This window comes from Pecten maximus, chromosome 13 (assembly GCF_902652985.1).
Source record: "Pecten maximus chromosome 13, xPecMax1.1, whole genome shotgun sequence".
In the NCBI taxonomy this organism is placed as follows: Eukaryota; Metazoa; Mollusca; class Bivalvia; order Pectinida; family Pectinidae; genus Pecten; species Pecten maximus.
In genome coordinates, this window is record NC_047027.1 from 33,659,848 (window position 1) to 33,771,310 (window position 111,463).

A 111,463-nucleotide genomic window follows, 5' to 3' on the forward strand; every position below is an offset into this window, starting at 1 on the left:
CGACGTGGGTATTCCACAGTTTGTTTGGAAAGATTCCTCGGTAAACAAGTACAGTTATGTGACAGAGGGAGTGAGCTGTTTATACTTATACAAACATCCTCATTGACTAAATCAAATCTTACTCCCGTTCGAATTCATTCTATCAACACAAACAAACTCGTCAGCAACATAAATTATCATTTTCAGCTTCAGAATTTTAATTCTCTGTTTAAAATACGAAACGGTCACACTCGTTTTTCGAAGCCCATTACAATGGTGATGTCATTATTATGCTTATGCTTAATTGAAGAAACCCGTCATACCAATCTAGGTCAAATCATGATAATGTAACGTCCTCAAAATGACAACCAGGGTGATGTCAACGGATCAACTAGGAATATCAATACGGATTGGATACGTCTGACTTCATATCGCATAAGGAAAAAGAAAATTAGAATTGAAAAAAAAAATAATAATAAATTGACAGAGATGGTGTTAAAAAGCAAGACGAAGGAAAACCTCAACTGTGAAGATTTAAATCACACACAATATATTATGATTGAATCCATTCGAAACATCTGCGTGCGAGAAATAAGGAGTGTCCTGTTTCCCAATCAGGCATAATAAAGGTCAGTACCGATATATAGAAAAAATATTAGATTTTTCTCCTAGTGTATCAAACAAGATTGGTATAGTGGTTGTACGGGTTAATATTTTTCTATGAATACTAACCAATGGACACATGTGCTTCAATGTGAATCGGTTTTTAGTGAGGATGTTTTTTTTTATCAGAATCTTATAAATATGGAATTCTCTGACGAGAATTTATAACAAACAAACAATATTTCCAGTATTCTTATTAATTCTATTCTGTATTTGTGCATGCTTTTTACTGTTGGAGTCGGTTTTAAAAGCTCATTAGACCTAATGTTGATTTGTTATAATATGTAGCCTACCGACTATAAAGATCGGTCCAACTGGTATCACAATCAACCACCTTGGCATAAGGGAAGTAACTCTTATATAAAATTCCAAATAATGACTTCTCCCTTTAGTGACAGTAATACTAACTAAAAACATATTATTTTCGATGAGTCAACTCCTTACATAGTTGGAATAAATAAATGAGTTTACAACCTATATCCTGTTTATGTGATAAGCTCAAAGTAAATTGATTTCAGACACACACCTTTCAGATTGGTAAATGACTAGTCCCGTGAAATTAAAAAAAAAAATCCCACAATTCCTCACTGTCAAGGAAGCAGTATGGCGTGAAAATAGCAAGACGTTTAAACTTGCTCGGACATTAAACATGATTTTAAATTGTAAAGACAGGTGAAAATAATGCTTTTATGAAATGTGCTTCTTTTTCACGTAAGTATGTGTCTAGAAAACTCTTAAATCCACACTAGTTTAAGAATTACGACGAAAAATATCGATATTTGTTTCACAAAACGTGTCTGAACAAAAACATTATACTCTGGAGAAATGTCAAAAACGCACCTAAATGTCTTGTTTACATTCTGTATTGTTCAATGTAGAGGCAAGCAGATAATCCAATTTAAAAAATGAGCTTGATATTAAAATCAAATAGTATATATGTACTTTTTAATTGATAATAATTGACAGAAACGTCAAAATAATACATAATGTTTTGCTTTCAAAGGTTTTGAAGAAAGTTCAGAACTAACGAAATGGACGCGGGAAGGATGATGATCAATGACCAGGTTATTCTGGAGGAAGATTACGATGAGAACTATCAGCCTAGCGAAGACGGTGAGGACTAGATATTTCAATGACTGAACTTTTAACCATCCATAATAATAATTAGTTGTCTATGATAAGGCATGCAACAGTTGGCAGATGGCCCATTAATAATGAATGCAGTTCAGATTAGCATGATCATTTTGTTTTTGTATAGGGGTGATGATATTATATCATGATTTCATGGAATTTACATATGATATCCATGGAATTACGATACTTTGTGATATCAGATTTTTTAAAATAGAAACTAAATTGCAATAACTCTGTTGTAATTAAAAACAAGTTTTAAAGAAAAGTAATGAAGTAAGTTTATTTTCTTATAAAAGTATCTAAATTGAGCCCCTGTCAGTTCAATTTGAGAAATAATTTTATAGAAGACTTATAATGAATGCAATGACCGATTCATATTGTCAATAAATGATTGGTTTATATATAAATGACTGGTTTATATATATTGTCAATAAATAACAGTTTTATAATGTATATTTGTTGAACTGTTCTCTGTACTAAATTTTATGATTTTGGAGGGTTAATGAATAGTGAATTGATGTTCATCCATTAAAGCACATATTTAATTTTGGATTTTCAGAGATCGTTGAGTATGCACAGATCATTGGTATTGATCCTCGTACAGAGCCCCATCTTCTTTGGATTGCACGGGAGGGAATAAATGCTCCTCTGCCTGAAAACTGGAGACCCTGGTGAGTGACACAATTAGCTGACAGGCCTTTCCTGACAGCTTTAACTGGGGCTGAAAGTCATATTGGAACATTTTCCCAATTGAAATCATTAAGTGCAGCAACTGACTAGAATTCACTTGAATTTTCTTACAAAATCAGCTAAAAAGGCTCTAGATCTGTTGAAAATTAGCGAAAAAGCCTGGTTAAGCTATTGGTGTCAAGATCACAGCATGTAATGTAATAGAGGAAGAAAAAATGTATGTTCTATATACATGGTGAGACATACAAAATATTAAAAAAAAAGATGAAAAGTCCTCATATTACACTGACTGTTGGTATCCCCCTAAACAGCCTTCGACACTAACGGTAGACCTGGTGCCCGAGTCCACCAAAATATTTGGAGGTCTCCAAAAACTGCGCTTACCTGGAGACCGTCGGGCACTGAGATTTTTACATTGAGGTGTTCTTAAAATGTAGGAATTTTTAGTAAAATGTACCCAAAAAGTTGTCGATTTAATTTCAATATCCATCAGTCGTTTATACCCATGTGTTGCACGCATGTAAAACTGCACTTGTGTACTCCCGTCTTTCCGGTCGCCAGAGTATTTGGAACGCTTGTAATTTTAGACAATAAACTAGTACTATTTCAAGCGTCTATATGACTAAGGTAAGTCGGCGCGAAGCGAAAGTGACCTTCACTTGCATTGACCTAGGGTAAACAACACACGTACATACAGAGATGCATCGGTGGTTGGGGCTGTCGCCTCCTCCGAAAAAAGCCAAGACATCGAAGGAACGACGGGTTCAACAGCATCAATACGAGAAAGAAAAGAAAGTTCCAGAACTCCTTGCAAACACAGTTTAATTGGTTGCGCTACGACGATGTACACATGTACTGTACACTGTGTCGTAAACATGGAGAAACCGGGTCGTTTACTACAGGAGGAGGATAAACTGGCCAATAACCAGGATCTTATTGAACTTCAACGGAAGTCTTTTAAACTCCTCATGGAAATAATATAATAAAATATTTGAACAAATGAAATAAGTTTCTTTTTATAATTTTTTTGTTGTTGAAAATGTGGGCTCCAAGATTCTGTGGAGGGCACCAAGAATTTAAGTATCAGGAGACCGTTGGTCTCCAAGACCTGGAAAGTTAGTGTCAAAGGCTGCTAAACACCAGTCCTCATATGACCCTGTCTATGTTGTTCCCCTAGACATCAGTCCCCATATGACCCTGTCTATGTTGTTCCCCTAGACATCAGTCCCCATATGACCCTGTCTATGTTGTTCCCCTAGACATCAGTCCCCATATGACCCTGTCTATGTTGTTCCCCTAGACATCAGTCCCCATATGACCCTGTCTATGTTGTTCCCCTTGAAACCCGTCCCCATATGACCCTGTCTATGTTGTTCCCCTAGACATCAGTCCCCATATGACCCTGTCTATGTTGTTCCCCTAGACATCAGTCCACATATGACCCTGTCTATGTTGTTCCCCTAGACATCAGTCCCCATATGACCCTGTCTATGTTGTTCCCCTAGACATCAGTCCCCATATGACCCTGTCTATGTTGTTCCCCTAGACATCAGTCCCCATATGACCCTGTCTATGTTGTTCCCCTAGACATCAGTCCCCATATGATCCTGGCTGTGTTGTCCCCTAGACATCAGTCCCCATATGACCCTGTCTATGTTGTTCCCCTAGACATCAGTCCCCATATGACCCTGTCTATGTTGTTCCCCTAGACATCAGTCCCCATATGACCCTGTCTATGTTGTTCCCCTAGACATCAGTCCCCATATGACCCTGTCTATGTTGTTCCCCTAGACATCAGTCCACATATGACCCTGTTTATGTTGTCCTAGACACCTGTCCTCATATGACCCTAGCTGTGTTGTCCCCTAGACTCCAGTCCTCCTATGATGCTGGATGGTATAAAACCAACTTAACTAAGCATCACACAGGCATCATTTACATCTATACTAAAAACTAATGTGGAAACGGAAAAAGGGGAAAACAGTTAAGATATTATGCGATTTTGAATTTTTTTTTTTTTCAAATATCATGCTATATCATGTTTTACTGATAATTGGCTGTTCCTGATCTTTTAGTAATCTTATAATTATTACATTGATGTTCATTTTACACAGAATTTGTTTGTTTGTAGCAAAATCCCATCTGATCAGTCTGATGAAATGTGTGTCTGTAACAAATACAGTTTAACCCTTTCAACCCTAAGAAACTTTAGTGGACTCTGCCATTCATTCATCATTTAAAGTCCAATATGGTCAGTAGGGGTGACAGGGTTAATTAAGTAGTGTGTCTCTAACTAATACAGTTAACCCTTTCAACCCTAAGAAACTTTAGTGGACTCTGCCATTCATTCATCATTTAAAGTCCAATATGGTCAGTAGGGGTGAAAGGGTTAATTAAGTAGTGTGTCTGTAACTAATACAGTTAAATAAGTAGTGTATGATGTTGAATTTGTTGTCTTTTTACAGTCAAGATCCCAATGATGACATCTACTATTTCAACTTTGCGTCGGGAGAAAGTATCTGGGACCATCCATGTGACGAGTTTTATCGGAAAATGGTGGCTGATGAGCGCAAGAAATATATCATGGGTATGCTTGAGTGGTGTTTTAATCTTCGAATTTGTAGAAAAATTCTTCTTTATCGTCTTTATAAATTTAAAGATCTCAAAAAATGTTTTTGATCTTGGAAAATGTATTTGATCTCATAAAATGTGTTTGATCAACAGGATAACTTTGTTTCTGGGTGAAATACTTTCATAAACAAAAATGACAAACAATCTCTGTTTTTCTTTCATCATCTGTAAAGTAATTAGATATATCAGCGCTTTTTCTGTGGGGATTGTTGGGGCCATTAATGGGCCTCATTCCCAATTGAAATTAATTTACTACTTAGACTAGATTCTGTTTACTCCTGAAATTTTTCTTCTCAAATTTATTAACGCAACAAGCAAATGAAAAGCCCTGTATATTCCTCTTAAGTCAGCTAAATGTCATCAGTTGTTTCTAACGTCACAAAGTGTTACATAAGAAAGTCCACTGTTAAGTATATATGAAGAACAAATTCATATATTCACATTAGGTTCATAAGAGGTGATCAAATTTGGGAGGATAATTTCAGCAAAGTTTCACTACATACCATGTTTGATTTCCAAGAAAGATTGCAATTCCGAGAAACGTTAAAATCTTAATATAAAAGTATAATGTTTTTGTACAACGTAGTGACTTGTTCTTTTACAGGAGGAGGGTCCAGAGCAGGTCCTGGTGGTCAAGGGCCTGGAGCTGCAGGTTAGTCACTTAGTGTAAATATAGATTAAACAATTCGGACTAGGAGATGTATAGACTGACCACCAGTCCTAGGTTTTATTGCAAAGAATTCATCGACTAAATTCTATTACTATATTATTTCCCCATAGTTTGAAGATTTACTCTAGAATCAGATTTACCCCACAGACCATATAAATCATAAAGCTTGATTTTATTGATAATTATGATATATATTCTAGAGAAAGGGGGCAGACGAGGGGATAAGGAATTTACTTTGAATTGAAACTCAGTTGAATTAAGGAATTTACTTTGAATTGAAACTCAGTTGAATTAAGGAATTTACTTTGAATTGAAACTCAGTTGAATTAAAGCATTTACTTTTATTGAAACTCAGTTGAATTGAAACTCAGTTATGTTATGTTTTTGTAATGAATCTATTATCAAAATCAAGTAAAAAAATTTCATAATAAATTTTTCAATATTTGATACTTGCATATTTATAAAGTCACATCACAGAATCTGAAAGATAAGACTAAAATTAGACCTTAGTCGTAGTAGTAATAGAGGTAGTTTGTAATTAACTAGTGTCACATTTGTAGAATTTTATGGTTTATGTTGGTGGCTTCTCCTGTTGTAGCAGGGAAGAAAGGAAAAATGGGAAAAGTGGATGGAAAGAAGAAAAAAGACAAACAAAACAAACAATCTACATTAAAAGTAAGTTGATTGACAGAGTTACTGGAAAATTACCATCGGTGATGTCAGACTAGGATTGAGTCACTAGTTCTGATTGTTGATAGAAAATTCAGTCTGATTAAAATGCAGATCACCATCATAGTATTGTACATACGTTATGAAGACCTGTTGGTGGATAGTTAGGGGTCATGTTCAGATGACCTTTCAACCAACCAATCAAAAGGCAACTGGCAAAGAGTCTGTTTTCCCTCAGCACCCATCATGGTGATGGGGTGTCGTTATTGAAATGAAAATATCTAAGTGTCCCAAATGTCGACTAAACTAAGATGGCTACACCCCTTTGCCAGCCATTTCATGTCCTAAACAACATACATGGGCCGATTGATAAGCCTTGTGTTGAAGGAGGTACTCAAGGATGTTCTTTTTAAGTCCTACTATTTTCTGACAATATAGGGCCGTGTACCCAAGGACTAGTCTCATTTGGTTAGTTTATATCGATGAGGTAACACTTTAAAGAAAACAAGACAAGCGGCATTTGCAAAATGGACAAAATTGGTAAGGGTTAGGCTGAAAGAGTCTGTCATTGCCATGGCTGTCATTCATGATTGTGGCTTTAAATTGATTGAGCATCCACCTTATTCACCTGATCTCGCTCTGTCAGACTTTCATCTATTTCCAAAACTGAAAACAGCTATTTTAGTCACCCTAACCCTAACATGCAGTGGATGACTTTCTGAACAGCCAAGAAAAGGAGTTCTATAAAAGTGGAATTGAGGTCCTTAAACACCAACGGCAAAAATTTATAGTTACTGAAGGGGATTATGTTAAAAAATAATACAATATGTCCGGCAAAATTCAGATCATTCAGTAAACCACAACTTATCAATCAGCCCTCATATTTAGTTGATGGACTACGCATATTTTGTGGAATTTTCATTGTTGTAAGGGACACTACGTTGGAAAGTGATCAGTTAGCAACAAGTAGATAGATCAGTCTTGGAGGCTAATTAATATTTCCAACATGGTTTCTATATCCTAAAGAAGTGACTCAAAGAAATGGTACTATATAATCAGACATTTTTTCTCCCACCTCCTTCATGCATACAATTTCTTTATTTCTCGAGTATATGTATATCGCTAGAATCGATCTAAGCTAAGAAAACCATTTCCTATCTGAAAAAGATACAGTTATGTACCAGTCTGAAGTCGGAAGTGATAGTCCATGTCACTTAGACACTTTCATTACGACTTAAAAGCAAATACCGACCCTACAAAATAAAAAAAATACATGATTTAGTACAAAACGTTCTGATCCACTAGAGGTAGTTTGAGGATGAGATTGTTGATGTCTAGATCTGTGGGATGTCAGCATCCCATTCTGTCCAGTCAAAATGCAGAGCAAAGCAATGGGTAATTGTCAGCATAAATTAACAGCCTCTTACTCGATCACGTCGACAGATTTTCCTTTGATAAGGTGATAGAGAGTCACATTCAGACTACTATAATGATGTTACCAGTCATCTATGAGAAGGAACAACACCTTCTTTTGTCGAGACGGCTTTCAAAAGACGACTGATACCTGCACAACTTATAAATAATGTAATGAATAAGTAATTGATATACATAATATTTGGCTTTTGCAGCAGTTGGGGACCTTTGAAAGCCGAGCAGAGCCTGGGGACACCCTCCCTCCACAGGGGCGGGTCTGGACCAGGGAGTGGTCTGGAGCCAATGAAATCTGGGGGATCACTGGGGCCACTTAGGGGCTCAGCCGGAACCAGTCAACCGGTAAGTTGATAATGCTACTTAGGTACTTCTACATGGGTACTACTACTAGTGTTGAAAATCCCTTGGTTTTTCATAATTGATTTGAAATACTTGGCTATTCTTAACAGATCAATCATTTAATTAGATGATCAGTCTACTGGTGATAATTATTTAAAATTTTATTCTTGTTATTAACTAACAGATGTATAATTAATTTTGACGATTTTTTTTTTATTGTTTAAGTTTCATCTTGAATCCATTACATCTTAAAAAATATTATGAGTTTGACAAAATTTCCTTGCTGGGTCAAACTGGGTATGGCAAATTTCCGAGATAGCGTTGAGTAATCTACTATATTGATGGTGGTTCAGTGAATTAAGGGTTGAGATTGGAATGGAAATGCACTGTATAGAAACATTCACATAATTTTGACTGGAAAATGCATTCAGATGAAGTACCACTTCCAGGTTTTTTCTGAGGGCTTTCTGGGCCCATTAATGGGCCCCATTCCCCATTGGAATTATTTCATTTTAAAGCCAAATTCCCAAAATTTTCTGTTTACTTCTGAAAAAAATCTTTCCCAATTCACCAATTTTCTTCCCAAAATGAGACAAAAAGGACCCTTCCCAAACTTGTGAGAAAAAACCCTGCCCTTGTGTTGTGTAAGCTGCACTGTTTCTTTACCCCTGGGGTAGTCCGAGATTTCCTTCTACATACACCCTTCCTATATATTTTGGAGTGTGTGGGGCGTGTGTCCTGGTCACACAAATGTTTTGTCTGTTGACTGGGAGGTGTGTGAAAGATGTAGATGTTTTTACATCTTAAGGCAGGTGGAAGTCGCTTAAGTAAATAATAGGCATTGAAAAAAATGCTGTTTAACCAATTATTTAATTTATCTGAAAGTACAAAAATAAGCCCCTGCTGATCAATAAGCCCCCTTCAATAAGCCTTTTTAAGGATTAATACTGTAGTAATAAATATTTGTCACAAATCTTCAAACCCTGACTTCCTGTTTTAATTTAGATGCTAGTGTTGATGTGTTTTTGGAATGTTTGTGGTGTGGACAGAGCCCACTTGGTTGTAGTTTGTCTGTTGTGTCGATTCATATCAGTTGCTGCCATCTTGTGGAGACAGGAATATTTACGATAGGGACCCTGAACTGGAAGGTCTTCGAATGAGAATAGTAGCCCAATATTTAATCAAACAGTTTTATGAAATAGCATTTTAACAAATTTGAAAATTTTGTATTGTTTTTATATAGACCATTCCAATGAATTGAAGTTCAAGAGATACTTTGAGAGAGATTCAATGAAATGTTTTATTGCCCATTTTACATTGGTATTCGCTTGGCTTTTATATGACTTGTAGGTGCGCGTGACAGACAGATTTGGCTACCAAAACAAAAATCTCAATAGAACATTGTTTGTTAAATGAAAATCAGATTCCTTGAACTTTGTGAGAAATTCAATGCCAAATACACAGGACTTATAAAGATCAAACTTTGGCGGGCACCAACCCCCTTCTGGCCAAGTTTCATCAACTTTCCTTAACGTAAATGTTTTCCCATCGGAAAGTACAACAGAAATTAAGGAGAGATCCTTAACTTAGATTTTTTCCTTCAGCCCTATGGATAATATAAAGTTAATGAATATCCTTGAGTAGCATTGAGGAAACTGAGTCCTGGATGTCTTGTTACGCTTGATCAATATTCAAGGTAGTAGGGCGCTTATGTTAAATGTTCATTTCAATGATTTTCCTGTGAGTTACAGGGTATTTTAATGGTGCAATCTCTTTAAAGCAAGGTATTGGCCGGGTGGATATTTCAATGGTGCAATTATCGAAAGCCAGATATTGGTGATGAAATATTTTAATGGCACAATCTCTTTAAAGCCAGGTATTGGCCGGGTGTATATTTTGATGGTGCAATTACTTTAAAGCAGGGTATTAGCCAGGTGGATATTTTAGTACTGCTATTATCTTAAAGCCAGGTGTTGGTGTTGGATATATATTAAAAGGGAAGCAACCCTGTTCATGTATTTTATAATGACTCTGATACAAGGGGAGATAACTGTTTGGAATGGTTTATTTTTGTAGGGCTCTCCTGTGAGTACTGACAGGCTTAGTCAGGTTGTACTGATTTTTACTGCTGTGACATATATATTATACTAAATCATCTTAGACCTCCATTTCATCGCTATCTCATACCGCCATTAGGATCTACCAATGATAAACCAGTGCGACACATCCTTAAATCAATTTATCATTGATGGCAACAACGAGGTTGTAATAACCGATTTAGATTTAAAATTTATTTTTTTGTTATAAAATATAGTTTTTTGACGATGGCAAGGTAATGTACTGCAGTTATCAACAAAATGTCATAATGTCTGTTCCCACAGTTTAAAATGTGTACAGTGATTTGAGTGTTTTTGTGTGAGGATTTGTTTAAAATGCTTTACTCTAGATCTGGAACCTCATTATTTCTTTAGGACCTAATTGGCTTCCAATTGGGTCATTATATAAGTATGATGAAATAAGTTTATAAATGGTTCGTCATTATATAAGTATGATGAAATAAGTTTATAAATGATTAGTCATTATATAAGTATGATGATATAAGTTTATAAATGATTCGTCATTATATAAGTATGATGATATAAGTTTATAAATGATTAGTCATTATATAAGTATGATGGTATAAGTTAATAAATGGTTCGTCATTATATAAGTATGATGATATAAGCTTATAAATGGTTCGTCATTATATAAGTATGATGATATAAGTTTATAAATGGTTCGTCATTATATAAGTATGATGATATAAGTTTATGAATGATTCGTTATTATATAAGTATAATGATATAATTAATATGTAAGTTTATAAATGATTCTGTTATCATTGTTAAATTGTTGAAATATAATTCAGAGTTTACTTCAATTGACAGAAATAATACTTTGCAGACTGTTAAATTACAAATAAACAAATTTTTAAGGTTCTGTCATGGCAGCAGTGATGTTTTGAGTGTCTGCTTCATTTTGGCTATTGTGTATATGTGGGAACATCGTCAGGGTGTAAAATCATTGTGTTCATTTTTCAAACATTAATTTAATGCATGAATTGCATGATGTCTGTTACAATTGGTGAGGGTTCTTTTTTTTAAATTAAAATAATAAATAAAACCTGACTAAAGTTAACAATTTCATTTCAAAATTTCACATATATTAGAAATGTGTTGACCTGGTGGAACTTCATAATCAATCTTAATTATAAACATAGTCAGTGTTTGTAGTGGATATTTACAGACAGTTTTTAATACATTATGATTTTAACAGATGATTAAAAAAGATAAGTTGACACTATTTTTTGTCCGTCCTCATGATTACACATACAACAATAGATAATATAACGATATACAAATATATGTACTGGAGTTTGTGCAATAATAATGTATTTGTCAAAATCTTTTATTTGTGAACTGTATGTGTTAAAATAAGATGGTCATTTATATGAGTTTACAAAATTACATTCATTTTCACACAATTTCCACAGGTAGATTTAGAGACTCCCTTCTGTCAGATAGAACCTATTTGAATTTATATAATTTAAGAATAACATCACACCGGGCATAATAAAACCCATTATCCATAATTATACCCAAATCACCCACATCTCCATGTTTAGTCGTAGGTCTGTATTCTCTAGCCAGTGTGTTGTATAGTCACATTGGAATGATTATCATATTTTGTAGATTTGTGTACATGTAGACTCTAGTAGTGTACATCCTACAATATATATATCTATAAATATAGTCTTTATTTGTAATGTTAAAAAATATCCAAATCAACACTTCTCAATTGCCAGGCAGTTACAGTTACACCATCAGGGTTTTTGGGGCCGTTAATGGGCCCCATTCCCAATTGATATTATTTCATATTTAAGCCTAATTCCCAAAATGTTCAGTTTACTCATGAAAAAATCTTTCCCAATTTACCTATTTTCTTCCCAAAATGAGACAAAAAGGCCCTTTCACAAATCAGTGAGAAAAAGCCCTGGCCATACAATTTGTCATTGACTCGTGGGAATGTATGTAACAATTTCACCTTTTTATACCAAACCTTTTAATAGTAGTGTTACGGTATAATGTCCAGTATCCATCCAGTGTAGCTTGTAAGCAAACCTAGTTCTCCCAATTTCTCTGAAACTTGTTATATTAGGATTTATATGTTTCAGAATTTTAATCTTTCTGGAGATCTCCTTTCTAAGTTTTCGAGCAGTCTTTTTGTAGGCATTAAAATAAGGATATGTGAAGTTTTCTGCTAGATGAAGAACGAGACAAAAGTATAGTTTAGATGTCACACTCACAATACCTTTCATCAGTACATTAGTGCCTTTGATACAGAATAGACGCCATTTTCTCTAGACCTGTAATCACTTTTTTTCACCGGGTAGTGTTAGTCGCCAATCTTAATATATTATAATGAGTTAGTATAATGCATCATTAAGTTCATAGCAATACAGATGGTATTTAAACTTTTATTAACTTGGTTGTAAATGTACAAACTTTGATTTAAATTAACAAATATATCTGAGTTGTTTCTTTAAAAGTAATTCCTTGATAACAGTTTTGAAATATTCCACTATATATAGGGCTAAAACTGGTTTTGAAATCAAGAGATTTCGGGGGATATTAACAAAATAGATTTCTGAAGATGTTTTTTTTATTGAGTCAAAACAAGGGGAAGTAATCCATCGTTTGTCAATTCATTATGCCCCATTTCAATAAAAATATTCATGGAAGATATTATAAACATCTTAAAAGTTTTACTGTAGAAGTTGCTTGCTATGCATGACATGCATGGTTACATTTGTAAGAAGATAACTTTTAACCTTGACCATTATTGTTTGTATTTTCTTTCCTTTTTATCTACATTAGAGATTCTTGGATGTCATAGACTGGAAGACTCTTTCAATTTGATAAATATATACATACTAGTTATGCTAATTTACTCACCAGAATATTTAAGAATCAGATGTATTGAGAATTCATTTATTTTAGTTTTCTCGTTTATTTTGAGATGTTTAAATGAGATGAAGGGGGGGGGATCATATTAATTTTTTGCATATTTGTATAATTATATTTTGACAAAAACCATACATTCCTGAAGAATTTCAGTTACAGAAATTTCAATTATTTAACTCTTATATATATATATAATTATACCATCATGTTTTTGATATACATATCTTAACTTAAAGAAATGATTTATTGTTGACAGATGCGGTCAAGCATGAACACAACAACTGGGTCGTTTAAGTCTGGTCAGGCAGTGAACTTGAGTAAGAGTGGAAATCTGACGAGTAGCATGAGTATTCCAATGTACTCTGGGGAGTTCGAGGATGACGAGGTGAGTAGTGTACACTGAGTACGAGGAGTTTGAGGATGACGAGGTGAGTAGTGTATACTGAGTACGAGGAGTTTGAGGATGACGAGGTGAGTAGTGTACACTGAGTACGAGGAGTTTGAGGATGACGAGGTGAGTAGTGTACACTGAGTATGAGGAGTTTGAGGATGACGAGGTGAGTAGTGTGCACTGAGTACGAGGAGTTTGAGGATGACAAGGTGAGTAGTGTACACTGTGTACTAGGAGTTTGAGGATGACGAGGTGAGTATTGTACATGGAGTATGAGGAGTTTGAGGATGACGAGGTGAGTAGTGTACATGGAGTATGAGGAGTTTGAGGATGACGAGGTGAGTAGTGTACACTGAGTATGAGGAGTTTGAGGATGACGAGGTGAGTAGTGTACACTGAGTACGAGGAGTTTGAGGATGACGAGGTGAGTAGTGTACATGGAGTATGAGGAGTTTGAGGATGACGAGGTGAGTAGTGTACATGGAGTATGAGGAGTTTGAGGATGACGAGGTGAGTAGTGTACACTGAGTACGAGGAGTTTGAGGATGACGAGGTGAGAAGTGTACACTGAGTATGAGGAGTTTGAGGATGACGAGGTGAGTAGTGTACACTGAGTACGAGGAGTTTGAGGATGACGAGGTGAGTAGTGTACACTGAGTACGAGGAGTTTGAGGATGACGAGGTGAGAAGTGTACACTGCGTATGAGGAGTTTGAGGATGACGAGGTGAGTAGTGTACACTGAGTATGAGGAGTTTGAGGATGATGAGGTGAGTAGTGTACACTGAGTACGAGGAGTTTGAGGATGACGAGGTGAGTAGTGTACACTGAGTACGAGGAGTTTGAGGATGACGAGGTGAGTAGTGTACACTGAGTACGAGGAGTTTGAGGATGACGAGGTGAGTAGTGTACACTGAGTACGAGGAGTTTGAGGATGACGAGGTGAGTAGTGTACACTGAGTACGAGGAGTTTGAGGATGACGAGGTGAGTAGTGTACACTGAGTATGAGGAGTTTGAGGATGACGAGGTGAGTAGTGTACACTGAGTACGAGGAGTTTGAGGATGACGAGGTGAGTAGTGTACACTGAGTACGAGGAGTTTGAGGATGACGAGGTGAGTAGTGTACACTGAGTACGAGGAGTTTGAGGATGACGATGTGAGTAGTGACACTGAGTACGAGGAGTTTGAGGATGACGAGGTGAGTAGTGTACATGGAGTACGAGGAGTTTGAGGATGACGAGGTGAGTAGTGTACACTGAGTACGAGGAGTTTGAGGATGACGAGGTGAGTAGTGTACATGGAGTATGAGGAGTTTGAGGATGACGAGGTGAGTAGTGTACACTGAGTACGAGGAGTTTGAGGATGACGAGGTGAGTAGTGTGCACTGAGTACGAGGAGTTTGAGGATGACGAGGTGAGTAGTGTACACTGAGTATGAGGAGTTTGAGGATGACGAGGTGAGTAGTGTACACTGAGTACGAGGAGTTTGAGGATGACGAGGTGAGTAGTGTACACTGAGTACGAGGAGTTTGAGGATGACGAGGTGAGAAGTGTACACTGAGTATGAGGAGTTTGAGGATGACGAGGTGAGTAGTGTACATGGAGTATGAGGAGTTTGAGGATGACGAGGTGAGTAGTGTACACTGAGTATGAGGAGTTTGAGGATGACGAGGTGAGTAGTGTACACTGAGTATGAGGAGTTTGAGGATGACGAGGTGAGTAGTGTACACTGAGTATGAGGAGTTTGAGGATGACGAGGTGAGTAGTGTACACTGAGTACGAGGAGTTTGAGGATGACGAGGTGAGTAGTGTACACTGAGTACGAGGAGTTTGAGGATGACGAGGTGAGTAGTGTACACTGAGTACGAGGAGTTTGAGGATGACGAGGTGAGTAGTGTACACTGAGTACGAGGAGTTTGAGGATGACGAGGTGAGTAGTGTACACTGAGTACGAGGAGTTTGAGGATGACGAGGTGAGTAGTGTACACTGAGTACGAGGAGTTTGAGGATGACGAGGTGAGTAGTGTACACTGAGTACGAGGAGTTTGAGGATGACGAGGTGAGTAGTGTACACTGAGTACGAGGAGTTTGAGGATGACGAGGTGAGTAGTGTACACTGAGTATGAGGAGTTTGAGGATGACGAGGTGAGTAGTGTACACTGAGTACGAGGAGTTAGAGGATGACGAGGTGAGTAGTGTACACTGAGTACGAGGAGTTTGAGGATGACGAGGTGAGTAGTGTACATGGAGTATGAGGAGTTTGAGGATGACGAGGTGAGTAGTGTACACTGAGTACGAGGAGTTTGAGGATGACGAGGTGAGTAGTGTACACTGAGTATGAGGAGTTAGAGGATGACGAGGTGAGTAGTGTACACTGAGTACGAGGAGTTTGAGGATGACGAGGTGAGTAGTGTACACTGAGTACGAGGAGTTTGAGGATGACGAGGTGAGTAGTGTACACTGAGTACGAGGAGTTTGAGGATGACGAGGTGAGTAGTGTACATGGAGTATGAGGAGTTTGAGGATAACGAGGTGAGTAGTGTACACTGAGTATGAGGAGTTTGAGGATGAGTTGAGTAGTGTACATGGAGTATGAGGAGTTTGAGAATGACGAGGTGAGTAGTGTACACTGAGTACGAGGAGTTTGAGGATGACGAGGTGAGTAGTGTACATGTAGTATGAGGAGTTTGAGGATGACGAGGTGAGTAGTGTACACTGAGTATGAGGAGTTTGAGGATGACGAGTTGAGTAGTGTACACTGAGTACGAGGAGTTTGAGGATGACGAGGTGAGTAGTGTACATGGAGTATGAGGAGTTTGAGGATGACGAGGTGAGTAGTGTACACTGAGTACGAGGAGTTCGAGGATGACGAGGTGTGTAGTGTACATGGAGTACGAGGAGTTTGAGGATGACGAGGTGAGTAGTGTACACTGAGTACGAGGAGTTTGAGGATGACGAGGTGAGTAGTGTACACTGAGTACGAGGAGTTTGAGGATGACGAGGTGAGTAGTGTACACTGAGTACGAGGAGTTTGAGGATGACGAGGTGAGTAGTGTACACTGAGTATGAGGATGACGAGGTGAGTAGTGTACACTGAGTACGAGGAGTTTGAGGATGACGAGGTGAGTAGTGTACATGGAGTATGAGGAGTTTGAGGATGACGAGGTGAGTAGTGTACACTGAGTACGAGGAGTTTGAGGATGACGAGGTGAGTAGTGTACACTGAGTATGAGGAGTTTGAGGATGACGAGGTGAGTAGTGTACACTGAGTATGAGGATGACGAGGTGAGTAGTGTACATGGAGTATGAGGAGTTTGAGGATGACGAGGTGAGTAGTGTACACTGAGTACGAGGAGTTTGAGGATGACGAGGTGAGTAGTGTACACTGAGTACGAGGAGTTTGAGGATGACGAGGTGAGTATTGTACATGGAGTATGAGGAGTTTGAGGATGACGAGGTGAGTAGTGTACACTGAGTACGAGGAGTTTGAGGATGACGAGGTGAGTATTGTACACTGAGTATGAGGAGTTTGAGGATGACGAGGTGAGTAGTGTACACTGAGTATGAGGAGTTTGAGGATGACGAGGTGAGTAGTGTACACTGAGTTTGAGGATGACGAGGTGAGTAGTGTACACTGAGTATGAGGAGTTTGAGGATGACGAGGTGAGTAGTGTACACTGAGTATGAGGAGTTTGAGGATGACGAGGTGAGTAGTGTACATGGAGTATGAGGAGTTTGAGGATGACGAGGTGAGTAGTGTACACTGAGTATGAGGAGTTTGAGGATGACGAGGTGAGTAGTGTACACTGAGTATGAGGAGTTTGAGGATGACGAGGTGAGTAGTGTACACTGAGTATGAGGAGTTTGAGGATGACGAGGTGAGTAGTGTACACTGAGTACGAGGAGTTTGAGGATGACGAGGTGAGTAGTGTACACTGAGTACGAGGAGTTTGAGGATGACGAGGTGAGTAGTGTACACTGAGTACGAGGAGTTTGAGGATGACGAGGTGAGTATTGTACATGGAGTATGAGGAGTTTGAGGATGACGAGGTGAGTAGTGTACACTGAGTACGAGGAGTTTGAGGATGACGAGGTGAGTAGTGTACACTGAGTATGAGGATGACGAGGTGAGTAGTGTACACTGAGTACGAGGAGTTTGAGGATGACGAGGTGAGTAGTGTGCACTGAGTATGAGGAGTTTGAGGATGACGAGGTGAGTATTGTACAATGAGTACGAGGAGTTTGAGGATGACGATGTGAGTAGTGTACACTGAGTACGAGGAGTTTGAGGATGACCATTTTCTTCTCTTACCCTGGACAAAGATATCCACAATTATACTGGTGTGCGATTCTATTTTCTCTTACCCTGGACAGGGATATCCGCAGTTTTACCGGGGTGAGGTTTTCTTATCTCACCCTAGGGAAAAGACAAGCTACACATGATCTTCTCACGTTCTCAACAGTTGCATTTCGTCACGTCAACAATACCATGATGTCACGTCAACAATACCATGATGTCACAGCAACAATACAATGATGTCACATCGAAAATTCAATCATGTCACATCAACATTTCCTTGCATTGATTAACATCAATATTAGATACATAAGCGGGTAAACAGGGTAAGAGAAAAATAATCATTCACCCCCCCATGGAATTGAGACAGGGGAATCTCAACCCTCGGGCCAAGATAAAAAAGCTGCCAAACACTCAGTAATCCTCGAGTAAGACTTAAACATTTTCCCCATGGAGTTGTTGTAATCCTCGAGTAAGACTTAAACATTTTCCCCATGGAGTTGAGATTCCCCTGACAAGTGGTGTTTAATCTTCATTACTTGATCTCTGTGAAATCATACTTTTGTAGATTGACCATGAAAGACCTGTACGACACAGCGTAGAACTGGAGATTCACGACGTGGCTGGCCTAGGGTACGAGGTAAGTCAGTCAGTTTCTCTTTCTTTCTGATGGGCACTGAATCGACTCACAAAATAATTTCAGAAGAGAATTGATAAGCAGGTGATTTTAAGTCATAAGAAATTGTTCATTTATCGTTCCAAAAAAAAAATTGTATGAATAAGTGCTAATATTTTTAGATGAGTAAAATTAAGTTTAAAAAAAGAAATGTTGTTTTGACAGGACTCGGACAGTGATAAGTTGGGCCATAAGGAATCTGACAGCGACAGTGAGGATTACGGCAAGGATATCGTAAGTACTGAATCATGGTGTAGAGGTTATGGTATAACCTCTATATTCCATTTATTTGTGCTTAATCGGGGGCCGTGATAGATCAGCCAGTTAGAGCGCCGTCCACATAACCTTAAGTGTTGATTTGAGGTGCGTGGTTCAATTCCTCCCCTTAGGGGCCGCGGTGGCCGAGTGGTTAAGGTGACCCAACACTTTATCACTAGCCCTCCACCTCTGGGTTGCGAGTTGGAAACCTACGCGTGGCAGATACCAGGTACTGACAGTAGCAGGGTGGTTTTTCTCCGGGTACTCCGGCTTTCCTCCACCTCCAAAACCTGGTACGTCCTTAAATGACCCTGGCTGTTAATAGGACATTAAACAAAAACAAACCAAACCAAATGCTTCCCCTTGTCGGCTTGTATTTCTCTGGAAGCTGAGAAACCTGCCAGTGTGTTTGGTTGTGGTTTTCTCCTTTGGCAAGACACTTTAATAGCTCTGGATGGGATGCGACGGGCCTCCCTGACTGTTCAATGCTCGATTAACAAACCTTGTGTTAAATCAGACATGTAAGATCCTCTGCTCATATTCCGGCTCGTTCCACTGTCTGAAATATATTTTGCACCATAGTGTCATTACATGAGGTAGATTAGATTTCATTGGTCATCGGTGAAGGTTAAAGGGTCAAAGGTCACACTTTTACTCTTTAACATGTTTACCCCTGTTCATCCCCATTCATTTATTTGTTTTTATTAAAACTTCTAAATGGCATTTAAAAACATTTTGAAATGTTAGATATGAACAAGTTTTCCATAATGTTGTTGCACTTTTTCCAGGACTTTGGGATTGATAATAATTTATCAGAAAGGATTATGAACCTTGGAACAGAGAATTTGGACCCAGTTCGGGGCTCGCTGGAGAAGGTGAGTGTAAACACGGCTCATAAAATTATGTCTCGTAAACTATCAAACATTTCTATTGCCTGTTCAATAATTTCACAGAGGAAAGAGTCTTTTGAAAGATGTAGAATAACTTAAATTATCAACCTACATTTGATTATCAGTGATGACTTTTTATCCTTGAAATATTTGACAGTTACAAGACTTTGACCCTACCATGTCCGCCCTGTCCACGGCGAGGGGTGACTCCCCCGGGGGTAATATTAGTCCTCTTGATCGACCGACCCCGGACGACAGAAAGAAACGTGCTGAGGTTGCTGCTTCAGCTGCTGAAAGGTACGTTACATCTTTTCCTGGAAATCAAATTCCCAAGTTATCTGTTTAAGTTGTGTTGTTATATTTCACACGGTTTTTTGTCAGTCCTCATGACTACACAGCTGTCTTGTTCTTGTAGAACTTCCTTTAACATCAGTTTACAGATGGGATTGATATATCACATTATGGTCTTTCTCCAGATCTCTTGTTAGGTCTTGTTGCATCTTTGACTCCGTAATTGTCGGTCAGCATTGTTGTCTGCTGTTTCACTTAACTCTTTCACCCCTAGTGATCATATTGGACTTCAAATTATAAAAGAATGGCAGAGTCCACTGAAGTTTCTTAGGGTTGAAAGGGTTAAATAAAATTCATCATTCAGGCACTGATTTCTTCTCCTGTAGTACTTGTATTGAGATACAATTAAGTTAATGGTGTCATTACTTTTCATTAATATGAAAAAAATAATTGGTTTCATTCAAACTTGTTGCTACTTTGGAATCATCACCCTTTTCATGTTATAATGAAAATTGTTGTAGAAATTTTTATCACCATAAAGTACATAATTTCTTTTCATCGCAAAAGTGCATAACATCTGATCCTTTACTTCTAAAATGTACATCACATCTTTTCATCGCAAAAAAAAGTGCATCACATCTTTTCATCGCAGAAAGTTGCATCACATACTTTCATCATAGTTATCCGCTATCACACCCTACGCAGAAATAAAGCCCATGATCTTTTAACACCTACGAACTTCTATCTGAAAACATAACTGGTTTTGGTCATTTGTTGTATTTCCTGTGCATGGATTGGTTATCGGAGGGAGTGTCTGAGGTTCTGATTTGTGTTGTTTTATGTTCCAGTCCTGGAGGCTCTAGGTAAGCTTGTTAGTTTAAGCTAGTTACAGAGTATATAGGTAATCTATTTATAGATGGTGATATATATATATAGTACAAAGATAAATGTTCTATATATAGCACTCCAACAAATATACACAAAGTATCAATAATACTGTTATTATAGTACTAAAGTCAACATAATCATTACATATTGATATCAAATTGTAAAAAGCTGTTTAGACATTAGGATAATTATCATGAAGTCTTTATTAAGATTTCTGTTTTTGATGATTTAATTCATTTCCAAATAACAAAAAAAAAAATTGAAGTAAGAATTTATGTATTTTTTCTTCATGACCATTACATCAGGAAAAAAACGTAGTAAATATGTAAAAAATCAAGCAAAAACCCTTTTAATCTCTTAATATATTTGAATATGCTTCTTTCATCTGGAAAGTAAAAGATAAAGCTGTAAATGGGTATATTTAATACTTAATGCCTTAATATATCTACATAATTACTTAACAACCTTTGGATACCTCTGGGCACTGTAACTACTATAGATTTCCCAAGTTTATAACAGATACATACATGCATATATATTTATATTCAATACATGTATATTAATCTATTAAATCTATAACATATTGCGTAGAAGTTATATCCTTTAGGATTATTTTTTATTTTATTTTATTGAGTGTAGAAGTGACCTGTACATTTTGTAACAGTATATCAATATGATCATTAACATTTTAATGAATTTTACATTATTTTCTCTCAATTTTAAACAATACTGATACACTATGTCTTAAAATATAGAAAACCATATCATATCCTATCATATCATTGTAAATGTTATGGTCATGTCCAATAAATAAAACTGCCACTAGTCTGTGTTCCAACTATTTAGTCAACACTAACCCAGTGGCCCCACTATCCAGTCACCACTAATCCAGTGGTCCCCACTATCTAGTCACCACTAACCCAGTGGTCCCCACCCTCCAGTCACCACTAATCCAGTGGTCCTCACTATCCAGTCACCACTAACCCAGTGGTCCCCACTATCCAGTCACCACTAATACAGTCACCACTAACCCAGTGGTCCCCACTATCCAGTCACCACTAATACAGTCACCACTAACCCAGTGGTCCCCACTATCCAGTCCCCACTAATCCAGTGGTCCCCACTATCCAGTCACCACTAATCCAGTCACCACTAATCCAGTGGTCCCCACCATCCAGTCACCACTAATCCAGTCACCATTAATACAGTGGTCCCCACTATCCAGTCACCACTAATACAGTGGTCCCCACCCTCCAGTCACCACTAACCCAGTGGTCCCCACTATCCAGTCACCACTAACCCAGTGGTCCCCACCATACAGTCACCACTAATCCAGTGGTCCCCATCATACAGTCACCACTAATCCAGTGGTCCCCACCATACAGTCACCACTAATCCAGTGGTCCCCACCATACAGTCACCACTAATCCAGTGGTCTCCACCATACAGTCACCACGAACCCAGTGGTCCCATCATCCAGTCACCACTAATCCAGTGGTCCCCACTATCCAGTCACCACTAATCCAGTGGTCCCCACCATACAGTCACCACTAATCCAGTGGTCCCCACCATCCAGTCACCACTATCCAGTCACCAATAATCCAGTGTCCCCACTATCCAGTCACCAATAATCCAGTGTCCCCACTATCCAGTCACCAATAATCCAGTGTCCCCACTATCCAGTCACCAATAATCCAGTGTCCCCACTATCCAGTCACCAATAATCCAGTGTCCCCACCATCCAGTCACCACTAATCCAGTCACCACTAATCCAGTGGTCCCCACCCTTCAGTCACCACTAACCCAGTGGCCCCCACCTTCCAGTCACCACTAATCCAGTGGTCCCCACCTTCCAGTCACCACTAACCCAGTGGTCCCCACTATCCAGTCACCACTAATACAGTCACCACTAACCCAGTGGTCCCCACTATCCAGTCACTACTAATACAGTCACCACTAACCCAGTGGTCCCCACTATCCAGTCCCCACTAATCCAGTGGTCTCCACTATCCAGTCACCACTAATCCAGTCACCACTAATCCAGTGGTCCCCACCATCCAGTCACCACTAATCCAGTCACCATTAATACAGTGGTCCCCACTATCCAGTCACCACTAATACAGTGGTCCCCACCCTCCAGTCACCACTAACCCAGTGGTCCCCACTATCCAGTCACCACTAACCCAGTGGTCCCCACCATACAGTCACCACTAATCCAGTGGTCCCCATCATACAGTCACCACTAATCCAGTGGTCCCCACCATACAGTCACCACTAATCCAGTGGTCCCCACCATACAGTCACCACTAATCCAGTGGTCTCCACCATACAGTCACCACTAACCCAGTGGTCCCATCATCCAGTCACCACTAATCCAGTGGTCCCCACTATCCAGTCACCACTAATCCAGTGGTCCCCACCATACAGTCACCACTAATCCAGTGGTCCCCACCATCCAGTCACCACTAATCCAGTCACCACTAATCCAGTGGTCCCATCATCCAGTCACCACTAATCCAGTGGTCCCCACTATCCAGTCACCACTAATCCAGTGGTCCCCACTATCCAGTCACCACTAATCCAGTGGTCCCCATCATACAGTCACCACTAATCCAGTCACCACTAATCCAGTGGTCCCCACCCTTCAGTCACCACTAATCCAGTGGTCCCCACTATCCAGTCACCACTAATCCAGTGGTCCCCACCATACAGTCACCACTAATCCAGTGGTCCCCACCATCCAGTCACCACTAATCCAGTCACCACTAATCCAGTGGTCCCATCATCCAGTCACCACTAATCCAGTGGTCCCCACTATCCAGTCACCACTAATCCAGTGGTCCCCATCATACAGTCACCACTAATCCAGTCACCACTAATCCAGTGGTCCCCACCCTTCAGTCACCACTAACCCAGTGGTCCCCACCTTCCAGTCACCACTAATCCAGTGGTCCCCACCTTCCAGTCACCACTAACCCAGTGGTCCCCACCTTCCAGTCACCACTAATCCAGATGTACCCACCATCCAGTCCCCACTAATCCAGATGTCCCATCATACAGTCACCACTAATCCAGTGGTTCCCATCATACAGTCACCACTAACCCAGTGGTCCCCACCATACAGTCACCACTAATCCAGTGGTCCCCACCATCCAGTCACCACTAATCCAGTCACCACTAATCCAGTGGTCCCCACTATCCAGTCCCCACTAATCCAGTGGTCCCATCATCCAGTCACCACTAATCCAGTGGTCCCCACTATCCAGTCACCACTAATCCAGTGGTCCCCACTATCCAGTCACCACTAATCCAGTGGTCCCCATCATACAGTCACCACTTATCCAGTCACCACTAATCCAGTGGTCCCCACCCTTCAGTCACCACTAACCCAGTGGTCCCCACCTTTCAGTCACCACTAATCCAGTGGTCCCCACCTTCCAGTCACCACTAACCCAGTGGTCCCCACCTTCCAGTCACCACTAATCCAGATGTACCCACCATCCAGTCCGCACTAATCCAGATGTCCCATCATACAGTCACCACTAATCCAGTGGTTCCCATCATACAGTCCCCACTCACCCAGTGGTCCCCACCTTCCAGTCACCACTAATACAGTGGTCCCCACTATCCAGTCACCACTAATCCAGTGGTCCCCACCTTCCAGTCACCAGTGGCCCATCATCTTAACACCACCAGTCACCAGATAATATTGTAGGTAGTATAACTGAGTATAACCGTAGGTGCTAGCTGTATTAATACAGTAATACATATAAGGTCTTTGTAGTGTGATGAAGAATTTCATTTTTTTCACTTTAGATTGTAAAGTTAGCCATATTAGAATGTACATGTAGTGATAAGTCATTATAACATTATTTGAAAGAAAATAAATAGGAAAATCAATATTGGTGTACTAGACATTTATGTCTTGGCAGTGTCCCTGTCTTGAGTTTGAGTACCAGTAAGCATGAAGACATTACAGACATGTGGTATAGACATAGGGTTTAATTTCAGGACTCGCATGGTTACACTTGATTACACTTGTAAATCATTCCTCATTTATCAGTCATTTTGACATATTCTATCAAGCACAAATCTGATATCACCTGCACTGGCATTGTTGTTTCCCACCTTTCCTCGATTGTCAGTCGGTATTGGTACTCAACACTGGATGGTGAATTGTGCATGCTAAGATACACACTCAATTATAGTCTTGTACTCTCTTGGTTCTGGTCATTTCTGGTATCCAACTGCCACACTAAAATCTTATGAGGTATGAGACATATTCTTCACATGTTGTACACATTTCTTTATTACAAAGGGAGATTACTGGTTGTTGTAACAGGTTTTTGTCTGCAAGTATGATTTCATATCTTGTAACAGTAATGCATAACACTGTAGAGTTATCTCCCTTACCTACATCATCATCGTCGTTTAGAGTTCTCTCTCTCTCTTACCTACATCATCAAAGTCACTAAAAGAGTTATCTCCCTTACCTACATCATCAAAGTCGCTAAAAGAGTTATCTCCCTTACCTACATCATCAAAGTCGCTAAAAGAGTTATCTGCCTTACCTACATCATCAAAGTCGATAAAAGAGTTATCTCCCTTACCTACATCATCGAAGTCGCTAAAAGAGTTATCTCTCTTACCTACATCATCAAAGTCGATAAAAGAGTTATCTCCCTTACCTACATCATCAAAGTCGCTAAAAGAGTTATCTCCCTTACCTACATCATCAAAGTCGCTAAAAGAGTTATCTCCCTTACCTACATCATCAAAGTCGCTAAAAGAGTTATCTCCCTTACCTACATCATCGAAGTCGCTAAAAGAGTTATCTCCCTTACCTACATCATCGAAGTCGCTAAAAGAGTTATCTCCCTTACCTACATCATCGAAGTCGCTAAAAGAGTTATCTCCCTTACCTACATCATCGAAGTCGCTAAAAGAGTTATCTCCCTTACCTACATCATCAAAGTCGCTAAAAGAGTTATCTCCCTTACCTACATCATCAAAGTCGCTAAAAGAGTTATCTCCTTTTGCATATATCACTGAAGGCATATTGATACAGTGCACTAGGCAGCATTTTCCTGTATTTCATCTTCCATCTACCACCATTGAGTTACCTCCCCTTACCTTTAGCACCATTGAATAACCTCTCTTATCTATATCACCATAGAGTCACCTCCATTACCTTTATCACCACAAATTTACATCTTTGCATATTATATTTGTTATCTTTTAAGTACCAGGATGTTGCAATGCTGTAATGTTCATTCCAATCTGTTGCATACATACATACATACATACCTACAATTACTTTTCATCTTTTATTAGCCCACCATCATCAGATGGTGGGCTATTCAAATCGCCTTTCGTCCGTGGTCCGTGGTCCGTCCGTCCGTTAACAATTCTTGTTACCGCTATTTCTCAGAAAGTACAGAAGGGATCTGTCTCAAATTTCATATGCAGACTCCCTTTGGGCCCTAGTTATGCATATTGCATTTTGGGACTGATCCATCAACAACATGGCCGATAGGCAGCCATCTTGGATTTTGACAATTGAAGTTTGTTATCACGATTTCTCAGAAAGTACTGAAGGGATCTTCCTCAAATTTTATTTTTAGGTTGGCCTTGGTCCCAAGTTAAGCATATTCCATTTTTGGACCAGTTAGAAAACAACATGGCCGACAGGCAGCCATCTTGGATTTTGACAATTGAAGTTTGTTATCGCTATTTCTCAGAAAGAGATCTTTCTCAAATTTCATATGTAGGTTCCCCTTGGTGCATTGTTATGCATATTTGCATTTTGAGACCAATCGGAAAACAACATGGCCGACCGACAGCCATCTTGGATTTTGACAATTGAAAATTGTTATCGCTATTTCTCAGAAAGTACTGAAGGGATCTTTCTTAAATTTCATATGTAGTTTGGCCTTGGTCCCAAGTTAAGCATATTCCATTTTTGGACCAGTTAGAAAACAACATGGCCAACAGGCAGCCATCTTGGATTTTGACAATTGAAGTTTGTTATCGCTATTTCTCATAAAGAACTGAAGGGATCTTTCTCAAATTTCATATGTAGGTTCCCCTTGGTCCCTCGTATTGCATTTTGGGACCAGTCTGTCCTGAAAACAATCTGGCAATCAAACAGCCATTATCGCTAAATCTCAAATATCCTATATAGCTAGGATTCCCTTGTTTGAAAAGTACTGGAGGGATGTTTCTCAATTTGCACAGATTAGTAAAATGAAGGGAAAAGTAGGGAGAAGATCAATCTGACATAGAACGTATAAAGATCATTCAATGGTGGGTGCCAAGATCCCTCTGGGATCTCTTGTTTTGTAGTGGAAATCCTCATGTTTATTCCATATTTTGTTTCTAACTTCAGACGTCTCACACGACAGGATTCGGCAGAAATGCCTGCGTATGTTATCCATGTTACTGTCAAAGTGTAAACAGCTAGCTATAAGCTGTACCTCCTGTATATCAACCATTTGTTAAATTACAGGGAAAAATTATCTTATAAAATTTTAATACACATTCTTTGCCAATTAAGCATTTTTAAAAGAATTCAAATCCTTTCCTGAAATAAAAAGATATTTTGCAATAAAAAAGATTGTTTTTTGCCACTAAAATCTTAAAAATGATTAAGATGACTTTAAATGGTCATAAGTTCATTAAAAATGACACACACAATCTAAATTTGTTGTTAACATAACAAAAGATATGATTCCTGTTTTTATCTGGTTGATGTTCCGGAGTTATAGCTTCCAATAGATAAAGCTTGTATCCCATTGTATCTTGGTTACACATATTAATATTTAACACAGGTATCACTAGTAGATTTGCTCATTAACATGTTATTATCGTGTGTGTGCTGTACTAAGATGGGTGATTCTATTGACTCTGTATTCAACATGATAACCTTTACTGTGTGAGGATGGGTGATCATATTTATGTTGTATTCAACCTGATATACATGCAAGCACCTTTTGTTAAAAGGTTCAGTGGTATTAAATTTAAGTCTAAAAATTACATACCTCACTAATCAACTAATGCATAAATCGTTATTTTGAGTCTTTAAATCAAAGACTATTTCAGAGAAATGATAAACAGTCTATTTCTTAATCTAAATTACAAATACATTTGCTCTTGTTGTATGTATATACTAGAGACTTAATACTTAACAGTAACAAGATCACCTCTCAAATACAGCCTCTGTATCAGTTTTCAAATGAAATATCTGCTGTAGTATCCTATAGGGAGAATGAGCAGATGATTGCATGGGTCTGGTATCTTGTTTTAGCATGTCACAATATAAAGTTTTGTCACATCCCTCTAATCTTCTCCCCCAACCTACTGTTACTGGGAATTTTACATTTCCGTCTTCTATGAACTGATGTATTAAATCAATAATAATAAAAAAAAAAATGATAATAATTTATTTTCTGGCAGAAATGTGAAAAAAATACAGTAAAAGACAAACAGGTTTTTTTTGTGTTAATATATGGAAAATACATCTTTTTTTAGATGCAACATATCAGACATAAATGTTGGAAGCAACCTGGAGATAGTATTACAGGACTTGACAGTCATTGATCATTTAAGAAAAAATTACCACATCCATCGTTATTTCCTAAATGAATTAAAAAACAGTCAAAGTGTTCGGATTAAAAAATAAAAAAATGCCCTTTGTGAAACATAAGTTCCAACATATTGGAACTCTCTAATGTTTGGAGATTCATATTTGTTATTTTCTAAATGTATTGAAAAACAGTCATAGTGTTCGGACTGCAAAAGAAACAACAAAAATGGCCCATGTGAAACATTCGAACATATTGGAACTCTCTAATGTTTGGAGATTCATATTTAGACTCTACATTAATTACGGAATGGCTGAGATGAGTCCCTGAAGTCGTTCCAGAAATTGATTTAACTGCATGTTATATAACCCTGTGAAAACAAATATAGTGGACACATTTGTACTCGTAGATAATGATATTTTTTCTCTATACCCGACTAGCATGTCGTTCGTTCATGTGTAAATGCATCATTATATACCTATTGTTTCACATGTATGTGTAGTATATACTAACTGGTACTAACTGTTAAATATGGCTATTTTTCTATATTTAATACACAGCAAAACACTTTATCCATTTCAAAGTGACTCTGGGTGTTGACAAGCAAATAAACAACAAAATTAATACTGTTATATATGTAAAAGTGCTACATCACTGAGGAAGTATTAACTGTTTTTCACAAAAATGCATAATGGCACCAGCTGAATGAATAACTAATTATCTTAATTAGGTAGGTAACTTTTTGTGATGTTTAAAATATACAACAGCCTGTTCAAATTTTCACTTTACAATAATTAATCTTTTTTTTTGAGATATAGTACCTTTAAGGATTTAAATACTAACTATTTATACCATTCTCTCGAAGTGTTAAGTGAAGTTTTAAACAATCACTGGGTATTAATTTGTATTGTGTTTTCCATTAGAATATTGACATCCTCATAAAATCCACTAACATATCACTTTCAGAAGTAAATGAATTCTGAATCAGATAAAGAGTACAGAGAAACAAGTCATGATTTATCAACCATTCATCTCATAAGTTAGATTTCCAAAGTTAAAAAAATTACGTTTAGTTTGAAAGTTTTGTTAAATGTCAAAATATTGTTATTCATTTATATTGTGTATTAGACTTAATTTCATCAAAAAGGCTTTACAACACATCACTGAAGAAAGGGGAGGTAATGAGTGTTTCTGGTTACAGGCGAGCAGATCAGGACCGCTTTATGAGGGAGGAGGAAAGCAAAATCAAACTCAACAATGACCGAACTCTTCAAGACTTGAGACTACGACTGAGGAAGGAACTAGAGAATGCCAAGCTTGACTTATTAGAGGTAATATAGGTCAAAGGTTAGCAGTACAATGGAGGTCAAAGGTTAGAAGTATTAGTCAAAAGTTAGAGGTACAATGGAGATCAAAGGTTAGAGGTAATACAGGTTAAAGGTTAGAAGTACAATAGAGGTCAAAGGTTACAGGTAAAAGAGAAGTCAAAGGTTAGAGTTACAATGGAGGTCAAAGGTTAGAGGTAATACAGGTCAAAGGTTAGAGATAATAAAGGTCAAAGTTTTCAGGTACAATGGAGGTCAAAGGTTAATAGTAATAGAGGTCAAAGGATAGAGGTATAATAGGTCAAGCATCAGGCTATATGAAATTTTTAGGTCATCTGACCCAAAGGGTCAGGATGACCTATAGTCATCGTGCTTCGTCCGTCGTCGTCCGCCGTGCGCCGTCTGCCGTGCGCCGTGCGCCGTCCGTAAACTTTTTCTTTCAAAACGCTACTCCTCCTTAACGCTTGGGTGGATTACTTCCAAATTTGGTTTGAAGCATCATTGGGGGAGGGCAATCATATTTTATATAAATGAGGCTGGTCTGACCCCTGGGGCCAGAAGGGCGGGGCCCCAAAAAGGGAACTTAGGTGAATATTGCTATAAAATCCTACTCCTCCTTTACCCTTGGGTGGATTACAACTAAATTTGGTTGGAAACATCATTGGGGGAGGGCGGTCATATTTTATATAAATGAAGTTGGTGTGACCCCTGGGGCCTGAGGGGCGGGGCCCCAAAAGGGGAACTTTGATGAAATTTTGCTATAAAATCCTACTCCTCCTTAACCCTTTGGTGGATTTCAACCAGATATTGTGTGAAACATCATTTGGGGAGGGTGATCATATTTTATATAAATGAGGCTGGTGTGACCCCTAGGGCCTGAGGGGCGGGGCCCCAAATGGGGAACTTTGATGAAATTTTGCTATAAAATCCTACTCCTCCTTAACCCTTTAGTGGATTTCAACCAGATATGTTGTGAAACATCATTTGGGGAGGGCGGTCATATTTTATATAAATGAGGCTAGTGTGACCCCTGGGGCCTGAGGGGCGGGGCCCCAAATGGGGAACTTTGATGAAATTTTGCTATAAAATCCTACTCCTCCTTAACCCTTTGGTGGATTTCAACCAGATATTGTGTGAAACATCATTGGGGGAGGGTGGTCATATTTTATATAAATGAGGCTGGTGTGGCTCCTGGGGCCCCTTTTAGGGCCCCGCCCTAAAAGGGGAACTTTTATGAAATTTTGCTATAAAATCCTACTCCTCCTTAACCCTTTGGTGGATTTCAACCAGATATTGTGTGAAACATCATTGGGGGAGGGTGGTCATATTTTATATAAATTAGGCTGGTGTGGCCCCTGGGGCCAGAAGGGCAGGGCCCCAAAAGGGGAACTTTGATGAAATTTTGCTTTACAATACTACTCCTCCTAACCCCCATAGTGAATTATTACCAAATTTGGTGTGAAACATCATTGGAGGAGGACAATCATATTTTATATAAATGAGGCTGGTTTGACCCCTAGGGCCAGAGGGGCGGGGCCCCAAAAGGGGAACTTTGGTGAATTTTTGCTATAAATCCTACTTCTCTCTAACCCTTGGGTGGATTAATACGAAATATGGTGTGAAACATCCTTTGGGAAGGGTGGTCATATTTTATATAAACGAGGCTAGTGAGACCCCTGGGGCCTTAGGGGCAGGGCCCCAAAAGGGGAACTTTGGTGAATATTTTCTGTTAAATACTAATCCTCCCTAACCTTTTGGTGGATTACAACCTAATTTGATGTGAAATATAAGGTGACGGCAATCATATTTTTTAATGAGACAGGTTTGACCCCTGGGGAAAAAAAGATGGGGCAAAAGGAGCGCTTAGGTTAAACATTTCTTTAAAATGCAATTCCTCCTTAATGCCTTAATTGATTACAACTATATTTAGCATGAAACATCATTGGGGAAAGGCAATCCTAATTGATATAAATGAGTCTTGTCTGACCCATTGGGACACAGAGGGGCATGCCCCAAAAATGGGAACTTGGCTAAAATTTTGCTTTATGATGCTGCTCTTCCTGGACAAGCTAAATGGATAAAAACCAAATTTGATCTAAAACATAACTGGCTGCGATAAATGATTTATGGTAATAATGCTGGATTGAGGGGTGTGTCCCTGCTGTAAGTGTAAGTGTTTGTCAGATGACCGTTAAGGCCCATGGGCCTCTTGTCTATTTCCTTGGGATGATGGGTTGGTAGTATAGGATTTTATATCATTAGATTTCTTTGATTTACACAGTAAGTTCATAGGAGCAGGATATGTCTTATTGTCTCGAGATCTGGCAATGAATTGTAGAGAAGATATAGGTATATGCCTATGTCACATGGTACATAAATACATATGTTCATAACCCCAACAAAGTCGTCTCTATAAACTTATCTTTAATCATACTGTCATAAGCTTATTTCCTACCCTACCTCTTGAAGGATTTTTTGTATAAAAAATCAGGTAAAAAATTAGGTCACTTTAATTATTATAAATGGAATTTTCAATATCCTTTGCTCCACTAAAATTTGTATTTAAATCTAATGAAACTCTGCTTTTTACATTTTTTATTATCGTCATTTTGAAATTCTTTAAAGATTTTATTTTTATTTTTCATCAAATTTCATTACTATGTAGGATAAAGACAGGAAATTGCGGAAACTTAAAGAGGAGATAATTCTAGACCAGGAGACAGAAGAAGCGCGCCTGAAAAAAGATAAGGAACTGCAATTTAAGTAAGTAGTCTGAATATCAGATGTATTGTTTACTGCCTTTGTTGTCTGCTACTAAGTGTGAGGTATCTATAGCTAGTCATAGAATAACTATCCTCCATTGGAAAAGTATGTCTTTAATCCAAGATATTTAAATCTGAGTTGTTTTAAATGTTGCTGACAAAAGTTGTGTTTGTTTCTAACATTCTTATCATCCATCTACACTACTCTTGAGGTCATTATCGCCAAAAAAAGGGGGAGGGGGATAAAAAATAATAATAATAAAAAAAAATAATGATAAAAAATAATAATGATATATTTATTGAATTTAGAGTGATTTGATATGTTACTATATTGTCTGTCTGGGATAATATTATATAAGTTGGAGAGATTTTTAGCCCACCATCATCAGATGGTGGGCTATTCAAATCGCCCTGCGTCCGTGGTTCGTGGTCCGTCCGTCCGTCCGTCCGTCCGTCCGTCCGTCCGTCCGTCCGTCCGTCCGTCCCTCCGTCCGTCCATCCCTCCGTCCGTCCATCCCTCCGTCCGTCCATCCCTCCGTCCGTCCGTCAACAATTCTTGTTATCGCTAATCCTCAGAAAATACTGAAGGGATCTTTCTCAAATTTCATATGTAGGCTCCCCTTGGTGCCTAGTTATGCATATTGCATTTTGAGACCAATCCGAAAACAACATGGCCGACAGGCAGCCATCTTGGATTTTGACAATTGAAGTTTGTTATCGCTATTTCTGAGAAAGTACTGAAGGGATCTTTCTCAAATTTCATATGTAGGCTCCCCTTGGTGCCTAGTTATGCATATTGCATTTTGAGACCAATCGGAAAACAACATGGCCGATAGGCAGCCATCTTGGATTTTGATAATTGAAGTTTGTTATCGCTATTTCTGAGAAAGTACTGAAGGGATCTTTCTCAAATTTTATATGTAGGCTCCCCTTGGTGCCTAGCTATGCATATTACATTTTGAGACCAATCGGAAAACAACATGGCCGACAGGCAGCCATCTTGGATTTTGATAATTGAAATTTGTTATCGCTATTTCTGAGAAAGTACTGAAGGGATCTTTCTCAAATTTCATATATAGGTTCCCCTTGGTGCCTAGTTATGCAAATTGCATTTTGAGACCAATCTGAAAACAACATGGCCGACAGGCAGCCATCTTGGATTTTGACAATTGAAGTTTGTTATCGCTATTTCTGAGAAAGTACTGAAGGGATCTTTCTCAAATTTCATATGTAGATTCCCCTTGGTGCCTAGTTATGCATATTGCATTTTGAGACCAATCGGAAAACAACATGGCCGACAGGCAGCCATCTTGGATTTTGACAATTGAAGTTTGTTTTCGCTATTTCTGAGAAAGTACTGAAGGGATCTTTCTCAAATTTCATATGTATGTTTCCCTTGGTGCCTAGTTATGCATATTGCATTTTGAGACCTATCGGAAAACAACATGGCCGACAGGCAGCCATCTTGGATTTTGACAATTAAAGTTTAATATCGCTATTTCTGAGAAAGTACTGAAGAGATCTTTCTCAAATTTCATATGTAGGCTCCCCTTGGTGCCTGGTTATGCATATTGCATTTTGAGACCAATCGGAAAACAACATGGCCGACAGGCAGCCATCTTGGATTTTGACAATTGAAGTTTGTTATCGCTATTTCTGAGAAAGTACTGAAGGGATCTTTCTCAAATTTCATATGTAGGCTCCCCTTGGTGCCTAGTTATGCATATTGCATTTTGAGACCAATCGGAAAACAACATGGCCGACAGGCAGCCATCTTGGATTTTGACAATTGAAGTTTGTTATCGCTATTTCTGAGAAAGTACTGAAGGGATCTTTCTCAAATTTCATATATAGGTTCCCCTTGGTGCCTAGTTATGCATATTACATTTAGAGACCTATCAGAAAACAACATGGCCGACAGGCAGCCATCTTAGATTTTTACAATTGAAGTTTGTTATCGCTATTTCTGAGAAAGTACTGAAGGGATCTTTCTCAAATTTTCGTATTTAGGTCCAATTGAAGTTTGTTATCGCTATTTTACAGAAGGTACTGAAGGGATCTTTCTCAAATTTCATATGTAGGTTCCCCTTGGTCCCTGGTGTTGCATTTTGGGACCAATCCGAAAACAACAGACAGCCATTATCGCAAAATCTTAAATTTTATATATAGGTTCCCCTTGTTTGAAAAGTACTAGAGGGCTGTTTCTGAATTTACACAGATTAGTAAGACTTAGAGGAAGGGAAAAGTAGAGAAAAGATCAATCTGACATGGAACCTATAAAAATCATTCAATGGTGGGCGCCAAGATCCCTCTGGGATCTCTTGTTACTGATAATGATTTGTTGTTTGAATTTTATGGAATTACAAAGTATTTGTGTGCCAAAAATTTAATCACAAAAATATAGTTTTCCTGTTAGCATTTCCATTGCTTAATCAAGTTTGTCTTCTGTTAAATTGATATAGCCCATATATTTGATAATATCAGTTTGTGTATGAGTAGTACTAAAGAATGTGAGAGCAGATTTAGTATTTGTCACATGTCATTTCCCTGTTTTGTATGTGTACCTACTAGACTTAGGATGGTGTTGTGTTATCTCCCTTTGTTATCATTGAGAGGATGTTGTGTTATCTCCCCTTGTTATCATTGAGAGGATGTGGTGTTATCTCCCTTTGTAATTATTGAGAGGGTGTGGTGTTATCTCCCTTTGTAATTATTGAGAGGATGTGGTGTTATCTCCCTTTGTAATCATTGAGAGTGTGTGTTGTTATCTCCCTTTGTAATCATTGAGAGTGTGTGTTGTTATCTCCCTTTGTAATCATTGAGAGGGTGTGGTGTTATCTCCCTTTGTAATCATTGAGAGTGTGTGTTGTTATCTCCCTTTGTAATCATTGAGAGTGTGTGTTGTTATCTCCCTTTGTAATCATTGAGAGTGTGTGTTGTTATCTCCCTTTGTAATCATTGAGAGGGTGTGGTGTTATCTCCCTTTGTAATCATTGAGAGTGTGTGTTGTTATCTCCCTTTGTAATCATTGAGAGTGTGTGGTGTTATCTCCCTTTGTAATCATTGAGAGGGTGTGGTGTTATCTCCCTTTGTAATCATTGAGAGGGTGTGGTGTTATCTCCCTTTGTAATCATTGAGAGGGTGTGGTGTTATCTCGCTTTGTAATCATTGAAATTGTTTTTTCTTATCTCTAAATCATTGCTTCACTATTATGCCCTGTGTCACCCCATACAGTGAGTTCGACACTCAGATTAAGTCTGATCTAGAGAAAGAAAAAAAGTCTTTAGAGGAAGAAAAAGCTGCCACGCTTGAGCGATTAGTTAAGGAAATGAAGGAGAAACATTCAGAAGAGGAAAAAAATCTGCGGTAATCTTGACAAGAAGTTCTGCCCCTCCTCATTTTGTTGTTGTAGTTGAAGCATGAACATTGTGTGATGATTTGGTTCTTATTTTTCTGTTACAGATATTTGATCCCCAGTTAATAATTTGTTGTGCCATCTGCATTTCTTTAACTGACTATTAGATCCTTGAAATAACATTGTCTTCAATTTAGCCCCCCTAACTTCCTTGTTAAATACTACCCTTTTCCATTCAATCCTACAACTATCTCATTGAATAATATTCCCATCCAATCAGCCCTACAATTTCCTTGTTAAATAATATTCTCTTCCAATCAGCCCTTCAACTATCTCGTTGAATAAAACTCTCTTCCATTCCGCCCCACTCATTCCTCTTATCTAATATGTTTCCCTTAGTTTAGAAGGACTATAAAACATTATTTCCTTTCTTTCCACTTTCACAAAACATTTAATTGTTTTTTATTCAATAAAAGTTCTTGGTTTTATGTTTACACCAACAAGTTTTCATTCTTTTCTCACTTTCATTCATGGTTAATGTTTGATAAAAAAATCCTCTCCCCATTCCTGTTGTTGTTTCACTGTTGTTGTGTCGTCTGTTAAAAAAAACTAATAAAACAATGCCGTAATGATAATGACCTGGTGTTAATATCATGGATGTATGTAAATTCATATTTTTGCAGCATTTGACATTTTTGTATTTCAAGTATAGAAGCCAGACTATAGCAATACTGCACCCTCGTATATGATTAACTCTTCATTTGTGACAAAAAGATCTTACGTTAAAACAATTCAGCTCAAATTCAGATACCTACTAAATCACTGCTTTACTGTTAAAATTAACAACTTTCACTATTTTCCAATAAAACTAGGATTATATATGTAGCAAAAGCTTCAATACCCAACAGCATGACTATTTGGCTGGGCTAATATTTCATGGTTGTTCAAGTCCGGTGTAGGTATTGAATTTCATGCTTCACCGATTTTCCAATATATACTTCTGTTAATTACATCATATGTGTGTATGTGTGTATTCATAAAGGCATATGATACACATTTACATATTAGATTATAATTCTCCCTTCAAATATATGTGAGGTGTTTATTTTCCTGCTGTATTTAATGCTCGGAAATGTAGCCAAAATGAATTTCCTCAAATATTACCAAATGTATAGTATATATTGAGTACACCAAGGTCACATAACAAAATTCATTGTCTTCAAATGTGTTTTCTGTATTGAAAACATTTGAAAATATTGTCGTGATAATGCTTCTCTTTGGAATCAATTTCTAAGAACATCATGATTTTAAAAAAAGTGGTTGGTCCAGCGGAAAGCGTACCACAAAATACATTGTTATAGTTTGTCAACAGCAAGGTCTATCAATGCTTTTTTCTGAGTCTTGATCTAAGTTCGAAAAAGTTGGCAACTGTGTAATTAATATCGATCCTGCATTGTCAATAGTGCTATACATGTTTTATCTTCCTCTCTATGTTTCCATGGAATTAATAAATACTAACGAAGAAATTATTTAAGAAATAATTTATAATTCTCATGTGATTTCATCAAGTTTACAGGTTATACCATTGATTTGAAAACAAGTATCAAATAATTTAAATCTTCTACAGAAAACAAATGGATGATGACCTTGAGAAGCTACGAGAAGAAGTGAGGTCACTACAAAAGGAAGAGCAGAGCCGATTGGTCGAAGACAAACATAAAATTCTCGAGCGTTTAAAATCTCAGGTTGACTCCGAGACGTTAGAAGAGCAACGTCGTCTAGAGGAACAAAAACGTGAAAAATTTGAGGCACTTCAGGCGAAACAAAGACTAGAACTAGAGAATATGACGGACGAGGCAGAGCGGAAACATCGCGATAAAGTCGACCAGGTCAAGCGTGACTCGTCAGATAGACACGAAAAGGTAGCGTACCAAAATGTTGCACCATGGGCAGGTGTTTTGCTGTGCGCTGTCTGCCAGAAGTTTCATGCTTTATTTTGTTGATGTTTTTAGGAGATTAAAGCTTGCTATAAGACGGTAATATTATTATAGTCTGAGTGTGGTTTTAGACTTTTAGTGTAATCAAATGAATTGAAAATCTAAAGGTAAATAAGAATAAAAGATAACTTTCAATCATAGTCTTGCTATATTTATTTTTCAAACAGCCTATGCGGCCAATGCATCAATTTAGGCTCCAAAGTGGGGTGGGTGATGGGGAAGAAATTTTTGCAAGACAACATAATAGCATTTTTCCTGAACTGAAATAGACAAGGGTGGATTTTTACTAGGCATGGGCTAAATGCTGGATAAGCACTGGATTTACTGTAGAATTACACTGGATTTACTGTAGAATTACACTGGATTTACTGTAGAATTACACTGGATTTACTGTAGAATTACAGAGCTAGCTTTGTGTTGTGTGGATGCTCAATGCGTTTGAACTTTATGTAGGAGCTTCTGCGCATTAGAGAAGAACTTAAGCGTGTTCATGAACAAGAGCAGGAGGAGAAAGAACAAGAGCTGGAGGCTGCTAAGCAACGTCAGAAGGCTATCGACGATCTGGACAGAGGGGTGAGGCAAACAGCAGCAGGCTAGATTTTAGTGTTCATCAGTAGATAGGAGTTATTGAGTCTTACGATTAGAAGAATTGACGATAGACAAAAAGTTTCATTGAAATTAATTTTGGATTATATATATGAAGTGACTGTAAAAATATGGTGTATGATCTGTTAAACTCCATTGTTTGGGGGCCGCGGTGGCCGAGTGGTTCAGGTGTCCTGACACTTTATCACTAGCCCTGGCCTCTACCTCTGGGTTGCGAGTTCTGACCGTAGGCCGGTGGTTTTTCTTCGGGTACTCCGGCTTTCCTCCACCTCTCCAACCTGGCATGTCCTTAAATGACCCTGGCTGTTAATAGGACGTTAAACAAAAACAAACCAATCAAACCAAATCATTGTTTGTTCCATGCAGATTTGTTGTAAACATGGTCTCAAGAAGAAATTTGATATAAATTTTTCAGAAAAGTCAGAGTGGAAACGAATGTTGTTCTGTGCTATAGTATCAATTCAATATCGTGCTTCGGCAGCTCATCAAATGCTCAAATAGAGATAATTTGCATAAGACAAACAAGACTGTTTATTTACATGTTTGTTGTGATAGCTGTGTTTATTTACATGTTTGTTGTGATAGCTGGATGAGGTTATGGCTGAGCGACGACAGGATGTTCAGCAGCAGCAGCAGAAGGAGCTGGGACGCCTCAGAGATGAGCATGACAGCACCATCCGAAAACTCCGTGACGAGTTCCAAGATAAGGTACACAGCGTGGTAGAGGTGATCTGGTGAATTAAATATGGATTGTATATTCATTGTTACATAAAAAGAAATTATGCCAATAAAATCCTGTGGTAAATAAGTAATTTAAATATCTATAGTACATATATTTTGTGTTAAAATGGGAGGGGCCGCAGTGTCTGAGTGGTTAAGGTGTCCCGACACTTTATCACTAGCCCTCCACCTCTGGGTTGCGAGTTCGAAACCTACGTGGGGCAGTTGCCAGGTACTGACCGTAGACAGGTGGTTTTTCTCCAGGTACTCCGGCTATCCTCCACCTCTAAAACTAGGCACGTCCTTAAATAACCCTGGTTGTTAATAGGACGTTAAACAAAATAAACCAAGTGTTAAAATCGGTAAAGGCCATAGAAACAGAGAGATCGTTGTAATAATTTTTCCATGCGTACAAATTCCATTTAAATTTTCTTGATTTAGGAGAGGAAGGAAAGACAACTCTTGGACGAGAAAATTGAGAGTGAGGTTCGGAAGCTCCAGAAACAGAGTGAACGGGACTTGGAGGAAGCTCGTCGGAAATTTGAACGGAAACGAGAATCTATGGCTGAACAACTTGAGGATGAGGTGAGATATGATTGGAGAGCTATCTAAGGGACGTAACTCTGTCGTATATCTTTAAATGTAAAATACATCATTTTAGTATGGATAGTGATGTAGTTTGTGGCCTTCATTGGTATGATGTCACAAAACATAGTCCGTGAAGATGTCATTTGTCTCATTTATACAATGAAATTTCCAGCATAGAATTATAGCATTGCTTTAAGAAATAGTGTGCTTCATAATTTTGTCATACACGACATATCTGTGCTAGAGAAGAACTATTTAGTACGGTATAATAGGCTATTTTTCATGTGCATGATGTTTTTACTATATTCGTTTAAAACTATACCATTGATACTGCGAAATATATCCCAACTTTGTTGTGTAAAATGGTTTTGTTAGGACGAGTCTGAATGAAGTAACTGGTATTGGAGCTAGGTAATACATACTTTCACTTGTAATTTTCAAGGAGTAACTGTTTATACTGAGTTCATGGTGTATCTCAGGGTTTCTACTTGCTATTTTATAAATAGGGTAATTCTTGGATTAAATGGGGTCTGCTTCAGATTGAATGAAATCAAATTGTGTCGTATTTCTGTTAAATGGAGTCATTCTTGGATTATATGTGGTCTGTCTCAGATTAAATAGTGTCCTTATAGATTGTTTGAATGGAATTCTGAGAATAACTTCATGGGTTCCTCTCTTATTTATTTCTTTAAAAGGCTATTGGGACAGCTCGAACTCTGATATTATACCTTGGTAGTTCTCAGCATTAAAATCATAGAAACTGTGAGGGCATATTCCAGAAATTGTGAGGGCATATTCCAGAAACTGTGAGGGCATATTCCTGAAATTGTGAGGGCATATTCCAGAAACTGTGAGGGCATATTCCAGAAACTGTGAGGGCATATTCCTGAAACTGTGAGGGCATATTCCTGAAACTGTTAGGGCATATTCCTGAAACTGTGGGGGCATATTCCTGAAACTGTGGGGGCATATTCCAGAAACTGTGAGGGCATATTCCAGAAACTGAGGGCATATTCCTGTCATAACTGAATATTTGCCAAGTTAATTATTTCACAGTATTTATTCTGATTATAGTCTGCTCATGTCTGTAGATTTCTCGCTTATGTGGCATACATAACTGTTGGTTATGTCCCCTGAATTATCTTGGCTTTACCATGCCAGTTACTGTCATTGCTTAAGATGTTTTGGTACGTTAAACTAAAATAATCATAATTGGGAGCACCTGAGCTAGTAGCCATTTTGAATGTGATAGCTAAATTGCTGTCTGTACGGTAGTTTGTGTTAAGTCTATATTAAGTTTATTGCACCGAAGTATTTTAAATAATTACAATAGGTGTCATAGGTAAGTGCGGAGATAATTAAGACAAGATATCCATTCATCTATGTCCCCTTAGCAAGCTAATTAACCTTTCGAATCCACTTAATTATCTTAACAAGTTGACATAATTATCAGGAAAACTTTTCTTATTTACAGTAAGCCAACATATTAGAATGATTTTGGTAAGATTATTATCTCCACAAAAATCAAGTGGTGGTAGGAATATGCCACCAAAGAAACAGTCCACAATGTTTTGTTATTATAGGTCAGCGGATCATGAATCATGGGTATCAAGAAAATAAGATATTAAAAAATAGCCAGTTATGCAGTCCATAAATTTAGAAGACTTAATACTACTTATATTTAATTTCAATAGTAGGACCTTTGAGAAGAGAAAGTCCAACTTCTGTTTGTTGATGCTTCACAATATGCAGATACACATAGTTTTTAATAGACTAAATAGCTGCATAGTATATATATACTATATAGATCATTTTCGTTTCTAGGCTATTTCATTGCAATATTTACATATATCATATGTATCTTCATCGTCATCGTCATTTTCATCATCATCAGTTATGTATATCATGTGTATCTTCATCGTCATCATTGACAGTTTAAACAGCAGCTGAAGGAGCAGAAACACAAGCTCCGGCGCCAGACTTCTAGTCTAGATAGACAGGTGACACGCACGCTATCAGCTGAATCTGTATCCATATAGAGCTTGTAAATTAGTCTTGTTGTTGTAGATGTATGCATGCAAGCAAAGCTTTTATCCGAACATGATTTATTATGACTGATATGACTGTTTGAATGCTGTCCTGGTGTCCATTTTTAAGCATGTTCCAAACTTGTCCGAGGTTTAGTAAATGTGGACAAATATTTCATATTGCGGCTGTTCTCCTGCTTGGAATGGGTACTTGCATGGCTGTGTAAGTTATCTTCACAGGATGTCAAATAATTTTAGATTATATGTCTACATAACTTCAATGATTGATCCAAACCCCTATAGAACCCCCCTCCCCATTTCCAAAATTATTAACAAATGAACCAAAAATATACTTATGTCCCATCAGTGAAGGTTGCTCAGGATCATTATATCTGAGGAAAGAAAAATGAATTAACAATTTATACTAGATATGTATTTATACTTGTGAAAAACATAGGGTAGAATTAATTAAACTTACAATATTTAGAAGAGTGTTGCAACACAAATATTGGATAAATTCAAAATTTTAGCAGTTATCGGACAGAACCTATAGCAGTTGTGAGAGTAATGGACGAATGTTATTGAACACATTTTTTTTTCTTGTAACATATACATGATTTAGGAATTGCCCTGAGATTTTGTGAAAGTGTTCAGCTCTTTGTAATACATGTATCTAATTCATTTCCTAAGACCTGGTTATAGCTGTAGCAACAGAGGCAAATACAGCATGCTTTAAAGTGAACAATTTCTAACTTCAAGATATAGAAAATAAGGATGACCTTTTTTCCAGGATTTCTGGTAGGATACCTCAGAACATTAGTTAATACATTTTCTGTATATGTATATATTAAAGGTATATAATGTAACACTGTAGTCATTTCATTGAAGTTACGTGATACACTCAATGCTTGTTGGTGGCGGGGCCCTATCACTGCATGCTTCTTTGTAATGCATGTCATCATATAAACAGATGTAGAACAATGATTCATTTTAATGCACATCATCATCTTCAGATGTTGAGCCAATATTTGTTATGACGTCACAATGCACATCATTGTATTCAGATGTTGAGCCAAGATTTGTTATGACATTATATGACGTTATAATACGCATCATTATAATTAGATGTGGAGCCACAATCTGTTATGACGTCATAATACACATCATTATAATCATATGTGGAGCCTTGTTTTTTTCCAATATTGATATATTTATTTAATTATACCCCCGCAACGAAGTTAGGGGGGTATACTGAAATCAGGTTGTCTGTCCGTCCGTCCGTCCGTCTGTCTGTCTGTCTGTAGACGCATTTTGTCCGGACAACGCCTCCTAAACTGATGGGCCAATTCGGATGAAACTTCACACAAATATTAATGATCATGTGTAGATGTGCATGCCACTTTATTTTTCTCAAAATTATGGTTGCTATGGCAACTGGTCACTATAAACAGGTTTTCCGATAAGAACCATAACTTTAAGTTTGTCCAGACAACTCCTAAACTAAATGGCCAATTTCAATGAAACTTCACACAAATATAGAGGACCATGTGTAGATGTGCATGCCACTTTCTTTTCTTTCAAAATTATGGTTTCTATGGCAACTGGTCACTATAAACAGGTTTTCTGATAAGAACCATAACTTTAAGTTTGTCCGGACAACTCCTCCTAAACTAAATGGCCAATTTCCATGAAACTTCACACAAATATAGAGGACCATGTGTAGATGTGCATGCTACTTTCTTTTTTTTCAAAATTATGGTTGCTATGGCAACTGGTCACTATAAACAGGTTTTCTGATAAGAACCATAACTTTAAGTATGTCCGGACAACTCCTAAACCGAAGGGCTGATTTCAATGAAACTTCACATAAATATAGAGGACCATGTGTAGATGTGCATGCCACTTTATTTTTCACAAAATTATGGTTATTATGGCAACTGGTCACTATAAACAGGTTTTCTGATAAGAACCATAACTTTAAGTTTGTCCGGACAACTCCTAAACTAAATGGCCAATTTCAATGAAACTTCAAACACATATAGAAGACCATGTGTAGATGTGCATGCCACTTTATTTTTTAACAGTTCCAATTCACCATTGACTCGTGCAGATTGCGGGGGTATTAGTCAGCCATCCTGGTGACAGTTCTAGTTATCTATTTATATCGGAGGTCATTCTACATTTCTTTCAGATGTGGAGTTAATAGATACTTAGACTTGTATTTGATCTGAAATATCCTAGATTCTTGCTATGTGTTCATTTTAAAATTGATGTGTGGAGAACTACTCCCTTTTGGGGGATATCACTTTACTAGAAAACATCTTCTGAATCAGTAAATTTGTCTGACCTTCAAATAAGATATTATATAACATCTATCCTGTGTATATGTTATCATAGTGAGAGTATATTGCTCACATTTCTAATATTTTCCAAAATAATCTCAATACATTCTGTCACCTTTAGTGATATACCATATCAATCCTCAAATAAGTCCACTTCCATTGTGACAAAAAGAGAGCTAAAGTTTGGAAGGAAGCTTACTTCTGATAAACATTTGTCCAAATACTAGTCTATCAAAAGGGGCTTATTTCTATGATATCAGTATTCTGTAACTGTTTTTAATGTCTGAACAAAGTTCACTTAGAGATTCTTATTTATGATTGGTTTTACTATTTAATATTTTAATGTAAAAAGCAATTTATCTCCCAAATCATTATTTTCTCTTTGAATATATCTCTAAATTATTATTTTCTGACTTTCACTCAATATTAGAAATTATCTCTAAATATTGACAGTCTTTCCTGATTTAATTATAGAAATTAGTATTAAATATACCTCCAAATATTTTCATCTTGTTTGTAGGTCCCCAATACCGGTATTATAGTCTGCATAATATTAAATTATGTACTGTGTATTCAAAAGTAAAATATATACACCAATATTTACATTCTTTCCTGATTTACAATTGGTAATTGCCATTTCTGTCAGTCCATCACCTAACATTGTTATAAATTTCTGACATTTCAAACACCTTGACCCGAGACAATGGCTATTGTTGATATGAGCAAAACTACAATTTTGCTGTGAGTTGACATTTGTATGGAGATTGTGTGACTATAAAGTTAATACAAAGTGTTTTGTTTATAGGAGGAAGAATATCAGGAAAAAGTAGCAGAATTTGAACGGAAGAAGACAAACCTGGAAAAGTCTGCCAAGAATTTAGATACTCAGGTTTGTATTTATTAGCTCACCTGGTCCAAAGAAAATCATTCTTGTTCCATATATCTCATGAAACCAGGTGAGTGATACAGGCCCTCTGGACCTCTTGTAAATAATTATGTCATCATGCTTTATAGATTTCTACATCTTATACAGTCATCAGATACAGCAGTACAACTGTCTTAGTAGTAAGGAGGTGTGTGTGTGGAGGGGGGTTAAGTGGTTATTGTGTCCAGACACTTTATCACTAGCCCTCCACCTCTGGGTCATGAGTTAAAAACCCACCTGGGGCTGTTGCCTAGTACTGACCGTAGGTCGGCGGTTTTTCTCCGGGTACTCCAGGTACTCCGGCTTTCCTCCACCTCCAAAACCTGGCACGTCCTTAAATGATCCTGGCTGTTAATAGGACGTTAAACAAAATAAACGAAACTTGGACATTAAACAAAATAAACCAAACTTAATGGTAGCAGATTAAAGAAGCTGTGTCATTTATAGAACTGAAAGGGAAACTTGGTTACTATCTAGTAGGGATTTCACAAGTGACCAGTCTGTGTGAGTGTTCTGGCCTCTGGGGATGAAAAATCGAAGTTGTAGCTTTAAAAGAAACACAACAGAAAACTGTGGATATTATTGAGAGAAATTACAATTTAGATTCTTTGGTTAGGAAGTGCCCATAGAGAATGGACAGCAATTGATTTTTACTGATTGTTGTGACACTATTAATTGTCATAAGTTTTCTTTTATAATTTCTAAATAAACGCATGGAATTTTGTTGATGGTCTGAAGATGTCAGTATAATTGAATTTTTTTTCTGTCACAGGAAAAGAAATTGGATGAAAGAAGAAAGAAATTTCGAGAAGATAAAGATAGTTTTGAGTTGGATCAAGATGTAAGTTTATTGCAGCTTTTAATATTGTTTTAGCTTCAACAATAGCTCTGTGTATATAACTGTTTTCATCCTTGTCAACCAAACTGTATTGGTACAAGGTGGTTACAAAGCAAATAGCTGGAATGTTTGAAAAAATTATAAAAACATTGTTGTTCAATTATTGTCTTACTGAGCTGTGACCTCTGTTTTTAAATGAACATTTTTGCTATAGGACGCATTCTCCAGTAAAAACAACCAACTTAGCACTCGGGAGTTGGAGAGGCTGAAGGAAGAACGGAAACAGATCTCCGAAGAAATTAAGGCAGAGAATGACACTCTTGAACAGCTCAAGTCTGAACGACGCACGATCGAGTCGGACATCACCAAGCTGAAGATGACTCGGGAAAACAATAACAGGAAACTAAAGTAAGAATTAGGGGAATTTTTGACTTTGGTATATATCATCTAAATTCAATTATAACTTAAATCATCAATTGTTTTGATTTGGTATATATCACCTAAATTCAATTATAACTTAAAATCATCAATTGTTTTGATTTGGTATATATCATCTAAATTCAATTATAACTTAAAATCATCAATTGTTTTGATTTGGTATATATCACCCAAATTTAATTATAACTAATTTTCTTTCATTTCATAATGGCCTTTAGCAATTTCCTTGAAAATTAAAGTACATGACATGAAACATTTATAGGGTACATCATAATTTCCCGGGTTTAAGCTCTTTACAAACGGTGACAGTGTTAGTATTCCAGTTACTGGGAAAAGTACGAAATATTGCGATTTAATCAGCTGAAAAGAAAAATGCTGATGTTCTTTGTTTCTTTATATCATAATCAGAACTTTTTTTTTAAATATCTTGCCTTTGTCTCTTCTGAAAATGAAGTGTTGTGACTCTTTTTAGTTGTATGTGATAAAATTCATTTCTCTTTTACTGGAGATCGAACCCCGGAACTATAAGCTAATGCTCCAATAGATAAGACATTATTCTTCATAGCATCATTAATAAGCAAGTAGTATTTACTGAAGTTATATATTATACAGCTGGCCACTTCAGTGAGTGTAGTTTGTTGAAGCCTTGAGATAAGTGAAAGTTGTAATTTAACATAGCTGACCACTTCAGTGAGTGAAGTTCTTTGAAGCCTTGAGATAAGTGAAAGTTGTAATTTTACAGTGAGATGAAGGAACGTATGGATCGTAAAGGCAAGGATCTGGACAGTTTACAACAACGAATCATCGTCGCTGCCGACGAGACAAAATCCATTGCTGAAGAGAGGCTCCGGGCCAGCAGTGCAGCGAGGTCATATGGTACGCCTGATGTAAACGCCACACCAACACGGCGTACCCCAGTTGCAGGTTTACTCAGCGACGACGAAATTATCACTGGTAAGATGTAGATATTAAATGAAGCGCCCAAGTCTGATGTATGAAGTGATGTTTTCTCTGCCCATCTGTCCTACACAACTCTCAGTCACTAGTTAATTCTACTGTAATAACACTCAAAATACTTCAAACCATTTCTCCTTTACATGACTGTGAACTTTGACATTTTATAGTCATAAGTGTGTTCACGTATAGCAGTGTGAGGTCAAGTTTATAATAACTGACATGTAATGATGTTGGTTGTTATCCTGCCAGTTAGTAAGTACGGAGTATATAGTAATCACATACACTGTTTACTGACCAGGGGGGTCGGGTGTATCGTTGTGAGTTTTGTAGAGAAAACTAGTATAGGGATAGCCAGCCTTCTCTAAAGACTAATGAATACTCTTGTGTCCTAAAACCCAGACAACACAGTGAGTATATACGTAGCTCACACGACTGTCGTTTGCTAGGTAAAGAGACCAAAGAGACCGCTCTCCGATACCCTGCGGGATTATATATGAGCTCTCATGTGGAACGAGTTCCAACCAAGGGAGATAACTCGCCAGATTTCCACTACAGTTCATTGTTCAAGATAACTCGCCAGATTTCCACTACAGTTCATTGTTCAAATTCAATAATTATACAGGAATTGGTAATTGATAACAATGTCTTGTTGATGATGTAATTGATGAAAATTAATCTTTGTTACAACTCTGTGGTGTCTGTTTAGATGTGCCTCCGAAAAGACGAGCCAAGAGAATACACTACTTGGATGAACGGACAGATGAGGAGGATGTGTCGTCATTCGGTGGACGAGCTTGGCAGGATCTTTTGTCGGATGACGATAGCCTGGATGACGTCCCTATAGCCAGACATGTTCCACGCAACAATGGGTAGGTTACAGATTTGTCAGCTATGGAAGCTCAATTGTTTTTGGCAGTTCTTATTGTCTTCATCCTAATAAAACCCTAACTCAACAACACATCAGTGTATTACTAGTTACGGTAGCAGTTCGTTCTAATGGTTGATATTTCACAACTTCAGTTGAACTCCTTGACAGCATTCTACAGGATATGTATCCTACCCTTACTGATCTAACTTATCATCTGCCACCGGTTGTAGGATATCCTAACCTGCTGATATACCAAAAGTTCTTCATTAGTCCCCTAGCGGTGAAGTCGGGGGGGTGGGGACTTAAGATTTTCTCCCCATCAGTCTGTTTGTCTGTCTGTCCATCCGCTTATATTTCCGCTTTTTTCTCAGCCATGCTTCAAGGTATGTTGGTATGTAACTTCAGTATGAGTAGCTGCAGATTAAGTTTGAGCTTCAGAGTTTTGGGTCAAGGTTAAGGTCATTGTTACTATTTTTAGCGGGGGCCATTAGGGGAGATGTATTACTTTAGTAATGCCCAGCATGATTGTTCTAATCATAAGGCATTACATCACTGTCAACAGTTCCTCTGGTCTGTTTCTAATATTATAAAAGATGGCTGTCGCATTCAAAATGATAAAATATAAAATATAACTGATATATTGCTGGACGATACTATCATTCACAAACTAGTTGGCCATAACATATTTGAATGTAACACATTTCACAGATGACTTTAAAAAATGGTAGAATTACTTCTGCAATATAAAAACCTGCTGAGACGGTGGGAAGTGGATATGTTTTTGGACTTTTTCATGAAGACAGAATTGTGTACAGTCAAACCTGCTCTAACGACCCCCCGTATATAACGACTGCCTGTCTATAACGACCGGTTTTAAGATTCCCCGTGAGATTTTACTATATAACGACCCTCTGTATAGCGACTACCTGTCTAATGTGGCTAACGACCGGTGATTTCGGAACGGCGGTCGCTAATTTGTTTTCTATAGCGACCGATTTATGTCAGCCATCTTCTGCTCTCGGCAGTCATCCCTCATAAAATCCCCGGAAAATTCAGACACATCGACCCTGGCTTGATTATACAAACAAAGGACCACCACAACACTGGCCTGAGTATATAAACAAAAGACTCCTACCACCTGTTAGCCTATAATTACTGTAGCTGCCCTGGCCTGGGGCCCGGTAAGAGAGGAGTCGGGTCACCATGCGTGTCGGTATTACATTACAACTGTGCACAGGTGGCTTCATTTGACACGGTCAGTTAATTTTGTGATTACAACTAGGATACATCACTTCAATAACAAACACTGGTCATATCTGTCAACAAGATTTACTCACATGAAAGCCAATAATGCCTTTCTTAATCGTAGCTGTCGGTACTAGCGTTTGTACTGCCGCCATCTTTAAATAGTCAATACTAATAAAAAGTCGTAAACTGACACAAATATCCGGATTTCAATTTGGGTCAGAAAAAAAAAAAATTTTGGTTTAAAGAAGTAAGACTATAACACAAAGTAATTAGTAGTAACACAAATATAATTAATTCATTAATTATTGTGTATTCTTTTTCTTTATTTATGAAAGAAAGGGAGATAATAATAAATTTGATAGATACATATAGCATTATTTCAGAACAAAATATTAAAAAAAAAAATTATCCATAAGACCATTTTGAGTTATATTTTGTGTTTGGGTCCACAAATCATTAAATATTAAACCCTTCAGATTTTTAAAGTTTGAATTTATTTAACCTCTGACTGGTCTTCTGAATGCCCTGTTCAATGACAATTTATTTATGGCAGGTTAAAGTAAATTGGTTGGTGCAATAATTTGGACCTGTCTATAAAGGCAACCTGTCTATAGTGACCGTTTTTCTGCCTCCCCTTGGGCGGTCGCTATAGACAGGTTTGACTGTATATAGCATTTGTATCCTATGGGGTATTGTAACACAACACCATATGGTTTACAATAGTTAATTTTATTTGTACTTCGCGTTGAGTCTATTTGGTTATATAGGTTATCACATCCATGTCCATTGTTCTCTCTCACCCTCACCTCCGCGTGTCCTCTCTTCTCCCTCTCCCCTTCTTGTTCTACCCAAGGGAGCTCTCCCTTCCCCGTCCAGGAGAGCTCCCTCTCCTTCAGCGTTCTCCTCTTGTTCTCTCCCTACACCTTTAGCTTTTCTCCCTATATCTAATATCCCGTGTACTTAAGTTTAGCAACGTTCCTTCTGCCCCGCCTCTTTGCATATAATTAACATTGCACGTGCGGAAACATATGTACCTGATCATTGATCCCCCTCCCTGTAATCTATCTATTATTGTCATCGCTTGTCATGACTATAGCAATACCATCTAAGATTGGAGTGATCCTTTCCCTAATCTATCACTCAGGAAAAACACACGGCCTACACCTCTGAGTATCAGATTCGACACACAACCTGTCAATCACAGGTGTTGTTTTCCCCTAGTCGATTATTCCGTGACTTTTGACCTCCTGTCTCTGATAGCTACTATTTCAAATGATGTATTAAACTTATACATATTCTAAGCCCATTTTGTTACAGTATTCTTTCTTTTACAGTGAACTTAAGGAACACTTTTCTAAAGAGAAAACTGCTATTTCTGCTACTAAAGAATTCCTGCGTAAACAGAGGCAGTCTTTAAAACGCCGGCAGTCTGCACTTCAAGCTGCCCGTCAGGAGCTTACAAAAGATATTGTAAAACAGAGGCAAGGGGTAAGGGGTGTTGTCCAAAACTTTTTATTCCAATCTTACGCCATTTTATAATGCTCTTAATATTAATCCTAGAACCAGTTGATCAATGATGTATCAGAAAGTTGATTGTTTCACAATTTTATTTTGATAAATTTCATTTTAATAAATTATATTTTAATAAATTATATTTTAATAAATTAAGCAGAGTTATTGGCCTTACTTTGTTCCAGAATCTGTCACCAGATAGCGCCTCTGTGCTGGCGGATGTGAAACAGAGCCTGGAGAGAGAGGAGTTTGAGCTGGACCAGATTGAGTCACAGATGAGGACTGGCAGTCGTCTCGTCAGGGAGAAGGAGAGACGACTACGTCAACTCAAGTCTCAGGTCCACACAGGCAACATTGTACATGTAAGGGGCTCGAGTTATATTGTGTCAACATGTGGAAAAGTTTATTATGAATGTATACTGTAAAAGATTTTTTTTTAACGAGAAAAATTTTCAGTTTTGCTAAAGGTTTAAAGTAAAATGGATGTTATTTTCATGAAAACTGTGAAAATCGTTTTCTTTGCGGATTTACTGTCAAGGTATCACATTTAAACAATTTCAGTTTGATTCAGACTGACTAAGAATATGTCTAGTAAAAGATTCACAAGCTAAGTTTAAGTTTAGTGTGAATATTTTATTGGTTGAGTTTCATTATTATTTAAAGATACATTAACTATAGGTGGAGCTAACCTACCCATCATGCTACGATTTGAAAACGCTTCATAATCCTGTCCTTGATTTTCACTGTTTGAACTTGTCGGTCGTTACAGCAGTCGGAGAGTGACAGCGACATTGATTATTCCCCGTTCGAGCATCACTACCGTCCCGCCAGCATGCCGAACCTTGACCTCAGTGAAGACGAGGGCAGCAGTGGTATCAGTAGTAACGACAACAGCCTTGACAACGTCATCAGGGGTAAGTGTCAGAGGTCAAAGGTTACAGAAACTTATATTCACAAATGAATTTATCGATATTTATTCAATAACCTTTGTCTTGAAGTTTCAAAATATTGTAAAAAATTGTTTGAGTAACTATTATATTTTGAATGCCCGAATGTCAGTGTTCTTAAAGCTTCTATTTATGATATCCATCTCCTCTGTGTGAAAAGTGATGAAATTTTGGTAAGAGCTGTAGCTAATTTAATCAACGGAGAAAAATGGTAGGCAATTCGTAAGTGGTTTGATATAATCTTGATTTATTATCACATTTATTTCTGATCTAGTCTAACACTATAGTTTCATGAAGAATTCATTCATGAGAGAAAAATTCATGCTAATAGAAATAAAATGTCATTTTCGAAATGAAAATTTTTCGACCTTAACACAGGCATTTTTGTAATATTTTCAAACTCTTGATCTGGTTAAGGAAGATAGTTTTGGTGATTTTCACGGTTTGAAACAATATACTTGTGAGTATTCATGATAATTTCAGTTTGTTTTACTGAGTTGTAAATGCAAATGATCCTGATTATTAATGTTTTCGTTGTTCAGCATTGACAAAACAAAACAATCAGCACCAATCGCTGGGTCCGCTGACTGTGAAGGTCAAACAAGACGGAGATCCTATTGCTGCCTCACTCCAAAAAATCAACACAGAGCTCGCTCATATAATTACGAAGATTGGCACAAATAGTGCTCCCGGCACCCCTATGCTGGGGACCCAAGGTAAATAAGTAGGGAGTATCCTGTGAAAGCCATTATGGCAAAATCATTTCATTCGTTACTTTGTAATTAAGTCATGAAGTTATAGAAATCCAAAATCTTCAGTAGGTTTGGTTGTTTTATGTCGAGGCTAAGTTGTCACGCATGATTATTTCCAAAAATGGCCGCGGTGGCTGAGTGGTTAAGGTGTCCCTGACACTTTATCACTTGCCCTCCACCTCTGAGTTGCGAGTTCGAAACCTACGTGGGGCAGTTGCCAGGTACTGACCATAGGCCGGTGGTTTTTCTCATGGTACTCCAGCTTTCCTCCACCTACAAAACCTGGCACGTCCTTAAATGACCCTGGCTGTTAATAGGACGTTAACAAAACAAACCAAAACAAATCATTTTCAAAATAAGAAGTGTTTGTATATGTCAATTAGCTCTCGGCAAGTTTGGTTTTTATTATCAAATCTTGTTTTTACTCCTTTTAAGTAAATCATTTTCTGCTGAAAAATCATCCTCCCCTTACACATTGTTATCAAGTGTTGAGTTACTGCTGTGATTTTTTTTACTTTATATTCAGCTTTGACTTTTGTTTACTTAACAAGCAAATCATTCCATTTATATAACTCTCGGATGATAAGACATAAGGTATCCTCAAAATGCCCCAGGACCGCCCTAGAAAGCTAGGGCCACTTTGTGGCCCTCGACTTGATATTCCCCTATTAGCAAAAGGGTAGTTATCTTAAAAACCTGCATTACTCCATGGTTCAACCCCTAGAAGATTCCATCCTGGACTGAAATAAAGAAACATCCCCAAATCTTTACATGTGACGATCAAACCTCTACAGGGACTATGGCTAGTGATTTACACATGTTGTGTATATTTACTGTACGATATTTACTGTACAGTATTTACTATTTAAGGTTCGGGTGAAGGGAAAGCCTACAGTATACCGCTGTATACTCCTCCTCCTCAGTCGACCGGTGTGTACAGCTCAGCTGTTGTACCCCACGGCCAGCCAATACAGGCCTGGGCCCCTCCAAACCCATATCTGTAAGTACAGTACATTTATTACAGTCCAAAAAGTTTAGCGGATGATGAGTGTAGTAAATATTGACTGACCTGAGGATATTAATTTGCTTTTTAATGAGCGTTGATAAGGACTTTCATGGCCTTTATTAACATCTGCAGCCTTGTCCAGATTTGTGCCTGAAATATTTATAAGTTTTTCGACTGGTTTGTAAAGGACTCAGATCTTAAAATGCATTCAGCTCATTCATACAAGCTGGGGTTCTCTCTAACTTTGAAAGTACGGGATGACAAACAATGGAACTTTTCAGGATATCTGCTAAAGGTGGATTTAGATTGAATAATTGGAACTCTCAGAAACATAATTGAATTGAAATGAAGAAATTGAAAGAAATCTTTAACCTTCCTTGGTTTATAGTGGTGATGTTTTGGTATATATAATTGATTTTGAATATTTTACATTTGACAGAAACAGCCCAGCACACCATGTTGACTATGCGTCCCTTGTCATGTCAGCCGAGCAATCATTAGAACGAAAATGGAGGAAATATTTTGGAGGTAAGTAAATCTTGACGTTTGATAAATCTCTCGGTTTTTTTTTCTTCTTAAATGAGATTCAATTTTGACGATTTTAATTTGAAGCATACAAGCAACTTAATTAAATTTATAGACATGTTACCTCATGATTTTGAGTTAAACTGAAAAACTATGAAAATAAAATGAATTCTCAAAGTATAGATGCGCTACATTACAGTATGAAAGATTTTTGTCGTATTGTGAAGGTGGACTAACATAACAATACTTGTCCAATGTAATATATACGGTGAATTTTGCTCTGTTACAGACCGACGCCCTCCCCTTACTAGTGCTTCTTTACCACCAGGTGGTGCTCCAGTCGCCTTCGGTCATACCACAGTCAGGTAAGTGTTTAGTGTTGACATAAGATGGTTGTTGTCATATACAGATGATAGCTATTGTGTGGTTCTAAAGCGGCACCTGATAGGGGACATGTAGTGTTTTAATGAAACCCAGCATGTTTTTTATCTTTCTATTTATCCATATCTTCCAATTTTTGCATTAGGCCCTTTTTTTCAGACAATAAATGTTTGAGAATGTTGACGTTAACAAAGTTATTCATGATGGTATTAAGTTCAATTTGTGAACTTTGGTTAGACACATATTTTTTGCTCCATTTCTTTCAAAACATGCATATTCAAAGTCATTCTCATATCAGTTGGCTTGAAATTAGTTACATTTAACTTAATTTCAAGTTCTATACCGAGTCAATAGTAGCCATACCTGATTTGAAGAATGTGAGTGTGAGCCTGATCGTGAATAGGTGTCCTCTTGTCAAGTTAAGGAAGAAAACAAATGTGAGAAATATCAGTTGTGTTCCTAAATCTCAACCCACTATTGACATTGATCTTTCAAAATTGTTCATTACCCATGATTTACCAAATTGATTAAATTAGGAGGTTTGCCCACCTCCCCTGCTTCATATAAAAAATTGTTTAGATTTTTTCTGATTTTCCTGATGTCCCTTCAGGATTTTCTCATGTTCGACCCCAACTTCTCTGACGAGTCTACGGAGGAAACAGTTGTAGCTTTGATATTCATTTTTTTCTGTGTATTCAGGATTCTGAGTTACGGTAAATATGCATTGTTTTTCCTTTCCGTCCAGGGACCAGCTCCGACAATACAGAATGACGCTCCAGGAAAATTTGACAAGCAATCCGGCAAGTAGTGTGTCTACTCAGGATAAACTATCAGAACAGAAACGCTGGCTTCAGAAGTTCGGCCAGGACATCAGTTTTGGAACATCGTTCATCAAAGCGCCCGGCTCTGATGCTGGATCTGTGTATCCTTGATGGAATCTGTGTTTTAGAATCAAGCTCCAAACATCTGTCTCGAAAGTTCCAATTGTCATTATATCAAACTGATCTTTTTAGAATCAAACTCCAAATCTCTGCCCCTGAAATATTCATTTGGTAATTTTGGAAAAGCAGTACTTTTTTGTTCTTTTTGGATACATCATTTCTAAATTGAAACTTAATTTTAAGGAAAATCAAACGCTATTTGAATATATATATGGAGATTGTGTTGTCGGTGTTGTTTTTCACTTTTTTTGGAAAAAAAAAACGGATGCTTCACATATGCATGTGGTTATGTGTAAATTCCTTACGATAACATTATACAAGATATTTATATTTTACTGGAAAATTGATGAATATATTTTCAAAATTTGAATTTCAGTATTTGATAAGAAACACAAAGATGGCCAATATGTTATATTTTCAGTTCTGTTTTCTGAAGAAAACATCAAGAAAAAGGGGAAAAAAATTCATTTTAACATTTTGGAAAAATAACCTGACATTTTAATTTATTATTATTGTTTGTGATAAATTGTGATAAAATGTTATCCGAGATGTCTACTCCGTCCATGAAATGTTGATATATTGTTTGTTGAATGCTAACATTGCTGTCCTGCTGTGATAAGGAACAATTCTGGGTTTGCAGTCCTCCTACCAATAGATCACATTTATCTTATCTTATCTGTAAGTGATTAAATGTGCTCGAAATCACACTACACTCATTTTGAAATACTTTCAATGGGAGCTTATAGTTACAGATCTGATGTTAGCAAATATTTTACTGTTTATGTCTCAATTTGCCGCATTATAACTGACATACATAGCGATATGAATTTGCTGAAATAATGCAATGTGTTAATGTATGAGTTGTAAGTAAACAAGTGTTTTGCAACCAGGGATAGTTCTGGGACAAAAATGTTTGGTGGAATTTCAGGGTTTGGAAGAAATTTACTTTACTAGTATAATACAGTTCATTTTGAAAATTTCAGTAAGAATTTCACCAAAAATACGAGTGAAATTCTCAAATCTTGACCAGAATTGTCCCCGTGCAATGATACTTTTAAGGAAACCCAGATTTGTTTATATCTGTATTTTATAGATGAGATGATTGTGTGGTTACTTAAGCTTTTATTAATTGAATTAATTGCTGTATGCTAGCTGTTTTAACAACTGAAGAAGTAAATATTAATTTGTAATGTTTAGTATTTAGTGCTAATAGCTAAAACTAATTCTTCAGCTTGTCTTACCATATAGAACCATATAGACTGTCCTGTCTACTAACATGGAAGGGTCTATTGTGGTCTTGATAGGGGTAAGGTTTATGCAAGTTTTATTCAAATTCATTTATTGTTACTCTATGTTTTAGCTTATCTTAGCTAAAGACTTACGTGAGCTGAGATTTTATAAATGGCCTAAGAATCTTAAGACTTCAAATGTGCAACTCATATCTTAATTTTTCACAATTCATTGTTTTTATGTTTTTTTTCAAATTTGTGACATCTTGTATATAGATATGAGATTAAATTACGTAAGTAAATATTTGCAATAGTAAGAGAGAAAATGGCGTCTAATATCAGCTTTAATAGGTCCAGTGATAGAGGCCACGGAAAGTTCAGCTGTGTTTGGACTTACGAATCCTTACTACAACTTATTATTACACTTGGATAACAACATTTTCAGAAAATATGATTTTTTTTTTTTTACATTTTTCACCAAGATTGTGTCTCTGAGAATGATTCACTGCAACTGCAAAGTAACAAATAAATCTACACTTTCTACTCATTCAATATTAGTTTAATTATTAGTAACTTATTGTTTTATTTCGGTTTTTGATGATTTAATCATAATTGATTTTATCATACCGAGTATTTTATTGTATACCTATAAGCCTGACATTATCAGTAAACTGCTATGAAAGGAAACAGCACTAGGTACTTGTTCAACAGAAGTTTGCATGAACACATTATATTTATTTTGAGAGGTTTTAGGCTGGCCGGATTACCTGTGGAATGTGATGACAAACTGTGACGAAATTGTTTTGACGCTGTCATCTAGTTCACACGTGTAGGAGTGTTTGTTGGATGACAGACTGTCGAAATGCCAGTTATTTCTGACCCAGCAACTCGGCTCTTCCTCCTTCACCCTCCCCAATGACTTGCACAGTTACTATGTTTTAATTTATACACTTTTGCATATTTTATTTTTCATTTTGATATTCATTATTATTTATTTTGTTCTTTTTATTTTTTGTTGTTGTTGGCAATATTGATTTCCTTACGATCACAGAAAATATAGCAATGTTGAGAAGTAAAATTTGAAAAAAAAAAAAAAAAAAAAATTTAGATATCATTTTGCTCTCTTTGCATTCTGTTGTTAGTACACTCAGATTCAATCAATATTAATTTGATAAAAAACATTTACACTGAATTAAATTGAGGTGTCCTGCTGGTGTCTTGGCACTAGCTTCAATGAGGTAGCACTATCAAGTCTGCATTAGTTCTGCACTATCATAAAGAGACAAAACGCACATACCGTAGCCTCCAACAACACATACATATACTAAACACACGGATTTCACACACAGGGAAGCAGTACTTAAATATCATAGCTTCTGATAGAACATTTAACTATGTTTAACCTAAACCAAACTATATAACAATCTTCAATCCTCTGTGATATGTGAAGATGTATTTTTTGATGTAATATCAGTAATGCATGTAAGCCGACCAACATGGTAAGAGAAAAATCAACCACCTCCTTGGTGGTGAGACTGAGGTCCTCGGTTAGCTAGCCTTGTGCTCCCACTTTTTCATAATTTAGCTACTAGATGCTAGATTTTGCTTGATTAATTTTCGTTGAAGCCTTGTCAAATTAGTCTCTGTATGAAACTCATTGTAAGGTATCGTATAATACAGTGAAGCATTTTCTTCGAAGACTTTTATTTCAAGGATGAATCTGAAAACATATATGGCAATAATGAAAATCTTTGACTAAATGAAAAGTATCCATCCAAAGAAAATCGTCTGCACTGTTAACTTGTATATCTAAAGTGGAAATCTATTGAAAACCTGTGTAGACAGCTTATTTTGTGGGAAAAAAATACACAAAAAGTGTACATTGCCATGGCTAAAAGTTACATACTACTAGGTATGTACTGCTCATCGATTTGGAGTGACAGAGATCGAGGAACGTTTTAGGGTTTTTTTCTGTTGTGTTAATTATTTCTTGATATTAATGGGAATTTCTAACATTGCAGTAGAACCTTGTTATCCAGACATGATTGCTTTTTTCAGCATTTTGGAGCTGTAAAACTGCAATAGAAAATAGAAATACAAATAATCGGAAAAAAAAATGTTTTTATTTGCTTTTAGAATATTCGTCATTGTCTGAGAAAACAACTAACAAGATTCTACTACACATTACTAACTACCACACAATTCTATTTTTAAACTGTAAACATACTGATTTCTATTTTTAAACTGTAAACATACTGATTTCTATTTTTAAACTGTAAACATACTGATTTCTATTTGAAAACTGTGAACATACTTATTTATTTATAACTCATTTGCAAAGTGTTAGCACACTCAAACATACTGATTTCTATTTTCAAACTGTCTGTAAATTTACAGATTTCAGCTATAAGCTCATTTTAATACTGATTTTAATGCTAATTTATATTCTTCGGTAGTCTAAACTCGTAAACAAAATAGCAAAATTAAGATAACTGCTTGGTATACCATTACTTCTATGTTTTATGTGAACCTTTGAAGGATGATGTAAAATTTTACCGATGGAACAAGAGTGTGTTTATATCAGTATGTTTATATCTGTATGTTTACAGAAAGCTTCGTTATTTTATACCCATTTCTGAATGTGACTGTTCCTCGTGAATAATCAACATACAAATTTAATGTTCCCACAATAGACTCCAAAGGTCAGTTCAATAAAATGCCATCAGATACTATTCCATTGTCCTACAATAAGTCCACTTCCATTTTGATTGGATGATTAAGTGTAGTCTCCACTAGGATTTTAACATGTTAATATGGTTTGATAATGCAAACGCTTACTGCAGTATATGATTTGAAGATATATGTAAATACATTCTGGCAAAACGTGTATTAATTTACAAATACTTTACGCCTTTTTCACCAAAATGGCTGTTTCTGAGGAAGGGAATTTATCAGACAACATAATTGAAATAATACCATGATGTAGTTACGATATCTTCTGAGTTATTTTGTCCCTAACTTTACCAAGTTCATGATGATGTCCATGTAGGAATGCTTACATATTAATTCTATACGGTATAATGAGTAGTTTTAACAGTTCACTAACACCATGAAGTGAAACTAACCGAAAAAAAAAATCAACTGACACTTATGCACCACTCATTCGGTCTGTCCAATCACAGCTATCCTCACATGAGTAACAGTCACATGTTGTCATTTCCTGTTTTTGTTTGACCTTGACCCTCGTTCTCAGGAAGAGTGTTGGTGCTGGTTCAGTCTCCAGCTTGAACATGGCAGACCCAACAATTTCGTCGACACCGCAGAGACCTGCTCCTCCGGGCACAGCCCGACTTGAACTGGATGAGCATGATGAAATCCGCGTCCGACATCTCAACTTAAATATATAAAATGTAATATCATGTTTGTATAGTGACCTTATTGATATTAAAATAAACCAAAAGCTGTCTAGAAACAGGACTGAAAAAGAAAATAGCAAAATAACTAAAATTTTCAATAATTCAAAGAATCTCCTGGTTTCAAGACATATTTGATGCATATCTATTAAAACTTGAAGAACTTGAAGAGTCAATTCATAAAAAAGATAGTAATTTAATATCAACATTTTTCAGTGAGCCGCAATATCTCGGTAGGTAAAACATGGATATAAGCACACAAATCTAAATCTTTAACACCGGGAGTATGATAAGAGGTTGTGATTATTCAGTCATGAAGGGTATTCATTCATATAAGCTATTATCTTATTATTTCATTAGCTTTATGCTGTAAAGTGTTGTACATATTTCAACAGCAAGAGTTATGTAGAAATGTTTTATCTGGTTTGTTTGAAAGTGATGTATTGCTGCATCTAAAACTTGATAGATTTGCAAGTGATGCATTTGTACATTGAGAGAGGAAAACAATTCTGAGAGAGAGAGAGTGAGGGAGAGAGAGAGCGAGAGTCAGTAATCAGCATTAATACAATGGGTGCTGTTCCTATCCTTCCTCTTTTACATAATTATTATATAATAATGCATTCATCATCATTACCATGGAAGTACCTTCGCATCACCTTACCGCTGTTGTGAGGATGATATGAGTTTATACCAAGTTATCTGACGTAATAATCACCTAATGGAGGAGTTGATCCTGTTTTTCACAAGGAATTGATATCTTGTGCACAAAGAAGCCAACGAAATGACAAAGTGTTGTAAAACAGCGTTAGTATCTCTCATTGTGAAAACATTCTTGAAGCTATGAACTTGAGAATATTAGAGGCATGAAGAGAATATCCGAAGCATGAAATAACGTTGTTAGCTATATTAAACGTGCATCATGACTGAACATGCTCACTATTATTTATAGTAGAACCTGTCTATAAGGACTACCTGTCTAAATGGAGCAGTTTTCATAGATAGTCGTTATCTAATCTTTCACAGGAATTAATGTAAATATATCATAGCTAATTGAAGTGACTCGGAATGAATGAGAAGTCACTGATGTTAATGTAGCTTGTAACTTAAGGAATACTTTTTTGTTACGGTTGTATTTAGCCAAATGTATGTCGACATTGTGTAGATATCCATCATATATACTATATTCTTCCTAATGAGTGCAAGGTCATAGAATAGGAAGGGGTTCTTAATAAAACATACTTCGAGGTGGAAAAAACGGTTGAAAAGGAAATTGTTTGCAAATGGATCAGCTATATGCCATCTTTGGAACATTTTTGGCCCAGAAAAATCAGTCTTTATTGACATGTCATTGACGTAAGCAACCATTTAAGGCTTTGAATTAATTGATTGATAGGGACAGGTGCACTTATTAGAAAAAGTACAGTAATACCCTTTTTTGGTTTACAACAGAACAGTTTCTATTTCGTTGACATTTACTGTGATATTGATAGATTTATGAAGGGGATTTATGAAGGGGACTAACTCTTTATTCAAGGGGACTAACTCTTTAATCAAGGGGAAATAACTCTTTAATCAAGAGGAATAACTCTTTAGTCAAGGGGAATAACTCTTTACCAAGGGGAATTACTTCATACAGATATGCTCTAGAATCGAATTTCTAGTGTTAAATAAATTACGTCTATGTGTTTTAATTCAATGTATATGTTGGACCTCTTGTAAGTTTTGGTGGAATGATCTGTCATGTAAAACTCTATGGGATCTCAAGGTGGAATGATCTGTTATAAGGTGAAGTGATCTGTCATGTAAAACTCTATGGGATCTCAAGGTGGAATGATCTGTTATAAGGTGAATTGATCTGTCATATAAATCTCGATTGGATCTCAAGGTGGAATGATCTGTTATAAGGTGAATTGATCTGTCATATAAATCTCGATTGGATCTCAAGGTGGAATGATCTGTTATAAGGTGAAGTGATCTGTCATATAAAACTCTATGGGATCTCAAGGTGGAATGATCTGTTATAACGTGAAGTGATCTGTCATATAAATCTCAATTGGATCTCAAGGTGGAATGATCTGTTATAAGGTGAAGTGATCTGTCATATAAATCTCAATTGGATCTCGAGGTGGAATGATCTGTTATATACCTTTAAGGTTCATTGATCTGACGGTGAGATGTGTCATTAGAGACATTTTAAGCCTTTTACTTCGTGTCGACCTGTTGGTGTGATGTTTTCATGTTAATTAAATTCCGTAGACTTAGCAGCTATGTTTAATTGTATCCCAGCTCTCGGTGCTCAATCCAGCAAAACATGAATATTTCTTATATCATCTTCTATCCTGGAGTCATTTACTGTTGTAATAGAAAACAATGTCTTTACCATTACAAGAGATATAATCCACGATAGAATTGGCATAAACTAACATTTTTCTTGAATACTGAATAGTTTAAAATAGCACGAACAATAAATAAACTTAAGTCTGTGGTATTGAAGTTAGTTATTGTCAGAACTGGAGTATGACTCGTAAGGGGTGATAGAACGTAAGATACAAGTAAATTCTGGGGTCAAAGTTGAAGTGTACTAATTATACCTCATTATAAAATTACTTGGCATTATTTCTGTAAATAACCGGCCTATATATTTAATTATTTGATGATACGTCCAAATGATCAGGAAGTATTATCGGAACTGATTGTATGTGATGTTACTCTGACTGTGCCTGTTACTGTAAAAACGATCTAAACGTTAGCACTACCTCAAATTATTAAAATTTCAATAGTCTCATTGCATTTTATTTTTCAAATTAAGAAGAGATATGCAAAATGGCATAAGTAATGATTAAATTGTTTAAATTTTAATTCAAATGTTTTGCAAAAAGAAATCAGCAAAATGTATGTAAAATGTTTCTTCCAATATCGTGTAATAACGCTTATTTCATGTCCACGTGCGTGTTATTTTTAAAATATTGTTTATTCTTTTAAACTACTGCGTTTAAACTCCCTGATCTACATAATGTATGTTAAGAATAATACATTTTCTGGATTTTTGTTTGTTTCTTTCTGGTCTAAGCATGTGTCTTAAAGTTACGATTTTGGTTAAAAACAATATGAAATTAGTCTAATTGATAGACTTTTTCCAGCTACATCTGAAAGTACGTAATGTATCGAAATAACTACCAACACTATCTAAGATTGTCATGGATTACTTGTACACTTGTACATATGTGACGTTTTTTTGTATAAGAACACCCCCCCCCCCCCCTATATTTCAGATTAGTATAGTACGTTACATAACGAAAGACGAAATATTCTTAATGTTGCTTGAGTAATTTGAGCAGATGAACAAGTCTCAACGAACATGTTTGTTCTCTATTTGCTAGTCCATTATTGTATATACCGTAATTAAACTTCGTTCATCAGTCCATTGTATGATACTCATTGTCATCAACCTCGACATATTTTACTCAGTTTTATATGTGTAAACTATGCAATACCATTATCATATACTTTGTAATGTTATCAATAAAACGTATTTTTTGTAGAAAGGAATCATTGCTGTTGAGTTATTTATAGGAGGCGACTGAATTTGAGATTTCATCTCTTAACAGCTGTCCGCCCACAGACATTTGGGTAATAATAGATTACTCAAAAAATGACCCTACTGAAAAGCTGACACATAATGAATCGTTAAGTCTTTTGTGACTTCACGTAAATATCGATTTTTTTCCCAAAAATTAAAAATAAGGGATACTGTTTTCAAAATAATCTGTAAAGACCTATACTTGGTGTTTCATTATTATGTAATTTATAGCTATGTGAAGGAAATATATGAAAATGATTTAATTTGATCTTATCATTAAAGGCAATTTAAAATTAAAAAAAGGAAAAGGAATGATAATAAATGTGGGCGTTCCGGAAGCGTAAGCGTCTTCTCTTTGCCATGTTATACGACAGAAATATTAAGAAAATGCTTCATAACAATAGTGCCAAATTTACACTTTCAAATAAGTCTAATAATAGACACAGTACAAAACGAAAATAGAGCTACCTTCTGCTGAATCATCACAGGAGTTGTCTCTGTTGCAAGAGAACAAAGCCTGCAAATCCGAAAGGGAAGTACAAAAAGAGGTATAAGCAATGTTAAGGTAAGACAAAGCAAGGTTCAATGTCCCCGCTAACTATAGTAACGGTGACATTGACCCAAAACCTTGAAACTCAAACTTAACATATTATGATCATTGATCTCTGGATGAAGTCGCTAAAGCGCTGACAAATTTTGACATTATGTACATACAAGACGGAGAGGAAATCTTTAACTTCACTAAGGTAAAATGTTGTTTTGTATGCTGTATATAAGCAAGATAACTAGGGCCATGATATTGGGCCAGTAGTATTCTGGGATGAAGGGCTGCACATATATCTAGATGAGTGAATTTAGCCTACTCTTGTATTTAAATAAAGTGGAAAACAACTTAATAAATAACCTAGTAGATCAACCTTGAAATTGCTTTAGAAGAAGGTAAGTGATACAGGCCCATTTGCCCCCCCCCCCCCCCCCCCCCCCGACCGCCGAATACACCGGAAGGGGATAAATAAGAACTGTAGTTAAATCGGTTCATTAGAATTTGGACATGACGTGCCTTGTATATAAGGACTGTTTTTTGTTGTTTTTTTCTGCTATATTTCGCAGAAAAATCCAGGAAAGTTGATTACAATTCTTTCGACCATGTCGTCCTCGTTACACAACGTTGATCAAGGACGCGTGTCAAGTGACTGAGTTCAATATCAAGAGGGATCAGTCATTAGTTATAAGCATTAATATTGTTTCCTATTTTGTAACTACTCGAATGTAAAAATGTAAATTAGTTTCGACGGGCAACATATTTTTTCAAGGTCGGATTCTTTGTAAAATTCATATCAGCCAATCAGTTTTGGAAAAGAGCAATCTTCTACATACCTCCACAACATAGTCACTTAATGTCTCCTTTATATCCTAAATGTTCATAGCATTTCACAAACGAAATACCCTTTAAGAGAACACGAACAATCGTCTAGGAAAGCCCTATATATCATCACACAGTCAAAATCGACATCATTTATGACATCGGGATAAGCAGGCTTTCCGTTGCTCCATTGCCATTCTGCATCGGCAACTCTGAATGCTCCAATAAGCCAGTGTGCGAATTCTGTAACATAATATTAATGTAGAAAGACTGAGGTGATAATCGAAATTAGCTAACTGTTCAGTAAAATGTGTTATATTTTGAATTTTCTACCAATTTTCAACCGTACATTAGTACGTTTCAACATACTGATATCCTTCATTACGCGACGTCAAAATGCATTTCTTAAGTACGTGTATATTTGGGCAATAAAATGCTTACATCCCGTAGAACGTTTTTTTTTTGTTAGAATATAAGTATGTACATCACGTTCTGACCAAGATTTTGCTTTCAGAGAGTTTAAAATTTCAGCAACCTTTAATACAATTCGAGAAATTGAAGCAGAAGAGCAAAAATCAATTCTAGGTTAATTTATCCATAACTAATAAATACTAGTCAATTCATAGCAAATGTAAAATTTCACTATTATTTTTCAACGAAAAACGTATTTGCGCAAATGAACAGACGCGCAAATTACATTGGTTTTTATGTAATGAAAAAAATTACCGTGAACTCTCTTTGTTTCAGAAGAAATGATTTGGAGTTTCTTCTGCGTATCCAGAACAGCTAGTCTCCCAGAAAGTGATTCACAGAATAGGCTAGCATCTCGACTGATTTGGAGCACAGTATACATGCCGAAATATACACCATCAATTTCAACGAAGATAGCATTTATATTAAGGTAGCGTGCGGCAACTGTAAAGGAAATAGGAGAATACCATTTAGTGACACATAGCTGTATATATATATACACTGCCCTCCAAAAGTCCTGTTACAATTATAACGTAAAATAAGTTAATCTCGAAGTCTTTATTACTATTTGTTAGAATCATAACTCCTTGGATGTTTTTGTTCATGATTTCAAATGTTCATTTTTCAACAGTGCATATGTTTTGTTACAATGGAAATCTTCAAAATTCAACATTCCGGAAATTTCCCTCTTTGTTCAATATAAATTTCAAAAATGAATTTCTTACATTTTTTACCGTTAATCAGTTAAAACAATTACTTTTATTTGTGTCCGTAAAAAAACCCCCATATTTTTATTCATTCCCTCTCCCTGCAACTTCAAAGAAGTCAGGTATTTTTCAAATAATGTGCAATCGTCACTTACAAATGGAGTATCTTACGGATATTACAACATCTTTTCTCAAATTTTGTTGGATAGCCATTCAATTTAAACGTCCCAAGTGTAACAGAACTTTTGGAGGGCAGTGTATATGTTGGCATAAATGAAATTGAACTGACACGCAAAGAGTTACGTGCCCCTGGTGGGAAATGGACGGTGTTGACAGAGCTCCGGCGAACATGTGAATATTTTACGCAATCGGGAGTGCAGGTTTGGCATGAGGCTATTACTACGTATTACCTTACATTCGTACGTAATGACTTTCGATCTATGAGCCATTTCATTGCTTCTAATATGCAATAACTTGCATTTTCTTCACGCTCACGACTAATGCTCACTGCATACCTGTGTCCATTGAACCGTAAACCCGTACACGTACGTGAATACCTGTATAATGTATAATGTTATAGCGCGTGCCACGTACATTGTCTGAACTTGTTTTGTGTACGCATGCATACCACATATGTCTGCCCACCATCCTTCATCATCCAAGAGAGTCCTGTCATCTTCATCAACCCCATCACCGATACAAAGAGACAATAAAAACAGAAACAATTTTCATTTTCACTTATGTCTTCTCCGCTATCCAACAGCGTGATTGACTCATTTACTACTCCAATGGCCAGTGGTACCTCATCGCCAATCCCCCAAAATAGTGGCCAACTTCAGCCTGGCCTTCTCCAAAGACCTTTTCCCCGCCACTCCGGGGTCCGCTACTTTCCAAGCCGCCGACCCCGCGGGTGCCTCTCTGTCTGACATCGATGTCCAGAGAATTGCCATGGCAGTTCGTGTTCATATGATGAATGACATGCAATCTATTCAAAACAATATCCAAATGGCGGTCCATCAGCAAATTGCGCCCCTCCTCGATAAAGTCTCTCGTCTTGAGGCCGAGAACGAAGCGCTCCGTGTTCAGCTCGATGAGGTCGACCAGTATCAGAGGAGGACACTAGTCCGATTCTCCGACATTCCCGAACATGAGGGTGAGGATACTACCTCAATGATTCTTGAGGCTGCCCAGTCATGCGATGTTGACCTTCCTCCAACGGCCGTCGAAAGATCACACAGAGTCGGAAAACCGGATCCTAAGCGAAACAGGCCGCGCCAGATTATAGTCCCGTCTGACATCAGTTGACGCGGAAGTTCAATCTTCTGAAGACGTGTCGTAAATTCCGTACCAGTACGCCACCCAAGGATATCTCGGTCAACGAGGATCTGACTAAACACCGCGGAAAGTTAGCCTTTCTTTCACGGAATCTAGTTAAGACCAAAACACTTGACCAAACATGGACGACTAATGGTAAAGTCATGATAAAAGACAACACGTCCAAAGTTCACCAGATCCGCAGGGAAACTGAACTTGTGCCCTTCGGACATGTGATTGTCACCTAGTCAGTGCCAGAGTTCTGGCTGACACACCGACGTGACGTATAAAGTGTAAGATTCTTGTATGATGCCGAGAAACTACGTTTATGTGTTATAGTCCTACAATCGTGAAAGAAAAATCTACATCTACTGTGGTCTGCTATCGTCTTGATAAGTGAATTTCCGTACCAGTCTCTTTTATTTCCTCCTCCAACCTACACTTACTAGCGTTGAGAGTCTTGCAAATGCGATCCTAGTGATCCAACTCATTCCTTTTATAGTTTCTTTGGTATTTTAGTTTTCTTTGTATCAAGAAAACCTACCAACACATGTCTGTGTGTCCATTCATACCAAATATATCATATAACATATATCGTACCTTATACCTACTATACTATTTACATATTAAAATATATACATATAACTACGTAATAATAACTGTACATGTGAGTATGTGTGCAAATGTGAATATATGTGTATCATAATATATATATTATTTGCAAATAGTAACTTTTGTGTATTGGTTATTTGTGCAAATATACAATGTTGTAGCCCTTGCGAAGTACTTATATCTGGGCTCAGTGATATCTGGATATAAACTTGTAGTTACCAGATTTTAATTAGTTTTACTTTACCATTTAAGAACACTAGACTGCGTATACGTACTAAGCTCTTCACGTAGTTAATATGTAGTATTTGTTGAAATCGTTCATTCGTACAAATGTCTATATACCAGTGGCTATATATAAACATTGTATGGGTTTATATATTTGTATAGATATTTAATTTTGGTCATCATATAGCGTACAAGATACACCATTAGTAAACCTTATCCATGCTTTGATTCAGAGTACATGTAGTTATGTGTGAGTATGCTTGCACGCATGATTATACAATAGCGTTTATATAAATATCATTGATTCAATTGTTTTCAGACGAAATGTAGTTTTTTTTTTTTTTCGTCTGACCAATCAATTTGCGAATACCTTTAAGGATGGTCGAGCATCAATAATTTGCTGTTATTTATCTGGAGCGCGTTATGCATATCATCCAGTATTGACTGAATGAAATATAGTTAAATTATGCGGTAACTAAATGGATTGTAATTTGAGATACATACCTCTAGAATTCGGCAATTAATGCTCAACCACCTAGTAATGTAAATGTAATATCCTAGCACAGTTATATGTACAACGTATAGTATCTTATTATGTATCATTCCCCCTCATGCAATTGCAGGTCCCCTCTCCAAATCGTATGATGGAACCAATTTCCTTCATTTACGTATTCCGTATTATTTTACCCTCCTTCCCAACTGTATCCACCTTCTCCCTGTACAATAGTTACCTCCCCTGTCACATTTCTAACACGCAAACTGTTTATGCATTATTCATAAATACTAATCGTGCCGATTACTACATTTCTTACCCTATCCAGACACTAAATACACTCATACTTCTCTTAGGGCCATCCTCAGTAACCTGAATGAACCCTCCTGACCTACTTCAACCTCCTCACACCCTTGCTAACATTGTTATCTCTCGACAAGACGTTCTCGACGCAATACACTCTCTACACAGTCAACACCAGAAAGGCGGCTGGTCCTGACTTGATAAGTCCTCGATTGATAAAGGAAGCCGCCGATATTTTAAGTTACCCTCTACAACTATTGTTTAACCTTTCACTTACCTCATCTACATTTCCGTCTCCCTGGAAAAAAGCACATGTCACACCTGTTTTTAAAAAAAGATGACCCCTCTGTTATCAGTAACTACCGTCCAATATCTTTATTGTCTATTATTGGCAAATTAATGGAAAGATGTGTGTATAAATATGTCTACAATTTCCTTATCGATAAATCACTTCTAACCCCGTACCAATCTGGCTTCAGATCTGGTGATTCTACCATCAATCAACTTCTATCAATTTCCCACGATATTTTCTCTAATCTTGATAAGGGTAACGAAATCAGATTGATATTCTGTGACATAAGCAAGGCGTTTGACCGGGTTTGGCATCGAGGCCTACTATCCAAATTAAAATCTTTCGGAATAACTGGAAATCTCTCTTTATGGTTCTCAAATTATTTACGTAATCGTTGCCAAAGTGTAGTTATCAACGGTAAGCAATCCAACTAAGCCTATATTACAGCGGGTGTTCCGCAAGGTTCAATCCTAGGCCCACTACTTTTCTTAATTTTCATAATGACATTGTTAATAACATTAGCTGTGCCATAAAACTGTTTGCTGATGACACATCTCTGTATGTCATCGTTGAATCTCCACATCTTAGCGCTAACCTGTTAAATGATAACCTTAGTAAAATTAACGAATGGTCTAAAACATGGCTTGTTAACTTTAACCCTTCTAAAACTCTAACAATGATCGTAAGCAAAAAACCTAACAAACAGATCCACCCATCCCTATTCATGAATAATACCATACTTACGGAAGTCACTTCAAACACACATCTAGGTATCACACTCTCAGCTAACGGAAACTGGACTGATCATTTACAGCACATTATAAGTAAAGCCTCTAAAAAACTTGCTGTCCTTAGAAATCTCAAATTTAGCATTGATCGGAAATCCCTTCAAACTTTATACTGTTCATTTATTAGACCTTTACTAGAATATGGAGACATTGTCTGGGACAATATAACATTAGGCCAAAGTAAATTATTGGAAAGTGTACAACTTGAAGCTGCTAGGATCATTACCGGGGCTACAAAACTTACAAGTCACGACCGCCTATATTTAGAGTCTGGTTTAGATACTCTTGTTAACAGAAGAAGAAAACATAAAATTATTAAATTTCATCAGATGGTTCATGACCAATGTCCTACGTACTTAACAAACTTGCTTCCAGCTCGCCACTCCAATACCCACTCCTACAACACAAGAAGAGCCGACTCCTTCAAATTAATTCCCTGCCGAACTAATCTCTTCAAAGACTCTTTCCTTCCCTCTTCTGTTGTTCTGTGGAACGCACTCCCTGAGGTCATAAAAACTAACCCCTCTATTATTAATCTTTAAAAAATCCTCAATGCTGGCACTGAAACCGTACCCCTATATTACTATCGTTGTAAAACTAGACACAGTCAGATTCACCACGCACGACTCAGGATGCATTGTAGTTCTTTGAACAGTCATTTATATATACACAATCTAGTTAACAGTCCCCAGTGTTCATGCAACTTATCTGACGAAACTACAGAGCACTTCCTTCTTCACTGTCCAAACTACCAGCACATCAGAATTCAATGTTTTAGAAACTTACCTCCCGACTACAATGTTAACATTTTATTATATGGTAACCCTGATATGTCAGACCAGTATAACGAAAATATCTTTGATATTGTTCAAACATTTATTATACACTCTAAACGATTCTAGAGTCACTGGTACACGTCTAACATCACATTCTTATAATGTGTGCTTTTTATATGCGCAATATCTATACGTACCGAAAACACCATACGATTCCATACCGCAGACCTGGTTACCGATATAAGGTTATAAGGTTGTAATACAATTATTTCGGTTAATACATGTGCAAATATATTTATATATATATATATATTAACAAAATAATCCTATCGGTAAATCCATGTAACAGTTTCCTCTTCTCAACCCCACACGCTTTCCTCCCCTCCCCCGCACCCCCTCGCTACCTGTATTAATTAATGTAGTCCACTTTGTCAGTACCGTCATTTCGCCAATATGTTACAACTTATGGAGACAGATTAATATAAGTACACTGTACTTGTTTCTGAATCCGACCATTTTCATTTATGTTGCTGTACTACATGTTGTATTGAATCACAAATAAAATACAATTTAAACTAACTGACACGCATATTAAAGCTGACTTCTTTCATAATGGTATGCCATAATATGTTGTTGTTGTTGTTTTTTTTTTTTTTTTTTTTTCGTTTTTGTTTTTCAAGCGTCTTTTACGTTTAGCTTGAAGGTTGATGGAAGATGGTAGAAAAGACATTTTGTAATTTTTTGATTGAAAAGTCGATTTTACTGGATAGGTTCAGTCGAATTTATCATGACCAAACCAACAGAGGATACCGACGTTTATTACCGAGATTTTTAAGGGCTTCAAGCTTTTCCTGTATTTTCACTAATTTCACAATAAAAAATTCGTGAAATAAAATAATCTTTTACAAAATGTACTCTTATTTAGCGTATATCTAACAAAAATTTGACTTGTAATTTACTTTTACATGTGAACAATATCGATATAGAACGTCTAATACTACGAATAGCACCACTGCAATGTCAAAACCATAAAAATGATTTTAAAATGGCGGTTTATTTCGAAGTTGTCGCTAAGCATATGGCAGTCACATTGATATTACGGCTATTCAATAGAGAGGACCAGGGATATCGAAGAGATAGCGTAGATAATTATAACTCCTCGAGTGTCAAGGGGAGAGCGTAGGTGATCATAACTTCAGGAGTATCGGGGATATTATGATGCATTTTTTCTGGACACAATTTAAATTATCATTTTATTTTCAGAAATACAAACATCCGATAATAATTTCAAATTAAAAAAAAGTAATAAAAGAAATCAAGCAGCAGATGAATTGCTTTCTTAGTTTTGCACTAGAAGTTATATTTGAAATAACGATAATGTTTTTGCTGAATGATACAATGTATTTTAATTATTTGCAAGTTTAAACGCTTAAATCGGACTCTGTGTTCTTAAAATCAATATACCGACATTATTTCATTTGTATGTAATCATGGTTCGTAATTAGCTGATACCCCCTATAGCTGAAATTCTGATAATAAAATCTATAGGGAAAACCTAATGCAAAAAATCACCAACAAATAAATCTTATCTGGTTTCAAATGTACAATTAGATTTATCGATTGACAATTGAAGGATTGTTTCTGGTTGATAGAAGGCCATTAAGATCAGCAATATACTTATATAATATTGTGATTATCTGGAAAGTATTGATAATATATAATTGTCACACAAACTAACAAATAAATTAATAACAAGCGTTATAATGGTCATGACGAATGTCTGTGTATATATGAACGACAGATTGACTATCTTTGTTTAAATACAAATATAGAACTGAGACAAAAATACTTGTTGTAAAGCTTTTTTAATGAGATGTCATATGGGGATGTTCTCATATAATATGCAGTATATAGATATTCTATTTTCACAGTCTCAACGCTAATATTGTCAATATGCCGATAACATTTAATTAAAACTTACCAGTAACTGTGTGAGTAGGTAAACAATGGTTTCTGTAGGAGTATACATCTACATGTACTTGTTTAGGTATTGTTTCACTTCTGAAATAATTTACCATTGTCCAACTCACATGTTGACGAGTTTCGTTCTCGCGAATATATGAAATGGTACTATGCATTTGGTTTGGTTTGTTTTTGTTTAACGGCCTATTAACAGTCAGGTTCATATAAGGACGTGCCAGGTTTTGGAGGTGGAGGAAAGCCGGAATACCCGGAGAACAACCACTGGTCTACGGTCAGTACCTGGCAACTGCCCCACGTAGGTTTCGAACTCGTAACCCAGAGGTGGAGGGCTAGTGATAAAGTGTCGGGACACCTTAAACACTCGGCGACCGCGGCCCCTATGCAAGGAATTAATTATGTGTAAATGCATGCGTATGTTTGTGGTGGGAAGAAGGATGAACTCCATGCCCCTTAAAACAAACGTTCGCTATTTTACATATATGATGTTTTTTTAAAAATTATAAATGCACCTATTAATCTTAAACATTGCTGGGAAATGAATTAAAAACAAGTATAATTACCGCTGTCAGGAAAGCATGTCGATATGTTGTTTGACACGACACATGCATTTCCAGATGGGCATCTTTGGAGGCAGTATCTTCCGATCGACTTCGGTAAAATGAAAAAAAAAACCAGGTTATATCAAATTTTTTTTAAACAATTTCACCAATCTGTGTACTTAATCTTAAATACATTTTGATAACGATTGCCTTTGACCAATTCGCTCGCCCTAAAAAGCATTCTGTTGACAGCCTATGTAATAACACAAATTGACTACATTCTTATGCAAGTCATGAAGAATCAATACTATATATTATTTCTCGAAATGTAAGGAAACCTATATTCCTTTAAATTTATGAAGTATGTTTCAGGAGGACACTATGATATATATTATCTACAGAAAACAGAAAAAATTATATTAAAAGCGATAGATAGAATGCTATATTTGTGAAAACACAATCCTCTATAAATTAATGATTTAAAAAGCGAAAAATTAACTTAATCCCCAAAATTAAAAAAACAGCAAAATTTAAGAGATTACACCCTCGAAAATAAGTCATAGATTCCTGTATGGAAAATATCTTATAATTTGCATGAAAAAAGGTAATTAGGGTTTACCAATTATCAGCCCTGGTATTTTTATTATGAGAACAAATATCATTTTGAATTAAGTATCTTCCTTACATATCCATATCTATAGAGAAGGGTTGCTTATTTTTGGATGTGATGGTCATCGTTTCGGACCGAATTTTGAATTATTGTAAAATTCCATCGATATAAGCAGTACCAGTAATGCAGTTAAACACATCTTGGAAATGAAACGGTCTTGTGGTGGTAATAACGTCCACATATAATTTAATCAGATTGATGAAGTATCATAATCAGTTCATTTTAATCAGATTTATGAAATATCGTCTACAGTTGATTTTAATCAGATTGGTTTATGTTATATATGATATAAGCCGCAGTTTACTATCAACAGTATATTTTACAATACCTTGTGTGTTTGATTTCTCCTCAGGTAGATATGTGGGTCGGAATCACCGGAATGGTCCCTGCAATTGTTACTGAAGTAGAGACGGCACTCTAACAGTGATTTGCTGTAACGTAGAACTTCACAGTCCGAATAACGGACACACATCTTTTGACACTGTAAATATCCTATCGTGTTCAAAGATAAAAATGGCGCCATACATCTTACGTCTTTAGCGAAATCCAAGAATGACGAATCTATCTCCAAAGCTTTCACATTGGAGAAAAGTTGAATCAACGCTGGAATCAGAAATGTTCTCATAAGATTCATGTTGATGAGGAACGATAGACCTGGCACACCTCTCGCTAACTGATAAGTTATAACGTACTGGCGGCAGGCATCCCTCAAAAACAGTCAACATTAAATAAATCCTAATTGTAAGTGCGATCCCCTGTTCTCATAAAAGAACACTAAGTAAACATCATAAAGATGTATGGTAGTTATCACCTTTTTTAGTTTACCATCAACAAATTATATTGTACTGGTTCCATAACAAGGCAATGTCCACTTTTGTAATAGGATGCATGTTGAAAACATATACCGCAGGTATTAGCACGCGTTGTCGCGATTGACCAATTTATACCTGTCGGTAATTTATTACTCACATATGTAGGCGACAATCTCGATCTACCCTCCTAGACACAATCAATATCAACATCACAAAATCGAATCACAGCTTGCTAGATGTTGAATTAATTATTTGATATGCTTCGTTTACCAAGCCGCTGGAAAGAGGTCTTCATGACTTTTTTCTTATTTTTGGTTCTGTTTACCATACAACTAAATTCTTTTTCGAATAAAATTTTAGATGACGTTTATATTAGTCCGTTAAATCTCGTTTTGGGGACGTCACAGTGCTGCTGGAACCAATGAGCAACTGTATAACTGTTGAAGAAATGTAATATGCAGTTTCCGATGACCCTCACAGCCCTACTATTACCCTCACAGCCCTACTTTTACCCTCACAGTCCTACTATTACCCTCACATCTCCACTATTACCCTCACAACCCTAAAATAACCCCCACATCTCCACTATTACCTCCACATCTCCACTATTACCCTCACAGCCTTACTATTACCCTCACATTTCCACTATTACCCTCACATATCCATTATTACCCTCACATCTCCACTATTACCCTCACAGCCTTGCTATTACCCTCACATCTCCACTATTATCCTAACAGCCCTACTATTACCCTCACAGCCCTACTATTACCCTCACAGCCCTACTATTACCCTCATATATCCGCTATTACCCTCACAGCCCTACTATTACCCTCACATCTCCACTATTACCCTAACTGCCCTACTATTACCCTCAAATCTCCACTATTACCCTCACAGCCCTACTATTACCCCACATATCCACTACTACCCTCACAACCCTACTTTTACCCTCACAGCCCTACTATTACTCTCACAGTCCTACTATTACCCTCACATATCCGCTATTACCCTCACAGCCCTACTATTACCCTCACATCTCCACTATTACCCTCACAGCCCTACTATTACCCTCACATCTCCACTATTATCCTCACAGCCCTACTATTACCCCGCATATCTACTATTACCCTCACAACCCTACTTTTACCCTCACAGCCCTACTATTACTCTCACAGTCCTACTTTTACCCTCACAGCCCTACTATTACTCTCACAGCCCTACTTTTACCCTCACAGCCCTACTATTACCCTCACATCTCCACTATTACCCACAACAAGAAGAGATAAACACAATTCTGCTGATCTAAAGCAGTATGTGTTGCATCAGACTTTACAATACACTCATATACATTAACAAATAGTATGTCAAGGATTAGTGAGCTTATCGTATTGTTGAAAATATTTTCCTTTAATTACCCTAGAGTTAAATTATTTATCGAGATAACTAAAGACATACATTGAAATATTTGTCAACATCTGGTTCTATATAATGCTTTGTAGACAATAATAGTTTATCTGTTCACTTATCGGCCATATGTTTGAATTGATTTATTAGAAGGGTAAAGCACATTGAAAGGTCAAAGGATTTCATTTTTTTCAGAATTGATAACTTGATAACTTGTGTCCCCATAAACATCATTAAAGGTATCATGCATTTGACGTAGGTAGTTTGTAAGACCAATCTAATTAAAATCTAGATGGTCATTCTCACTACGTTACATGAACATCTAACGACCTCGCATAAGGGGTCACGTTCTGATGACCTTTGAAATGTGTATTTCATTTTTAGGGCGAATTGCCAATTTGTCGATGTCATCGAAGCAAACCTTTTCGCCACAGCATGCATCTGTAGCAAACCATTTCAGTACAGAATTTCATATTGCATTGTAGGACGAAATGACTTGAAACAAATTGACAGATTATGCAAGCTATGCACTCTAGTCAAGATTATTCGGACATTTAATATTCTGGAAGTAGTCATTTGATTGGCTAATCGAAAAGGTCACACCGACGTGACCCCTGTAACTCATGTTACTCATGTAACGTAGTGAGAATGACCATCTAGATTTTAATTAGATTGTTTGTAAGTCCAATATTGTATTAATAAGCTACATCTCATATTGATATCAGGATGGTTCAAATTGTCAAATTCAAAAATTAGGCTCGCGGACAGGTACATTGTACTCTGACATTGAAATCGAAACTGACAGCTTGTTTCAATATTATGTATGTTTAGTCACATCCTGGTCTGTTTTTTTATAGACATGTCCATTAGTCCCTAGATACCGATGTGCCATTATATATTGTATGTCATAATGTGTAGTTTTATATGCCTGTCTGTATAGTTCTGTTGTGAATGTACGTGACGAGCTGACTTCGAATTCTCTAAGCGGTGTTTATGTCACCTCGTCCCGAAGGTGATGATCGGCCGTGGGTGACCACTATCGGCGTAGTCTACACTTGATCATGCTTATATTAGGACGTATTTTACGTACCCATACTTGTGTGATCGTAGACTACACCTGTCATTGTCGGCAATATAGATAAGGACAAAGAGCAAAAGGATCCCCAATACTGTAGGAAATATATGCATTTACATGTAATAGAGTGACATGAATATGATTAATTTGATATATTGTATATCTTTCTTGGCCGATACAACAGTTGTCAACGTTTGAAAAAGAAATCACTGCGAGACAGTGCGAGTTGAGAAAAGTTGAAAATTGTCACGCCTCAGAAATGTACATTTGACAATCATACCCTATAGATTTAAATATCCGTATTTTAATTTCCTCTTTCTGACTCTCTGCAATACATTTTCAGAATTGTTGAGAACATATACCGCAGGTTTTAGCACGCGTTTTCGTGATTGACCAATTTATACCTGTCGGTAATTTATTACTGGCATATGTAGGCCACAATCTCGATCTACCCTCCTAGACACAATCAATATCAACATCACAAAATCGAATCACAGCTTGCTAGATGTTGAATTAATTATTTGATATGCTTCGTTTACCAAGCCGCTGGAAAGAGGTCTTCATGACGTTCTTCTTATTTTTGGTTCTGTTTACCATACAACTAAATTCTTTTTCGAATAAAATTTTAGATGACGTTTATATTAGTAAACCTGTCATTGTCGGCAATATAGATAAGGACAAAGAGCAAAAGGATCCCCAATACTGTAGGAAATATATGCATTTACATGTAATCGGGTAACATGAATATGATTAATTTGATATATTGTATGTCTTTCTTGGCCGATACAACAGTTGTCAACGTTTGAAAAAGAAATCACTACGAGACAGTGCGAGTTGAGAAAAGTTGTAAATTACACGCCTCAGAAATGTACATTTGACAATCATACCCTATACATTTAAATATCCGTATTTTAATTTTATCTTTCTGACTCTCTGCAATACATTTTCAGAATTGTGAACAATGAGGAAATTGTACTGATCAATAACTGGTTTATTGCAGGATATTACATATGGTTGATAATATAGTTTTGTATTAATATCTTGATTAGCAGTATTTATTATATAACTAGGGGCGAGAGTAGGTTCTGATGGCAATTTTCAGAGAATGTTTAGTATAGAAGGAATTGACTGGTACATACTGTAATGGTTAACAAAATAATCAATATTTAATCAGACTTCGTTTAAAATGTACTATGGTAGGAAAAAACAACAACAAAAAACAAAAACAAAAAAACAAACAAAAAAAAAACAACAAAACAATGTAATGCATTGATAATTTTCGAAAACCGTTTAATGATATCTTTTATGATATATTCTATTTATCATTGTCTCCCAAACTTATGAGAAAAAAAACCCCCAAATAACTGGATTTCTGCTCCACATTGTTTACAACCTCAACTGTAAGCTCAGACTGAGTACTAAAATTAGTATGACAGACAGGGCCTGTTCGTTTATGCGGACAAACCAGTTCGCCAGTTTTTAAATGTTATATTTCAAACATATATCTTAAAGGACCTGCAAATGTTAATACAGGCCCTGGAAGTCATGGCTCGTCTGAAAACAATATAAAATCACCAGGTCCGTCATTATTTCATAAACCGGTCCCACTGGTCCGTCCGTTTAGATCACAAAAACGAAAACCGCCCTTGTCGCATGTGATGATAGATACTTTGACCCAACATACTGAACAAAGTCATTCTAGAGCATTTGTCTACTGTCTAGAGCATTTGTCTACTGTCTAGAGCATTCGTCTACTGTCTAGAGCATTTGTCTACTGTCTAGAGCATTTGTCTACTGTCTAGAGCATTTGTCTACTGTCTAGATCATTTGTCTACTGTCCAGAGCATTTGTCTACTGTCTAGAGCATTTGTCTACTGTCCAGAGCATTTGTCTACTGTCTAGAGCATTTGTCTACTGTCTAGAGCATTTGTCTACTGTCTAGAGCATTTGTCTACTGTCCAGGGCATTTGTCTACTGTCTAGAGCATTTGTCTACTGCCTAGAGCATTTGTCTACTGTCTAGAGCATTTATCTACTGTCCAGAGATCCTAGGATTGAATCCTGGTCTGAGCGTTGAATGTGTCTTCTTCTTTTACACATTCATTTGAACACCTATAACATGCATAATTATTTACTAATAATCTTTTTACCTTTTAATGTATGAATACAAACGTTTATTGTATTTTACATCATTTCGACATTTTCTAATCGACCATTTGAAGGAGTTAAGTGCTATATTGAGAAGAAGAATCAGATAAGATTTTATTGATATCCTAGAATCACCATTTCTAATGTTAAGATTTTCTTCTCTAAATCATGGAGTATTTTCTGGTGTTTGTTCAGAATACTTTTTACACTATTGGAATCATCGCAGTCATTTCCTTTCAGAATATGCAGCCATTCTATCGAGACTGCAAATTAAAACCCTGCCAGTTCAGCGATACAGTTTCTTTTATCTATTGAAATGTTGTAGATTTCAAGATCTTCCATAAAATAATTTCCTCGCTCATCCCGTATATTTTTAATTGCAAAAATGTTACTTTTCAGAAAGGAAATATGGCCTTTCTGTTGTAATGGATAAATTGATTTCCAAGAATAGGTTTCTCTAGTATTCTGTTTTTGCTAATGTAAGAGGGGCTAGATTATTTGAAAATATGCCAATGTTTAAATAAGGTTTTGATAGAAAGACGGAGTTTACGAAAAGAAATGATGTTTTCGTTGAAAACTGAAAAGGTGAGTTCGTGAAATTAAGTATTCCCGAAATCTAAGTGATTTACAGCAGTAAGGATCAAAAGCTGTATCATAAGACAAAACTATTTTGCAAGGTAAAAATGGTTTAAAGATCTTTCAAAGTAACATACAAATAAGAAATTGTTGTTAGTAATATTGACACACATTCTGTAGGAATAACAATCCAGCCTGAGTTTAAATAAACATAGCCTTGGTTTTTGTATCGTATGATTTATAAACTAACATTCTAAGTGTAAAACAAATATTGATATCCATGTGAGTACATTTTGACTATTTAAATCTGAACCCATATATTATTGTCCTTGACTTTTAGAAATAAACCCAGACAACAAATAAACGGTTTACAATGGTTTTATTCATGAAGAACAGGACAATGAACTCACTATCATCGTTAAAAAGATTAACATGTATTCAACATTTATGAGATATTTGCGTCAATTCCAATTTAAGCAGTTAGGCGTGTCGACGAGAAGTCTACAAAACAATTGCATTCCACTAAAAAATCCCATTATCCATAGGGAATTTTAATGATATAGTATATTAGTTTAAGCAATTCAACTGATAGATACATGTTGATGAAAAAAAGAGATATTTTCTTATATTTTCAACGTAACCATGTTGGATTATGTTAACAAATATAGGAAGAATAAACGTTAAATGAATATTGTTTATGAAAACAACATATACTTTATTTGTCACTTATACCAGTTACTAGTGAATGGTACTCTTAATTGCTATAGTGCACTATCGATAAAACGAACAAAAATTTAATCAATACAAGATGTAGAAGTGAAAATGAAAAAAATGTACATATTGCTTTTATCATTGTCAATGAAGATAGCCGCAACATTAAAACGTTAGAGATGAAAAAAAATGTGTTGCATTTTCTTAGAGGTTGGAATTTTAACTGGTCTTGGGCTTGAACAAACAATCAAATGTAGATATATACATCCCATAGCTTCATTAAGGTAAATAGTATATACATCATACAAATATGTACATGTATATGAATTACTGGAACATAATGTTTCCTGGTTTCAATGTTGGCCGAATTCGGTAGACTGAATTCAGATCGAACATATGCCAAAGTACAGCATATCGCCTTACTAAACACCATATACATCTATGTTCTATACACAAACAAGATTTAAAGGGTTTCCGAAATGTGACGCTCTTCAATTTCCTGATTAAGATGATTAATATATGAAACAATACCAAAAGTTGTTTCGAAATATATAGTTTAATATATTTTGTATAACCATTGAAAAATGAAAATTACTTTTGAATGAAATTCCTTATTCCGTTTCGCTTTTGTTAAAATGTGGAAATGTTACCCTAGCAAATTGGTTTTATTAAACGGTTAAAGAGGCTTACCCGCAGACGGACCGGTAAACGGCACATCTCCGATCACTAACTAAACTTCAGTACACGTTTCTATGTGACAAAATTAGAGGCTTTCCGACTTTATTTCTTGAAAACAATTACAGAATATGTATTTAAAAGACGTTTTAAAACTCAACCCGAGAGGGAAATGTATGGAATATAACGGCAAATCTTCTTTGTAAATCGCCACTGCCTTTGAAGTTATCACTGTGCGGCACTGTGCACGTGCTTGTTTCTTTGATGTGTCAATCAAATTAGACTCCACTTTATAGCGGGGACTTATTGCGGGTTGCGATTAAATAAATAATATTTAAAAAATGAGGTTTTATTATCACTTTTCAGCAGTTTATAAGAAAATAAAATGAAAAACTCAACAATTCCAACAATCTGTCATGTGTAAAAAATCTTTTTCTATTAGCCAATTTTTCTGATCTCTCTGCGGGCAAGCCTCTTTAAGTATTCTTAGAAATACATAGTTTTGTATGTAACGATTGACTTGCATATCAAATTGATGTTGTCATTTCAAACTGTAACATTGACCGCTAATTGTCGTAGTTGTTTTGTTTTATTCAGAGACCAGACCACATATCAATATATATATTTAATCCTCGGTAAGGTCTAAACAGGTTATTTAAAGAAAAATTCTCAAAACTATCAGCAGCTATCATCCGACATCTCGAAAACTCAATAATGTCACATGGAAGTTTCCAATCTAATGTGTCATATTGTAACATAATCAAATCTGTGTAGATCCAAGACCTGCTTGAAATATTCATAGGTATTTCTTTTGTATGTGTTTTTTTTAAATGAAAATTTTGAATTAATTCAATTTGATTAAAAATAGACTTGTACTTTCCACTCCTTTACAATAAACCACCGCTGTGTTTTTCATTACAAGGTTGATTTTAATTAGATTGGTATGAATAGTAATAATTAATTTGAACTAAATATATTTTATATTATATCATCACAAACGCAACTAATGTTTACACACCGTGCAATTCCATGGTGTACGTGACAAGAAACATAATAACATTAATTAATTACATGGTGTATGTGATATAAAGCGACATCAGAGTACATGGTAACACTCATTAATTACTTGGTGAACGCGATTTAAAGCGAAATATAATGACATGATAACATTCAATGATAACATGTTGAACATGATATAAAGCGAGATAAGACTACATGGTAACCTTCATCAATTACATGGCATCTGTGACATAAAGCGACAACGCAAAAATATGTGTACAATATACCATCATAAATACATGTGAACGTGATATAAAACGACATAAGGGAACATGGTACATTAATCAATTTCATGGTGACAGTAATATAAAACGACATATTAGTACATGGTAACATTCATTAATTACTTGGTGAAAGTGAAATAAAACGACATATTAGTACATGGTAACATTCATTAATTACTTGGTGCCAGTAATATAAAACAATATAAGAGTACATGATAACATTCATTAAATATTTGTTGACAGTGATATAAAACGACATATTAGTACATGGTAACTTTCATTAAATATTTGTTGACAGTGATATAAAACGACATATTAGTACATGGTAACTTTCATTAAATATTTGTTGACAGTGATATAAAACGACATAAGAGTACATGGTAACATTCATTAATTACTTGGTGAAAGTGAAATTAAACGATATAAGAGTACATGGTAACATTCATTAAATATTAGTTGACAGTGATATAAAACGACATATTAGTACATAAAAACACGCATTAGTAACATTGCGTTATATTACTATATAACGACCAGATAAGAATGATTCTAAATTAAACTTTTGTAAAAATATGATTGAAATATAACATGAAGACCTTTGTAAAATGATAGGTAGGATATGATGAGGTCTTTGAAACATTGTTTTTTACCTAATCAATACTACGCTTTAGCTATGAATATGAATTATGAATACTTAGTCATATACACGGTTAATCGGGTGTTTACCAGATGTAACTGATAGATACGTTGACTACATTATTGACAATGGCGATACAACAAAGACATTTTTAAAGTATGTTATTCATTGGTTTTCTACGTATCTCCAGTCAGATATTCAGAATCTTTTTTCTAGCCCACACATGTACGTAAAACCATATGAAAAATTAACTGAATTGATTATTAGTGCTCTCAGATTTATGACAAAATGTTACTGTAGAGTTGATAATATTGGCGGGAGGATTTGATATCGCCATGCTCACGAAAATCATACCCACTGAAATGTATAGAAGTCTTTAATTCATAATGTTTACCAAGCATGTTTTGTTTTGTCTGTTTCGTCTGAGAGTAAAGATTGATGACAAAACCATACTCTATAGTTTTTATCATTGGCGGGGGATTTAATATCTCTATGTTCACGTTTTTTACGCTTAATATACTCCACCAAATTACCAAACAGGTGACCTTTTTGGTATTTCTCCATCAAAGAACAGGATTTTTTTTTTTACATCATTGCACGACCTCACAGCATTTCACATACGAATCTTTCCTCAATGTTACACTGGTGGTCGTCCAGCCTGCCATCTAATATTACAACACAATTGGCATCATTTTCGTTCACTGTAATTTCCGTAATAGGGACGTCGTTGTTCCATACCCAATCTCCATTCCCGCTTTTGGTCGCTCCCACAAACAAATACCCACGACCTGTAACATAATATACACGTAAATAAACGGTATGTTTCTATGGCTATGTATATGTTTTATTTGCCTGTAAAAATATTGAAATGATTGTCTACTGTAACCAAATTTTATGCACATTATCTACATATATATATATATATATGTGTGTCTCTGATATAATATTCATAAAGAATCTACCTGTAACAAACATATAATATAAGTATATACCTATAAATATACATTATATCATTGACTATATCTTACAGTAGTACACATTATATGCGTATATTTACATTTCCGGTATTGGTTCGTTATAAACGAAAACATCGTTTTCAAGTGTGTAAACATCAAATTTGACGCGTAGGAATACATTGTGCATAGCCGAACTGCAGCACACATGCGCAATTAGTGTGAATGCGCAATGACTATTTTCGTTTCTGTTTGGACTTTTTTCCAATAAAATATGAATGGAATAAGGTAGAATTAACTTAAATATAACGACAAAAATCTGTTTGAAACAGCTTATAGCAATCGAATAAAAATCGAAGTTACTGTAGAACAATATTTTGTTTATTCCTGTAGCTGACAACCTTTCCCGCCAAATTGGAATCAAGTATTTAGCGATTCCATTAATTGTCCGACTGTTACGTCTATTCGTATAACGCCAAAAAAAGAATGCCGTTTTTTATATAACATTAAATAAAAACACTTGTTAAATTAAATATAAGGAATACTTTTTATCGTTTACGGGTTTGTTAACTGCATTCAAAAAAGAAAGTTATGTATGACGCACTATTTGCATGACTATATTTGATAAAATGCTATATACATTATCTACCTGACAAAATATGATATGTATTATGTACCTGACAAAACAATAGCAATGATGGTAAATTCAGTGAAGATGAGAGGACGATACACAACATCAAACGTAAGGCAACCACCAGAACTCGTGTCTGTGGACGACTTGACTATCACAACCAAGCAAAACACAGATGAGAAGACAGCTTTAAATTGATACGAAAAATGGAAGATGGTCAGCAGTGACTATGAAATAACAAGGCAGTTACATGATGCAGGAAGGAGCAAGAACCCGCCTGTAATACCTCAGTGGTTGACACCTTACGGTCGATAGACTAATCATATCCGAGGGGTTGACAGAGAAGTCACATCCTTACGGTCGATAGACTAACATATCCGAGGGGTTGACAGAGAAGTCACATCCTTAGGGTCGATAGACCAATCATATCCGAGGGGTTGACAGAGATGTCACATCCTTAGGGTCGATAGACTAACATATCCGAGGGGTTGACAGAGAAGTCACATCCTTAGGGTCGATAGACCAATCATATCCGAGGGGTTGACAGAGATGTCACACCCTTACGGTCGATAGACCAATCAAGTCACATCCTTAGGGTCGATAGACCAATCATATCCGAGGGGTTGACAGAGATGTCACACCCTTACGGTCGATAGACCAATCAAGTCACACCCTTACGGTCGATAGACTAATCATATCCAAGGGAGTGACAGAGAATTCTTAGATATGTAAAATGTGGACAATCTGTGATTGAAAAGGAAAAACAACATCGGCTAATGGTTCCGTTACTATTGCTAACATTTTGTAACCAACAGGCACGGGGAGTGAATGTGCCTATGATCTCTAAAATTCCTATTTTACAGAAATATGATTGATAATTTGAATTGATCTTAACATAGTTATTTAAAAGCAAAATAACAAATAAACAAAACTTTAAGGCAAATGGACAAAAGCATATATATTACTTCATCCTACCTAATTTCGTGATTTCGTCATTTATAATCTTGAGTTTCCTCGCCGTATCCAGAATTGCCAGTCTTCCCGAGTAAGATTCACAGAATTCGTTAGCATCACTATATTGCCTCCTTGTTTCATAAAATAGCGCGAAGATTATACCGTCGACGTCAACGAGATTGCCATTGTCGTTGTTGAACGCAGGAAGGTATACTGTAAACAGCATAAATTAAAATAAGTAATATGTTGGTGTGGTAAGCCACTCATTCGCTCGCTCACTGACTCACTCACTTACTCATTGACTCACTGACGCGCTAACCGATACTCTCACCCACCCACTGACTTACTCAATCACTGACTGACTGACTCACTGAATAACTCATTGACTCACTGACGCACTAACCACCACACTCACTCACCCACCCAGCCACCCACCCACTGACTTACCCAATCACTGACTGACTGAATGACTGTCTCACAGACTCAGCAAATGACTTACTCACTGAATCACTGACTGATTGACTGACTCGCTCATTGACTTGCTGGCTCATTGACTCAGTTACTGACTGACTGACTGAATCACTCACAGACTCAGTCACTGGCTGACTGACTCGCTCACTGACTGACTGACTGACTGACTCACCTATTTCTTACTGACTGACTCACCAACTCAGTCACTGACTCACTGACTCATTCACTGACTCACTGACTGACTCATTCACTGACTGACTCATTCACTGACTGACTCACTGACCCATTAGCTGACTCATTCACTGACTGACTCACTGACCCATTAGCTGACTCATTCACTGACTGACTGACTGACTTTCTCACAGACTCAGCAAATGACTTATTCACTGAATCACTGAATGACTGACTGACTCGCTCATTGACATGCTGGCTCATTTACTCAGTTACTGACTGACTGAATCACTCACAGACTCAGTCACTGGCTGACTGGCTCACTGACTCGCTTACTGACTGACTGACTGACTCGCTCACTGACTCAGATTTCTCACTGACTGACTCACTGACTCATTAGCTGACTCATTCACTGACTGACTGATTTTCTCACAGACTCGTTCACTGACTCACTGACTGAATCACTAACAGACTCAGTCACTGGCTGACTGACTGACTGACTTGCTCACTGACTGACTGACTGACTGACTGACTGACTCACTCACTCACTGAATCATTCACTGACTGACTGACTCACTAATTGAGTGACTCTGACTCACTGACTGACTCATTCACTGACTGACTAACTGACTGACTCGTAATCGTTTTATTTACATCCTCGTTCTTTCTAATTGGCTGATTTTAATTATGGTAATTTAATTTGGTAATAATTCCCAATATTGACCTATTGAATATTTGCCAGAGGCCTGCTGAAGTTTTATTGAAATGTTCCGTGAATTAAACGTTTAGTTTATATTTTTGTTGACGACAATTGAATTTAAAATATGATTTATTTCTGCTGTGTGAGATATAAAAACTTGACAATATATCTGTGTATATATAATTTACCTTTATCCCGGAAGCATGCTGCCTCTCCTTTTACCGAAATACAAATGTGTTCATCTGGACATTCCGTAGAGAGACATGTTCCTCCAATCAACTTCATTGGTCGACGAAAATGGCAATATAAAATACATCAAAATGATTTGTCAGTTTATGTAGTGTTCCATATGATGCTATATTTGATACAAACAATAAATAAATAACACCAAACTTAGAGTTCCTTATTAGTCAATAAGGAAATAAATATTTGATAGAAATAACGAAGTGTTATAATGAAAAACTGATCAAAGATATTCTTTTTTATAATAAGGTAATTTTTTTCGGATTTTCTAATACATAAATTTGCTTCTGTAGATTCAACTTATATGCTCTATGGCCAAAATCTCTCAACTCTACAGTAAAGATAAGAAGTTCAGTATAGAATATCACCTCATCAATGCCAGTCCTGAACATGTAGATGTTTGAATCAGCGTCCGTGGTAACGCTCGGACCACACATAATGTAGAGAGAACATCGAAGTTGAGATGCATCGTATTGAAGGAGATGACAATCAGAATAGCGAAGACAAGCTTTCTGACATTGTATAAATCCTATTGTATAAATCGTCAAAAAGGGTGACATCGAGCATCCCGTGATCCATTGAATTATGACCAAAAAACGACGACACCAGGTCACCAGCTTTCACATAGGCCAGAAACTGAATCACCAGCTGGGTGACGAATATATAGAACAAATCCATAGTTTTAATGTTTAGAACATTTAGGATTACGTCTTATGTATGGCATGTCAATTCAAATCCAATACATAAATGTCAGTTCTTCAAACTATATATATCGTTTAGTAACTTATTTGGTGAGCGGGCTGACGACATTATAACTCACCATTAGTGATTACTCTTCTGTAAGTAAACACTTGTAGTACGGTTAAGTATCGGTCCAGTTTGTTGATCAGCAAGCCAAATTTAGTCAATTTGATATATATCTAAATATCACATGGCAATATTATAAGATTCTAGTTTATATAATGAACATTTTTATCTACACCAAGTGCTATCAAAAAGCAAATGGCATTTCTTGCTCTCAAGCAATCCCGATTTTTCAAGTCCGCAAATATCATCCTGTGTTGAGGCCAGATGTAAGCACAAGACAGAATATGTTCCTGTTAACGGCTCTTAATTTCATGCTCAATGAACTTTTACGAGATAAAAGTAATTAAGTTTGATTATGCTTATCTTCCAATCAAACGTCGTAGTTGGCCGACTCGCTATTTCTTTAGCAATAACAGTGAACATTTTGTTTAAAGAAATTTGAAAAAGGAAATATGAAATGGCATAATACAGCTTTTGTGATTCAGCGATTCTATGCCCAATTTTAGTTTCTGGCTCACCTCCATCACGTTATAGATTTCCACAGGTTTCGGCTTATTGGCCACACATGATGAAATGTTCTTCCAATGCAATTGTCTCGCCCATTTTGTCATAAATGAAACATCACAGACAATTAGTTTACACATATCCCCTTGAAAAGAATCGATCCTGTATCTAAATTTAAGATTTGACGGATTCGACATAGATTTGAATGGCGGATGTCGTCGATAAAGAAGCATTTAGAACACTTGGTCTTATTGTCCATGTATTTTGTTTAGTTTGTCTCCAAAACGTATTCAACTTGCCTTCTTTTAATAAGTTTTTAGTTAGAATAACGCTTGCGTTATCATGTTAAATCTTCTCTGTTGGTTTTCTTTGTTGTTATGTGTTCACCTGTGTGTCATATTGCTCAGAATTCGCTGTACCTTACGAAACACCTGGTCTTATGTACCTTGTAATTATTCATTGTTACTTATGTCTATGAAATCAATGTTGAGAATATTGCGCTGAAGTGTTGATTTGTCATTGCCCTAGTATTTTCATATTGGTCGGAATACTTGCCGGTGAGAACACCTGCTTTTTAAGACTTTACTCTGGATTCATATATAGAAGTAGGTAACATATTATGACTTTCTTTGATCATCTTCTAACATTTAACTACGCTGATTCAATCTGATTAACATTATATAGTAATGACACCGGACTACTGACTTACACCAACTCAATATTTTATGCTCGCATTTACTCGGCATCAAGTTAAAATGATTGATTCTGTCGGATAAAGTTCCTACTTTGAAAAAAGAATGCAAAGAAGATAAAATTTGTTCGCACGCACTCAGAATTAATTTGAACCTACTTAATATTTGAACTCTAATAATAATGACATGACAAGAATTATATGTCTTCATCGGAAGACGTGACTGCTGACATAAAATACTTAGTAAAACAATATCCAAAGGAAATACGTACTGTTACGATGCTTTGGTGGCGCCGATTTTATCTTCGAACAAAGGATAAATATTATTAATGTGTGCACATCCTGATAACATTTACAAACCGGTTTATTAATTTTAAAATCAATAATCAAAGAGATTCACGAATTTGCATTGATAGAATATGTGAAATGAGTGATTTAAAAAGCCTTGTTAGCTTACAATCGTTTATAAGTTAAGTTAAACATACTGGAAAAGTCGTCACATGGACAACGACATAAACGAAAAAATACAGTCATTGAAATGAAATAATAATGTAAACACGATAGAGTAAAGTGCAATAAACGGATGACCTTGCGAAATCCTTTGTCCAATCATTTGCGTGCGATAGATATTATTAGCATATGAATGAAATAAGCAGAGAACATCTTAAAACTGGGGAAACATATATTCACAGAAATAAGACAATTAGACTATATATTCCGGAGGGGTAAGTATCTTATATTCTGACAGCCATGCCTTGACAATGCTACATCAGAGACAACAATAAACTGCTTGTCTCAAGAATGTCTAAAACTGCACTTACAAATTAACACCAACGACAAAACTGATAAGAATGAAATCTCGTGATACCGGAAGTAACATACCAATAAGAGGTCGGATAAGATTTTCTTCCGGATAAAAGTTGATGACGTCATTTATATATGTACAGCTATAAGTCAGAGGTATAAAACCTTACTGCAATTGTTTTATGTTGGAAAGGTGCTAAACTAAATTGCAAAAACATTGATTATGACATGCAATTTATTTTATTTAATTCCAAAATAAGCAGTAGGAAAACCATCAACGACGTTATCGCTGGGACGATAACTGCATACTAAATAATTCGTATAATCATCTAAACACTCCAAAAACACTGGTCTGTTCAAGACATATCATGTTTCAGACATTTTAAATTAATAATGAGTTCTTAATATCTGTAACCTACCTTATACACAACTCGAAGTATTCTCTAAACATAAAAATATGTAGAACATTCCAGTTATATCATTTCACTAAATAAGACCATCGGTTCCACACTATGTGTAATGTATATGCCCGAGACTGTATCAGGCAAAAATAGTTATTCCCCTTGACATGTTACCACTTAAAGCGTCTTCGTAACCCTGATTCGTTCTTGACGTTTCCAGTGGCTCTGGATGATGTTCGCCAAACATCACTGCTAAACGCAGTCTGTGAACATAACACTGCGATTCCGAATGTGTTCTTTGTTAAATACATAAAGAATTTGAAAAAATATAGTTTTCTGTCTTCAATAATCTCATATATTATTATATATATTATTATATATTATATATCTCAATATATTGTGAGATATATATTTCCTCCTATATCCTAATTAATGGTTGTGACATCATCTGGAATACATATTTGTTGAAGTTGTATATATATTAGTAAAAATAGACTTGTTCTGCGTACCGTATTATTGGATATGTCTGAAGGGAGAAGTTCTAATCGAACGATACGAATGGGTCGTTTGGGTAAAGCAGGCATGTTTGCCCAATAAAACATGATAATATCATCCATTTTCATGGTATGATCCTTCAAATTACTTCACAATACTAGGTACATTGGCTATAAATAAGTAGGTTAAATATTTGATTTAAAAAAAAATAAAGTGGATATAACTCCGATGCCGCCAATGTCATTCATTGCAACCAATTAAATCTGATCACTGCTTTGATTGTGCTTGACTTAAAAAACATACTGAAAACAAATAAGCGATTTACAATGATTTTATTCATGAAGAACAGGACAATTAACTATCTAACACCGTTTAAACTGCTATTTAACATTAATGAGATATTTGCATAAGTTCCTATTTAAGCAGTCATGCGTGCTGTTGAGTTGACTACAACAATTGGCATTCCAGTAAAGAATCCATTTATTGACCGGTACTTTTAAAATTAATATTATACAGCAGCGCGAAATTGATACCTATAGATGCATTTCGATGTAAACAGATGGTTTGTTTTGCCTCATCATTTTTACATTGTAATATTGGATTTCGGTGAACCGTCGTTCACAACTTTAATAAGAAGGAAAGAAAAATGAACGTTGGTAATGAAACCAACATATATCTCACTTATACGAATTACAATTTTATTGTTGTATTGCATTATAAATAGAACGAACACTAAATTAGATGTATATCACATGTAGAACTTACATTTTTAACGTTATCGCCATTATGATACTCGCACAATGAGACTCAAAACGTTAGATATGAAAAAACACGATACCCTGTGCATATGTATATATATATAATCTCTTCATTAAGGAGAATAGAATATATCTTATCAAAGCATTATGTAAATTACCGGAACATATGAATCCGGATTTCAATTTTGGTCGAATTCAGTAGACGGAATTCAGATCAAACATATTAAAAAAAAAAAAAAAAGAAGAAGAAAAAAAACCCACCACATGTACACGTATGTTCTATGCACAAATTTTTTTCTGAAATGTTGTCATGTCAACAATTTCCTTATATAGATTATTTAAATATAAAACAGGACCAAAAGTCATTTCGAAATTTATAGTTTCATCTATTTATGTGGTATCATTGCTTAATCACGATCAATGAAATTATATTTAGATTCAGTTCTGTATTTGTTTTCGCCTATACGGCAATGTGTCAATATGTCGTATGTTAATTTACGTGGTCAATTAAAACAATTGACCTTGACATTATTCCCAACACCATGGGTAGCTGATATCTTTCGATATCTTGAACAGTCAATAATTTCAGTTGGAAGTTTCTTATCTACCTGTGAACGTCAAAGTATATACATGTAATACACTTCAATATGTGGAGATCCACATTCTACCACGTCGCGTGAAATATTCGGGGGTATGATTTGTGGTTTTTTAAGATAATATATTTTAATTAAATGAATCTAACTAAGATTTATAAGACTTGCTATTTAGGTATTTTTATGATAACGGTTTCGTATCCACCATGAACGTCGCTATTGTTTACACACCGTACAATTCAATATTGTACGTGACATCAAGCGACATCAGAGTACAAGATAACAATACTTAATTACATGGGGTACGTGATATTAAGCGACATAAGAGAACATGGTTACATTAATTAATACATGGGGTACGTGATATAAAGCGACATAAGAGTACAATATAACAATCATTAATTACAGGGGGTATGTGATATAAAGTGACATAAATGTACCATATAACAATCATTAGTTACATGGGGTATGTGATATAAAGCGACATAAGAGCACAATATAACAATCATTAAGTACATGGGGTATGTGATATAAAGCGACATAAGAGTACAATATAACAATCATTAATTACATGGGGTACGGGATATAAAGCGACAAAGGAGTACACTATAACAATCATTAATTACATGGGGTATGTGATATAAAGCGACATAAGAGTACAAGATAGCACTCATTAATTACATGGGGTGTGTGATATAAAGCGACATAAGAGTACATGGTAACATTGATTAATTAAATGATGTACGTGATATTAAGCGACATAAGAGTACATGGTAACATTCATTAATTACATTGGGTATGTGATATAAAGCGACATAAGAGAACATGGTTACATTAATTAATTACATGATGTATGTGATATAAAGCGACATAAGAGTACATGGTAACATTGATTAATTAAATGATGTACGTGATATTAAGCGACATAAGAGCGCATGGTAACATTAATTAATTACATGGGGTATGTGATATAAAGCGACATAAGAGTACATGGTAACATTGATTAATTAAATGATGTACGTGATATTAAGCGACATAAGAGTACATGGTAACATTCATTAATTCAATCGTAAAGTGATATAAAACAGTACATGATTAGTAATACTGACGACCAGATAAGGATGAGTAATTCTAAATCAAAGCAAAAATAAGATTGAGATATAACTTAACACAGACACCTTTGTGAGAAAGCAAGAAAGATGTTATCAGGTCTGCCAAACAGTGCTAGGTTTTATCAAATCAATACCACATTTAAGCTATGAATATGAATTATGAATACATACTATGTACATATACACGGTCGATCGCATGTTTCCAGGACGTAGCTAATTGAAACTGTGCATACGTAATGACAATGACGATATAAATCAAATATTTTAAAAGTTCCTTATTCATTGATTTTCCTAATATCTCCAGCCTGATGTTCGGAATGTTTTCCCAGCCCATAAATGTACGTAACCGCCACATGGAAAATTATCTGGTTGTTAGTGCTCTCAGATTGGTGACAATATGATACGGTATAGTTGGTGATATTTATGGAGGATTATATATCGCTACAGCCAGGAAAATCAATATACTCTGAAATATATAGAGGTCTGTACTGCATAACATTTACAAAGAATGGTTGCGCAAATTTTATTGATAAGTATTCTAATTACCACGCTTGCCATCCTTTTTGAGTTTTTCAACAAAAGTACAACGTAGGTTATCCTTTTGGTATTTCTTCCCCAAAGTACAATGGGTTCAATTGTTACTTCATTGCACGACCTCACAGCATTTCACATATGAATCGTTCCTTCACATTACACCAGTGATCGTACAGTTTGCCTCTAAGCGTTATTACACAAGATACCCGAGTTTGGTCATCGTTAATGGCCGCAACAGGGACACCATTGTTCCAGAGCCAGTTTCCATTTTGTTTGGTCGCTCCAACAAACCAAATCAAACCATCTGTAAGAGAATATGATATAAACAATGTACCTGTGGTTAATTCTATTCAATACATATTGTATTTCCTTCTAAGCAATATTCATATAATTGTTTACCTGTAACCTAATTGTAATTAGTACATCTGCCGATAACCGGATATCATAATCATTATCTATCTACGACAACATATGATATAACGAATCAACCTGCAACAAACATGTAATATACAGTATGCATCTATAAATGGATATAATATATATTCATTATTTAGATCAAACAAATATTTTTTTTCTACGTGACATAATACCAAACACATTATCTACCTCACAAAATATTACAGATATTTTTTTCTACCTGACCATATATTACAAACATTTTCTACTGAGAAAATATCACATGCGTTTTCTACCAGACAAAATGTTAAACATTTTCTATCTGACCAAATTTCATGTACATTATCTACAAGACAAATTTGATTTGCATAATCTACCTAATATTTAACAAATATTGCGTGGCACTGAGGGCAATATGAGAGTTTTTGACTGCCCAGTCATCCAAGATATGCATATGGCCCGAAGCAGAGGTCAACATAGATATTTTTGGTTTGGTTGACTGACCAATCCATCAACATTACATGCAATATTTGTTATATTATACCAAATATTCCCAACAAAATGTCGGTTTCGTCCAAGTACGCAAATGGAGATTACTCTTTCTGGTATTATGACTTCTGGCCAATATACTAAAATAGAAATTACACCCTAGGGACTGACATAGAAATCATATCCTAGCGACTGACAGGGAAATCACATCCTAGGGGCTGTAAGATAAGCCACATCCAAGGGGCTGACAGAGAAATTACACCCTAGGGGCTGACAGAGAAATTACATCCTAGGGGGTGACAGAGAAATCACACCCTAGGGCTGACAGATTAATCACATCCTTAGACAGATTAATCACATCCTTAGACAGATTAATCACATCCTAGGGACTGACAGAGAAATTACACCCCAGGGTCTGACAGAGAAATAACAGCCAAGGGGTTGACAGAAATTACATCCTAGGGGTGACAGAGAAATTACACCATAGGGGCTGACAGCGAAATTACACCCTACGGGCTGATAGAGAAATCACATCATGGGGTTGACAGAGAAATCACATCCCAGGGGTTGACGGACATTACACCCTAGGGGCTGACAGAGAAATTACACCCTACGGGCTGATAGAGAAATCACATCCTAGGGGTTGACAGAGAAATCACTTCCCAGGGGATGAAAGATATAAATTACATCCTAGAGGTTGACAGAGAAATCACATCTCAGAGGATGAAAGATAAAAATCACATCCTAGGGGTTGACAGACATTACACCCTAGGGGCTGACAGAGACATTACACCCTACGGGCTGATAGAGAAATCATATACCAGGGGTTGACAGAGAAATCACATCCCAGGGGATGAAAGATAAAAATCACATCCTAGGGGTTTACAGAGAAATCACATCCCAGGGGATGAAAGATAGAAATCAGGGCTGACAGTGAAATCACACCCTAGGGCTGACAGTGAAATCTAAAACACGTACAACGAAAGACAATTTGGAATGTTGGGGACGAACAAAATGTCAGCTTGGTTCCGTTAACTGTCTTTAAAGTTATGCAACTAACAGTCAACACTGGGAGCGATGTGCCTGTGATATCTAAATGTCCCGTTTTACATGAATGTGATTGATAATTAAAATTTATAGTTACATAATTATTTAACGGAAAAGGCCCAAAGCTGTAAAAATAATATTTAAATAAGCAAAAAAAAAAAAAAAAATTAAAAAAAAAAAAAAAAAAAATTAAATTTATGATATTATTTAACACATAAATAAATGAAATAAATAACGTTACTACTTCATCGTACCTAATTTCTTGGTTTCGTCATTTAGAATCTGGAGTTTCCTTGTCGTATCCAGAATTGCAAGTCTTCCCGAGTATGATTCACAGAATCTGTTAGCATTCTGATTTATGCTCCTTTCTCTCGGAAATATCGCAAATGTTACACCGTCGATGTCAACGAAAACAGCACTATGGTTATTGTACGCTGGAACGAGTACTGTAAATAGTGTATGTTAGAATTAGTAACATGTTCCTGTGGGATAAACCGTTGAGATGTGATAAAATATGGTCCTAAGTCATTGAAACACTCGATTTTGTAGATACTCTGATTTTTAGATTTTTAATTTATCGGCAGCATATGTTTTAGCATAATTTAAACATCTGTTATACTATGCAACAGATCTGAAATGTAATTTAGGTATAGAATAAAATAGACGTTAATTAAAATTAATTGTTTGGGTGTTTGTTGAAATGTGCAGCTGTTTAATAATGCGTATAATTTAAATATGGATATTTATAAACTATACTAGAGGCCTAGTGATAGTCTCGTGAAATATTCCTTCAATTAAACGTTTTTATTTTCGTTGACGATAATTCAATTACAGAAGTGATTTATTTCTGCTGTGTGAGAATTCAAAACATAATCATTTATATGTATGTATACTATTTACCTTTATCCCGGAAGCATGATGCCTCTCCTTTTATCGAAATACAAATGTGTTCAGCTGGACATACCGTAGAGAGACATGTTCCTCCAATCAACTTCATTTGTCGACAAAAATGTCAATATAAAATACATCAAAATGATTTATCAGTTTTATGAAGTGTTCTGTATAATTATATATTTGATACAAACAATAAATAAATAACACCAAGCTTAAAGTTCCCGTTTTAGTCAATAAGGAAATAATATCTGATAGAAAACAACGAAGTGTCATAATGAATATCTGATCAAAGGTAATCTTTTTTAAATCAAGGTATTTTTTTTCGGATTTTCCAATAAATAAATTTGCTTCTGTAAAATCATCTTATATGCTCTACGGCCATAATCTCTCAACTCTACAGTAATGATAAGAAGTTCAGTATATAATATTACCTCATCAATGTCAGTCCTGAACATGTAGATGTTTGAATCAGCGTCCGTGGTAACGCTCAGATCACACATACTGTAGAGAGAGCATCGAAGTTGAGATGCATCGTACTGAAGTAGGTAACAATCAGAATAGCGAACACAAGCTTTCTGACATTGTATAAATCCTATTGTATAAATCGTCAAAAAGGGTGACATCGAGCATCCCGTGATCCCTGAATTATGACCAAAAAACGACGACACCAGGTCACTAGCTTTCACATAGGCCAGAAACTGAATCACCAGCTGGGTGACGAATATATAGAACAAATCCATAGTTTTAATGTTTAGAACATTTAGGACTACGTCTTGTGTACGGTATGTCCATTCAAATCCAATACATAAATGTCAGTTCTTCAAAACATAAATATCGTTTAGTAAATATTTGGTGAGCAGCCTGACGACTTTATAACTGATCTATTGGTGATTACTCTTCTTTCTCTTCTTGTAAGTAAACACTAATAGTATGGTTAAGTATCAGTCCAGTTGGTTGATCAGCAAGCCAGATTTAGTCAATTTGATAGATATATGAATATCACATGACGATATTGACAAGCTCCACTAGTATATATAATGAATATTTTAACTACACCAAGTGTTATCAGCAAGCAAAATGGAATTTCTTGCTTTCTAAACCATTTCTGATTTTCGAAGTTCGCACATAGTTTTCTCAAGTTCATCACGACCCATCCTTATCAACCTGCTGCGATTCCAGGTATAGACACAGGATGCTGCAGGTAATGGCTTTTAATTTCATGCTTGATGAACCAGAACAACTTAAAGACAATCAAGTTTGATTATGCTTATCCTCCAATCAGACGCCAATAAGTCGCTGACTCAACATTATTGTTGTAATTATATTACTGAAACAGTCTTTAAGACTTTTGCAAGAAGACGCAAGTGAAAAGATTTTAGATTGGAATTGAGCTATAGATCATTATGTGCCGTACAAGGAATATGACATTGCATCCTACGTTCCTACGCTTTTTGGTAAATCAATGATGCTATGGTTATATTGATTTTGTCGACCCATCCTTCCTACTCTTTTTTTTTACGGATTTCTATACTTTTGGCTCCTTCGGCACATTACCGTGAACTATCTAGGTTTAGTGGAAGTAAACACGACTCTCGAGATTATATCCAAGGCGACGTTTTCATTTACTTCTTCTTATGATATTGTTATTTACCCTTTGTCCATGAAAGAAATAATGAGAAATACAGCAGACTAATAATATACCAATCTCCAACTTTACTTAAAGAAATTATCGTACATCTCTGTTTACGATTGGGACGTAAAAAATAATATCAATATTTCTGGTACGAGTATCGGGTCAGTGTCCGGGTACACGAATTTTAAGGGGACCGATTGTCGCTACACGAAGAACCCTTCGAATTCGGAACACCTCTAGTTATCCGCCAGGTGGCGCTGATTTATGGAAATCAATAAATGAATTAGAGATATTACAAATTCATTTATCGATATCCAGAAATTAAACTTATCTTTTAATATCCATAATTAAAATTGTAATATCAATATTTCATTTTTGGATTTCCATAAATCATTTTCTGATATTAATAAATCATTTATTGATATTAACAAATGTGTCTATTTATGGATTTCCAAAAATAGGTATTTATTGATATCCATAAATCGAATTATGAAATTCCATAATTCGTTGATGGATATCAATAATTATTTATTGATTTCCATAAAGTAATTATGGAAATCAAAACATAATTATTGATATCCATAAATCAATTAATTGATATCCATAAATAGGGATTTCAATTTGGCTTGCCATAGGGTTTGACCTATGGATGTGTCGTCAATGAAGCAGATGACGCTTACACCTTTGGAACACCTGGTCTTATTCTTCCCTGGCATTGTCAATGATGTCCATGCATTTTTACCCGCGTTCGATCGATGTTCAGCTGAAATGGTTTCGTAATCATATCGCTATTCTCTATGGTTTTCCTTATTTCTGGACTGATACTAATTTGTTATTCATCAGGTTTAATTATTTTTGTATTAAAGTCTTATTCCCAATGATGAAAAAGTTTCACATTAATTCAAATAAATATATCACCTTCGAAACTCACCAATTGAATACAGATGGTGTTTCGCATGCAAAGAAATAGTACACTTCGATTAATCTATAATGCAGAGGACTGGAGTATTCATACAGACCACATAATGATGTCATGTGTACAGTTCAATAATGTCTTGTGAAAAAGAATACTAATTAATACATTGCTGTAATATGTCAAGTGACTGTGGTAGAAGCAGCAACAAAAGGACATTTTAAGTATAACATGGAAATATTTCCTCATCCCTTTCAGCTAGGAATGTTAACAAAATGGTTTGAACATTTTCATTGAAACTGGTAGATAACGAAGAATTCCAATAGAAGAGAAATAGGTACATTGTGTTTAGAGAATGTCGCGAATGAGTATTATTCTGTTTTCTAGTAAAAATACAACTATTAACAATTTGCAACAAAAGCATACATTTCAATCTTTTACTGTTCATATCCAAATAACACTAAACTTAAAGGTTTGCTGAACAATGATATTTATAAACGAGTTCTGCATAGTCGATCAATTTTTCTTAAAAACTTCTCTGCTACTTTGATTACGGGCATGTAATACAATTCGAGGAATGTTTTTTTTTTGTATTTATATTATGATTCATATATATTTACAGTAAAATACGCATAAGTCGAAGTCGACAGGACCAAATAAAATATTCGACTTATCCAATTGTTCGACTTAACAGTGTTTTATGTTCGAAAACACATCGACGTAAATGACCCAAATTTATCATTTGTCTACCATACACATATCCGATCACATGGTGGAACAAATCAATATGTGAAACCAAACATTTTACTTCAATACATATTTAATTACTTCAACCGTTTACTTTCACATATTTCTGAAAAATATAAACATTGTCAGCACATTGTTGCGTAAACAGTTTGCATAAAGCATATCCGTACATGTCCTTGATCATGAATAATTTATGCAAACAGCTCATTAGGCATTGACAATTAAACAAAGCTGACATGTAATTGGAGGCGTAAATCATTTCACCTATGATTTCGTTTAATTGACAACAGTGTTTACGTATGCTTCTCTCCATTGGGAGTTCTTATCAGTCGAAAATATGCATCGGCTAACGATCTAAACTTCACGTAAACAACACTTAAATGAATACATTAAAACTGAAACGGAATCTGTAATGACTTATTTTTCCAAAATCATATCAAAATGCAATTGTAGAATTAAAAATTTCTTACAAAAAATGCATGTAATGGCAAAATTGTCAGGGTACTATAAATATTTTATTTAGAATAAATAACAAATAACATGATACGAGGTGTAAACACACATAAGCGTGGTCAGCTTTATTAAAAAAGTACAAATTTATTTTTGTTTCTAATTCTAAAAAGGGAAAATAGCAATGACAATTCTATGACTGGAATTGTTCGACATTCTATAAATATAAACATATTTGCTGTTTAGATTCAGTGTTGACCCTGCATCAGATTTAAACATTTAACATGAAAATGATAAATATTTGTATCGCCTTAGTCTGGAAAGTTAATCAGCCATAAATAAGGTTCAGATGATACCTACTGGAGAACTTCGTTTTTGTCCTTTAGACTGCTTTTGTCATGCACAGTATTTACTGACAAACAAAATCAAAATGTTCGACACAAATAAGAAGGATTGTTTCAATTTAGACGTAATAAACCGCAAGATATATTAGACACAACCGCTGGTTTCGATCTTAAAATGTTCAAAACATCTGTGTTAGATCAATTGAGATAAAGAAGAAAACAAATGGGGCAGAACAAAACATTCGACTCATCGTATGTATTCGATTCAAGCGTTAAGGTGATAGAGAATACTCATCTTTAGACAGGACCGTGTAGTTACCGTCATAGAAATGTACGTAGATGACATGAACATCAATCAATCACAGATCTCAATTACAATAGAGAGTATACATGTCTAGCCGAGAAACCACCTGACCCTTGCTTCATTAACTTTAATTTTTGTATGAGATGTTAAGGATTTTCTAAAATGTATTAAATTATAAATATAAAAAGAATTCCAATATTTCATGCCACATCCATATGATTCTTAGCGTCAGTTTTTTTACGGCCAATTAATTAAATAAAAGATTGATAGAGATTTACAGTAATATGACGTAATAAATGAAGTTGGAACAGATGGAATACTGTACATTCAATAAACTTAATCTGTATTTAAGTTTGGTTTCAGAAAAAAAAAAAAAACAAAACCAAAAAAACCCATTTACAAATAGTTAAAACACAATACCTATGATGTATACGCAAGGATAGATTCCTTAACATATAAGGAATCTGTCCATATTTAATATAGTAACACAATTGACAAGTCACACAACATATATAACATAGTAACACAATTGACGAAGGAAGACAACTTTATGACTCGTGCCCTGACCGAGACTCGAACTCACGATCTACGGCATCCAATCGCCTAGCCAGAAATACCCACAGCTTATACCGCTACGCCACATCGGCGTTCTTAATAAAGATAGTCGGCCCGATACCCTAACATGATCATTGTTAAAGTCGTCTATTAGATGATATGAATATAAGGATCGAAAAGTATTTACATACATGGATGCGAATTGTACACATATTACAAATATTCATGAAGTACAACTACGACAGGAAATTCAAATATTTTATCTTCGGTGTACCAACACATAGTGTATATGATACATTGTGCTAATAAATAGATATATAACATAGTTACACAATTGACGAAGGAAGACAACTTTATGACTCGTACCCTGACCGGGCCTCGGACTCACGATCTACGGCATCCAAGCTAAACTGATAAGCAGCCTTCTACAACACCGCCTACATACTCTCAGATATGTTGCTACAGGCATCATTGACACGTTTAGTTGATTCCACAAAGAATATCGCCGAAGTTTGAATCGTTAATTGATGTCACTGTACCTTAATGAAAATGATAAAAAGGATATAAACAGACACATAAACTCGTTTTTTTACCGCTTAACGAACAAATACATTTGATCATTGAGCGACAGTCGATAGATACATGTACAATACAGAAATCGTAGACTCGACACCAAATTTCAGATCGCGCTGTACGTGAATACCGACCACTGAATAACGGTTCATGTGATTATTCATCTGTTACCATTCATTAATTAAAATCACAGACAATGATTACTTGAACATTGTGATATGCAGTCGCTCGCCGTATCTTCATTGGTGTAACATTGTCACTGTATGAATTTCATTATCTGCTACTTGAACATAATATGATATGTAGTTACTGAAATATATATTTTTTGTACGTAAGTTTTTGCCGCTAGGCCTTTCTGTCCTCTCGGGCTTCTTCAGGCATATATAACATATCCCTATGTGGGCCTCTTGGAGTTCACATCAGCAGAGCGCCATCTGAAACAAGGTTCCCAATCGTGAAACGTTGTCAGTTTTAACCTTGATTAAACGACACAGAATTAAGACATAGTTACACTCAAGATAAACGCAATAAGCAAACACTGTCATAGCGTAAAATCTGCCACTCAACCCCCCCCCCCCCCACCCCCACCCCCAACCCCCCCCCTCCCCTCCAAACAAGAATAGGGGTTGAACAACCAAAATATACACATTTATATATAGACTATGGCTTCATTAAGGAGAAAAGTAGATACCGAATTAAAGTATGGATATGAAGTACCGGCAAATATGCTTCCTGGTTTTAATGTTGGTCGAATTACGGGGAATGAATTCAGACCGAACATATGCCAAAGTACTGCATATCGCTTTACAAAACACCATAATATTCCGAACGATATGCCGGAATTGGGCAATATATGAAACCAAATACAGTACATAAAATAAAACAAAATATAAAATAAAATAAATAATGACTTAAACCGTTTATACACACATAATTCAGAACAATTGACCATTCTCAGATTAGATTTGTCACGTCACACACATGAATACGTACGCAAATGTATTTTGTGTAAACATTTTGTAGAAAGCATATCCGTTCATTTACTTGACCATGAATAATTTACGCAGACATTTCATTTGTCATTGGCACACAATGTAACCAATCACCACCCGTTGTCCGTTTGTGATAACATTAAAACAAAGGTGACATGTAATTGGAGGCGTAAATCATTTCAGCTATGATTTCGCTTAATTGACAATAGTGTTTACGTACATTGTATGCTTTTCTCCATTGGGACTTCCTATCAGTCGAAAACACGCATCCGCTAACGATCCAAACCACACACAAACAATAATCAAAAGAATACATTAAAATATAAACGGAATCTGTAATGATTTGTTTTTCCAAAAAGCATATAAAAATGCAGTTGTAAAATTAAAAAACCTCTTACAAAAAATGCATGTACAATTATTTATTGGTAAAATTGTCAGAGTGCTATAAATTTAATTTGCGAATAAATAACAAATAAAAGCTGAAACGCGATGGCAATGCATGCAAGCTTGGTAAGCTTGATTGAAAATAGAACAAATATAGATTTGTTTCTAATTCTAAAAAATGAAATTAGCAACGACATTTTCTATGACTGGAACTTTTCGCCATTCTCTGAATATAGGGGCCGCGATGGCCGAGTGGTTAAGGTGTACCGACCCTTTATCACTAGCCCTTCATCTCCGGGTTGAGAGTTCGAAAAACTACGTGGGGCAGTTGCCAGGTACTGGCCGTAGGTCGGTGGTTTTTCACCGGGTACTCCGGCTTTCCTCCACCTCCAAAACCTGGCACGTCCTTAAATGACCCTGGCTGTTAATAGGACGTTAAACAAAAACAAACCAAACCAAACTCGGAATATAAATATATAAGCTGTTTGGATTAAATTTTTGGACTTAAACGGCTTTACATGTTTAACATAAAAATGATTAATATTTGTATCGCGTGATAAGAACCAGAAGAGACCTGGTATTGACTGACTTAGTTTTTGCCCATTAAATTCTTAAAGTTATGTTTTATATTTATAGGTTATTGACAAACAAAATGTTCGACAAAAAAAGGAAGATTTGGTATTATTTAAAAGGACAGGTCAGCAAAATATTTTAGGCACAACCGCAGTATTCGAATTTACACTGTTCGAAACATCTGTGTTCAATTGTCGAATATAAAGAAGTGAGAAAAAATAGGACAGAGCAAAATATTCAATTGGTCCGATGTATTCGGTTCCAGCTTGTTCGACACAATACAGTTTAATTGTATGTGATATAATGTTAACATTCCTCATGCAATAACCCTTTTTAGTCTGATTGTCCAAATAATGCTGTGTCTATGAATTTCATGCACATATCAAGTTCAAGTTCAAGTTCATTTATTACTTTGAGTCTTACGATACATGTATGTACTGCAAAAAGACTTTGTGGAATGAAATTACGTAATTATGGATAAATAGATTAACCTTCTATACACAGACCCCAACGGACCCTTACGGTATTTCAATCTAATTAAAATCTAGATTGACTATTCTCACTACGTTAAATGAACATGTAACGACATCGCATACGGGGTCACGTCAGGATGACATTTTGGATTAACCAATCAATTTACTAAGTACAGAATCCTGGAAGTGAATTTCGTATGTGCGAAATAGCATGTCTAGAATGCATAGCTTGCATTGTCTATCAATCTGTTTCAAGTAATTTCGTCCCACAGCATATATCAATATACATGTTGTATCCCCATGATGAATGATGTGACGAATTGGTGAGATCAATAACATCGGTGAATTGAAAATTCGACCGGAAAGCGAAATATTGAGAAACCAAAGGTCACCAGAATGTGACCCCTTATGCGGTGTCGTTACCTGTTCATGTAATGTAGTGAGAATGACCATCTTGATTCAATTATATTGACGGTATTTTAAACTGGTGACAGAATGTTGCAAGAACAAATACAAGAATGGTATGATGCAGTGGTTCACGTCTCCCTTATTTTCCTTTACATTTTAAGAAAATAAGTACATAATTCCATCCCAAATATGATTTGCTTATTCTGCCTCTATACTGGTGGTCAAAATAGGAGATACTAACCCCCTCTTTCGTATGGTGTTATTGTCTTCAAATTTGCTTATAAACATAACCTCCTTTCCCCAATTTAAGGTGTTCTCCGCTTATGTTATTCATATGAGATGGACAGGCCGTACATCATATTTTTATCGATAACACCAATAATGCAAATCTTAAGTCTAAGATGCTTACCATTTCGAGAAACTTGGTTTGATTCTCCCAGTACTTTTCAAAGACGATTTTTTGTTTGTTTTATTCTTTTCATTTCTTTGGCCTTGGTGGCCTGTAGGAAAACAACGAACACATGCAGTGAACCAGAAAATAATGACCAACAAAAGATTTCAGAAACGAAACACAAGCAATAGGATATGGGGCAAAAATAAATCCAACCGAACACCTTTGAAGTGAACTCTCTCATATTCATGTAAATATCAGTCACGTGGTAATTCTTATAATATGTTTGCTATTGGCCGAACAGGTAGATAAAATGTGAATCACATTCCAAATAAGAATTGTTATTACTCCTCTTTCGTTCTAAAATTAATATATTTGAAGGCGTATTTTGATGAGTAACAAGATGCCCATTTTGCCTATTGAATATGTGTTTAATGCAATGTTACAGGCTAGTATTGCGATTTTTCGAAAATGTATTCAGATAAATTAATTTTTCATTGGTATTTTCAGACAAATCGAAAGCATTCTAAAAATATACTAAAATAACATCGGAGTTCAAGTTTCATTTCCCGAAGGAACGATGACATGAAGCAGTCATCCGTATAAAATTGATGTGGATTATCTAAAACCTACCACCCACACATTATCATCACTTAAACGTTTGTCTACATTTTAAACACATATGGCCAGAGGGTTTTTTTGTAATTAAAGGCTATTCTGGTCATGCGAGGGTCAAATAACTAAGGCCACCATTTCTATCCGATACAAAAGGATAGACAAATATCAGGAAGATGTTTCAGTAAATATATATGTCTTCGATATTCAGGTGTGAACATACATATGTCAGATTTTCTGGGGAATGACTCTCAGATTGAATAAATGAATTAAAATATACCGTATATTGTTTTTGTTTTCAATGTCATAAAAGTAATTAAAGAAATATTTTTGATTGTTTTCCGTCAACTCATTATTATGGTAACGATGATAATAACCTACTGATTTTCAACATGCAAAAGATTATTTCCTGCGTAATATTCAAGGTAAAAACACTTCCGTACAATTTTCAATACGGATTATATAGTTATATCAATTAAAACGGACGAGCAAATCATAGTTCTAACTCAAATCGGACAATACGAGGGTGACTGATGAACATCATATAAATTAAGATAATGATTCTACCAAGATGGGATCAGCGCCTCTAGAGGCGACAAGAGCAGATAACTCACTATGATCGCTCATTCCATACGCATACATATACCATAACGACTCCATTATATAGGTACAAGTGGAAAAAGGCCAGGTGACCAGGATGGATAAGTGTCTCTCATTTCGTCAACGACATTTAACTTTAGGTTAAAACCATCCATAAATTAAAAACCAGTTTGATGACAAATACCATTCCAGCGCAAGTGCATTAAGTCGTTGAATTGATCTAAGATGATGATATGTAAAAACTAAACGAAATCAAACTTCCATATCTAAACATGTCATTATTTGTTGAAAAGAGAAAGTGTGTGATGCAAGTATTGTATTGTAGGAACTCACTCCATAATCTTATATCCTCGCAAAAACATCGTCTGTATATAATCAATATTTAGGTCAAGTTCCATGGGATATAATCTGTTTCAGATACCGTCATCCCGTTGAGCAGACTGTATGTATAGTCACTATTCAGGTCAAATTCATTGGATATAGTCTGTTTCAGTTTTTATTATTTCTTAGATCTATGTTTTGTATTGTACAGTATTTGCATAGCACATTATGCAATAAAGAATAAAAAACACGTATACCGTCATCATCTTTAGAACACTGTATATATAGTCACTATTCAGGTCAAATTTATTAGATATAGTCTGTTTCAGTTTTTATTATTTCTTAGAACTAAGTTTTGTATTGTACAGTATTTGCATAACACATTATGCTATAAACAGTAAAAACACATACGTTTACCATGTTTAGAAGACTGTATATATGACCACTATCCAGGCTAAGATCTATAGATAAAGTCCGTTTCAGATACTGTTATTCAGGTTAGAAGACTTTGTTAGTATCCTCTCAATTTATTTTTATGATATATACATGACTGAAAGATTTTTGGCGTCAATATTTCAGTGAACGTTTCCACTCCCTCAATTCTGAATACAGTTAAAGTTACAGCTGCAATCATCCTTATAAACACCGAGGTCATTGTTTGTGTTATAGAATGATAATAAAATAATTTCAGTCATTATGTCATACCTAAACAGGGTTAAATTATTGTGTACAAAAATGGGATTTATATCCTCTGACCTTGGCCTGGACAGTGACTATATATATATTATACATATACTGATACTATGGATTTTTTTCAGGACAGTTCTCATCTGTTATTTGATGTAATTAGTCAACCACATATATTATCTGTTTTTCTAACAGATTTAAGCATTCTAGCGTATAATTTAAGTTTATGAGTTTGGTCAGTCGAATTAGCCCTCAGCGCATCTCTTGGATGATTGAATCACTAGTAATCAGACGGGTTAAACCGTATAGGATGATATATACACACACAGCACTCATTTCGGACGAAACCAGCGGAGAAGGTGGGTGGATATATTTTTATCCTTTTAATACACATTGGCTAATTGTTTTTCAGCGATATTCCTATAGCTACTCCCAGTCTTCAAGAATGTTTAGAATGTTCTATCGTTATATCATGCTCTTTATAATGTTAAAATTTTCTTGATTTCTTAATTTATTGGGCCGCCACCATAGTTTCATACTTATATCGTGCCGGTTAAGATATATATTCGGTACCATTGGAAGAGGGGGATATATGAGGTATCATAACAGGTCATATGTTGTATACTGTCGTTATACACTCTATATCGTATAAAACAGTAGAATTGATACAATTATAAATACTTGGGCCAAGATTCACCAATATCTCATAATTTAAGAAATTAATTTACTTAATATTTCCCAATGGAAAGCTTTACAGAATCTAAGGAAAGCTCCTTAATATTTTCCTGTATGATAGCATTACATAATAAATTCCTTATCTAAGATCCCCCCCTTAAATCCAATAATGTTTTCATCTGGAAAATTTAAAGCTACAAACTTTACTTAAGTTAAGGATTGATGATGGAGATTTGACTTCGCTATGTATATTTCACCAGTAAAAATAAAATAATATATTTTCTTAATAATTCTTAGAGTGGCATCTAAACATTGCGAGCAAATATGAATTCCATATGCTGTAGAGTTCTTAAATTTCACGGAACTATTATTTCGCGGGTTTCAAGGTCGGAACTAGTTCGAGGGTTTACTATTTTTGGCAGTCATGCCGTATAAATAGTATGCAGTAAACAGTTACATATATCTCAGTGTTTATATATACATTCGCAGGTATTTATTTTCGAAATACATTAATGGATTGTGGAAATATAGGAAATAAATTTTCTGCGAATATTAACAGCGCTAGCTATGCAGTATATGTTTACACTATATAAGATTAACAATATTTTATGTCAGATAATTAATGCTATAGTTATCTAAGCTGATTTGAGAGTTGCTATCGACATGGCGTCTCGATTCACGCCACATTTCAAATGATAGAAGAACGAAAGTTCTTCATACCTACACTCTCATAGTAAAGGGATTTAAAAAAAACCAACCACTTTCATTTGACCAATAGCAGCGCGATTAACGTTAAACTGATTAATCAGTATATCAGAATCTTATCTGTTTTGATAAGATGAACTACTATTCTCAGAATTCATCTTTTATGTGTTATATCGAGGATCATTCCTTGCCAATAGCAAAACAATTAAAAATCCTTAATCATAAATTTGCCTTTTGGTAATCTCTTTCATAGTCGTATAGGTTATCCCTTGATTAAAAGGCACTCAACCGTAAAGGTATCTCTGTGATAACGCAGTGAACCGTAGCGGTAACTGTTTGTTAACATGCATTTAAAATGTTCTTCAGACATTTCATTGGTCAGTTATGAACGTCTAAGATTAAAAGCAAATATGCTTCTGGGAGATTTCGATGTAGTTATTTGTGACACAATCGACATAGTGCCGTGCCTTGTGCCAAGTACAAAGCTCCAGTAAGGGGTTTCGTTCGGCAAACAGATATCTAAACTTTGAATTAAAGCCTGCAATGAAAAATATATCATTGTTCCATTGTCTTTGAAGTGAAGAGAGCCAAATGGAAAACAAATTAAAATTAACTAACACGACTGTAACAGAGCGCAGGAATTATATAAATTTAAAACTGCCTCCGCTAGGGATCGAACCCGGGACCTCTGGCTTAGTAGTCTTACGCTCAACCGATCGAGCTAAAGAGAAGATCTCTCTAGCCGAGCGGTATATTGCGGCTAGTATTTATCAGGGTTACATACTCCCCCTCCAGGAAAGAACTCGTCCTCGAGTTTCCAGGGGTAACAGCGATGCTTTCGCAAGCAACGATGAGTATCATTCCCGAGTCCCTACATGGGCGCCTATGTAACAGAGCGCAGGAATTTTATAAATTTAAATCACTGCCTCCGCTAGGGATCGAACCCGGGACCTCTGGCTTACTAGTCTTACGCTCAACCGATCGAGCTAAAGGGAAGATCTCTCTAGCCGAGCGATATATTGCGGCTAGTATTTACCAGGGTTACACGACATATTCTGGAAAATGATGCCATATACATGTAATGTGTTAATTAACTATGTTCGAATCCCTTATCATATATTATACACATACATATCACATTTTATTATTTTCTTTCTGCTTGGTAAATTAGCCTACGATCCATACGTAATTGTTTTATATTTTACCAGGTAAATTGGTAAATTAACCTACGATCCATACGTAATTGTTTTATATTTTACCAGGTAAATTGGTAAATTAACCTACGATCCATACGTAATTGTTTTATATTTTACCAGGTAAATTTGTAAATTAACCTACGATCCGTTCGTAATTGTTTTATATATTACCAGGTAAATAAACCTACGATCCATACGTAATTGTTTTATATCTTGCAAGGTAAATTACTTTACTATGCAAATCCGGGGGTTGCAGCCTAATTACCATACGACCCACGTGAACAGTCGAATCCAGTTATATTGAAATCCTCGGGTAATGGAAAATACTTCAAATTAGCTGATATAAAACAGGGATCAAACCTGTTGCCGACATATTTCAGTACCGCGTTACGTCAAACAACACACCATTGTAGAGTTAATTGACATTTTATTTACTCAGTATTTACAATTTGTTTAATATGATAATATTTTCACAGTGTCTTAGCAATAAAGTTCAATTGGATTAAGAAGTCTTCGACTGGTGTTTGTTTATGTTTATTTCTTTACACATTAGATATTTAAGCATTAAGTTCGAGTACAAACGTGAAAACAGTTTCAGGTACAACCCCAAACAAGAAATATCTTTAAAAAAGATAAACGGCGTAGTTTTAGTAC

At 36.0% G+C, this 111,463-nt stretch overlaps 2 protein-coding genes across 2 annotated transcripts; one reads left to right on the forward strand and one right to left on the reverse strand.

The window, feature by feature from the left end:
• Nucleotides 1-1,221: 1,221 nt before the first annotated feature.
• Nucleotides 1,222-63,732, forward strand: LOC117340888 (centrosomal protein of 164 kDa-like). The gene is given in 37 exon segments (XM_033902669.1): nucleotides 1,222-1,353; nucleotides 1,646-1,755; nucleotides 2,336-2,447; nucleotides 4,932-5,053; nucleotides 5,702-5,749; nucleotides 6,366-6,442; nucleotides 8,065-8,158; nucleotides 8,160-8,209; nucleotides 13,466-13,594; nucleotides 18,464-18,535; nucleotides 18,737-18,805; nucleotides 19,618-19,704; nucleotides 19,877-20,016; nucleotides 20,859-20,873; nucleotides 27,287-27,322; nucleotides 29,683-29,812; nucleotides 32,472-32,569; nucleotides 35,803-35,934; nucleotides 37,551-37,845; nucleotides 38,374-38,493; nucleotides 39,112-39,234; nucleotides 39,688-39,831; nucleotides 41,769-41,834; nucleotides 45,009-45,092; nucleotides 45,901-45,969; nucleotides 46,181-46,374; nucleotides 47,147-47,358; nucleotides 48,068-48,230; nucleotides 50,812-50,965; nucleotides 51,175-51,351; nucleotides 51,759-51,903; nucleotides 52,479-52,652; nucleotides 53,559-53,688; nucleotides 54,134-54,222; nucleotides 54,509-54,584; nucleotides 55,346-55,522; nucleotides 60,024-63,732. Coding segments are annotated over 36 exon segments (4,239 nt in total). The 5' UTR covers nucleotides 1,222-1,353; nucleotides 1,646-1,673; the 3' UTR covers nucleotides 60,178-63,732.
• LOC117340887 lies at nucleotides 60,054-75,118 on the reverse strand. The gene is made up of 5 exons (XM_033902668.1): nucleotides 74,628-75,118; nucleotides 73,651-73,738; nucleotides 65,853-66,041; nucleotides 65,141-65,369; nucleotides 60,054-60,164 (listed from the first exon to the last, which is right to left on the reverse strand). Exons 1-4 carry the CDS (start codon nucleotides 74,931-74,933, stop codon nucleotides 65,185-65,187), a joined length of 768 nt encoding a protein of 255 aa, XP_033758559.1. The 5' UTR covers nucleotides 74,934-75,118; the 3' UTR covers nucleotides 60,054-60,164; nucleotides 65,141-65,184.
• Nucleotides 75,119-111,463: the final 36,345 nt, after the last annotated feature.

What these genes read in the sequence shown, in the direction of transcription:
- LOC117340887 (XM_033902668.1), bottom strand. Translation starts at nt 74,933, where the DNA reads ATGAATCTTATGAGAACATTTCTGATTCCAGCGTTGATTCAACTTTTC. An exon ending in GGAGAAATCAAACACACAAG is followed by an intron (nt 73,739 to 74,627) that starts GTATTGTAAAAT and finishes ATTTTACCGAAG; the next exon opens with TCGATCGGAAGATACTGCCT. An exon ending in TGAAACAAAGAGAGTTCACG is followed by an intron (nt 65,370 to 65,852) that starts GTAATTTTTTTC and finishes ATTATGTTACAG; the next exon opens with AATTCGCACACTGGCTTATT.